Consider the following 144179-nt stretch of genomic DNA (forward strand, 5'->3'; position numbering starts at 1 on the left):
ATCAAATCACAAAGTTGGAAAACTATTTTTCTAAAACTTCTCAAGAGATGATGTGTTTAGGTTTTTCTTGTTAGTTTTTTGACAACTCAAAAACCTAACTTGTGTATTTTTTTTTTGTCTAGCGAAGAGTAGCTAAAAAATAATATTTATATCCAAGTTAATTAATTTCTTAAATTGCAAATAAAACCTTAATATCATAATCCTTTATAATATTGATTCAACACTTAATTAAACCTTTTTAAATTTTTTTTGGAAGTTGCAGGTTTCTAAATTAAACCTTTTAAATTAAGTCATTGTAGATTAAAATCAATTTTTTTATTTTATTTGTTTGCAATTTAGGCTTTAATATTATAACTAATTATAATTTTGACCTTACACTTAATTAGACTATTTTAATTAAGTCTTTAGAGATTAAAACCCTAGTGTATAATTTAAGTCTAACTTAAATAATCACACTCCCAATTTAATTCATAATGCAACTTATTGTGTATGACCCATTAGGTTCCTAACATGTTACCAATAGAATTGAATTATAATATTTATTAAATTAATTAATTCAATTCCATAAATCAAGATTTGCATCTAGCATAGTTACCCAATTGTTAGGAGAGTCAAAAGGTTTTTTAACAATCTTTTAGTTCACAGCCTATCAATGTAATTCATTTCCTCATCATATATCTTGGAAATAATAAAAGTATGATACAATGTTTACTCTTATTGGTTTCTATATTCATTCTTAAAGTTAGATCATTAGCTTTATAGAGACTTATGAAACTCTTTTCATAATCTTCAACTTGCTTTGGCCAAATACTTCAACAAGTTAATATCAACCTAAAACTGTTAGGACACGTCTCTTAAATCACTTGGGGTGATAATTCATTTCTTGACCACTTATTTGCCTTTACATGCTTCATGTTACAACCAACCATATCTTGTTTTGGCATCCTTGGTAGGATCGTAGGGATATAATCAAATATATAGCACTCCACATATAAGATAACTTGGTGTCTCAAGTTTAAGGAGTATTTACACGACTAACACATGAGAAATATTTGCATAGATACTAAATTGAGATAGCAAATGCATTTCTCATGTTGGGTCATGTTCAATGAACTTGTTCATGAACAAGCACTTATATTTTAGTTTCAAATATCTCTATACTTCAACTTATGAGATCGATTGCTTACTTCTTAATAGGGGTGTACAGCGGTCAGTTTCGATTCTGAGAGAAACAAAAATCGTTGGTTTTAGCGGTCCTTTATGACCGATCGAAGCCTACCGATCATAAAGAAAAATCAATCAATCGAAACCGATTCAGTTAGTTGGAAATTCATGTTGGGCTTGGGCTTATATGGCCTAAAGCTAATAAAACCATGAAAAATTTATGTTGATTTGGGCTTAAATTTGTGTCAAACCTATATTTTAAATTGAAATCAAGCCCATGCTGTTTAAATAAGTAGTCCAATCCATATAATTTCTTTTTAAATAAGAATTGCATAATTAATTTTTAGTAAAAATTATTTTCTTAAGCTTAAGCAGACATTATTTTGTTTAGTTTTTTAATTGTGTTATTAGGTAAAATATTCAACAACATGAAGGAGGAAAGAGTTCACCACAATCTCGAACACTTCCAAAATCATTATTAATCCAATTTCATCATATCCCAAATTAAGCAAGACAAATTATCAAACAACAGATAAGTTGAATTTATCCAAAATGATAAATATAATCATATCCAAAATAACAAATATTCAAATGAAATAATCATATTCCCATTTGAGTGGACTGTGTGTATGTGGAAACTTTAGAATTCCAACACTGAAAATAAACTACAACAAACCAAAAACCCGACAAACCAACACCCACCCATATCCACAAAGACCACAACTCAACTAAAAAATAAACACAACAAACGTATTAATCAAATGACCCAAAAGCACAACAGCAAATGACCCAAAAACATAACAGTAAAATAGCATATGGGTAATGAAGAAGGCGTAACAGCTAGCACCAAAATCAAAATTTACAAACCAAACCAAACCTTGAAGATAAATGGGGGATAAATAGGAGGCCAACAAGTGCAAGAGCAATGGCAAGTGGGACACAGCAAGTGAAGGAAAAATTAATGAGAAAGGGGTATGTGAAGGTTTTTAATACAGGGTTTCAAACTTTCAATTCAGTCATGAGGGAGGAGTGAGGATTAATGAGAAAAAAAGCAATTAGGAGTGGAAGGGAAGGAAGAGGTTGAGGTTCGATTTTTTGATCGGTTCGATTGGGGAGGAATTGTCCCCGGTGATCGATCCATAGTGGTTGAGCAACTTTTAGCTGCAACCGACTACACAATCAGCATCGAATAATCAAGTCGATTGTAACAGCCAACATCGATTTTGATCGATTGCTCGGTTGCAACCGACTGTTGCTCTGTCCCACTTCCAAAGGAACGAACATAGAATGCACTAGTCTCTAAGCATCATTGATATCCAATCTCATGGATACATCGACTAGGAATATTTAGAGATTATACTTTGATGCATAGAGATCTCATAATTGTAACCTATTGCAATTCCCTTACAAGACATATTAATCTCATGGACTTTATCTAATAGACTTATAACCATTATAATTAATGTCTTATTAATGAATAAAAACCTCTAACCAATTTTTGTGAATAATATAGTTGCATGTCTAAAACTAAGTCTTAACCAATCTTAATTGGTTACAGGGCTCATTCCAACAACAATACCCAAATGCATAAAGGGAAAACTTTGTTAAAAACCTGTCCATGGCAAAACCCTGTGGGAAAAAGAACCATGAATGAGGAAAAAAGAATACTCATATTTTAAACATAAAAGAGTGTCGAATTTGTTTATTAAGTTAATTTACACAAATTAATCCGTTAAAGTTATTATACAATACTATTATCTAGTCTGACTACAATATCTTATTTGTATTATTATAATATTGTTAGTTAGATCTAGATCATGAATAAGATTAAGATTAGTCGTATATATATACACCTATATGACATACATTATTTAATTAATTAGTTAGAATTGGATTATGAATAAGATTATGATTAGTCATATTTCAACATTGTTAAGGAGTGCTTGTATTTTTAAAATTAGTATACAAAGTAATATATTTACATAATACATTCAAAATCGTTATATTAACTCTCATCTTACAGAATTTAAAACGAATATAATTAGATTTTTGGGGTTACTTGCTGATTCCTCTGGAAATGGAGGAATTCTTATATCTTCGAAGGCAAAATCATTGCTACAGAAAGGCGAGTGACTTTGATTCATCGTCTGGTCACTGTAATAAATAGCAATTGTTTAATTTCTCCTGGAAATGAAAGAGCTACTTCTAATGATCGTGAGGAGATAGTAATTGGTTGGGCTGCTCTTTCTTTAGGGTGCATTGCTTTAAACACTGATGGTGCTTATCGAAATTCTTCTGAACAAGTAACGGCTGGAGGAGTGCTAAGGAACTCGGCTAGACCGTGGAAGAGAGCTTTTGCAATCAAACTCAAGAAATGAATTGCTGATCGAGCTGAACTTTAGGGAGTTTATCGTGGATTAAGCTATGCATGGGAGTTAGGCTTTTGACAAACAGATCTTCAAGTTGATAACAAATTAGCATTTCAGGCTATTACATCTCAATTGAATCATCTATGTTTTAACTCAGATTTAATTCAGGTTATTGACAGACTCCTTCAATAGCAAAGGAATGTCAAAGTTCGTCATGTTTATAGGAAAGGCAGTGGAGTTGCTGATTATATGGCCAAGGAAGGTTTCTCTATCAATGAGAACATTTTACCTTGTTTGGTTAGGTAATAAAAGCTTTCTTTTCTTTAAAAAAATAATTAGATTTTTATTTTTACGTAAAAAAAAAAAAAACCAAAGACACGTTGACGCGGATGCCTTGGGTTAGGTAGGCAAAATCCGACAAGCAAGTGGGAAGTGTCCCCACATAGGATTTCATTTTCCCGAGGAGAGAAACTAAAGCAGAAAAAACAAGGGCATCTCCTGAAGGAAAATTAAAGAATCCAAACCTAAATAAAAATAAACATAATACTTTAAAAGGTGTTTTCGAAGTATTTAAAAAGATGTAAATAAAATTTTATTTTTAATTATGTTAAATTAATTTTTATTTTTTTATTTTAAATAAAATTAATTTTTATAATTACCTGCTTAACTTAAATGATGATGAAAATGATGTCTATCTTTTTATATCCATGTAATTGAATTGAATGTTAATTTCTTATAATAAAAAATAAAACTATAATATTATTATTTTATTATATTATATTAATATGTCATATTTTTATTAATTATAATGAATAATATAATTAATATTATATAATATAAAATAATAAATATTATTTTAATTAACAATTATTAATTATAAAAAATTATTTTATTTTGAATAAAAATATAAAAAGTTTATTAAATGTAATAAAAAATATTTACAATATTTAAATATTTTTAAAAAAAATTTATTTATTTAAAAAAAACTGGTGCAAAGTAAAGCCAAACGCTGCATACACACGCACAGATGGGAAGAGAGAGAAAGAGATACAGGCAGATGCAGAAGTCGCTGTCACGTTCTGACAGCACGCCCAACGGAAAAGAGGGTCATCCCCACTCTATTCCTGAGCATTATCACCTTCCAACTACTAACCAAACCTAAAGCCTAAAGCCTCAGGCCTAGACCCCACCCAACAAGGCCAACCAGGCAACCCCACCCAATTTCCATTTGCCTCTTGCCCCTTGTTTTCTTCAACTCCCCGCATCATCAAATCCTTTGTTAATTCTACGCTTTACTTGTCAAATCCTTGTTTTCAGCCTTTCGTATTCTTTTCTCTTTTTCCTCTCTCTCTCTTTCCATCCATCCCCATCCCCATCCCTTTCCAGCTTTGCTTAAGGATAATCACGCCACCTCAACAACACACCATGCAATGCACCGCTGAATTGGTATTCCAAACACCACGTGCTTCCACTTATTCTCAAAGCAGACTTTAATAAATAGGATTAGAGATAAAGACATTGAAAGTAACCCAACAATGAACAGAAACTTTTCATAGGATTAGTCCTCCTTTTCCTTCAAATTACAATTACAACTGAAGGATCACAGTAATCAAAACAGCAAAAACTATCACATAACAACCTTCTCTCATTTATCAACAACAACTAAGAAGAACCTAACAAGAGAAGAAAGAAAGAAAGAAAGAAAGAAAGAAATGCTCTGTTGCTTGCTCCCTCTTCTCTCCTCTCTCCTTCACAATTTTATTTCTTCAAAAATTAACATACAGCTACCCTCTCATCAGTCTTCACCCTTTCATTAAAATGTACACATTCTGAGAGTTCTGCAAGGAAAATCCAAAACCCAACTCTTCAAGAACAACAAAGAACACCCATTGACATCATTGGATCTGTATTTACAACACTAGCACACTACTGCTTGTAATTCAATTTATCTCCCTGACTTTTTTTCTCATATCAAAATTTTCTTACAAAATGAAAATCCCCTTTTGCTCTGCGGCTACCAGTGGTTGATAATTCCTTTTTTTATTTTTTATTTTTGCCAAATTAAGGGTCTTGATTGCGTTAGGCCACGGCAGAGATGCTGCAATTGCGGCGGTCTCTGCTGAGGGAATCGAAACCCTCAATCCGGACAGCAGCTGGTTTATGCCCGAATTTCATCCTCACGCATCCTCCGCCTGCTATGCGTGAGGACGGTGATGGTGGCGCTGGGGATGATAGAGGAGGAAGCTGCTTCTCCTTGTTGAATTGGGCATCTTGTACTACAGGATTTGAAGCCCTGCTCGGTGGTGATCCGCAGAAAAATGGTGGCGATGACGCCACCTGGTTACTGGGTTTCTCAGCCCCATAGCCTCCCTGTAGTCAAATTACAAAAACCCGCCTTAAATTCACAATTATCTTCCATTAAAACAACCTTGACTGAAAAAAAATGCTGAGAATGATTAAAACTAAAGGAGAAATCATAGAGTAAAATTAAATAAACAAAGCCATATTCAAAAATAAAAAATAAAAACTTGTCTTCTTCCAAGTGAAATGAAAGTTATACTCCATAGTAGTATTTTGGCTGTTTAAAACTAATAAAAAAACAAAAACAGAAAAAGGTATAAATCCAACAAAAAGATACATGAGAACCCATAATAAACCTTGGGAGAAAATCGAATTTACCTTGGTGAGAATTATATCAAGAAGTTCTGTCCCATCTTTTGAATCAACCATTTCAGTCTGATAACAGCTACTGAAAATTTCCAAAATAAGAATTAAATAAGAAAATTTATACTCCAGAAATATTAAAATTAAAAAAAAAACAGAGATATTGGAGAAGGGTACTTACTTGGTAGGCCATCTAAAGGTTCTGATATGATCATGAGCTGAGGAATTGAAAAGGCCTAGCCGACGAGGCTTAGGGCAAACCACTGAATTATACCCTCTCTCCTCAAACCTTCCCATGCCGTTGGCGTTCATTTTTATTTATTTTTTTTATTTTCTCCGACAAATCAAAGATCAGAACACCAACACGGCCTGTCCAGGAAAACAACAAAAAAAATGAGATCTAATAAAAGAAAAAGAAAAAACCACAACCAAACAGAAAACAAAAAAAACAGATCAGGGTCTTTCAGACAAACCTAAGCTCCTCCAAAGGAGGATTTAAAGGGAGAGAGGATTTTGGTTGAAATTGAGAGCAGTAGAGGAAAGAGCAAATCTGGGTTGAGATTCTTGGGAGAGGAGAAGAGAGATAAGGAAGGGGATTGGGTTGAGTATTCATAGAAAAGAGGAGAGGAAGAGTGAGAGGAAGGGAGGATAGGGTGTGAGCAAGTGGGAATGATGTCATGTGAGATCAGTCGGTATTAGCCGTCTGATTTGATTGATTATTATTTTTAGGATGATTATATGTTTGTTGGGATTTGCAGCCAAATAGAATCTGACGGAGATTTGGATTCTGAGACACATCAATCTTCAATGTCCCTTTATTTCTTTATTCCCCTGATGGCATATCTCATCCGTCTGATGCATGCATGCGTACTGTTTTTTTTCCTTTTATAAAAGAATTTTTTTTAATGAATGGCTAATGGCTCCTCTTCAAATAATTTAATAAAATAATTTTAATTTTTTAAAAAATGACATTTAGAATTTTTATTAACATATATGAATTTTTTTTTCGTAATTAGTACTTTATAAATAATTTATATTTCACACTCGTAAAATTAATCATTTAATTTTTAATTTAAAATTAACTTGTTTATTAGCATTTTAATAAGTACTGCATTTTATTAATTAAAAATAACATAAATACAAAATAGAAAAGTATATAACTAAATAAGATTAGCAAAATAGAGAATTAATATTCCTTACTTTTGCTTGATTTTAGTCTTAGGATTATAGATTTTTATTTTTTTTAAGATTGAAAATAAATTCATCAAAATAAAAATTTTAAATCACAATTATCATCTTATTTGTATGATCTTAACTATCAAACTTAATGATTATGATCAAACACAATTCCGATCGTAATGTCCAAACAAATACAGATAACGAAAGAATTTTGCTTAGTTGAAACAAAAGGAGTCTCAAGAAGGATAGACTAAGAAGGCATTTGCCTTTGTTAATTATATAAATCATGGTAATATATGATAAAAAAATTTGGAGGATTAAAATATTAAATACTGATTAATCCAATACTAAATGGGTTTTGTTTGATGTTCTAAACTTTTGCAAGGCTCAAAGAGCTTCCAATTGCTAAAGACAAACAAAATTTGACTAAAAAACAAGTCTAATCTTTTGTTTTTGCTTTTGAAGGTAAAACCAATAGCAGTCCATAGCTTTTTACCCTAACCATTAGCCTTGTCCAATCTTTGAATTGAGGAGAATTAAAAAATTTGGTATGAGTACCAAATCTATTTAATTGGTTTAAATGCATTCTCCTAAGTTTTTTTTTTATTACTCCCTCCCTCAGTCCTAATTCTTTAGTTCAAAGCTTGATAAAAATACACAACAATATATTGTAAGTGATTGAGTGGTCTTGCTGCCATTATCTACTGCGATTCAAATTATTTTGTCATAGAAAAATAAAGTTTGGGAAAAAAAATTGAGTTTAGTGCATTTTAAATTTTAAATTTTTGTGATATTTATATTTAATGATTTTTAATGTAAAAATACTAATTAATATGATCTATTAAGTGATTTAGAATAGAAAATAACTTTATTTTTAGACACCTTAATAAAAAATGGATATAAAAATGGGGTAAGGAGGCTTTTGTATTTATCTTTTAATTTTAATAATGAGAAAATTGTAGTTTTTGGACATATAAAAATAAACTACATTTTCAAATTTAACCAAAAATAATTATGATTTTCAATTAGAACTTATAATTTCAATTTAGGGTTTGAGTAAAATAGGAAGGTGAAATTTATGAGATTCATAAGATTTACCTCTTGCACTCTATTCATTTCCAAATCTAAAAAAAAAAAAAAGATGGACAATATTATGAAAATTTAAAAGATTAGACTTACTAGGACCTAGTTTGACATTGGAGTTGAAGAAAATATGTGTGATTGAAAAAACTACAATTAATTTGCTCATAAGAAAGGCTCTAATGTGATAGATTATGGTGAAAAAGTTTATTTTATTTATTTATTTTTGCTCAAATTTTATTGCTTCTTCACCCTACCCCAAAATCAAACTTATCTTAAATCATTTGAAAAATATACTACCTATTCTAAATTGCTCTATTTTGCCTCATCTAGTGAAATCTTTTGGTTTGCTTCAAGAGTTGAGCAAGGAATAAAGAACTAGTTAAAATTTCACAATCATGAAAAAGCTTGTTGGTAGGGGTATGTTTCCCTTTTTCTTTTTCTTTTTTTCGGCTAATTAACTTGTCGATTGAGTTATTTGATTAATTAGTAACATGAAAAATACGTTGGCATATAATCCATGAAATTATATATGTTTGATAAGCCTAAGTTACTGTGGTTTTACTTTATCTAATAAACATTTAACTATTTACGTAGAAGAAAAAAGGTGTTAATTTTAGTGCTTTAAGGTTAAACAAAAGCACATTTTAAATCTTTACTTAAAACTCTTTATTTGCTAACTGCGTTACTTGGAAAAACCATTCAAGTGAAAGGATGACTTATAAGAGGATCAAAAGGAAAAGTCACACAACTTTAAGAAAAAAAAAAGGGAAGAGATTGAATTCTTGACTTATTGTCAGGAGCGGATCGAAGATGGTGACGAATTATCAATTTTTAATTTTACTTTAAAAATAATTAATTTTTTAAAATTAAATTATTAACTTAATCAATAATTTTATATGATTACTCTTAATGCTTATCATGTAGAATCCTAATATGGTCAATATAATAAAGGCTCATTCAAGCTTATCACGGGAGGAAAAAAGAAAGTATAGAGGAGCCTTTCAATGGGCCATGATTCCACACCCAAAGTGGGAAAAGACAAAACAAAATTTTGACAATGTCAAAGTGGTCCAGTGGCAATCTTTCTTTTCTTAAATGCTTATCCCCCCTTGGGCAATAAGCTACAAGTGGGAATGCCTACCAATCTGGTGAAGAGAGGTAGCAAGAATTAATTAAAAAAAATTAAGTAATCTCTGACTTATATTTTTTGTAATTTCAACTTTTTTTATATAATATTTTTAATTAGTTTTTTATAGATAAGTTCCGTTTCCAAAAAAAGAGTTTTATCATTAAGTATAACTAAATAAATAAATTTTTAAATTGAGGGTATGTTCATAATTTTAGTGATATAATCTCTTTTTGAAAACAATAATAATATTAATTGAAAGAATAAAGATAAGATGGTATATGAAAAATTTAAAATTATAAGGGATATAAGTAAAGTTTGTAAAAAAAAAATAATAATAATAGTTGAAGTGGTGCATTGTATAATGACAATCATTGCATTGATGGGTCAATGAAAAGGCACGAGGTAATGAATTGTGTGTGGAAAGAAATGCTAGTGTCCTATATTTTACTTCTTGATGCAGCATATTGCATTTGATTCCTCCCTCTATATATATATATATATATATATATATTATATAGTCTATTTTAAGGCACAGACTTTGATGTCTCATTGCCCAGCAGCCGGTCTCATGGTCATGGGCATGTCACGTCTTGCTCTTTAAAAAATAAAACAATTGGCAATTTATTAGGGTTTTTTGTCATACTAAAATTCAACATGGAATTACTCATCTATCTCAATAAATTATTAAAAATTTTGCTACATCTTTATTTGACCAGAATCATTACAACATATTAGACTTAAAGGTCATGTTCTAATAAAATATTTGTAGCGATACTTTTATATATTTTTTAGAATATTTTAATAAATTTGATTGTATTATATAAATTTTTTTAAAAAAATTGTGATAAATAATCCTCTTTGATAAGACTATTTTAAAAATAATCACCAAAATAAATTTAACTGTTTTAATAATAATATAAATAAAATGTAATTATGAAAATTACATAAACTAAATAAAGATTTACACTTTTAATATTACTTCTAAATATGAAAAAAAGGTAATTGAAAATTTAAGTAAATTTTATTATATAAAAAATATGTTATTTTAAAAAATGTAATTAAAATCAAAATTTGTTACAGTAAGTGATCTTTACAATGTCTCGATTTTTGTAATATGTAACAAAGTAAATTTGATCTAATGGTATTATCCTTGGTATATAGAATTGAGCTTCAAGATTTAATTTCTTTGTTGTTCATTTAATTTTGTTTCATTTGCTTAAGAAAACAAAAGTGTAATACATAAAAGTTTTTAACTTTTTACTCTTATAGACCAAAAAACAACTATGTTGGATTGATGATTTTTATATAATTTTTATTCAAATTAAATATTTAACATAGCGTTATGACTTTTGATCGATGTAAGTGAAATAGATAAAATAAATTATTTCTGAATTATTTTGATAATTAAATAAAAATTTGGCATAATATTTTAAAAAATCTTTAAATTATTAAAAAAATTTAAATAAACTTTTATTTTTTTATTACGTTCAATCAAATCCATATATTTTTATTTTGAATCAAATAAACTTTTATACTTTTATTTTTAACCAAATTAGCCCTTATGAGTAATAGTTAACTTAATCAAAATGTCACTTATCAATCTATGCCACATGATGCTGATGTAGAATTTTGAAATATTATAATTGACGATGACGTGGCATACTGCTAGATTATAATTGATGATTATATGACATGTTAATATGACATGGTAACATGACCATGTGGTATTTTTCATTTTTAACATCAATGCCACGTTAGTATCATGTGGGTATAAAATAACAAATAATATTTTGATTAATAAAAATTAATCAAACATTAGTTATAAGGATTTATTTGATCTAAAACAAACTTTTAAAGATTTAATTGAATGTAATAAAAAATAAGAATTTATTTAAAATTTCTTAAATAACTCAAAGATTTTTTCAAATATTATGTTTAAAAACTTTTGAAAATATTTGACTAGCCGAAAGTACAATTCCTAAACAAATCATTTAAAACTTGGGAAAATATTTAATCTCATATCAATTTAGATCTTAGCAGGGTTGAGAACATAATCAATCAACTAGAGTGCCATTGAGGAGCCCTGGTACACCCATTTGCAACAAGTCTCTTTTTGAGTGCAAGCAGCCCAGTTTGGAGACAGGAATCATTCCTTGCAGCTGCAAATTTGGGAGCATGGTCCATGGTTTTATCAGCCCAATAAAGTAAATGAAAATATATTTTTATTCCACATCGTTCAGTTGTTATAAAAAATGTAGATAGCATAGTTATGGGTCTTATTTGAAGGTGGTTGGTTGGTGTTATCTATTGTCATCAATAAAATCTCACATAAGTAAAATAGCATAAAATAGTGAAATTAAAAAACAAAGAAATTTAAATTACCTTAAATGTTATATGTAAAGCCCTTCTTTGCACCTGTAAAAACTTAAACAAAAAAAATAATAATAAAGAGCAGATTTTGGAAGCAAACAGAACAAGATTTTCTTTTTAATATTTTTTGAAAATAAAAAGTTCTCTAAAAGTAATGAATTTGAAAAGAATTACAAAATAAAAAGATTTTTCAAAAAAAAAAATTTTTCTTTCCTTTTCGGCCAGACACTAGTTTGGCGAGGGGTTGAATCCTACAGCCATCAGCTCTCCAGCTTTGCCCTCTCTCCCTTTCATTTTCTATTTTTCATTTCATTTTTCTTTTTTCTCCTTTTCTTACAAATGAATGGTCAGTCAATCCTTCATTTGTGTTCCAGTATTTAGTTTATTAATTAATGCATAATCCCTTACTTAAAAATTAAAGTTTGAATCTTCCTTTCTTCACTTAAAAAAAAAAAATTAAGTCCTTCATTTTCTAGTATTAAAAAAATTAATTATGTAAAATATATTTAAAGTAATATATTATTATTAGGTTGATTATTTGATAAGTTCGATTGAATGTTTTAACCTCGATAATCAATCAATTAAACTGATTTAATTGAATTTTATAAATTGCAGTCAAACAAACCAAATTGAATTGATTGAATTCAATAGATTCAGTCAATTTATTCGATTTTGATTGACTACTGCTCTTTTCTAAACTAAACTCAAAGTTAGAGTTTTAAACACTCTTAATAATTGATGTGGTTGAGTTACTTTGAAATCAAAATAGAAATATATGGTTTTGTAAAATTTGAAATGAAATTTTTTAGGTTGATTTGGTTTGCAATTCATTCCTTTCTTAACCATTTTAAATAAATAACCAAAATTTAATGTAAACAATTTTAACAATTATAAAACAACTCAAATATTTCAAAAGAGAAAATTATTTACTTAAATACATTTATATATTATATTAGAGTATTTTTCAGTTTATTCAAAAAAAGATATAAATGAGTATTTTAATGTATTTTTTTTTTTAACTTTTTAGTGCTTTGGTGCCTAATTCATTTGATTGTATTCTTTGCTATTTAGCAGACACTTGTTATTCATATTTAGTGGACACTTGTGTTATTTATAATCACTAAGCACTTGTTATTCATGCATGAAAAGATAAAGATTAATATTTGAATAACAAAACACCTATAAAAACGTAAACTTCACATAAATATGTGGAATGACATTTTTCAATATATAAAACTTTATGCTTTATAACAGTTTCACGAAAATAACAATATTAAATTTTCACTAAAAAATTACAATAAGACTCTTATAAGTTTCACTAAAAAGATAATAAAATTTTTATATTGAGTTAAGAGATCTAAAGAGAAAAGTAAATATTTTTTAAAAAATATATAGATACACGAAAGTAGAAAAAGGAAATTACATTTTGTTTGAGATTTTTGGGAAAGGGAAAAAAGAGAAAAGTAGTGACATGTTTGGTACAATGGAACGGCATTCCATTCCGAATGTATTTCTTTAGAATACTTGTTCTTTTATTTGGTTACTTTTTAAGCGGAGAATAGCCATTCTTTAGGAATGACTATTCCTTCAAATCGCGGAATACATATTACCACCTCCCTCATGGTAATAACAATTCCGAGTTCTAGGAAATAAAGTTTAAAATATTTTAGACAAAAATATCTTTATTTATTTTAAAAAATTACTAACCCTACACTATAAAAGTTTTTTTTTTCATTTCCTTTTTTCTGTTTGGCTTTCTTCTATCTCTCACCCCTTTTTTCTCTAAGAAAGCTTCATCCAGTCGTCCTCCTCCACAATCATTGTCAACACTACCAAGTCCTTTGTCATTAACAATGGAGAAATGGCCAACGTTTTAAGAGCATCAATTTGGCCAAAAGCATGGTAAAAACACTATTTGGAGTACCAACAACAACATGAACACCACCAACAAGGATCCGAACATCGTCCCATCAACACATAAATATTATTTTACTCCAAAATAACCACCAAAGGGCATGCATGAGTTTCTCAATCTGTTGAATAGCAGATGGTATCTCAAACCCATAAGTATAAATGCCTTAGAAGGTTTTCTTTCAAACCCATTTTACCAAATCTCTCATAGACCTCATTATAAGTAGTAAAGAACTTTTTTCCTTCATTAGAAAGCAATTCATTTATTTTGGTGTTGAGTATCATATTGTTGATCTGTCAGATGTGAGTCCAGCCATGGCTATTTGTTTTGATTTTCATTTGAGAAAAGGAAACAAAGGAAGAAAATAAAAAAATAAAAAGAAATTAAAATTAAAATTTATATTACTAATTTAATAATTTAATAATAAATTAAAAATATTAATAATTTATATTAGTAATCTAATAATAAATTATTGATGTTTAACAACAATAGAATTTATTTTTATTTTTGATGAAAATAAATTTTATTATAATTAAGGGTAATTTTATTATTTTATCATTTATTTTTTGATTATTTCAAAGTTATTCTTACTAGCCAAATATTAGAATAAGTCATAATGGCAATTTTTACCTTATTTCATTCCATGAACCAAACTACGTATAATAATTCTATTCTATTCATTCCTTATTCTATTTTTATAAAATAATTATTTTATTTAATTCTATTCCATCTTGTGTACCAATAGTGCCATAAAGGGATTGGGTTGTGTATTCATAGAAAGAGAGTAGAGAAAGAGAGAGTGAGGGGAAGAGGAGGATAAGTGTGGGCAATTGGAAATGATGTGATGTCAAATCAGTGGACATTAGCTGTCTGATTTAATTGATTATTATATTTAAGATGATATAAGTTTGTTGGGATTTAAATCTAAATGGAATTTGATGGAGATTTGGATTTTGAGACACATTAATCTTCAATCCTTGTTTTATTTCTTTACTAGATTGTGCTAGTGCGATGCACTCAAGAGAAATAAAAAATATTGAATGAAGTTTTGATAAGAAAAATTGTATGGAAATAAAGTGTTATAATTTTTATTAGAAAATGGAATACCATATGATATTTGTTAATAATTATACACATTTAATTTTTTTCAAGTTAATATCTAGTGAATAGTTATGATTAACATTAAATTGAATAACTAAGATAACAATCTATATAAAAAAGAGGCACAGTAAAACTAAATATGAAAAATAGGATGGCAGCACGACCTAAAGGGTAAATAATAGTAGAAATATCACATACTACTTTTGTGTTTTTGCATATTGTTGTGTTCATACAAAAGTTAGCAACATAGTGCTAAGTTTGTCATTCTACCTATGAACAAAAAAAATTAAGATAGTGTTTATAATTATACACTCTTTTCCACCAAGTGAACAAAAAGTGAATGCCGTTGATCAAAATTAAGCTTATGATCCCATGCCCTGCTTTTGTACATTTTTGTGTATATACAAAGTTCCAAAATTAACATGATTGTTTTTCATCGATGATGGTGCCTGCTAACAAAAATATAAGGCACTGTTGGGCATAATTGTTTATGTAGTTCCAGATTCTGTTGCTATTAAGAGGTAAAAAAGATTGTTCACTAGCCATGTTTTTGGGTGTTTGGGTAGCTCTAGAGGCAATTCTGCATGAATAAAAAAGGAATAAGAAATTTGGTTAGTGATCAGTTCATTAGATAATATATTCAGCTGCATGGGAAAGTATGGATAACTTAACGTAGTTGTGATAGTAATTTGATCAAAATATAGCGTAGTTGCCAATGGTTGTAAAGTGAATATTACAAATTATGTGTACATAGTAGAATATAAAAAATGATGAACTAACAATGAATAGACATGTAATGCTTTGAGTTGATGGTAATCAGGTTTATGAATACACAATAAATTGATTGGTATTGAGCAAAAATCCAAAAATGTTTCTAAAAATATAGGTTTATGTAATTTTTCCTAAAGGTATTAAAAGCAAACCTATAATTTAGTTATTGGAATGATTATAGCAGATGATAAATGGAGGAATTTATCGATTGTACCTAGTTTTGTATTTCTTGGTGGGTGATTCTTCCTTTTTATTGGTGGTGGGTTTCTTCTGTGATGTAAACTCCATTAAAAGTTGGCTGTTTGAATCTTTTACTTGGTTGGTTGTGGCTTCTTTCTGTGGTGTAGACTCTAGGAAAAGCTCTCTGACCACTTGGCTTTTAATTGGTGATGGCAGAGCTTGTTTTTCTAGTTGTATTGTTGTTGGTGTTGGGGATGCTAAGGCACTTGCAAAATTTGAAGCATGCCATTTTAGAACTTGGTGTTCATCAGAGTTAAACATTTTATAGTTGGCAATTCCTATTTGGATTGCCTAGGTTGTTAAGCCCACAGTAAACACTCTTATTTGTTTTACCAAAGTCCTGACAGGTCCTAGTAGTGTCATGTGATTGAGAGTTTGTAGTGCTACTAATTTTGCAATTGTTGCACTAATCAATTTTTCTACTGGTCTACCAAATGCCATCAAATCCATCTGTGTAGTATGATCTTCCATTATGCAGTACCTAAAACCAAACAAATATAATGTTTGTTCTTTGTCAATAGTAGTAATTATCATGGTTGATAATTAAGAATATGTGAGTGAAGTTTTGAAGCATGCTTGCTTTAAAATAGTTTAGACAATGGCAAAACAAAATCGAAGGACAAAAAAGTAAAAAATTTTCCCAACCACAAAAATACCAATTGATCACGAATTGATTGCCTAAATCTTAACGAAGAAAATAATAAAAATAATTATTTTGAGAGGATTAGAAAAGAATATATAGTTAATGCAGTTATTAAGTGTAATGGTGACTTATTATATGATATAAACAATATATATAAAAGGTAGTTGGTTTGCTTATGTTGGTAGGGGTTTTACTTTTTATGTTTCATGCTTCAGTACTTTCTAGCATAAAATCACTATGTAGTTTTACATTCATTACAAGAATTATAGTACCATCCATTATAGCAATCAATGCCAACAATTGTTCCTCTGATTTTGAATTTATTTTCCTGAAATGTGTTTGAGTTATTAACATATTTTGATCTGACAATTTTGTTGTTAATCATAGGAGGTATAGTTTGTTTACTCGCACTGTCACGACCCGGAACCTCCCTCAGGCCCATGACAATCGCCGCGACGTCCCGATTGACACTCATTATCTGGAATGCCAACCGGAATCCCACAAGGCTTACATATCAGTTTCTTTCCTTTCCTGTGAGCAATCATTGTTAAATATCGAGTTTTTAGAGAATATATACTATTTTAGATCAAAAACAATAAAAATAAAATTTTCGCCACACAAGGGTATTTTGGTTATTTTTTTCTCAAAAATTTCCAAACTGGCTTAAAACGTAGTATACAAGTACAAAACACATAATTCATGATTCAAAATGAGTTTAAAAGTCTAAAATCTTCATTTAAAACGAAATTACGGTTATTTGAATATAATTAGAAAATAAAAGAAATATTAAGGAAAATATTCTATTTTCTTATAAATAATATTTATAGAGTTATAAGTGAATTAATTTTTATAGCGTAAAAGCTAAATAAATTTATACATACTGAAATACAGTAAGCCAAAATATTTAATTTAATTTACAATAACAAGAGGGCCCCCGAATAAACAAAAGTAAAGAGGACTGTGAACCTACGATTTGGAAAATGCAGATCCAATGGTAGTCCTCGATGAGATCAGCTATCTACAGTCTATACTGAACCTGAAATGGGTGGAAAGGAGTTGGGTGAGATTTTGCAATCCCAATGAGTAAACAGACATTATCATAAATATCTAAAGGCGAGTAAAATGGAGGCAAGTTTAAACAACAAATTTCAACCCATTTCATAATGTTTTCAATTTATTTCTTAAACCATAAAATATTTGTAATTTACCAAAACAGTTGTTAAGGCTTATGTCTTTTATTAAAACAAGGCTCAAGCCAAAACTAATCCTCGGGGATACCTTGGCCGAGGCATCTAACCGAGTCCGCCAAGGGTGTTAAAATATTCACACGTGAAACACATTTTTATTTTTAAAACCAGCCGTTCCTTGGCGTTGGCCGAGTTACACATTCACGTGGGGGTTCGACGTGAAGTGAGCTCTAATACTACCCCGGGAGTTACCCTCCTCGCCTCTACAACCGGAGTAACTATATAACTGGGTTTACCGTGCCCCTCTAATAGGCAGTCCACGGAAACCCGTCACTGCAGTGACTAACCCACCAATTTTAATAAAATTTCGACAGTATAACGTGGCTTTTATTTATTTATCCAGCCTGCATAGTAAAACCAACTTACATAAATTTCCCAAATGCACTCACAAAATATAGCCACATATACTCATTTCTCATAAGCCATTCCTAGGAAAATATATATTTTTCAAGTCAATTTGCAGCCTCCAATTACTCAATTTCATAATCAATACAATATATTTTTATTTGTCACATTTATTCCTAAAACATCAAAAATCCCGTTTTAATCTCGTTCTCATTTCATAAAATACATAAAGGGCATTTAAAATAAACTCTAGATAATTTACAATAATAATAAGTTTACTCACCGTTTGTACAAACTAAAAGCTTTCTAAGCGCCCCGATCACTACTCGTCGGGTACGACTTCTTTGCCTTTTCCGGAAGGCTCTCCTCCTAGACACATTACAAAAATTTACACAATTCATCACATTGATGCTAAATCACTATATAATTAACTTAAATCCTATACTAATGCATGGTATGAAATGCAATAGCCTAAAACGGCTTAAACGCGGTATTAACCTATTTTTGGCACTTTGCCCGATAAATTGCTAACGCGCTCCATTTTAGCTCTAAATCATCCCATTCTCTCTCCAACATTTCTAACCATTAAATATCAGCCAATAACCTTCTAAAAACAACAAAATCAGCTCACTCCCTTCCTTGGAAAATTCGGCCAAAAATGGGACATTAACTCGGTTAATTTTCTACTTTGTTTTTCTATCACGTTTAATCGTTTTTCATCATTTTCTCTTCATTTCCCTTAGAATAAAATCAATTCATCATCATTGTACAGCATTGAGCATCCAGCCAAGAGTGGGTATTGTGAAAATTTAATGATTTCTTGCCCAATTTAATTTCTAAACACATTTAACTAACTAAAACTATCAATTTAACTAAAAATCAAAACCTAAAAATTTCAATTTCTCTCCCCTAGAATTTCGTCCAGCCCTTGATATCACTTTTTGATCTCTCTCCTCAAGCATGCTAAATGGAAATAAAGGCATAGGAAAGGTAGAAATCAAGCTAAAATCGAAAAATCTTACCGTTAGACGCGTAAACGGTCGAAAACCGCGAATTTCCCTTTGAATTTTCTTGTTTCTCTTTGGTTTTTCTTTTTTTCTTCCTTTCCTCTCTATTTCCTCTCTTGTTCTTCCTTATGGCCGGCCAGCACTTAAAATTTGGGTTTAAATGGGCTGACTTTTCATTAAAATAATATTATATCATTAAAAAATGCCACATGTCACTTTCCCATTGGCCCATTTTTAAAATTTCATCCATTTGTTTCCAAATTTTCACCATACACTTGTCTCATATATTCATAGCTTAGATAAAATTCTCAGACTCATCCAAAGTCTCGGTGGAGTAATTTTTGAAATTTACACTTTTGCCCCCGTAAAAGTCAAAAATTACATTTTTGCCCCAAAAATTGAAAAATTGCCCATAGACATATTTTTCATCCCTTATACTCATACCATTCTCCAATTTGTCAAATTTGATCTAAATTCTCTCAAAATCTCAAATTTTGTCCGTGGGTGGCAAAATTACGATTTTGCCCCTACACTCCAAAAATCACCAGAATTAAACTTTTTCACTTCCTATCATTAAATTATACTCCAAATAGTTAATCTTGGTCAAAAATTTCACTCCATGATCAAATTATTATCTTAGGTGGCAAAATGACGATTTTGCCCTTGAATATCAAAATTTCTAATTTTACCCCAAATGAACCCTCGAACTCCGAACAATCATTTTTAGTCATTCCTGGACTATAAAATATTAAATTTCATCCTACAATTCCTATTTGAACTAGTTCGAGGTTAAATCAATTTAAGTGTACCGTTAGGTACAATATCAGGTTTCGTCTATTCTTAGGTGCTTTTCTAGCGTAATAACATGCTACTCAATGCATGTATGTCATGACATGTATTTATAGGGTCGGGTTTTACAATTTTACCCTCCCTTAAAATAAAATTTTGACCTCAAAATTTCACTTACCAGATTCGACAAATAGATGCGGGTATTGGTTCCTCATCTGATGCTCTACTTCCCATGTCATTTCCTCCATTCGAGCACTTTTCCACAACACTTTGACCATTGAAATACTCTTGTTTCTCAGTACTCGATCCTTTCGATCCAAGATACTCACAGGTTGTACCTCGAACTTCAAATCGTCATGCAACTCGATCGGAGGTGCTTCGAGGACGTGAGAGGGATCTGGTACATATTTCTTAAGCATGGAGACATGGAAAACGTTGTGGATCCGATCTAACTCCGGAGGTAATTCTAACCGATAAGCCACTGGTCCAATCCTTTCAATGATTCGGAATGGTCCAATATATCTCGGGTTGAGCTTTCCCCTCTTCGCAAATCGAATCACACCTTTCATTATCCAATAAAACACCATAATTTATCATGATAGTATAATCAATAAGATTTAATACTTCAAAGTATTCAAATTATTACCTTTCCAAGGAGAAACCTTAAGAAAAACTTTATCATCGATCTCAAACTCCAAGTCTTTTCTCCGTTTATCTGCATAGCTCTTCTGCCTATCCTGGGCTACCTTTAGCCTCTCTCGTATAACCTTGATCTTGTCATTAGTTAGCTCGATCAATTCCACACTCACTAACTTCCTTTCACCTACTTCATCCCAACAGAGTGGAGTACGACATTTTCTTCCATATAAAGCTTCGTACGGTGCCATACCAATGCTAGACTGAAAGCTATTGTTGTAAGCAAATTCCACCAATGGCAAATGTCTGTCCCAACTCCCAATAAAGTCAATGACACAAGCCCGTAACATATCCTCCAAGGTCTGGATAGTCCTCTCTGACTGACCATCCGTCTGTGGGTGAAAAGCAGTGCTAAATTTCAATTTGGTTCCGAGAGCTTCTTGAAATTTTGGCCAGAATCGAGAAGTGAATCGAGGATCTCGGTCTGACACTATAGAAACGGGAACTCCATGTAGCCTCACAATCTCATCTATATAGAGCTGAGCCAGCTTCTCAATAGAGTATGTACTATGGACAGCTAAAAAGTGAGCGGACTTAGTCAACCGATCTACGATCACCCAGATCGCATCCTTTCCCCTCTGTGTCCGCGGCAATCCCAAAACAAAATCCATAGTTACATGCTCCCATTTCCACTCGGGAACAGGTAAAGACTGAAGTGTACCTGCTGGCCTCTGATGCTCCGCCTTAACTTGCTGACATACGAGACACTTTGCTACGAATTCTGCTACGTCTCGCTTCATACCCGGCCACCAATAATTCTCCCTGATAGTCCTATACATCTTGGTGCTTCCGGGATGTAATGCATAGGCAGATGAATGGGCTTCTTCCATGATCGCCTGTCTCAACTGGTTTCCCTCAGGAACACAAACTCGATCTTTAAACATCAAGACGTTATCCTCTCCAAATCTGAACTCACTAACTCCCCCATCGGTCAGTTTTTGAATTTCTTTTCTTAACTCATCATCAGACCTCTGAATGTCCTTGATCTGATTAAGTAACGAAGGTCGCACAATGAAGTTTGCCAATAAGGATCCATCCTCACCATTTCTCAACTGGACCCCAAGAGATTTCATCTCTATTAATGCTGAAAAATAACAACTCTGAAGTGCTGCTAAAGACGATGAAGACTTACGACTTAAGGCATTAGCTACAACGTTCGCCTTTCCCGGATGATAGTCTATCACCAAGTCATAATCTTTTATCAACTCCAACCATCGCCTTTGCCTCAAATTAAGCTCATTTTGGGTGAACAAATATTTTAAACTCTTGTGATCCGTAAATATCCGACAATGCTCACCATACAAGTAATGCCTCCAGATTTTTAAAGCAAACACCACTGCTGCTAACTCTAAATCATGGGTAGGGTAATTTGCTTCATGCCTCTTTAGCTGTCTAGAAGCATAAGCCACAACTTTTTCATCCTGCATCAATACGCACCCCAACCCCAACTTTGAGGCATCACTATATACTATAAATCCCTTACCATTAACATGAAGTGTTAAAACGGGAGCGGAGGTTAACCGGTTCTTTAGCTCCTAAAATCGATTCTCACAAACATCATCCCACACAAACTTAACTCCCTTAAGAGTTAGACGGGTCAAAGGAGATGCTATTAAGGAAAACCCCTGAACAAACCTCCGATAATAACTAGCTAATCCGAGGAAACTACGAATCTCAGTCACTGTCTTAGGTTGCTCCCATTGTAAAATTGCCTCTACTTTCTTAGGATCAACATATATTCCAGTTTTCGATACTGTGTGTCCCAAGAATACCACTTCCTGTAACCAAAACTCACACTTCGAAAACTTTGCATACAACTGTCTTTCCCGCAAAGTTTGTAATACTATACGCAAGTGGGTAGCGTGCTCATCATTATCTCTCGAGTAAATCAGTATGTCATCAATGAACACAATAACAAACTTGTCCAAGTATGGGTGGAACACCCTGTTCATGAGATCCATGAAAGCTACCGGTGCGTTAGTTAACCCGAAAGGCATGACCAAGAACTCATAATGACCGTACCGAGTTCTGAACGCTGTCTTGGGTACATCCTGTTCTTTAATCCTCAACTGATGATACCCAAACCTTAGGTCAACCTTGAAAAACACTGTAGCTCCCTGTAATTGATCGAAAAGATCATCAATCCTCGGTAACGGATACTTGTTCTTAATAGTCATTCTGTTAAGCTGTCAGTAATCGATACATAACCGAAGTGTACCGTCTTTCATTTTCACAAATAAAATCGGTGCTCCCCACGGAGATATACTAGGGCGTATAAAACCCTTGTCCACCAACTCTTGCAATTGTACTTTTAACTCCTTTAACTCTGCCGGAGCCATTCTATATGGAGGGATAGAAATAGGTGCGGTACTCGGAAGTAAATCAATAGGGAACTCAAGCTCTCGATCATGAGGCAGTCCCGGTAAATCATCAGGAAATACATCAGGAAACTCACTTACTATCGGGACATTTTCTAACTTAGGTTCCCCCTTTGAAGTATCAATTACGTATGCCAAATAAGCCGGATACCCTTTCTACACTAATTTCGAAGCTTTGATGGCCGAGATTACACAAGACGGTAATACTCGACGTTTCCCTACAAACACAATCTCTGCTCCCTTCGAATTTCGAAGAACAACTTCCTTTCGAAAATAATCCACGTTCGCCCGATGTGCAGTTAACCAGTCCATACCCAATATTAGATCAAAATCCAGGATCTCTAGAGGAATTAAATCACCCCTAAATTCTTCCTCGCCTACCCTTACCCCACAATCTCTATAATAACTGTTTCTAACTAGCTTTTCTCCTAAAGGGGTGTGAATTACAATTTCTTCCTCTAATGGTGACAGGTTTCTATCAGCAATTGATGCAAATGTGGTGCTCACATAAGACCTATCTGAGCCAGAATCTATCAAAACATAAACATCTTTATCAAATAAAGACATAGTACCTGTCACTGCTCCTGGTCGAACCCGTGCCTCATCTTCCGTCACAGCGAAAACTCTTGTCGAGGTACGAGTCTGTGGTCTCGAAGGTGGATGTGCCGGGGTATTACTCTCCACACCGGACCGTATGGCTACTCCCTGTCTCGGTGGCAACCCAGAAGAATCTCTCCTCTGCATATCAGTGTGAGTTGGTGAAGATGATGCAACTACCGTGGCTCGTCCTAACCGTGGGCAATTACTCCTAATATGACCCGTCTGTCCACATTGGAAACATCTTGTTGGCCCTCTACATAGCCCACTATGATAATTCTCACAATTTTTGCATCGATCAGAACCTCCGAAACTCTTCCCAGAACCAGTCATAGCAGATCTGCTAAACCTCGAAGGTCTCTATTGTGATGGTGGAAATGGAGGTCGAGGAGATGTCACGGAAACAGAAGTAGTACTCCCTGAAATCGTTGAGTCCTTGTCTCTTTTTACTGGCTGACTAGAAGACATACCAGGATTCTTCCTTTTTGCAAATTCAGTCCGAATCCTCTTATTCTCAGTCGCGAGCTTCTCAGCCCGTAAAGCCATCTGTACCACCTCCTTATGCGGCTCCCTACCAGTCACTGTCATCCGCTCTCTAATCTCATTACGGAGCCCTTCCTCGAAATAACTGGCCTGATCCTGCTCAGATTTCACCAGATCCGGCACATATAACATCAACTCGTTAAAACGAGTCTCGTACTCCTCTACAGTTAGATTCCCCTGTTTCAAACTCAAAAATTCTCTCTTCTTTTCTTTTTGATGAAAATAAGTGAAATACTGACCATCGAACTCCCTGAGAAAATCGGACCATGTCTGAGGAGTAGTGGAGCGGGACTTCACTGAATTCCACCAAGTACGAGCCCTCTTCTCTAATAATCTCGTAGCCACCATCAGTTTCATGTCGTCGTCTAATCTCATATCAGAGAGAGTCTCTAAAACCTGATTAATCCAGTCTTTTGCCACAGTGGCATCCAACTCACCCATGAAAGACACACAACCGAGCTGTCTAGCCTCCTTTAGCTTCTTGGAAATGGATACATCTTGTACCGGTGGTGGAACTAAAGGAGTAACTGGTGGTACTATAGTGAAACTTGACCAGTCGAAGCTCCACTAGCCATTGCGGTAAAGAAAGCTGCCAATGCCTGTACTGCCTCAGTAGGCATGGTGGGAATACCCGTAGGTGACGGAGGAGGTGGAGGATGTGGAGGACTACCGGCCTGCTCAGCAGTAGGTGCTGCCCGAATGGTAGACGCAACCGATTCTTCCCCTACTGCATCTAGTTGACGACGTTGGGAACGACCTTTTCCCCTCCCAACCGATCTAGTGAGAGGTGGGCGTCTGCGTCGAGGAGGCAAAATAATCTATAAGAGAAAACAAGCAAGCTTAAGGAACCTTAGGCTCTATATGAAAATGCATGCATTCTATTCAACCTAACTTAACTTAATCCGGGGCCACATTGATATTGTAATTTTTTTAAAACCACTTTAAAACCAAAAACTCTTATCTTTAAAACCAAAAGCTCTGATACCAATAGAATTGTCATGACCCGGAACCTCCCTCAGGCCCATGACAATCGCCGCGACGTCCCGATTGACACTCATTATCCGGAATGCCAACCGGAATCCCACAAGACTTACATATCAGTTTCTTTCCTTTCCTGTGAGCAATCATTGTTAAATATCGAGTTTTTAGAGAATATATACTATTTTAGATAAAAAATAATCAAAATAAAATTTTCGCCACACAGGGGTATTTTGGTCATTTTTTTCTCAAAAATTTCAAAACTGGCTAAAACGTAATATACAAGTACAAAACACATAATTCATATTCAAAATGAGTTTAAAAGTCTAAAATCTTCATTTAAAACGAAATTACGGTTATTTGAATATAATAAGAAAATAAAAGAAATATTAAGGGAAATATTCTATTTTCTTATAAAACAATATTTATAGAGTTATACGTGAATAATTTTTATAGCGTAAAAGCTAAATAAATTTATACATACTGAAATACAGTAAGCCAAAATATTTAATTTAATTTACAATAACAAGAGGGCCCCCGAATAAACAAAAGTAAAGAGGACTGTGAACCTACGGTTTGGAAAATGCAGATCCAATGGTAGTCCTCGATGAGATCAGCTATCTACAGTCTATACTGAACCTGAAATGGGTGGAAAGGAGTTGGGTGAGATTTTGCAATCCCAATGAGTAAACAGACATTATCATAAATATCTAAAGGCGAGTAAAATGGAGGCAAGTTTAAACAACAAATTTCAACCCATTTCATAATGTTTTCAATTTATTTCTTAAACCATAAAATATTTGTAATTTACCAAAACAGTTGTTAAGGCTTATGTCTTTTATTAAAACAAGGCTCAAGCCAAAACTAATCCTCGGGGATACCTTGGCCGAGGCATCTAACCGAGTCCGCCAAGGGTGTTAAAATATTCACACGTGAAACACATTTTTATTTTTAAAACCAGCCGTTCCTTGGCGTTGGCCGAGTTACACATTCACGTGGGGGTTCGACGTGAAGTGAGCTCTAATACTACCCCAGGAGTTACCCTCCTCGCCTCTACAACCGGAGTAACTATATAACTGGGTTTACCGTGCCCCTCTAATAGGCAGTCCACGGAAACCCGTCACTGCAGTGACTAACCCACCAATTTTAATAAAATTTCGACAGTATAACGTGGCTTTTATTTATTTATCCAGCCTGCATAGTAAAACAACTTACATAAATTTCCCAATGCATTCACAAAATATAGCCACATATACTCATTTCTCATAAGCCATTCCTAGGAAAATATATATTTTTCAAGTCAATTTGTAGCCTCCAATTACTCAATTTCATAATCAATACAATATATTTTTATTTGTCACATTTATTCCTAAAACATCAAAAATCCCGTTTTAATCTCGTTCTCATTTCATAAAATACATAAAGGGCATTTAAAATAAACTCTAGATAATTTACAATAATAATAAGTTTACTCACCGTTTGTACAAACTAAAAGCTTTCTAAGCGCCCCGATCACTACTCGTCGGGTACGACTTCTTTGCCTTTTCCGGAAGGCTCTCCTCCTAGACACATTACAAAAATTTACACAATTCATCACATTGATGCTAAATCACTATATAATTAACTTAAATCCTATACTAATGCATGGTATGAAATGCAATAGCCTAAAACGGCTTAAACGCGGTATTAACCTATTTTTGGCACTTTGCCCGATAAATTGCTAACGCGCTCCATTTTAGCTCTAAATCATCCCATTCTCTCTCCAACATTTCTAACCATTAAATATCAGCCAATAACCTTCTAAAAACAACAAAATCAGCTCACTCCCTTCCTTGGAAAATTCGGCCAAAAATGGGACATTAACTCGGTTAATTTTCTACTTTGTTTTTCTATCACGTTTAATCGTTTTTCATCATTTTCTCTTCATTTCCCTTAGAATAAAATCAATTCATCATCATTGTACAGCATTGAGCATCCAGCCAAGAGTGGGTATTGTGAAAATTTAATGATTTCTTGCCCAATTTAATTTCTAAACACATTTAACTAACTAAAACTATCAATTTAACTAAAAATCAAAACCTAAAAATTTCAATTTCTCTCCCCTAGAATTTCGTCCAGCCCTTGATATCACTTTTTGATCTCTCTCCTCAAGCATGCTAAATGGAAATAAAGGCATAGGAAAGGTAGAAATCAAGCTAAAATCGAAAAATCTTACCGTTAGACGCGTAAACGGTCGAAAACCGCGAATTTCCCTTTGAATTTTCTTGTTTCTCTTTGGTTTTTCTTTTTTTCTTCCTTTCCTCTCTATTTCCTCTCTTGTTCTTCCTTATGGCCGGCCAGCACTTAAAATGGGGTTTAAATGGGCTGACTTTTTATTAAAATAATATTATTTCATTAAAAAAATGACACGTGTCACTTTCCCATTGGCCCATTTTTAAAATTTCATCCATTTGTTTCCGAATTTTCACCATACACTTGTCTCAAATATCCATAGCTTAGATAAAATTCTCAGACTTATCCAAAGTCTCGGTGGAGTAATTTTTGAAATTTACACTTTTACCCTCGTAAAAGTGAAAAATTACATTTTTGCCCAAAAAACTGAAAAATTGCCCATAGACATATTTTTCATCCCTTATACTCATACCATTCTCCAATTTGTCAAATTTGATCTAAATTCTCTCAAAATCTCAAATTTTGTCCGTGGGTGGCAAAATTAAGATTTTGCCCCTACACTCCAGAAATCACCAGAATTAAACTTTTTCATTTTCTATCATTAAATTATACTCCAAATAGTTAATCTTGGTAAAAAATTTCACTCCATGATGAAATTATTATCTTAGGTGGTAAAATGACGATTTTGCCCTTGAATATCAAAATTTCCAATTTTACCCGAAATTAACCCTCGAAATCTGAACAATCATTTTTTAGTCATTTCTTGACTATAAAATATTAAATTTCATCCTACAATTCCTATTTGAACTAGTTTGAGGTTAAATCAACTCAAGTGTACCATTAGGTACAATACCGAGTTTCGTCTATTCTTAGGTGCTTTTCCTAGCATAATAACATAATACTCAGTGCATGTATGTCATGACATGTGTTTATAGGGTCAGGTTTTACACGCACTTTGGTTGGATTTGTAGTATTAATTTTTGTTATGGTTGTGTATTTGATTTCATTTGATTTTGTTGCCAGTTGGTGGGGCAACAACTGCATGTTAATAATTTAGACATTGAATGGCTCTTTCTCATACTTGCATGTTTGTTTGTTATTATGTTGTAATCTATTTATAATATAACTTGAAATATTTGAGTTATAAATATTACCTTTGTTTGTGAAGCAGAGTCATTGGTGTGTTAAGATCTTATATAAATTTTAGTGGCTGAGTAAGAGGCTAGGTAAAGGGTAACAAAATAAACAATTCATTTTGAGAAAAATATTGATTGAAATGAATGAATTCAATTGTTGGTTTGTGTTTTATAATTACTCATATATTTTTTGACTCTCATTACAACCACAATGATGATTGGATTGATTATATCATCAAATAGGTAATTTTGATTTATTGTTTCAGCTTTATCTACGTAGAGAATAACTTTTAATGTGTTTCCACTATGAATTGAATTAAGCATTCTAAGATGTAATGTAATTATGAGTTGTTTTGCAAGTAAATCAGATGTAGGGTTTTTTTTTTATACTTGAGGTCTTCAATATAAAGATTTTGTTTCTTGACTTCATTTGTTCGATTTTACAGGCGCACCTTCTCTATGGTTTTCATCAATCTAAGGGCTCCAATAAAGTCTTGTAATAATAAATTTATATAAGAAAACAATATCAATAATTAAATAGGTTGTAAAATTGGAAATAAGAATGAGTATTATAGGAATACAAGTCATTTATCAGAACTTTGTCGTTACGGATTCAACTATTGATTTGATCGATGGATACGAAATTAAAGAAGCATGTTCGATAGGGATTCCAATCTTCCTAAATTAGATAGATGACAGTACTTTAAGGGCTCGAATAAAGTCTTGTAATAATAAAAGTATATAAGAAAACAATATTAGTGATTATATAGGTTGTAAAATTGGAAATAAGAATGAGTATTATAGGAATATAGGTTACCTATTAGAACTGTGTCGTTACGGATTCAAATATTGATTTGATCGATGGACGTAAAATTAAAGAATTATGCTGGATAGGGATTCAAATCTTCTTAGATTGGGTAGATGATAGTACTTTTTGTAAACATGCTTATAGAATTAAGGGAATAGGGTTGAAGGAGGTTTTCTTGTCATTTATTTGAAATCTTTTAATCTGATAAATACATCCTTTTTTTAGTTGAGGTTGAAAGTGCAGTGCATTTGAACTACGAATCATGAAATGCATTATATTTTTCTTTTCATTCTTAGCAATAACATTTAGAACGTAAATGATGAGCAAATAATAAAAATATTCTTGAAATTGACTATAAGAGATATAAGATGAAGAGTTTAAATATATAACAGAAATACTCTTGATTGTTAACTGTAAATTAAACTAAAATGTAAAGATTGAAACTAAATACTCATGCAAATTTCATTTAAAACTAAATGGCTTCATGTGTTATGCATTTTGTAAACATTGAGTGATAAATTGATAGAAATGTTTAATGGCCTATTTTTAACATACAGTTGATTTTTGTGATGCATAAAATGGATTTACCTCAGTATTAGTAGCAAGAAAGTTGAGGCTCAGCAATGTGTTTGGTTAGAAGAGTCTATGGACGGCCATATACACACTATCCTCACCTTGATTGATGTTCTTTGTTGAAATGGGCACAAGTCTCGAAGAAATTATTTTGGCTTTGTTATGCTACATTGAGAATTAATGAGATACGAATTGTGATTAATATAGGAATTACAGGAGCTTTAGCAATATCTGGTGTGCAAGGCTAACATGTGATAATTGTTTAATAAAAAAGGAAAAAAAGTAGAGTGTGATTGTATATAATCTATGAAACAAAGATGATAATAAATTTTAGAATCAATATTAACATAGGGTTGCACATAAACTTCTTGACAAACTTGAAAGCAAATTATCAAATATTTCTCGACAAAACTATATTTTTTTGTTTTAGTGACAAGTAAGCCAATCTCATCTGTTGCTAAAATACACAATCCCTTTTGAGACGTCACTTTCGAGAAAGCTACGTATAATTGGTCGTGTGTGAAAATAGGCTTAGGAAGGTATATGTCAATTTTTTGAGTGTTTGCCCTTAGCTTTTGTTGATAGTCATATCATAAGATAACTTAATTGGAAATTGTTTTCTAGTGAAGAAAAATGGCCATTTGTGATGTTTTGCTGTTAGAAGTATCTTTGGTATGAAATGTTTGTTATTTGTTCCACTTAAAGAAATAATTTGTCCTTTAATAATATTAAAGGCTAATTCTGTGATTATGAGTCTTGTTCAATTACATTGTCCACAATTTTGGTTTATATTTCCAAGTAACATAATAACAACATCGATTTTCAAATGTTTTTGATTTATATTTCTAATTTAGGTATAATAGTTGATGATCTGATACCTGATCGAGTGATTGGGTTATTGAGTCACTGCTAAAGTATGTTTTTGGGGTTCTTGGAATTAAATTTGATGCACATGTGTTTATCACATCAACTATTTTGTTTGGCTTAAAGTAATATGAGTCTGCATAGTATTTTTCAAAATCATTGTAAACGACATAAACAATGTCTTTGATAGGATTGTTTATGATAGGTACTAATAAATCATTTGGTAATGATATGCAATGATATTCATCGTCATCATATTCTATTATTGATGAGTGAAGATTTCCATCACCTACATCTAATAACTACTATGCAAATGTTTCAATTTCTTTTTTTTTTTATTCTTTAGTTAAGTTAGACCTCAATAATCTCATGTTAGTTTTCAACCTAAAAACCTTACACTTAGACCATAAAATTAACTAATTTATAAGAGCATTGATAATATTTATTTTGTGGCCAGATTCTACAACATGTAAAATTTGCCTGAAGTCTCCCCCTTACAAAATGGTTTTTCCTATAAAGGGTTTGTCAATTGTTTCATCACAATCTTGGTTGAAAATGTCTCTTAAAGTCTTGTCTATAGCTTCAAAGCAGTATCTATGGATCATAGGTACCTCATCCTATACTGTCAAACTACAAGCTTGAATTAGCCTAGCTAGCTATGTTCCTTTTTTAATTTGACAAGTTGAACATTCATTAATATCAAGAGGTATTTTGAACTTAGAGTGGGCAGTTCGACCTCCAAGTAATAACAAAGAAGCTATGCTAAAAGAGGCAACAACTAACACTATTTTTCTTATTGATCTAACGCTTGATATGATTACATTTCATAAGTAAGTTTTTCCTATACCTCCATGTCTATACACAAATATCATTTGTCATTCATTATTATCTATTGATTGTTTAACAAACTGATAGATTTGTTGTTAGGATTGTCAACGGTTAAGATACTCGTTAATTTTGAGGTACCCGAACCCTAACCCTATAAAAAATCAAGAACTTGAACCCTATTAACTAGTTGAATATTTTTAAAAATTACAAACCTAGCCCTAACCCTAATATATCCCTACTACCCTATAACTAGTCTAACTTGTTTATAAACCCGATTATGTAAAAAAATTATTAAAATACTCTTCATAGGTATCTAATTATCCGAACCCGTATCCATATACAACAATATTTCTCTTACATATTTCATATAATTAACTACTAATTAAATTAATAAAAACACACAAATAATAAAATTTAAATTTAAATAATCAAAACGAAGATCTCAAACATAAACTTAAATAACTAAAAATAAATGCTGAAATTTTTGTCGATTTTCATGTAAGAATCTACTGGTCAAAGGATCCTAGATACTGATTTTTTTTTAATGCCTACCAAGGTGCTGTGCAATCTTCCAAGTAACAAGTGCTTGGCAATTGCAGAACAACTTCCACTGACTTTTCTCCTATTAATATTCTAAACAACTCAACAAGAATTCAAGCCACAGAAAACATTATAAACGAAATGAACTTGCAAGATTACATCTAAAGCTTTATAAGAAATGATCTCCATGAAAAGACAGGAAGTTCAAAACTCACGCACCAAACCAGCAGAGATGATAAGCAATGAAGACGATATTCTCATTAATGGGAGCTCAAAATTTTCTTCTGTCTTCTTCTTGAGGGTGCCGCCTTCTTTAAACAAGCTTAAATATCACTTCTTTTCACTAAATGAAAACCCAATTTGTGATCCAATCAGATCTCTCACTTTCGCTGATGACTCTGCAAGCATCAATATTTTACAATCTTGCAATGACTTATTGTTGTGTTGCAGCAACCGCCGGCCTGGAGAATATGATCGGAACTATTACATTTACAATCCCACAACCAGCAAATACACTATCCTTCCTTAGCCTGGCAACAGAATTCCAAACACTTGTTGAAAGAATGATATGAAATTGGTTGAAACAGGTCAAAGCAGTTGGGGGCTGAGAAGGAAGCAACGGCTAGTTGAAGGAGTTTTAAGTAAAAAGTCAAACCATCATCGTTTCACAATCATTAAACCAAGAATTGTGAAATGCATGAGTCAAGAGTCTTTTATGTTAATGTTTCTTTTCTTAGTTTCTATATGACTTAAGTCTTTGTCATTTAGTTTCTTGGTTCTAAACAACTTGTAAACTTGTTGTTTTGGTTCAGCATCTATATTTTTGTTGTGACCGTTGTCTGGAATGTTGAGCTTTTTCGATTTCAACAATGTCAGCTGAGTTTGTTATGTGTAGATCTTGAGGCTACATCTAAGCTGAAGGTAGTCTTTTGAATTTCAAATGTTTGTATAAATATTCAGTTGAAAATGAATAAATTGTCTCTTACAGTTCAAATACTAAAAACCTATTTTCTTCATTATCTATTTTTCTGGTTATTTTACTTTGATAATCCTCCGATTCTCTATATGGTATCAGAGCTCTTAATCTTGAGGGACCTGTGATTTAGCTATTGGTTGTTGTAATTGTTTCTTTCAAACATCAAGATGGCTATTGCAGGCTTCAGTGCTACAACTCCATCGATTTTCTTTGGAATTAACTATCCTTTTTGGATAGTCAAAATGAAATCGTATCTCAAGGCTTTTAATCTCTAGGATGTGGTTGAGACGGGTGAGATTTCAGTACAACGACATGTTAATCCGACCTTAGCTTAGATCAAGTAGCACAGTGAAGAGGTTGCTAAGAGATATAAGGCTTTGATCTGCCTTCAATTAGCAGTTTCAGAGACAATCTTTGCGAAAATTATGAATTATGAAGATCTTAAGCAAGTGTGGGATAGCCTAAAGGAGGAATATCAAGGCAGTGATAAAACCAAAGCCATGTGTGTGTTGAATATTTTCAGACAATTTGAGTTAATGAAGATGAAAGAGGATGAAAACATTCAAGAGATATTGATAAGCTGATTAATCTTGTGAATTAGCTCAAGCAGTTGGGAGAAGAGGTTAGTGATAAAAAAGTGGTGAATAAGATTTTTATGAGTATTCCAAAGAGATTTGAAGCTAAAATATCATCTCTAGAAGATTCCAAGGATCTAACTAAGATCATTGTCAATGAACTGTTGAGTGCTTTACTTGCTCTAGAGCAGAGAAAAGCATTTTGGAGTAATGAAACCCTTAAAAATGCTTTGATTGCAAAAACCAAAGGCTGAAGGGTGAAAGATGAGAGTGCAAAGAAGCTCAAAGGAAAAGGGAACAATTCTGGTGAAGAAAAGCAGGGAATGAAGCAGGAGAAGTTTTCTCCTTGTCCTCACTGTAAAAAGACTAATCACACTCATAAATACTGCTGATTTAGGCCTAATGTGAAGTGCAGACTATGTGACCAGTTTTGGTCATGTTCAAAAGGTCTGTAAAGTCAAGAAAGGCAATGAAAAAAAAGCAGCAGTGGCTGAGCAGACTAAGGAAGCTGATGAAGTAGTATTCATGGCTAACTTAAAAGTTGAGTCAACAGAGAAAAGTGTGTGGTTACTAGACAGTGGATGCTCACAACATCTTATTGGTAATAAGGAACTAGTTTTAGAGATTGATCAAAGTTTTCCAACTCAGATCAAGATAAGGAATGGAGCACTCTTGAAAATACTTAGGAGAGGAATTGCGGCTGTTGAAACACTCTCAGGTATGAGATACATCAACGATGTTTATTTAGTTCCTGAATCATATCAAAATTTACTTAGTGTTGGCCAGTTAGCAAATAAACACTATGCTTTGTTTTTCAAAGATGAGTTATGCACTGTGTTTGATCCATTTGGTGATGAATTGTTGACTGTTAAAATGAAAAATAATTGTTATCCTCTAAACCTGATGAATGTTGAGCATGTTGCTTTGGTAAGTGAGGATAATGTTGCTGAATTGTGGCATAGAAGGTTAGGCCATATTAACTATAAGTCACTCATGAGGATGGTTGATAACAAACTACTTGAAGGCTTATCTGATGTTAGCAAAGTAGAGAAGCTATGTTAGAGTTGTCAGCTTGAAAAGCAGAGCAGAGGATCTTATCCCAAGCATAGAAGCTAGTTGGCAAAACAAAAACTTGAGCTGGTACATACAGATTTATGTGGTCCTATGAGAACACCTTCACTAAGTCATAATAGATACTATATAGTGTTTATAGATGATCTGACTAAGTTCAGTTGTGTTTATTTTCTGAAAATGAAGTCAAAAACACTGAGTAAATTTCTACGATTTAAGGCTCAAGCAAAAAAATTTTCTGAGAAGAGAATTAAGATACTTAAAATTGACAATGGTTCTGAGTATACAACTCTTGAGTTTGAAAATTTACTAGCTAAGCTCGGGGTGAAGCATCAGCTAACTGTAGCTTATAATCATCATCAGAATGGAGTTTTAGAGAGAAAGAATAGAACCCTGATGGAAATGGCTAGATGTTTGATGTTTTAGAAAGATATGCCTAAAGTTTTTTGGGCGGAAGCTGTGAATACAGCAAATTATATTTTGAATCTGACTTACTCAAGGGTACTACCTAATATAACAGCATATGAACTGTGGTATGAACAGAAGCCTAATGTTTCACATATTAGGGTTTTTGGTTCTGTATGCTATGCCAAAGTACCAAATCAAAAGAGGTCAAAGGTTGATTCTAGGTCTGCTCTAGCTATTTTGATTGGTTACAGTGATTTGTTGAAAGGTTATAGGCTTTATGATGTGAAGTCAGAAAAGATTTTTATCAACAAAGATGTGAAGTTTGGTGAAGGGAAAAAGTGGAATTGGGATAGTAAAACTGTGCAAGATTCTAATGTTGTATTTGCTAATGTTGATGAGCAGAAGCAAGGAGGTGATGATGAAACACTTGACCTGGAGGATGAAAGTTTGGCTGCAAGAGGGACTAGATCACTTGCAGACATCTATGAAAGATGCAATTTAGCCTTTACTGATCTTGTTAGCTTTGCAGAAGCTCAATTTGATGAAAACTGGAGAAAAGCTATGGATTCAAAAATGAACATGATTTTGAAGAATGGAACTTGAAAGTTGGTTGACAAACCAAGTGGATAGAATGTAATTGGAGTTAGGTGGGTTTTCAATACCAAGTTAAATCCTGATGGCTCAATTAACAAATATAACACAAGATTAGTAGTAAAAGGGTACGCACAGACCTATGGTACTAATTTCTTTGAAACCTTTGCTCTGGTGGTCAGGCTTGATATAATCAGACTTTTAGTAGCTTTATCAGTTAGGGAAACTTAGAGAATATTTCATTTAGATGTCAAATAAGCCTTTTTAAATGGAATGTTGACGAAAGATATCCACATTTCTCAGCCTGAAGGTTATGAAGTGCAAGGTTCTGAACATAAAGTCTACAAGCTTGTCAAAGCTTTATATAGACTTAAACAGGCTTCTAGAGCCTGATACGAAAGGACAGATGAGTGTTTCAGAAACCATGGGTTCAATAGAAGTTTTACAAAGCCTTCTTTATATGTCAATAGCATTAGTGATTCAGTTCAGTTGATAGTGGCTTTATATATGGATGATCTGTTGATTACAGGTCCAGATGCAGTGTGTTTTCAAGAATTCAAAGCACAGATGATGTTGGTGTTTGAGATTATAGATTTAGGGGAAATGTCTTACTTTTTGAGCATGGAGGTTCTATAAGAACCAGGACAAATTTGTCTGCATCAGTCGAAATATGTTAGAGATTTACTAAAGAAGTTCAATACGGAGGGTTGTAAAGCTGTAAACACTCCATTAACTGTTGGAATTCAGTTAAGAAGGATGATGGTTCAACTAAGGCAAAAAGTTCATTATATAAGAGTATTATTGGTTCTTTGTTGTATTTGTTAGCAACAAGACCAAATATTATGCTTGCTACTTGTTTGGTGTCTAGATTCATGCAAGATCCTTCAGTGATTCACTTTAAAGCTGCAAAACGGATCTTAAGGTATGTGAAAGGCACTTTTGATTTTGGATTGATTCACTTGAAGGATAAGAGTAATGGTCTTCAAAGGTATACTGATAGTGATTGGGCAACGTTTGTGGATGATTCTAAGAGTACAGAAGGTTTTTATTTTTCATTAGGAAGTGCTGTTTTTATTTAGGCTTTAAAGAAGCAAGAAATTATAGCTCAATCCTTTGCTGAGGCTGAGTATATAACAGTTTCAATAGCTGCTAATCAAGCTAAGCGGTTAAGGAAGGTGTTGTTAGATATGGGATTCATTCAAAGGAAGGGAACTGTTATACATGTGGACAATCAGTCAGCTATTGTGATATCAAAGAACCCTGTTCATCATGGTCGTACTAAGCACATTCAAGTAAAGTTTCATTATATTAGAGAGTCTGTTAAGAATCAAGAAATTGAACTTGTTTACTATCAGACTAGTGATCAATTAGCAGATATATTTACTAAAGGTCTTAACGAGAGAAGGTTTGAGTTACTTCGAGCAATGTTAGGAGTTCACCAGATTTTAGATCAAGGAGGTGTGTTGAAAGAATGATATGAAATTGGTTGAAGCAAGTTAAAGCAGCTGGGGGCTGAGAAGGAAGCAATGGCTTGTTGAAGGAGTTTTACGTAGAAAGTCAAAACATCATCATTTCACAATCATTAAATCAAGAATTGTGAAACGCATGAGTCAAGAGTCATTTTATGTTAATGTTTCTTTTCTTAGTTTCTATACAACTTGAGTCTTTGTCGTTTAGTTTCTTGGTTCTAAACGACTTGTAAATTTGTTGTTTTGGTTCAGCATCTATGTTTACCGTTGTTTGGAATGTTGAGCTTCTCTGATTTTAGCAATGTCAGCTGAATTTGTTATGTATAGATCCCGAGGCTACATTTAAGCTAAAGGTAGTCTTTTGAATTTCAAATGTTTGTATAAATACTCAATTGAAAATGAATAAATTGTCTCTTGCAATTCAAATATTAAAAACCCTTTTTCTTCGTTCTTTGTTTTTCTGGTTATTTTTGCTTTGATAATCCTCCTATTCTCTACAGCACTATATTTTGTGTTGTTTTACTTTTGATCCCTCGAGATCGAGCTATTACAAAGTTGTTTTTGTTCGGAGCTCAAGGTCATCTCCTCATCTTTACCGGTTGGAGATATACTCATCTGAAACTCAACTTTGGAGTTTCTCTAGTGAAACTCCCAAGGTTAATTACAGTCGATGGGCCTATTGTTGTGGTGCCATTTATTGGATGAGTTACTCTAGGAATTTCCTTTGTTTTGATGTTGATAAAGAGAGATTTCAAGACCCCTCCCTTCTTCAAAAACCAAAGCGTTTAGAAGAACACGAGAGCGAGCGAGCGAGCGAGAGAGAGAAAGAGATAAAAGAGGGAAAGACTCACTCGCCTGCAAACATAAAAAGAAGAGAAATTATATAACTCGCCTTAGATCTCGAAGGTGCAAGCTTTCAGTTAGCGATGGCACAGCCTTTGGTGAAGAAAGACGACGATCGCGACGATGAAGCGGACTACTCTCCATTTTTGGGGATTGAGAAGGGTGCGGTTCTTCAAGAGGCTAGGGTTTTCAATGACCCTCAGCTTGATCCGCGTAGATGCTCTCAGGTTATCACAAAGCTTCTTTATCTACTGAACCAAGGAGAAACATTCACTAAGGTTGAAGCAACAGAAGTTTTCTTTGCTGGTACAAAGCTCTTTCAATCAAGGGATATAGGCTTGAGCAGAATGGTCTATGTGATTTTATATTCATGAATTATGAGGTGCGTTTTTACTTGTCAAATAAATAAATAAATAAAGAGAGATTTCGAGAAATTCCAATGCCTGAAATTCCTGATGATTGGGGCCAACAGCCCAAGTGCAGATACTTTAGAGAGCTTGGAGGACGCCTGCATCTTATCTTGAGCAATGGCAGCCATAGTACTCGGCAGTTTGATGTTTATGAGATGGAAACTGGTCTTAGTGCTCCTCCTGCTGGCCCGCCATCAACTGTTGATGCTTATGAGAGGCTGCTTTCATCCATTCCTGAGTTTGCAAACTTTGGCAAGCTTTTCAAGTCCTCTGCACCTGTTGAGCTGACAGAAGCAGAAACAGAGTATGCAGTTAATGTTGTCAAACATATTTTTGATGGTCATGTTGTGTTTCAGTACAACTGCACCAATACTATTCCAGAACAATTATTGGAGAATGCCACTGTTATTGTGGATGCTTCAGAGGCTGAGGAATTTGCTGAAGTAGCTACAAAGCCTTTAATATCACTTCCATATGATTCACCTGGACAGACCTTTGTGGCATTTGAGAAGCCAGAGGGGGTCCCTGCCGTTGGAAAGTTTTCAAATATGCTGAGATTCATTGCAAAAGAGGTTGATCCAAGTACTGGTGAGGCTGAGGACGATGGAGTGGAGGAGGAGTACCAACTGGAGGATCTTGAAGTTGTCGCAGCTGATTACATGTTGAAGGTGGGCGTCTCTAATTTCAGGAATGCATGGGAAAGCATGGGTGCAGATTGTGAGCGTGTGGATGAATATGGCCTTGGCCCAAGGGATAGCCTGGCTGAAGCGGTTAATGCTGTCATAAATCTGCTTGGCATGCAACCCTGTGAGGGCATGGAGGTTGTCCCTAGCAATTCAAGGTCAACACACTTGTCTACTATGTGGTGTATACATTGGCAATGTCAAGGTGCTCGTGAGGTTGCAATTTGGCATTGATGGTCCAAAGGATGTAGCAATGAAACTTGCTGTTAGATGTGAGGATGAAGCTGTTAGTGATTCCATTCATGAGATTGTAGCTAGCGGCTACGTTGTTAATTGTTTGTTTTTCCCTACAGGCTTTTATAAATTTTTTTGTGGTTTTATATGAGATCAGAGGCAGATGGCTGCAAAATAGATAAGCTTGTAGAAAGAATTGCATGGCCCTTATTCTCGGTTCACTTGCATTTATCTGGTCATCTGTTAATCTGAAATTAATACTGTGTATCATGCAAGTCAGGCCTATAGGAGGGATTTATTATTTTTCATTTTTTTTTATTTCCAAAATTCTTATGTGGGATTTAAGTATAGGATCCGTCAAGCTATGCTTGATTTTATATTCATGAATTTTGAGGTGCGTTTTTACTTGTCAAATAAATAAATAAAGAGAGATTTCGAGAAATTTCAATGCCTGAAATTCCAATCTTACATGTGATTTGATATGTCAATTACATTGACATGCACAAAAATTACATTGATAACTTAAAATCTCTTATCTATAAAAAAACTATTAAAAACTGAAAGGAAAAACCTAGGTCAATATTAATTATAATTATATAAAATTATAAAATTTTTGTGAGATAGGGAACCTCTTATTGGATGATAACACTACGAATCTATAGACCACAAAAATAATTATGTTAAATTTAACTGTAGCAATCCACTTGCATAATAAAAGAAAGGAAAGACAATCATGATTAAGAAAAAAAAGTAAATCTGCATTGAGAAGAAATTATAATAGTGATGACATTAAGTAATAAGAAACTCTTAGAATTCTAATTTCTAAGAATGATTAGAATTGTAGATAGCTTAAATAATTAAATTAGATTAGAAATTAAATTATTTTAGAACTTTGCTAACATGAATAACATATATCCAATTTTTTTGTGAGTAATATATACTGTATATGCTAACATGATTTCTTTAATGAGTAATGCAGCATATGCTAACATGCAAAAAAAGAAAAACTTAACCAAGTTAAAATGTATTTAATTGAAAATTATTAAATACAATTAGAATTCTTCTTTATAAATTGGATAAATTTTATTAAATTTATAATAATTAAAAATTATTAAAACAAATAATCTAAAAATATAATAAACAAAAACATTAATTTTTGTTAATAAAAAATTTTATTAATATCCGTGCATATATATGTATATATAATAGAGATAAATAGACTATAAATAACAGATATATTTCTTAATGATATATAATTGATACTTTGATTGTGGGTTTGGCCTAGCTTATAAAAAAGGAGAAATAAAATCAAACCAAACCCAATCACATCAAATCCATCCTTTAACTTAGTTTTTTTTTTTATTTAAATTAACCTAAGTGTGAATCCTCTAAAAGTCACAGTCACAAGTAGAAAGGCTAAAGCGGTGTTTGTCCCTCCTTCCACCTGTCTACCTCCTAATCCTTCTTCTTTTCTCCAAGGCAGAAAAAGGAAAGAAAAAAGAAAAAGAAAAAGAAGACAATCTCTGCATCCACAAGTTTTGACCAGCTGTTTTTCCGTCGTGGAACATGCATGCTGCTGTTTGCTCATAAAAAAGGCTCAGCGGGCCCTGTTTAGAGAATAGCCCTGGTTGCATGACGACTTAGTGTCCATTAATTAACAAATGAGTTGGTCTTGACTCTTGATTTCAGCTATGTAGTCATAGGTTTCTTAATCCAATGTGCATATATTAATATATAGACCTTTTTTAATGATAAAAAGTGTAGACTTAAACGTGATTCTGTAATAATTTTTAATTACGAGTCAATCAATATATTTAAATTTTTAACTTTGTCTTATGGTTTTGCTACAAAATAATTTTCAGTGAAAATTTCTTTGAAAATCTATAGAAACATGAAAAAATTAATTTCGACAGAATTTGGTCATAATTCCATAAAAAAGGTTAATCTTTAAGATCTTATATGATAATTTCTTTTCTTGTATTAAATAAACTGAAACATCACATCAATGGCAAGCTAACTACGCTAGTCATAGGGGAACAAAGCTAGGGTTTACGAGTGAAATTTAAACAGGTAAAAAGAAGAAAAAAAAAAAAAGGAGAGAACACTATGCATAAGAGGAGAATGTTTTTTACTTATTAAGCTGATGTAACATCTTTGAGGCTGCCCTAACTTGTTCCGTTGCTTATTTTTCTATGAGTCAATGCTATTCAGAACTCATCATATAGGCATATAGTACTACAAGACTTCCTTTTCCCAATGCTTTTATTTATACTAACCCCAGCCAAAGTGGGGTCAACATGAGGCTACTCTGATTCTGATATACCATCCTTCGAGTGTACCATGTGCTACCTTTTTATTCTTTGCTCTGCATGTGTAAACAGGCCTTTGCTTACTTCGTCTCTTCTTTTGATTCAGCTCTCAAATCCATACAGATAAACCCAAATTTAAAAAAGAGGAAAAGCAAACTAATAAAGCTACCATTGTATCTATCTTCATGTTCCTTGCTTTGCCTCTGGTCTTTTCACTTTCAAAGTTCACTTAGCCTACCATGCTTTACTCTTCTTTCATTTCATGGAATTCCCAAATCTCCAAATTCCGAGTCACCCCACATGCAGTTAACTTTGATTTGTAGGACCCTTCCTCCATATAGTTTCTTTCTTTTCTTAAGAGTATTTACAAAAGCTTGCCCAGGATATTCATTTTGTGCAGTGATGCACATTCATAATCTAGTCATCAAAGCAAAAATATTAGCATATAATGGTGGTGGGTCAGTGTGCAGGGAAAAAAAGTGGTGAGGAATCTCTTTGCAGTTCCCCTTCCAAAATCCTGACTTTGCTCATCTTCTCTTCACACCAATGCAATTGTTCTTCGCTTAGATCACTCATTCTCAACACCCTAGACACCACTTTTAGGTCAATTAGACCCATCAATATCTCCATCTCTTTCTCCACCTTCAGTTTTCTTTTCCTTATGCATTTGTGAGCCCGGCGGAGGTCTTTGAGCTTCATCTTTTTCTGCAATTAAAACAAAAGCAAAGGCAAAATCTGATTGCTACTCATCATTGGGATAAATATATAAAAGCCAAAATGTAAGGGAATTTTAATTTGAACTTACTTTAGCATTAACTTTTTTCATGAGTTGGAGAAGTGTTGGGTCAACTGAACCTCGTCTCTTCCTCCCAAAGAATGCTTTAATGATTTGGTATGGTTTCTCCTTGTCTGCCTTGAGAAAATTCATGAAGGTCTGAATTAAATCTTCCATTATCACCAGAAATGAATCTGCTGAAATTCTTGAGCCAAAACCTTCATCCCTTTGATCATCCTCATAATCTTCATATTAAAAAATGGAATAAAAGAATGTTATAGGTATAAATGTAGATTCATTTTGCTTAAAAAATCAAACAATATTAACAAATCTTCAGTCCTTTATAATCTTTTGCTCTTTCCAGGATAGTTTAAAGAATACCTCGATATTCAGGAACCAGAAGCAACTTTGGTGCCAAAAGCCTCATCCTGGCATACACCTCGGGTCGCCGGCCTTGCTCATAAGGCTCATTTTCGATGTATCTTTGTAAAAGAACTTGGAATTGCTGAAACTGCTGAGCAATGCTGGCAGGACAGTCAAAATCTTTGCGTGCAGCTCTTTTACGTTCGAAGTTCTTGTAATTCCAGTTCAGAGCTTCCCAAGTTAAGCAAATTTGAGCTACATATGCTGCTTCTAGTTCATGATATGGATTGTGTCTGATATCCGATGGCTTCTTGTTCATTGTGGCAAACTTGTGGACTAATCTCTCTGATATTGACCTTGGACAAGCTTGGATGGACCTCAGTGACTCTGAAACAACGTCAAACCAATCAAGAAAGAAGTGCATTGCTGTAGAAATTTACCAAGTTTCAAACAAGTAGTACATCAAAATGCATTGAAGTTTGTTGGAAAAAAAAAATCATATTACCTGTTTCCTGGAGCTTCTGTGCACTAATTCTGTCTAGGAACATCATCTCTTCATCATATTTTTGAAACACTGTGTAGGACTCCCACTTGGGACAACTTCTTCTTGAGGAAGAAGAAAATGGATCATCAGTCCCTGAATCTCTACAGTTTATTGAGCTTCTCCACTCAGAGGAGCTCTTAGAAGTAGAGCCAATAGTGCAAGAGTCGCCATAGATTTCTTCATCATCCTTCTCATGAACTAGTAACTTCTTAGACTCCAATTTTGTTGGTTCAATAACAAAAAACTTGTCATTTCTTGAAAAATCTGTTACCACCCCATGTCTGATTTTTTTATTACGGCAAATTTCTGTTCCAGCATAAACAATATCAGGTCGAGTGACAGCATTAAAACGAAAAGCACAAGATGTCATGATCAGCAGAAACAAATAAAGTACAGCATGTGATACTAAGCATAAATGCACATACCAACACCATCTTTATCATTGTCCACCTGATCACTTTTGTCCTGTTCCGTGAGTATTGGTGAGACGATGGGAGTGGGACCATCTTGATCATTTACATCAGAATTACAAAGTGAATCAGCATCTTTTGTTGGGATCTCTCCATCCAGCAACTCTGTATCACCATTATCATGCTCAGAATCTGAACAAGGTGATGAGTCATGAGCAGAAAACTGTTCAGTAGTATAACTTGTGTTTTCTTGATCTTCACTTGTCAGCTGATGATCAGGGGGGTTATTGGATTCCTCAGCACCATCATTTTGAATCGTTTGAAAGCTGTTGTCTGGCAGGAATAAAAGTGATTCACCCCCATGAATTATGTCTGCCACCAGGTGATCTTTTTCCATGCAGTTCACCCTATAAAACCTGTCAGCATATTCTTCTTCTTCTTCTTCTTGCGCCTCCTCTTCCTCAGAGAACATACTGTAGTCATATCCATTTTGATTTCTGCAAAGGAAAGGAACAACATCAACATCAATGTAAAGCAAGGAAAACAATTTTAAGTTAAGAAAAACAGGAAGAGAATTGCTGCATGATACTAGACCTTTGGATGAGGGGATAACTTCCAATGAAGTAGAAGAGCCTGGCAAGCAAAATGGATGAGAAGTACAGGAAGAGGAGGAGGAGCAGGGAGGAGCTTGAGAGGTTGTAAAACAATCTAACTAGAGCTTGCTCTGAACATGGCATATTTTCTTGCCTTTGGTGCTGCAAAAATGAGCTGCCAGCAACTCCTACTCAAAAGCAAAGTGAAGTCTTGGTTAAAAGAAATGTTTCATATCATATCTTCCAAATTGGACTAAAGTGGTGTCCCACTCCTTCTTTCTTAAAATGTCTAATCTGTCCTGCAATGTCAATTTTACCTCAAATCATTTTCAAATCATCAATTGCAAATAGGGAGGGCAAATTCGTCATCAAATTATTGCCAACCATTTTTTTTTTTGGATAGTTATCAAATTAAGACATCAAGCGAGCATATTTTAATTTTCTTTTTCTTTTTGTTTTTATGGTGTTAGGGAGGGGATAAATCCTAGAAAATTTGGTTAGAACTTAGGTAGGAAGGAACTTCTTGATTAATCTCAATGTATTTATCATTTTATAATATTTAATTATGTACATTATTGTACTATTCATGTTAAAACATTTCAATCAATTCCTTGTTAATTTCGCATGAGAATAACACACTGTCGGCTCGGTTTGGTTAGAAAGATTGGCTTATTCTTAAGTGACCGTTATTATTTTGTTTGATTTGTCTTTGTATTAAAGAATAACCATTCTTAAAAATGGCTATTTCTTAAAAACACAAAATAATTGATACCGAACTCTCTTTCCAAAAAAAAAATTAATATCGAATTCTCCTAAATAATAGGCAATCTGAGCATGCAAGAATAGACTAAAAAAATTATTGAACAAAAATATCTTGCCCAATTTTAAACATCAAAATCTTATATATATATATAAAGGAAACAATTTTTTCATTTTTTAAATTTTCTCTCTTTGCTCATTTATTTGTCTCTTTCTCTATTTAAATTTCTTCTATCACCGAAAGACACGAAGACTGATGATGGAGGCATTGATGCTTTCATAATCAGATTTAGCTATGAAAAGTGTTGATATGATATGGAGAATCAGATTTTTTTACATTAAAACTTTGTTGATCATACAATTTGACAAATTAATGATTTTGCAAATTATAAAAATTTGTAAGGATTAATTGGTTTTGCAATACACAAAAACTCTATGAAGAGGTAGTGAATCCATGGGGGTCCATGGTGTTGTTCTTGCAACTGCGTAAAAAAAAAAAACAAAGCAAGAGGAATCACTTGGAATACTCTCAGGCATTAAAAGCATAGAAACCTTGTATTAATCCAAGTACACAAGTAGTCGTATTCAAAAGCAGAGAAAATCCTAGTCTATGATCAAAAGGCCCTGTATCTTACCTCAAAATCCTAAATAACAACAAAGATGAAAAGAAGAGACCAAGGACCAAAAACCTGCCCACACGCATCTGTAAACAAGTATGGCTTTTTTGCTTTATAAAAGAATTAATAATATATGCTAGAATCGTGTAACATAATCCAATATAAATAATTTTGGGGTCTTTTTTTATTCTTTATTTTATGTTAATTCGATAGTGGAGAGACTTTATTGCTTGAGATATTCTTTGCCCCTTGATTATGGAAAGCCCTTTAAAAGGAGAGAGTGGGGCTGTCTTTTGGGGGATTTGTCCAGGGAAATTTCTGATATGCTCCATGTCCTTAACTTGGAACCAAAGGTTTCTGCACATAATGCTGTCTCCTTAGGATTTTGTCTCACACATTTCCGGTTACTTATTGCTTTTCATAGTAAAAAAAATTAATTAATTAATTAACTTAGGACATGAGAAATGGAGATTTTCGGAGGTGAAGTGTTTGGTTGACTTCACTTTTTTTCAATTTATTTATCTTTTAAAAGCAAAAGATAGACAAAACAAGTATTTTGAAAAGCTTTTATAAAATTTCAAGAAATTAAAGAATAAAATTTAAAAAAAAATCAAGAAAAGCTTTAGAAAGGAATTTTTTCTTTTCTTTTTTTAAAAAACACTTCTCTTTTTTAAACAAATATTTTTTTTGCTTCAAAAATATCCTCACCTATTAAAAATAATTCTAACATTATCTGTTTTCATTTTTATATGATTTATTATTAATTATAAATTTTATGTTATATAAAAATACTTTTTATATTTCTAAAAATTTGTTTTAAATAAATAAAAAAATTAAAATCAACTTTTTTCCATTGTGAACAAAAGAATTTGTGATTAATAGAAAGTTATTTATTAAGTATTTTTATAATAATTTTAATCAAAATTAGAATTTATATTGTTTTGCCAAACAGCTTATCTATAAAAAAAGAGTTTATAAAAGTAAATTTAAAAACTATTATTTTTTTATAAAAACTTCATATTAGCTTTACAGTTAAAAAAAAGCTAAGTCAAATAAGCTTAAAATCCATGACCGGTTGATTTTTGGTGTTCTTGAAAAGCAAGGTAAGTCTCAAGGCATAAGAAACCACGTGACACTAATATCGATATGTTGATATATTATAATTGATGACAATATGATATGTTAATTTGACATGATAACATAATCAAGTGATATTTTTTACTCTTCACATTAACATCGTGTCAATTTTTCATAAATATAAAATGACAAGTTACATTAGTTATAAGAGCTTATTTGATTCAAAATAAAAATATAAAAACTTGATTGAACGTAATAAAAGAATAAAAATTTATTTAAATATTTTAAATAAGTTAAAAGTTTTTTTTTAGCACTATACCTTTTTATTTCAATTTTTTATGATAAATTTATTTTAAACTTTTATTAAAATACACAACAACTTAGACAAAGTAGAAATTGTGGTCAAGCCCCAACCCATAAAGCCCGGGCTCTGCTTGTGGCTAAAGATTCCTTCCAGAATTCCGGTGGGACTCTGCCTCTTTACTTTTCCCATCTGGAATATTTGTCCAACAAGAACCTTAATTAGCTGTTCCTGTTATGTTGAGTTTATGTTAGAATATTTAAGCCATTAATTAATAAATAATAAGGCCTTGCACAGCTTTAATGGTTTTGTGTCTTATATTACATGTTTCGTGTTAAAGTATTGAATTTATATTTGATATATTGTCAATTTATAATATTAATAAATTAATTATTATCATCTTATTTAATAAATAAATTTAAAATTTTGAACTTTTATTTTTACTTATTTATGAAATAACTTTATGTAATTAACTGATTGTATATAAGTATTAAACATTGACATACCATGAGTATGCAAATGGTTAATTCAGTGAAATTGATTTTGAAAATCTCAAAATCGAAAAAATTGAACTCTTCTTTTAAAAAACCGAAACCGAATCGAATCAAAATAATTGAGAAATTCATTAGTTTGACAATATATCAAATGTAAATTTTTAAATATTTCGTATTTCTTTTTTTATAATAAAAAATTTAAATTATTTAATAAAAAGTAATTCTGTTCAAGATTTTAATTTAAAAATTTCAATAGTTGGGTATGGCCTTGGCCCTTGGGGTAAATTTTGCCACATGTTGTAAAAGCTATGCCGGAAAGATATGGGCCAGACTATATGTTTGGTCCATGATTCAATGGTTTCCCCATTGTTTGTAGTAATGGCCTATGGGCTTATTCTCATGCTCGGATAAAGCGATCTGGCCTTGAGCAACGGCGGTTCAGTTTTCAGGTTTTGTTGAAAAGAAAAGCATTAATTTTTATATAAAAGAAATTAAATTAATTCGTAAAAAAAAAGTTTCGATTAAGTTTGTAATTGAGGTTGCTCCTTCATTATTATAAAAAAAAAATTAGAATGCTGGATAATTTGATGGTTTTAACTATTTTCAAAATGTAAATATTTATAAACTTATTATTAATTTCAGATAAGTCATTTGTAAATAATTGAACGATTGAAAGTTGAAGAAAGTATAGTATTACTCCTTTAAGAAAATTTATTTATCTAAACATCATGTCCAAGATCATCAGGTTGAGAGATTTTAAACAAAATAAATTATAATGTATTAAGATTTTAATTTACTACTTTTGTTGAAGCGATAGTTTAAATTTATCGATTTTCTTTGTATGAGTGTAATTTTACTATTATACTTTTCATTTGGTTCAAAAATAAAATATTCTAACTGAATTTATCAAAAAAAAAATTCTAACGGAATAGTTTTTAATAGTTGACTTTTTGAATTTTTTTTAATCGAGTGACAAAGTACAATGATAAAATTATAACTGTTCAAAAATTAATGATAGGTTTGATCATTAGTCAAAATAAAGTGGTAAATTTAAATTTTATTCTAATTATAAATATTAAATGAATTTGAAAATTCAAATTTTTTTGTTTTCTAATGGAATATTCTTTTAATGTTAACTTTGAAATCAAATTACAAAATACGATATATAGTAGATCACTCGTTCAAAATTTAGTGATAAGTTTGATCCATCTTTCGATATAAAATGACAAATTTGAATCTTGTCTCAAATTTACATGAATTTGACAAATTTTAAGTCAAATTCATAGTTAATATTAACTCAATTTTTTATGGTAAAAGAGAGGACTTGAACCTTATGAATAGAAAGAGATTTAGAGAGCACAAAAGGAAATTTGTATGAGATTTTACTTTCAAGAAGGTAATATATTTATAATTATGAATTTTCATATTATATGTAAATCCTAAAAATGCTCTTGGATTATATCCATTTATTCAATTAAGTTTTTCATTTTTTATTACATTCAAACGAGTCTTTAAATTTTTATTTTGAGTCAAACAAACTCTTAACCTTAACAAAAATTAACTATTGTCAAACCCAATGTTAATTGGTACTTTTTGTCCGTATGATATATGATGTGGCTTGGTGATGTGATTATATGGTAGAACTAGAACCAGAATTGTCGATCGATCATCATTGGTCATTGATTGGCTAATAGCGTCAGAATAAAAAAAATAATTTTCCAAGGCCTCTCATTCTCTTCTTTCCTTTAATCAAAATAGTTTTTTGAAAATTTTATCATTTTTCTCTAAATCTCAAAAAAATCCAAAGATCTAAGATTGAGGAGGAGATTTTTCAAAAAACTACTCAAACAAAAAGAAAGAGAAAATAAACCCAATAATATAGTAGTGTGCAATTTTTTTTTTTTGATATCCGAGCATTTAACTCATTAATTGGTGTATAATCTCTTTCTCAAAAAAAGTAAAGTTCAAATCTCTTTTCCCCAAATATATATATATATATATATAAAGAAAAGTAGAAGAATCAAATTTTTTTTTATTTTATGATTCGACAACAGTATGCAATTGGAGGTTGACAATTGGCGATTTTGGATTTTGATTGTCATGTGAGCCAGAAAAAACTTAAACTTAAACTTAGAAAGTCCCAAAATTCCTCCTTAGCATTAAAGATAAGGCTGCATCATGTGGAGAACAAATTGAACTAAACATAGGTCGTCTATAGCTTTTGCTTCGCTAATTACATATGTAATTGTGCAAGCCAAATCTTCAATGGGAAAGGCAGCTAATTATATATATATATATATATATGTATGTATATATTAATTTTGGGTAAATTTTGAATGAGTAAATGATAAAAAGTAAAAGCTCTTGACTCACGCGGCAAAAAGAGCGTTTTTGCCGGGGAGGTGTTGGACAATTTGATGACATTAACATGGATTCCTATTGATTTTTCATCTATTGACCATGCATGCAATGCAATTCAAGTCAAATAATTACTTAACTGTTAATTTTATAGTCGAATTATAGTTAGGTTCACTAATCATATCGTCTTCTTCTTCTATTGATGATGAAGGAGCTGCTTTAACTACGTTTAATGTACCTAATTCTTTTTTTGTTTTGGTTACTTGATTTTCGGCCTTCACATGAATGTGGACAAATATATGGTACCATTTCTAGTTTATGCCAATCTTTTCATTTAGATTTGGTTCACATTTGGGTTGAGGAAATGACCACCATATTGTTAAACAAAGTAAAGATATTAGGGCAACAACTTGCCGACAATGCATAATTAATGCATATAAAGTTAGTTACAAATTTAACCAATATTGGGTAGGGATGAACAATTGATCAATTCGGTCCGTTATAATCAAGAACTAAATTAATTAAATAATTTTCAAAAATTGAATAAAATTGATCAAATTTAAAAAAAGATTAAATCAATCAAATATCAAATTGGTTCGATTGGTAGTATTTTGGATCAAAAGAACCTAAATTTATCACTTTTATCTTTTACAATTACAACATTGAAATTTATAAACTTTGTTCATAATTATAAAATATATAAATAATCTAAACATAAAAAAATCATAACATTTGTTTTTTCACTCACATAATTATGTACTTTCATATAAACCATCAAATTATAATTCAAGAGTTTTAACCTCAAAATTCTAATATGTATACATAATATATATATATATATATATATATATATATATATATATATATAATATTAGTTTGGTTTTTTGATTGGTCCCGTTTAAAAATTTTAAACTAAGAATTGACCAAATAAATTAATTGAACCAATTAAATTGAATCGTTTTATCCAAATTGCATTCGGTTTGATTGAATCATTAATTTAGTCCAATTTTACTCACTCCTAATCCTGGGTTTACTTCTTTTTACCTCTTAATCAATGAGTATCAAAAGCGAATTAAAGTTTCATTAAAAAAAACAAAAAAACAGAAATTAAAGAGAGAGAGTCTTGTGCATGAAACATAAATGAATTTGTGTTTCTAGAAACCCAACTGGAAAAAAAAAGATGTAGTGCATGTAAAAGTTGTCGTTAGGATTGACATTTGTGGTGGGCAAATGGGAAGAAAGAAGGAAAGGTCCAAACAGAAATGCTTAACCATAGGTACAGTCGTGTGGGTTGGTGACCCTTTTAACCACTCTTAGTAATCTTAGTTTTCCCAACATTTGTTTAATGGAAAATTAAACTTTGTGAGCAGCCATGATAGATCCTCGAGTGTCAATTATCAATTATTCTATGTCATCCCTATTCTTACCAAAACATCTTTTATATCTGACTATGAATGAAACAACTCATATCCATATATAAAGATTAATTAATGACTTTGATTATCGAGGCATTTAATATTGATATTGACAGGTACATCTAGTCTTTCAAATTGTAGAAACTATGGAGATTTTAGAAAATATCACACTAATTGTAGTTTAATTATATGACTACACTATTTGCACACATGGTCAAGAAGCTAGCCACATCCTATTGTTTGGAAGAGATTTTCAAAATAGAAATCCCATAATTAATCCCAACTTAAATTATGTCTCCAAAAGGAAAAAAAAAAAACAAGTTTATTTCAAATACTTGCACATATATTGTGATCGGCAATATTACAGACCCTGATTTTCTTTTTTAAAAATTTAAAAATAATTTCTAGAGAAATTTAAGAAAAAATCTGAGCATACTAGATATTACTCGTCAAACATCAATGATAAAATTTTAATTTGTACTATCTATCATTTGCAATGATCATAAATAAATTTTATTAACAAATAGATTAGAAACAACCCATTAATTGATTAATTAGAACACCCTAGTCATTTGCGCGTGTGAGAGGGACAGATTGATGACAATATAAGATCCCACAAGTGTCAATAAAATATTGATGACTATAGTGTTAAGCTATGTTCCCATTAGACTGGGATTTGGGTGGGTAGAATTGGGTGAAGGTGGTTGGGCAGGATCAGAGAAGAAAAACACACACACTAAAATCTCTAAATCTTAATTCTTGTGTATCAAAAACTCAACCCCTCGTGCACAAACTCTTTGTCATTCCCTCTCCCCACAAAAAATTCAGCTTTGAAACAGAAAACCAAAGAAAAAATAAACCCAATCCCTCATAGTCAATGCCTGCAACTGCTTGACTTTTCAGTAATAATTGGAAAACTTTGGTGGTAATTTAGCAAATCCATCATAGCTCTAGCCCATTCACTGTAGTGGCATTGTCGTCAATTTCTTAACCAAGTGTATCATTTTTCTTTGCACCATGTTTTGTCAAAGTGTTAGCTGTAATTATCATGATTTAAAAAAGGCTAGCCATGGCTGCTTCTTCTTCAAGATCAGGGGAAGTTATAGAACATAAAGTACACGCTACCGATTCCCAATCTTCTCTAAATTGCTGTTATAAGCTCTTTTCATAGCGTCAGCCGTATTTTGGAACTCGGTTGCTCTTTTTTGCCTTGGCCTTTTATTCAAGCTTTTTTCAAGAAAGAAAAAATATGGAGGAGAACCTTCCTCCAGGGTTCAGATTCCATCCAACAGATGAAGAACTCATCACTTATTATCTTTCCCACAAGGTCTCCGATGTCAGCTTCACGTCCAAGGCTATTGTTGATGTTGATCTCAATAAATGTGAACCCTGGGACCTTCCAGGTAGCTTGAGTCTTTGATTTGTTTCAAACTAATTCTAACTTTTTTTACTTCGTTTTTTCTGATTACATTCCATATCATCTGGAGCATCACTTGGCTTTCCTTGTCAAGTCTCTATTGATAGATTAGATATATATGGAAATCTTCATGCTTCTTTTCTGATTACATTCCATAGCATCTGGAGCATCACTTTGTTGTCCATGTCAAGTCTTTATATATATATATAGATAGATAGATAGATAGATAGAAATCCTCATGCTTTGATCTTTTGGCAAAAAATCTACTTAAAACTTTTCGAACCCCAAACGAAAATTTATATACCTTGATGGGGTTGTCTTTGTTTCTGCATGTCTGTGTTCAGAGAAGATTTAATTGTCATATACTTTGTTTAATAGACAATTATACACAGCTAGAAATACCATATATGATTTTTTTTCATAGAGATTGAACCTCTAGTTTCTTTGCCCTTGATTTTCTTAATTCCTGTTTATGATAAATGTTTAATCAAAGCAGTTAAGTTTTGTTCTCTTTTTTAGTCTTTTCTTCTGAAATTTGAGAATGAAAACTTCTCTTTGGAAAAACTTACTAATGTAAACTAACTAAGGTTTAATTATGTTGAAAGGACAAATGCTTAGGATTGGTAAATTAATTCTATTTAAGATCTCTAGGCCAATCATGACTGTTTGTTCCCCCACTTTCTGGTGGCCTAACAAAAGACTGATGTTGAGATCAATATGTGATGCAGCCAAGGCATCCATGGGGGAGAAAGAATGGTATTTCTTTAGCTTGAGAGACCGAAAATACCCAACAGGACTTCGAACCAACCGAGCCACTGAAGCAGGCTATTGGAAAACCACAGGCAAAGACAAGGAAATCTTCCGGGCTGGCATTCTTGTTGGGATGAAGAAAACCCTAGTTTTCTACAAGGGGAGAGCCCCCAAGGGTGAGAAAAGTAACTGGGTCATGCATGAATATAGGCTTGAAAACAAACATCCTTTCAGAACCACAAAGGTATATATATATTTTCTCATACTTCAAATTTGTTTCCTCTCATTGATGTAGCTTGAAGGAATTCTAATGATTTAATTTGGTTGTTTTTGTTATTTTTTTCCCTTGATTTTTACAGGAGGAATGGGTGGTTTGTAGGGTTTTCCAAAAGAGTGCTGCAGTGAAGAAACCGCAGCCAACCTCATCCTCACAACCATCTATGGGATCTCCATGTGATGCAAATTCAATTGTCAATGAGTTTGGAGACGTTGAGCTACCAAACTTGAACATCAACGCCAATCCATCAAGTACCGGGTTCAGCAACATTGCAACACCAGGTTATAATAATAGTACTGTTAATCATGGTCACTTGAACATGAACTTGAACGTGGATTTTGCTGCAGCAAGCGTTCCGTCCTCGCTCACATGGCCTTCTAGCATTCTAAGCCCTAATCTTTCCATGAATTCCCTCCTTCTCAAGGCATTGCAGCTTAGGAATTATCAACCCAGAGACGTTACAACTATGGATTACTCGCTTCTGTCATCGGCGTCCCAAGGGATTCCTCAATTTGGAACAGGTTTAAGTCCAAATTTCCAAGCCGCAACAGCTTCTTCTTCCAAGGTTTTAGATCCTACTCCACAACAACAACAACAACAACAACAACAACAACAGGAGCAACCATTCAATATGGACTCCATGTGGTGAAGCTACAATATAAATATATATGTATCTCTAGTGTGAAAAAAAACTAACACCTTGTACACTTCTTTTCTGTCTCAATGTTCCATAACTTGAAAGGGTTAAGATGAAACAATTTATCCCAATGCTGTAACCTTGTCGGAGTTTCGATCTTAATTGTGTTTATGTAGGTAAAAAATGTAGGGGCAAAATACTATAGTGATTTTTCTGTTGGCCTGTTCTAGATATGTCTACAAGGAGAATGTCCCTGGTAGGTTGCTAGTAACACCTTCTCCATTGGAAAGTACTTAATGTCCATAAATTCCAATTCCTAATAAGAAGTCTGAATGTTATTGGAACCTAGCAGCACAATATTGCATTGTTTCATGCATGCATAGCAAGTGAGCAACAGGTTGCTGCCTTCTTATATATATGGATCCACTTGTCTTTTTTTTTTTTTTTTTATGAGGGCCAATTGCAAATGCTCCCCTTAATTATAAAGCATTACATAATTTGAAATCTTAACAATAAAATTTTTATATAATGTTGGAAAGTGCTACAGGTAGATAGTTGTGAATGCAAAAATTATTTGTAGTAGTTTCTTTGTATATTGTTGCTATGGAATGTAGTTTGGAAGGAAACAAGACTTATACTGTCAGGAATATGTTTTTGCAACAAAATTTAAATTGTTGCAAGAATTACATGTTACAAAAAAAAAAAACAAATTTGTAACAATTTGAACATATCTTGCTATGAAATGTAGCTTACAATAATCTATTACAGAATCTTGTGAATCATTGAGTTTTGAATGCAAGTTGCAATCCAAGCTATTAGGTTAAAGGAATTTTGTAAACTATCGAGTCTTTGAACGTAAGTTGCACCCCAAATCATTCGGTTGAGGGCACATTTATCTAGATGCCATGCATTGTTGAAAAAATATTTTTCAAAAAAAAAAAGTCAAAATATTCTGCAGCATAAAAACAGTTTGATGCAAAAAAATTTGTTTGTAATGTTAAATTCTTTGTAGTGAGGTCATAGGGTGGATGTTTAAAAAGGTGTAAAAGCTATATATACTGACCACAAGGAAGAAGTTTTTCACTTTCCACTAATTAGTAAATATGCATATGCAAGAAACTTTATGAATTTCTAAATATTCAATTACAAACTAGTAAATACAGAAACTTAATAATTTTAAGAAATACTAATTCTATGTAAAGAAGAGAATACATATATATATATATATATGAAATTGAGGTAGAATCTACTTACAATATCAGTGTAAAGTTAGTTAAAGTTTTATATATTCATATCTCTTTTGATATATTTTATATTTAATTAATCCGATGGTTAAATTTCATAGTCTATTCATATAAATATATAAATATTCGTTTGATAACATGAAAATTTCAAATGTTGAAAAAAAATTAAAAAAATAGTATTCTTGATAGGTATGGTATCGATATAAGATTAACTTACAACTTTATATGCATGATGAATATGGATAAATCGATAAATTTAACAAATATTTTGTTAAAATATTAATCGTACATAAAATTATAAAGGAATATAAAAATAATTTATTTTTACATGGATTTAACTTGAGCCCTCCTCTTTGGGATTAATCCCCACATTTGATTCAAGGCAAAATCAAGCGAACATTATATTAAGCTAATAGACAAATTTACCTTTGCTCTAAGCAATAGCTTAACCCTCCAACCCTAGCTCCAAATTTTATCCTTAATTGGGTCAAAAATTGAATGGGCTTGGATCTCCTTTTAAGCCTCTAAAAGAGGCCCAAATGCTTTATTAGTGGGCTAAGGCCTTTCCAATTCCACTTTGCTAATCAACACCTCAGATCAAAGCCTGAAAATCAGACTAGGATCTCTCTCTCTATCGCTGAAAGTGTCGACAGAGACAATGGCGGGAAAGCAATTGGCCGGCGAGGGCCTGCCGGCGAACATCGCCGGAATGTCAAAGAACCAACTTTACGACATTATGTCCCAGATGAAGGCACTCTCTCGTTCAGTGTTTTATTTGATTTAAAAACTTTTCTTTTCTTCCAAACGCTACTTTCTTCGCCATAAAATTTAAATGGCGATTTACATTTATTGTTAATTTTTATCTGCTGATTATTCTTTTTTGGGGGTTATATGAAGGCGCTTATAGAACAGAACCATCAACAGGCGAGGCAGATTCTTATCCAAAACCCTTACTTGACTAAAGCCCTTTTCCAGGTTTACCTTTTTTTTTTCTCTTTTTATCGAATTTAATATATCTTTTCGTTTTCCTTTCCAAAATTATTGTTATTTTTGTTTACAAGTTTAAATTTTGATACCTTATCTGATTGTTGCATGCTATTGTTAGGGAATTGCATGACCCTTTATCTTTATAATCTCATTATCTCCTTGTAGGCTGAAGTGTGAACCTTAGTTTCTTTTGGTTTTTTTTTTTCCTATAGTGGTTGAGAGTATCTAGTCACTAAGAACCTGAGGGGCATTGCAGTGACTGTGTTTTGTATTCAATGTATTTTCTCGTCTTAACTCCTGGGCTTTTATGTAGTTTTGTGTGCCTTAGTGTGGACAATTAGGTTTTTGAAGTTGGCTTTCTGATTATGGGATGCTTGTAGTTCTAGTTGCAACTTACAATGTGCTAGAAACTGTCATCATGGAAATATCTATCTTGATGGATTAGATGCGGTGCTGCCTAGGTTGTTGGTTAATCACCCTTCTTTTGTTTTAAATTGCATCTTTTTAGATGGTGTAGTGTTGAATCTTTAGAAGCTTCTATCCGTAATCAGGTTTTTTTTTCTTTTAAATATTCTTGTTGTTTCAGGCTCAGATTATGCTTGGAATGGTTAAGCCCCCTCAAGTGGTATGCTTTTGTTCTCTATGAAATTGTTGTCTTTGTAATTTTATGTTGGGGACTGTGCCAATGTTCTGAATTTCTGTTTGTGTTTAGATTCCCACCATTCAGCCACCTGCACCACAACATTCTCAGCAATCAGCACAACCACCTCCACAGCCAAACTTGCAGCCAGCACAATCATTGCCAGTTCAAGTTGGGTTGCAGGACCTAGCTGCTGCATCTCAGACCCAACCGCCTATAAGGAAGCAGTATCAAAACCAAACTGTTACACAGATCCCATCTGCTGCTGTTCCTGCAGCAAACCTTCAGTCTCAATCTATGCCACCACATTCCCTACAGACACCACAGCAGACTAAGGGACATTTGAATCCTCCAATGTCCCTTCCGCAATCGTCCCAACTCCCAAATGTACCTTCAGTTCCCCTTCATTCATCTTCACAGCCCCCTCATCATCATCAAACCCATTTGCCCACTGCCTCCAGCCAGTTGCAGCAGCCAATACAGACAACCGGAATTCCTCATATGCCTCTGCAGCCACCAATGCCACCACAGGCAAGACCAACTTCAGTGCCAACTTTCCATCACCAGTATGCTCCACAAATGGGTCCTAATGTGGGTTTCCAGCACCCTGGTGTTCCTCAGCATCCTTCACAGCCAATGTTCCATGTAAGTCAAAAGTTACATTGTGGAAGTCAAGTCTTGGGGGTCTCCCTTGTAACATATGTTGTAATGATTCCCCTTACTGTTGAATTGCTCAGTCAGGTAATAAACCTCCTTCTGGCCTTGGACCTTCTTTTCCACAAGGACAGCTACCCCTTCCAAATCAGCCGCCACCTCAATCGATGTATCAAAATCAGGTATGTGAATACTTTAGTTCTTTGATATATACTGGTTCGATCACTTAGTAAATGTTTGATATATATTGGTTCGATCACGTAATGAATGTTTGATATATATTGGCTCAATCATGTAGTAAATGTTTGATGTATATTGGTTCAATCACGAAGTGAAGCATTTGTTTGGGGCTGATTACAAAAGTCGGCTTGTTTTATTTTTTCTTTATTATGCTTTATGGCATTTCTGAGTGGATGGTTCTAAACACTCTGTAGTATAACCTTGTGTCTAAACTAGATTCAATTGCTTTTTATCAGGCATGGGCAATCTGTCAATCTTAATCCCCCTTCTGCTAGGTGATTTGTTAGGTAGTTTTTTTTTTGTGCTTTAAAATTGAAAAGCTGTCAAAATAGTGGATTCCTTTTTGCTTGTCTGAAAATCATGAAATTATTCTACTCTACTAGTATTTACCATGTCAACAGCACCTTTGCTATATGATTGTTGAGCTAATTGATTTTGTGCCTCGTGAGAAATTGTGGAAATCTGTTTTTGTTTTCTTTTTCCTTAATAATCAAATATGATTTTGGTTTTTACTAGTTATTTTTATTTTATAGTAACTCTTTTAGGAAGCAAAAAGTAAATAATACTGAAAATAAATTAGCAAATGGAATAACCTAACGGAATTTTAAACTCCTAAACTTTATTTTCTTTTTTCTATTGAAAATAAAATTCCATCTCTCATGGAACGGTATCCTATGGGAAATACCTATGCCTAACACATGATTAATTTTCATGTTAGTACTGAACTTGGGCTATGTTAAACTTCTCTGAAAATTTTGATAAAACTGCAATATTTAATTTCAATTCTTATGAATAATATAATGAGGAAAGATGCTATTAAGTTTTTGAGTTAGAAATTATTGATGTTGGGGAAGGGACAAAAAATGCTGGTTCCTATTGCACTTTTCTTTCTCCAGCTGTCTTTTTAGTATTATTTTTCAACTCCTTTCGAACTGTCCTTGTCAATGGTTATACCAAATATTTGTTCCTTTGGGTTGTTTAATATGCCTTTGACTCAGGTTTTATAAGCCTTATATAATTGGTCTATTGCCTAATTGAGTTTGCTAATTGACAAGTTTTTTGGAATATGTTGTGCGTATTCTTTCAGGCAGGTGGCTTGCATTTAGGATCCGAGTTTGGCAACCAGGTTGGAGGTTCGATGCAAGCGGATAGAGGATCTTCTTGGATGTCCAGCCAACCAGACAATTTGACACTAGCACAGCTCCAAGGACAATCTCCATTGGTTCCCAGTCAGATGGGCCAAGGAAATCAGCCCCCTCGCCCTGCATCAGTGATTATCTAAACTTTGAGTTTCATTTCAGCAAAAATAATGTGTCTATAGCTCAAATTGTCCCATTGACAGTTTGATTTTCCATTGGCTCTTTATAGTTGACTCCTGAGATGGAGAAGGCACTACTTCAGCAGGTCATGAGCCTCACTCCAGAACAAATTAGTCTCTTGCCTCCAGAGCAAAGGAATCAAGTGCTTCAGCTCCAGCAGATTCTGCGCCAATGAGGAGGCTCTACTTCCAGCAGATCATGAGCTGCACTGCAGAACGGATTAATCTCCTTCCACCAGAACAATGGATATATTCCCCAGACATAGCTGTGAGGAACCGAGTGAAGATGATAACTGATCTGACAGACAAATCACAAATGATGGAATATTGTTTTGCTGCTGTGATACAGCTGCCAATTTAGCATATGCAGCAGGGATTCATACAGATGCATTTCATTTTAATCTCGCTTGAGCCTTTGGTATTTTATACGTAGGTTGGTGGCTCTTGTAAGTTGATTGTTAGGCCCAGATTTGTGGGACTCTTACCAAGTTATGTTTCTTTAATTTGTTGTAAGTTGAACAGAGGGAAGATGCATTTCATTTTTCAGTCTTGGCTTTTGTTCTATTGCTGTTGCTTTGGCTTTAGCAATTAGAAATTGAAAATCAAACTCATTTTTGAAATTTAAAAGATTTGAGCTCAAGCAATTTAAGTTACAGAGTCAGGATGATGCAGAGAAGCCTCTGGGCAGATTGCTTATAGCCCAGCACTATATTTGCCCATATTGCTTTGTCTCTTCCTTATTTCCTGATATACTTGTGTGTAATATGTATGGAAGTTCGACCCCAGAGAAAGATATACGTGTACATGTAACATAGGCCTCAGCTAAATAGACAGCACCAACGATGGAATTTCATTGTATTAACACCAAAATATACAGTAGTTACAATATATCAATGTGCTTTTACAGTGGGAGGAATTATATTCCCCCAAATTGAAAATGAAATACATTTATTGAATATGGACTGATAAAGTTTCGAGTGGGAAAAACTGCCCAGGCGGAACTTGAAGCTGTGTTACCAACAAGTTTCGGATTTTCAAAAATTAGCATCATTCTTGATGGGGTTAAATGAACAGATCATTGCAGAAAATGAGGCTGGTTCTATACAAGACAAAAGCCATTTCATGGCAGTTGAAGCATTATTGCCAGTCATGTAAGCCCTTCCGCCCCATTTGACAAGCAGAGCAACTTGGGAAGAAGAATCATCCATGATATACATTCCAGCCCAAGCCATCCCAATATTCAACCTGCTCACGTCAAAGGAATATAATATAAATGTAGATAAGAATGCGTAACTGACTCTATTGAGAAAAACAAAAGAAAAGAAAACAGAAAAACATTGATGTTTTCACAGCTTCTGGATGCATAATTCCTGAAGAACCAGGTAACAGATAATTGAAAGATTAAATGAAAGACGATAATTACCTCAAAGGGCTATGGAGAACCAAAAAACCATCTTTTCACTTCAAAATTTTCAGAGACTCGATCAAAAACGTCTGCGTGAATTGATTTTTTCAGAGTTTGATTGTAAAGAATCTTCACCAGCTTCCAAGTCAATGTTGATATCCTCATCTTCATCATCATCAAACTCACTATCCTCTTCATCGTCGTCAAACTCATCATCATATTCATCATCACCATCAGATGCCATATATGAAGCTTCATCCTCACTCTGCAAATGAGCACTTGACAAATTATTTCTTACAAAGAAACATCTTTTTTTCCAAAACAAAATAATTAACAATCTCAAAGAACCATGCTGAAGCTTCAAACTGAAAACCATCCCCAACTCAAAGAACCATGCTGCGCAACAAATATCCAAGACAAGGATAGTAGCAAAATATAGTATCTCACTTGGGTGAGTTCTGAGACAGGATCAAACTGGCCATGCTCGCCTGAGACCTGGCTATCCTCATCCTCAACATCTTGAGAGGCACCCTATAAAATCAACAATAGTTTCTCTAGTTTACTTTAAGCATAATGAGACAGAAAATATGGATCAGGATCTATGCTTAAAGTATAAAAATGCATACAGAATCAGGACCTAGCAGAGTTACTTAGTCTTTTCCCCACTTGACAGGAAAGGAAAGCAACTCTAACAAATCCCATCAGCCATAATTATCACCCAAAAAAAAAAAAAAACTCCTGCATTATAGCCTCATCATAGGTTTGACCACAGACCATGTGTACTCTCTCTTAAATTGGCATCAGTAAGGGAAAGCAACATAAATCTATATGGCACACCAGTAAACCATAAAATATGCAGCATCATGAGTAGATTAACAGTCATATTATTGCTTTAAAAATGCTAGCCAATGTTAGTTCAATTTTTGATTCACTTAATGCTTATGAATGGAAGATATTTATGCATTTTTTTCTTCTCTTGAAAAAAAAGAATGGCAGAACCATTTTGTTTGAAATTCTGCCATTTTAGAGATTCATGGCAAGTATATTTGAAAACCAATCATGCCTATGGACTGGCTTGGTGTTACTCACTATGGGATTTCCACTGCACAAAACCACAAAATTTAGGATAAGTGCACCATTAAATTCAACAATATAGTCTGTACCTTCTCTGATCTCCTATAAGGAAATTTATCTCAGTCATTGGAGGTTTTAACTATGACAAGCAGAACTCGTAAAACAGAAACCAGAATACAAGTGTACAAGACAACTGAACTCTGAGCAGCCTCAGCTTTCAATTCAGTGGAACTAAAGTTTTTAGAACCAGTTGGTTTCAACAATTTTAGAAATGAATGGGGGCAAGAATAGCTTGAAGTCCACACCACTTGCTAAGAATAACTTTTGCATTGGATATGCACATTCATCTAACATAAAAGTTAGAGTCTCAGTAATTGACTATACACACGAAAAGCAGCACTTACGATTTCCTTTTTCATTTCCTCTATGGTTCTCTCTAGTTCAGAAATATGCTGACTCAGAGCCTGCAAATAGTATGATGTAAGACATAACAGTTATATGGAACCATTGTTATGAAGTATAACAATAAAATCAGAATGTAAGAGATCATACCTCATGGCGTTGCATTGCCACTGAGCGCTTCAATGCCTTTGCCTTTGTTAGAAGGTTTCTTGGCCTCAGGCTAATGGGCCGATGGTAATTCTTTCCACGATAGTAAATAAGAGCATATCCTTTGGGGACCCTTTCAATTGCCACCAGTATCCCACCACTCTCAAACTCCAATAACCTTGCTGTATCTTCAACAAATGCAAGGGTCTTTTGTTTGCTTATTAGCTTCACAAGTTCTCTGTGCTTCCAATGCAAATGCATATTCTCGATAACACCATCAAAAACACCACGAATACCTGACATATTATTACACAAACCATCAGCATTTTAACTCTAAATCCAAACTTCAATCACCAAACTAAAAGATTACACACCAAGAGGTAAGTATGGTTTCATTCTTAAACCAACTCTGCGAAACATAACCCGCTCCTCATCAGTGATTGTTTCTTGGTCATAATCAGGAGCAGCAGGGATCATGGAGGATTCTATTTTAGCTAATAGTCTCTCTGCTCTAAGCTTTTTGGCTTGGGCCTGTTTGTGCATTCAAGCATTCAATCAACATTGTAACAAATAAATAAAATAACTAAAACAAACTTTGAACTTTGAGCAGGTATAACCATGGACAAGTGTTTAGTAAACAGCAACCACCAAGATCCACTAAGCAGGAAACTGATAATATTCAAGAATTAATAGCAAAACTGAAGACCGAAAACAGCAGCCTCCTTCATATCTTTAAAAACAGTTAATCAAAACAAGCTTATTTGGAATACGAGACAAGAGATAGCAAAGCAGTAAAGTTCCAAGAAGCTAACATGCTTGTACAGTAAAAGAAGGTTTTATGGTTGATTTTCAATGGTTTAAGATAACAACAACATTAGTGAATAGTTTCAAAAATGCCTATTCCTTTCTAAATATTTTAATTTCAACCATCAGGATATGGATATTAAACTTACAACAGCCAGTTTATGTTCGACACGTTTTACAAGTCTAGCATGCTTAGCTTTGGAAGCTTCTTCAATCATCTTTTCACGTTCTTCTGCAGATATTTCTCTACCCCAGCAGGCTTGAGCTTCATAAAACTCAGCCAAAGTACCTGCAGGTGCCTCTCCTTTATCTTCGCCTGATTGAGCTGGCTCAACCGCTCTGATCCTCACTTTCTCCTCAACATCTTGAATCTGTTTTGTCAACTCCTGTCTTTCTGCCAGAGCAGCAGCAACACTTGTTGGAAGGAAATCTTTTCCACGGTATATGACAATGAAATACTTATTTCTGAGCAGCAACACACCTCCAGTTAAGTTCTGCAAAATTGTCAGCATGCATAAGCAGTATATTTTTCTGCCTCCTTTTGAAAGTACAGCATATCTTATATGGTGAAGATTCCAAAGAAACACATGGAATGATATTATATAGGGGGGAAAACAGGTGAGTCATCACATAACTGTGGTGGTAAATGTTTCTTTCTATAATGTTGGACGAAAGTTATAATGCTCTTGTAAGCAGCTTTGTCAAAGGCCTGTGTCCCTCTTCATTCAAGTTTCACTTTACATCCTCTAGGCTCTTGTTCCATCAAAATGAGATTATTACACTTCTCCGTTACAAATCATCAAATTAACTAACATTTGCTATCTTGCATGTACGCTCGTCAACTAACAAAAGTTTCTAATGTCTTAAAATTAAATGAGGTTTGGTTTACCAGAAAAAGAAACAATTAGTTTCTTCTCATGAGTAAATATTTTGACCTAGTTGATTGTTTGGTATTCTTGCTCAACTTACTGCATGCTGCAGATAATCAGGTGCCCACAAAGCCTTCTTGGCCACAATAAAATAGTAATAACCTCAAGAGAAATTATCTACATTCTCCTGTAAGAATATCATGGAATAATCAATTTTTTTGGAAGGATCAGTTGAAAGAGGTTCGGCATAATAACGTTCAGTTTAAGTAGGGCTGATGAGTGGTAGAGGTAGGCCAAAGATCATACAGGTAGAAGTCATAGCGACAGATCTATTATCTTTGGATTATGAATATAATCTTCGATCAAGCATAATGGAGAAACAGAATTCTTGTAGTTGAACCCCAAATAAGTAGGGGTTTAAGCTTAACTGAATTGGGTTGAGCATTGCAGGAACCGGTTGAAAACTATTCACCGAAAGTACGAATCAGGTAAAGTTGTGTGGTAGCCAAAAGATTGCAACAATTGGTGAAAATAATCTGCTTTCATTATGGGGATTGAAACTAGATTTATCCTTAAAATGGCAACAAAGCATATATTTGAACTTTGATATGAGAAACCATGCCATGAACCACAGCAGCAGAGGAAGACAATAAGCTGATTTAACAATGGCATCATGTTGAACATGATTTTAAGAGTAATTCTTAAAAGCAAAAGGTTCTGCATAGGCGATCATAGTTTTGCATCCTGCTCGGACACCTAGAATTTTTCTGTTCAGACAATGGCTTAGATTAAGAAACAAATGATGGGCAGAAGAATAAGAATATATTAAATACAAGTTACCAAAGCCTTGAAGTTTTAATAGGACATACCTTCAGCTCCTCAGCCATAAGCTTGTTATTTGTATTCTGAATACCTCGTTTTACAGCAATCTTCACAACAAGGCTTTTCTCCCAAAGTTTAATTATTGCAGCTGCCAATCCCTGGTGGTTCCTATTCCTCCCTGTGAGAATATTTACATAAACAAACTTTATTTAATGTCACAAACAGACAAGGTAAGATAAAAAAGCATGGACCAAAGGTGAACATACCCAGGGCAAAATGACAAGGAAGTGATTTAGCAAGTTTCCGTAAATTTGTCATCTCTGCATTGGTAAGCCGTGGTCTCATTCCAGCAGGAAGAAGCCTGAAAGGTGTCTTATAACCAGGAATCTTTTGAGGAAGTAAATCAGCATCAACTGGAAGAACTCCTGTACCCCACCACTCAACAAACCGAGGTCCTACACCATCTAATAGGCTGTTATACTCAGCTTCTTCTTCAGTCATGCTCTCACTACGTTCAGGCTTCACCACAACTGGTTCACACTTTTCTGGAGTTGAAGTTGTGCCAGTTTCGCTTCCCCTTACTGCATTGCTAGCAAAAGAAACATCTGGGATAAAAAGAGCTTCTCCTTCTCTATCAATAGATTGGGATCTAGAAGGACCTTCATAGTTACTTCCACGGTAGACTACCATAACACTTCCAGATCTCCACAAGACTAATCCTCCTGTACGACGCTGATCATCAATTCAAGCAGTGAATATTAGGTTGTAATAGGAACTCAGAGCTGTGACATCAATCAAGCACAGATGAATAAAATTACAAAATTTAGCTATTTGAGTTACTTCAAAATCTACACAAAAACATGAACAATTTAATCCACCACTTGGCATTAAAGACTAAATGGTATATTACTTATGTGACAAGCTACTTTCTTTATCATGTCCAATGAGCAATTGACATGTTCATCAAACATTTGATTCAGCCATATAAAATACTGCTGTGTAAAACAATTCAAGACTAAACAAGATTCCTTTGGTACCATCTCATTCCTTAGCTAATGAAATCTAATTCACACTAATATTAGATTTCTTCCATATCTCATCCCTTATAACCAAGTAAAACCAAAAGGCTTAATGCATCAACCAATCTACTCTACAAAAACAAAATCTTATTATAACTGTATCACCTCCATCATAACACCACTAGTTTTTTTCCTTTAGAACAGAAAATCTCAGCTATAAATTTAATTCCAAGACTATGAATAATCCTTAAGTCATCCACCTAAACGAAAGACAAAAAATTTGATACTAACAAACGAATAACATAATTTCATATGCAGGAGAAAACAAGAACACAAAAACGATCCAACATTTCCAATAACTAAAGCAACAACCAACCTCAACAATCTCATGGGCAGTCTTCATATCTGTGGCCAGAACCTCATGAAACTTAAGCCTAACTAACTCCTCCTTCCTCCATTTATCATGAATCTTCTCCAAAACCGCCTGCGTAATCCCCGCCTTCGGCACATTGATTCTTTCCCTTAAATACATCCCCATCCTCCTCAACCTCCTCAGCTCCTCATCCTCAATCGTCAGCTCCGCCAATGTCGGTGCCCTTACTCTCCTCTTCTTCACTCCTAAAACCCCCTCCTTCACCACCTCCACCTCCGCCTCGTCTCGCTCCCACGGCAGCACAGCCTCCTCCTTTTCTCTCTCTATCAGCATCGTATCAGGGCGTACCCACTCTCTTTTCAACAAATCACCTAACCTCTCTTCTCCCGTCACCGGCGTTGAATTATATTGGTCCGTTTCATCTTCTCCTTCGTCTTCATCGTCTGATCCTAAACCTAAGTTTCGCAACCTCAGAACGATTCTTTCTATCGCACTTTGGCTTTTATCTCTATCGAAATATCGAGTTTCGACATCCGTCTTATCATCACCGTCCGATTGAATGACTTTCTGGGAAGGAGAGGACCAGGCTTGGAGCGAAGAGGAGGAGGCGGAGGAGTTAGGAGGCACGGAGGCTTCCTGGTCCCACGGGTAAGAATAGCGGTTGAACTTGGAGCTAGGACTATTTCCAGTTCGGAGAGAAGAGAAAGGTCTGAAGAAGCGAAATGACGGTTTTGGGGCTGAGAAGAAAAGGTTAAGGGAAGAAGAAGAGTAGGAGTAAGAGTAAGAGGCGAAAGGGAGTGAGGTTCTGAGTGGCATTTCCGTAAATTTAGTCGTCGCGAAGGCCATTCTTTTTATTTGAATTTTAAGGTTGGTTTCGTCATTGAGGAATCTTCGCCATTGTTTTGGTTGCAGAGTGTGGAAGCATTGAAAAACTTGGAAGCAAGCCGTTTTCAGTTGCAGGGGGAGATAAGATTTTCTTTTTCTTTTTTTTTTAATTTTTTTTGGATATTTTGTGGTATGGGTATAGGTTGATTTTGGCCCATGGGCTTCGATTCTTTATGTTGCAAATTGGGCTTAACATTGTTCAGGTTTTCTTTTTTTTTTTTAATTTTAAAATTTTAACAGGTAGTGTTATTATTGTATATATTTAATTTCGAAAATTATAAAAAAACAAAGCACTATCAACCTATGAGTACAAACTTTAACATTTTTGTGATTTTAAAGTTTTTAATATGAAACTATATAGTTCATTTTTTCTCAATCAGCACCTCATGAGTTTATACAGTAAAATTACAAATATATATATATATATATATTGAAAGGAATTACAAATATATTTTAAAGTGTGAATAAATAGGTTAATTTTGAGTTGAAAGTGTTTTAATCATTTTACTAGATAAAATTAATAGTCCAAATTTTGTACAATAAAAGATATTTACAGGATATTAATGAAAAAAAATCATAACATGTTATATGAAAAAAATTAAAATCACAGAAGATATAAATGGAATTTATCTAATTATAAAATAAGGGTGATATAGAAATTGCATCATTAGCCAGAATAATATTCTTATTATTTTTTTGCACATGTTTTCTACATTTAATTGTTTTCAAGAAATCAATTTTTTTTTTTGCACCAAAATGAAATGGGAATGAAGTATAAGTTTATTGACAAATAATGTAATTTACTTCTATTAAATATTAATAAATTAAAAAGTGATAACCAAATTAAGACCCAAAGCAAAATCAAGTTTGAGTAATAGTATCTTTTAATTAAATAATTAGTTTGAAAGGTAGGATCAATGTAAAAATGATAGTAAAATGATGTTTTGCATCAAGTAAATTTTTGAGAGTTTGACTAAAGCGTATCCAATTGAAATTAAGAAAGAGGTGCTTAATGCTAAAAATATCATGAATTTTTTGTTAATTTATGATCAAATTTCCATCTCGAAAATTTAAAATCATCGATTTACAAGTTTAATAGCATACTTACAATTCATTCTAGAGACAAATACAGATTTGTGATGAAAAGTATTATTACATATAAAATTTGGAATATTCAAAAGTAAAAGGAAAATTCTAATTTCATAGTAATTGTGATTGTATTTGTAAATCAATTATACGATCATTTAAGGTTTTCGAGTCGAGACTTTTTCTTCCATCTAATCCAAAAACAAAAAAAAAAAAAGATAATAAGAAGTCTTGCAATCTTATTATTATCATGATTAATTTTGAAGTGAGAATAGCTTTTACTCGAAGAATGTCATCAATCACAACAAATGTATTGCAAAGAAATGAGGGTTCAAGAAGACGAGATACCTGTAGTTTGAGGGCCTTCAGCTGCAAATTGAGAGCTTTTCTCTTTTCCAAGTAATCCTTTACTTTCTTTATCGACTGATTAAACCATTGCATGGGGGAAAAAAATTTCAAACATTATTTATTCTACGTTGGTTTTTAATATAGAAAAGAAAACAAAAAAGCGTGGAAAACAAAATATAGATTGAGATTTATATACTTCTAAAAGGTCACGTTTTTGTTGTTCCCAGAAAGCAACTTCTTTTTCCATTTCTTCTTTCGACTGCAAAATTCAAATCCATTTTTGTTAGTTCTAACTAAAAATGCTTATCTTAAAATAATTAAAGAAAATATATTTTTAAGTGTTTTTAGTGTTTTTATGTATAAAATTTGATTACATAGTCTTACTGAAACACTTCATACGAAGATAATAAACTTAATGCTTTTTAAACTTGGCATGGACTCTAGATTTACTATCAAACTTATATTGTTTGTACTTAATGCTTAAACTTGAGATAATTGCTTTGAATTTATACATATAAATTTTAATACATAATCCAATAATGAACTTAAGCACTTGGAAATTAAGAGAGAGGAGAACAGAAGTGAAGCAGAAAATTACCTTCCTCTTGGCACGCTTTTTACTAGGTACGAAGATATTATTAGCCTCTTGCACTGTGCTTGGCTCTGCTTTGATTTTTCCGGACCCCTTTAATCATTTTTTTTTGTACAAATTAATGATGTAATTTGAAGGTTAAAAAGAAAATGTAAACAAATAAAGGATATTTACAGGAAATTCGAGACCTACCCGAACAAAATGGCCTTTGGGCACAGCTAGCTTACCCAATCCTTCTTCAAATTCCTCCTTGGCCTGAAAACAAGGAAGAAAGGAAGAATCATTTTATAGAACTTGATGAACACAGGCAACAAACAAATCCTTTCATTTATAGACATGACTGTACTTGTAGAAAATTAATGAAGAAATAGACTTTCCCTTTTATTGCAAGTCTTTTCTTATCATCATGACACTTTTAGGATGAATATCTACTTTAGGATTTCGAGGCTTATTTTCAAATTCGTATTTGTCTCTAAGCATAACGAATTTCAGAAAGAGAGTTATATTTTATTTTTATTTTTATAACCTTGTGTTGGGGATTAGAAGAAGTGTTTGGTTCATGATCTGGAAGTTCAAGGCTTGGAGTTTTAACTTTGATTTCAGAAGAATTCTCTTCAATGTATGGGACATGCTGATCATCAGTACCATGCTTCGAATTCTCAGTATGGAATTCCAACTGTGAAGCAACACTACGATGAGAAAGGCTTTCTTTAATGGCTGATCTTCTTGCTCTAATTCCCCATCTTGGAAATGCAGGTTCTATTGAAAGATTAGACAATTCTAACAAGATATTGGCGACCTCTTTCTCAGTATCAGTGGCATTATCAAACAAGTCTGGATTGTTCATCATTATGGTTTTCAATGTTCCTTTTTTCTTCTTATGGAAGAAGAGTTTTGATATATTGACAGAACAAGAGATATCAATAAGAAAATTCTACTGTCACTAACTTCTCAATCTCCAATAGGGTTTTTTTTTTTTTCAACAATGGATGAAGAATTTTAAAAAAATGGAAAGAATAATTACAATATTTTTTTTTCATTCATGTTTAAAAACCAGAAAGTCCTATTTATAAGTCAAGATGTCTCTTCCGAACATACACAACTGTTCTCAACTGTTTGTTTCGAACAGCCACAATTGTTTATTTTTCAACAGATACAAATTTCTATTTTCCTTGTTTCCAACAAAAATAATTGATTCTTTTCCAAGGAACTGCTATCTTCTATGAATCTCTCTGTATCCCTGTTAAGCTCAATGTTTATTGGAGCCCTGCTGCTGTTCTTTCCTTGAATGGCATTTGAAAACTTCTGCTCTGCTGATCTTTATCTTTCTGATCAGACTCTGTATCTTATTGATACTAAGAAATAACCTTCTGATCCTTATCTTTCAAAATCTTTTTTATGTATAAAACCATTTCAATAAGAAAGTACAGTAATTAATAAAAGTTAAAATTAATTTCTATTCGCTAAATGAATTGGAAGTTAGACTAAAATATTGTAAACCTTTTTTGTGTTATGTAAGAGGAAGTCTAAAGGGAAAGAGAAAAGATATCCACATCTTGGATCTTAACACTTTGAGAATACTAACAATACAAAACAACAAAATATTGAACCATTTGCAGATGATCAAGCAAACATTGTTTGGTTTATTGGGGGCATCATGGCAAGGTGTTGCTGCTACATGCTTTGTCTCTTTGCTAAGTTTCCATGCCATCCTAGGAACACAAAATAACCCAAAGGTTAAACAATGGTCGATAAAGAAAATTATTGATAAATGCATGTGTATATTATAAAATTTCAAGACAACAATCTACAGTAAAGATAGCAAAAAGATATTTGAAACTTGAAGAAAGTATTTTTCGAATTGCAAAATTTGAGGCTCGAATTCTGATGTTTGAGATGGGGCAGGAATAGGATGAGATTTATGAGATGGAAGATGACTACCTCTTATTGTGTTGCAAAATATTAAATATCATATATATGTATCGAAAAAAAGTTGGATAACAATTTGATGAAATGATTTTGGCATTGGGAAAAAGATTGAGTAGTGTCCAAGGAAACAAACATTAATTAAGTGTATAATCTGGTATGGCTGATAGGAGGAGGCTGGTTTTTTCAAAAGCGGCAGACTTCATATTTATGATGGTATACGGCTGCTTCCACGTAGAGAGAATGGTCATATCTTGACTGGAAGAAAGACTACCGTTATGGAGGTTTGGTTTCTGACTTTCAGAATTGATGGTGCCTATTTCCATGAATACTATGTTGAGATGGATTCTACCTTCCGGACTTTGTTTTGGTGTTGTGCTTTTGCCTTTGATTTCAAGGTGCTTGATGAATGTTTCTTGGGTTTCGAGGGTGTTTTTGCTGCTGATTTTGTTGCTATTATTGCTGCTGGGTGTTCTTGGAGTCTGAATTTTATGTTTGGTTGTGTGTTTCAAGCTCTTCTGGTCTTGTCCATTCCTCCAGTTCTGTCATTGTTCAAGTCTAATTCTCTAAGGCAATGCGGCAATGTCTAAGTTTCATAGTGCTGTTTAAAGCTTATATTATTGCTGTTGCTGGGTAGTTCCAAGCTTTCATGCACCTGTTCTTGGAGTCTGTACATTGTTGCTAGCTCTTCTATATGTGGTTGTGGTGCAAGCAGTTTCTGATACTTGTGTTTGAGCTTGGAGGTCATCCATTTGTTGTTGCAGTTACAGTAAAATATTCAAAATCTCCAAAGTTTTGGTTATAATTAAGTCAGAGTTCATTAATATTGCAAATAGACAATTCGTCCCAAAACCCTAAACGTCGTTAATAAATTTAAAAAAATATTAAAATATCCATATCTCTATTCTTCCCCTTTCCCATTGACTTCACCGATCCATCTCAGTCTTCTCTCCCTATGTAAAGAGCCCATTGATTCTTGCTCTTGGTCGTCTCCTGTCCCATCCCATTTCTCTCCACTCTCATGTGGCCCAACTCTCTCTCTCCCTCTCTCGTTCTCTCTATCTTTAAGAATATCCTTGTTTTTTGTTTCTAATTTCTGTGTTGTTCTGTAACGGGTATTATGGGTCACGGGTCTGTGATCCTATTCAAGTTGGTTCCTCAATGTTTAAGCAAGACAAGGAAGGATGGAATCAGCACATCCCCTACTTTCAATTCGTTCAAGAATAATTATCTTATTAGATAACTAACTTCTTTACTTTCTGCTTTTATTTACAATGAGTGACTTTTTTTAACCGTATTATTATCTAGATGATTGTAATTCTTTTCGTACGTAAATACGAGATTTTATATATTTTTATTGTGGGTTAAAATTAGAGTTTGGGAAAATTTTGTTTAGAAAACATTAACATTTCAATTATTATTTTGAAACTTTTTGGATTTTATTGTTAAAAGAAATCTCCATTTCCATATCTTCATTTTTAAGGTGTGGGTGCTATGCTTTTGTGATTTAATTTTTATTTTGGCTAATTTTTTGTATTAATGTTTTCTTTGAATGTTGTAGCAGAAATATTGGAGAAGATGAAACACTAAAATTAATTAAGTAAAAAGTAAAAATTGTTATAAAATATATGTCACATCATCAAATAAACAGAAACTCTAATAATAAACTGATGGTAGAACTAACAATATATAAACTTTTGAAACGGAGTGTCCATTTTCAATATTAATGTACTTAGATTAAATTATTCTCAAAACTTTAGGAGTTATGAGTAATTTACTCTTTGTTTTAATATGTAATTGTTTTCGAGAAATCAAACTTTTTTTTTCACAAAATCTGAAACTATTTAAGGACTAAAATGGGAATAAAATATAAGTTTAGGGGAAATAATGTAATTTATTTACATTTTCTTGCTCTTGAAGGTTCATAAGTCCTGCTAGAGTTAGGGCAGACTCTCCTTACATATAGGCCTCCCTCAAGAGTGGAACATCTATTACTCTTTACTTTAATTAGCTTTCTCTAAGAAAGACTTCGAATTTTGTCATCTCATTCATTAAGCTTAGGGTTTCACTTTTGTTCTCAAGAATCTAGTATTGTGATTGCTAAGACAATGAGGCGTTTGATTCAAGCAAAAGATCGCCCATGGCTGGCCCTTCCCTACCATCCCAAGCGATCAGACAAGAGATGTAGTTTCATGAGCTTTCAGAGCGTCTCAAGCAACAAAATTTACCATCGTAAACTCCCTGGCGTTGGCGGATCAAAGACCATCTGTGGATCGTCCGCAGGTTTTCTTGTTATGGTGGATCAAACTTGCGATCAGATTACCATGATCGACCCTCTTACCAAAATATCAGTTTCAGTTACCGTCAGTCTCAACTTCGCTGCGGCCTAAAGATTCCATCGACACGCAAAACTACTTTGTTCATAAGGCCGTGCTTTCTTCCCCTCCTGATTGCAATCCATACGATTACGTTCTCATGGTTATATATGGAGAGAAACGGGAACTCGCTTACTACGAGGCAAAGAGTCGAACTTGGACGAAGCTGCAAGAAGCTGGACGTTATTATGACGATGTTATCTTTCACAAGGGAGAATTTTATGCTGTGGATGAGTACGGAAAACTGGTGGTTTGTCAGCCTTGTTCTCTTCCGATCGTTTTGGAAATTGCAATGCCATGGCTTCTTCGGGGGAGCAAGGTTTATCTTGTCGGCATGGAGGACTCATTGTGCGTTGTTATTAGATTTTTGAAGGATAACCCTAGCGTGGGCTATGAAACTTACAAGTTTGAAGTACGCTTGCTGGAGCCAAACGAGCAATGGACGCATCTCGGAAGCATTGAGGACTGGGCATTCTTCTTAGGTCAGAACGAGTCAGCAGCACTACCAGTTGAAGATTTCAAGGGATTAAAAGATGACCGCATTTACTTCACGGACGACAATTCGGACGCATGCAAGTATGGAGTCATTGGTGGCCACGATTCCGGGGTATTTGACATGGGAGAAGAGAGTTTCCAGCCCCTGGAATACTGTCAGTGTCCACGACCAGTCTGGTTGACACCAGAAAATAGACCTTCCGCATGAACTTAAAAATCTAGATGGCCAGTTTGATTTTAGTTAGCTGTAAACTGTTAGAAATTTAGAAAAAGAAGAAAGAGAATGACTTCGAGAGCATGAATTATCACTTTCGTTAAAGTATTTTTCAACCTCCAAGTTACAACAAAGTTTTTAACACTCTTATCAGAATTATGAAATGATAATATAAGAACATTATTTATATAATAAACCAACGTATACATCTTTTAATAAAAAAAATTTGTATCTTTTCATAATATGACTTTTCAAATAAGAATTATTTATAAGTTTTTAGTCACAACTTTTCCCAACATTAACAAACTATCTAACATAAACTTGGTTGTTATTCGTAACAATTCGTAAAGAATTTTTGTGTTTTAAATTGATATGGCCTCCTATTTATGTTATGCTTGGTTGTTTGAATGTTTCAAGCTTTTCTGGTCTTGTCCATTTCTCTTGCAGTGCCGGTTCATGGGTAAAGCCACCAAAGCGGTGGCTTTAGGTTTCAAATTTTATAGGTCTTTAATTTTATAATAATAATATAATTAATTATATTAAAAATATATAAAAATTAAAATAATTAATAAAATATCTATTTATCTATTCTTTTGGACCTACTAAATATCTATTTCTCATGTATAGGCAAGATAATTAATAAAATAAGATATTCTCTCATTTTTCTAATTATGTGCTTAATATATCTAAATTTTTTTATCACTTCTCAATTCCTACAATACAATTAATTCTAAATTATTTTTGTTATTTTCAGTCAACTAACATTAATATGTATTTAATGATCTCCAATATTTTTTTTATCTCAACTATTTCTTCTATTTTCAATCAATTAATGTGTTTAGTTATCTCCAATAGTTATTTTTTATATATGAAATCAATTATTTTTTTCAATTTATAATATTCAATTTTGAATTCTTCTTTTCTCATTTACTCTTTTTTCTTTGAATTTCAATTTTTCTCCAAAAAATACGCAAGAAGTCTATTATGTATATTATTTTCATAAAGTCATGAGCCTTATTTACTGTTTGGAATAAGCATATAACAATTAAGTACTATTATTCTAATCTTTGCAAACTTTTTTACCTTAATTTAAAGTTTATATTACATTATTATATTATATCTATTTTATATGATAGTTGATTTATTGCATTAGAAATTAAACTAAAAATTTTAATAATTTTTTTTAATTTCAATAAAAAAAGTCTCATTTAAATATTTAACTTTAAATCCTTGAGATTATTAAGCCGCCTCTCTTCTCCTGTTCTGTCATTGTTCAAGTCTAAATCTCTATGGCAATGCAGCAATGTCTAAGTTTCATAGTGCTGTTTAAAGCGTACATTATTGATGCTGCTGCGTAGTTCCTGTTGTTGGAGTCTGTACACTGTCGCTAGTTCTATATGTGGTTTGAGGTGCAGGCAGTTTCTCATACTTGTGTTTGAGCTTGGAGGTCATTTTTTGTTGTTGCAGCTTGAATTGAAAGTATTTAGATAATTTTACTAAATAAAATTAACTGTCTAAGTACGATACAATAGAAGATAGTTACAGGATATTGATTAAGAAAAAGAAAATCATAAGATTGTCATATGAAAGGTGATATACACTTAAAGTTAGGCTTTTTATTATGACTATGTAAAACCAAAATAAAAAATTAAATGTCGAACAAATAAAACGTGAAGTATAATACTGACAAATAATGTAATTTATTTCCATTTCCATTTTTATTTTGCACGTGATTATAAATATTAATAAATTAAAAAGTGGCAAAATCAGGTTTGAGTAATAGTATCTTTTAATCAATATTTACTAATTATTCTGTTTAATTAAATAACTATTTTGGAATATGGGATTAATGTGAAAATGATGATAAAATGATGTTGTGCATTAAGTAAAATTTTTAATTAAAATTAAGTGATAACAAGCAGATTCGACGAAAAAAAAAAAGAAACTCCCATTTCTCTTGATTCATACTAATTAATTCTCAAAAATACAATTAGTAGGAAGAGTTTGATTAAAACGTATGCAGAATATAACATTAGAATTAAGAAAGAGGTGCTTAATGCTGAAAATGTCACGAATTTATTAATTTACAAATTTGGCATACTTGGAATTCATCCTACAGACAAATATCGATATGTGATGAAGAGTATTATTCCATAAATATTCTAATTTCACAATACTTGTAACGGTATTTGTATATCAGCTATATGATCATTTAGGATTTTCAAGTCCAAATCTTTTCTTCCCTCCTAATCCAAAAAACAAAAAAAAAAAACCAATAATAAGATGTCTTGCAATTTTATTATTAATTAATAATTTTGAGAAGAAAAAAGAAATGAGGGCTCAAGAAGATGAGATACCTGTCGTTTGAGGGCCTTGAGCTGCAGATTGAGAGCTTTTCTCAGATGAGATACCTGTAGTTTGAGGGCCTAAAGCTGCAGATTGAGAGCTTTTCTCAGATGAGATACCTGTTGTTTGACGGCCTTCAGCTGCAGATTGAGAGTTTTTCTATTTTCCAAGTAATGATTGACTTTCTCTATCGACTGATCAAACCATTGCATGGGGAAAAGAAATTACAAACATTTATTATAAGTTGGTTTAGGTATAGAAAAAAATTAAAAAATGTAAATTGAGATTTACATACTTTTAAAAGATCACGTTTTTGCTGTTTTCAGAATATCATTTCTTTTTCTATTTCTTCTTTCGACTGCAAAACCCATATCCATTTTTGTAGTTATAGCTAAACATGCTTACCTTAAAATAATTAAAGAGACTATTTTTACGGGTATTAGGGGCGGTTCAATATCTTTAAAGGCCTCAAGTGCTTAAATATTTAAATGAGGTCTTTGGTCTTTTTTATTGAAATTAAAAAAAATTACTGTTAATTGGAGATCATTAAAAGCATATTATGTTCATTGAAACAAAAAAAAAATTAATTAAGAATTATTAACATTATGAGAATTGAGAAGTGATAAAAAGTAGAGATTTATTAGGCACATAATTGGACAAGTGAGAGAATATGTCATTTTATTAATTATTTTAATTTTTACATAATTGGAGAATTGAGATGAACAATTGAGAAATAATAGAATAAGATCTTAATTTAAGAAAAAATTTATTAATTACATTAATTTTTATGTTTTTAATATAATTAATTATATTATACAAGATTATGAGACTTCTGAGACCTAAAGCAAGGGTTTTGGTGACTTTATGCTAAAGCTAGCCCTGATGGGTGCTTTTAGATTTTTGTTTATACATAATATTTGACTACATAATGAAAAATTGTACTTTCACGTCTCATAAAATCTATTTTTCTTCAATGTCTTGCTTTGATTATTGAGATTCTTCAAAAGATATTTATTCCATAGAAACAAGATTATAAACTTTATACAAAGATAATCCATTATAACAACAGGCATCCCTAGATTTACTATCAAAACTTACATGATTTGTTTGATAATGAAATTAAGCACTTGGAAATTAAGAGAGAGGAGAACAGCAGTGAAGCAGAAAATTACCTTTCTCTTGGCACGCTTTTTACGAACTGTGGTTGGCTCTGCTTTGATTTTTCTGGACCTCTTTAATCATTTTTTTAGTACAATTAATGATGTAATTTGAAGGCTAAAAACTAAAAAAAAAAAAAAAAAACTGTAAACAAATAAAGGATATTTACAGGAAATTCGAGACCTACCCGAACAAAATGACCTTTGGACACAGCCACCTTATCCAATCCTCTTTCAAATTCCTCTTTGGCCTGAAAACAAGGCAAAAAGAGAAAATCATTGAATAGAACTTGATGAACACAGGCAACAACCAAATCCTTTCACCTATAGACATGATTTTACTAGTAGAAAATTAATGAAAAAATAGACTTACCCTTTTATTGTAAGTCTTTTTTATGATCATAACACTCTTAGGACGAATATCTGCTTCAAGCTGGGGATGTTTATTTTCAATTTGTATCGATTTATGAGTATGACGAATTTCAGAAAAAGGGTTAAATTTTATTTTTATAACTTTATGTTGAGGATTAAAAAAAGTGGTTGGTTCAAGGTTTAGAGGTTCAACTTTGATTTCAGAAGAATTCTCTTTAATATACGAGATATGCTGATCATCAGTACCATGCTTCGAATTCTCATTCTCATTCTCACCATCACATAGAGGAGTTTCCAACTGTGAAGCAACACTATGATCAGCCATAAGAAGAGAAAGGCTTTTTTAAGGGCTGATCATTTTGGTCTATATCCCTATAATCCTGGAACTACAGGTTCTATTGAAAGACTAGACAGATCAAGCAACATATTGGCGACCTCTTTCTCAGTATCAGTGGCATTGTCAAACAAGTTTGGACAGTTCATCAGTATGGTTTTTAATCCTCTTTTAATTTTGGCAGATTATATTGATTGAGGCAAGAGACAAGGAAGAGGCCTGTTGCAAATTTAAAAGGAGTAAATGGAATAATTTCGCTTTGAGAAGGGTTGCAATAAAAAAAAAAAAGTTAAGATTTATATCAAATTCCTGTAGAGTGTTTTTCTTTTTTTTAACAGTAATGGAAGAAGAATTTGAAAAAAATGGTGAGAATAATTACTAATTGTTTGTTTTTTTCATTCATCTTCATGAAACTGAAGAGTCCTATTTATAAGTAAAAATGCCTCCTCCCAACATACACAACTGTATGTTTTCAACAGACACAACTAGAGATACAATTGTCTGTTTTCATTAGACACAATTGTGTATTTCCCTTTCCTATGTTTCTTATTTCCAACAAAAATAATTGTTTGTTTTCCAAGGGTTGTCCAATGGCCAAATTACTTGCCTTAGCCCATAAGCTAAATCAATTTTTCGGCGGGGTTAGACAAAAAAATTACACAAAATATCAAAACTTTGTCAAATTTTTGAGTTGGCATGGGTTTGATTTCTTAAAGCTTGGCTCGACATTTTCTTGAGATGGGAGAACAGAGTTTCCAGCCTCTGAAATGCTCTCAGGCGCCAGGACCAGTCTGGTTGGCACCAGAGAATAGACGTTTCCCATGAACTGCTGTAACATAAAAATTTAGCTGGCCAGTTTGATCTTAGTTAACTGTAGACATGACTTGGCTATTTTGAGAACTGCATTTACTGCAGCTATTCTTTCTCTGAGTGGCATTTGAAAACTGCTGCTCCGTTGATCTTTATCTTTCTGATCAGACTCTGTATCTTATTGATACTAATAAAACACCTTCTAATCTTTATCTTTCAAATATATTTTTTTAATGTATAAAACCATTTTAATAAGAAAGGAAAATAATTAATGAAAGTTACAATTAATTTCTATCCGCTAAAGGAATTGGAAGTTGGATTAGAATATTGCCACAAAATATTGAACCATTAGCAGATTATCAAGCAAGCATCGTTTGGTTTATTGGGGGCATCATGGCAAGGTGTTGCTGCTGCATGCTCTATCTCTTTGCTAAGTTTCCATGCCATCTTAGGAACACAAAATAACCGAAAGGTTAAAAAATGGTCGATAAAGAAAGTTATTGATAATTGCGTGTGTATATTATAAAATTTCAAGAGAAAAATCTACAGGAAAGATAGCAAAAAAATATAGAGAGAATGGTCATATATTGACTGGAAGAAAGAGTGCCATTATGGAGGTTTGGTTTCTGATTTCCAGAATTGACGGTGCCTATTTCGATGAATACCATGTTGAGATGAATTCTACCTTCCGGACTTTGTTTTGGTGCTGTGCTTTTGCCTTTGATTTCAAGGTGCTTGATGAATGTTTCTTGGGGTTCGAGGGTGTTTTTGCTACTGATTTTGTTGCTATTATTGCTTTGGGGTGTTCTTGGAGTCTGAATTTTATGTTTGGTTGTGTGTTTCAAGCTCTTCTGGTCTTGTCCACTTGCTCCTGTTCTGTCATTGTTCAAGTCTAATTCTCTACGGCAATGCGGCAATGTCTAAGTTTCATAGTGCTGTTTCAAGCTTGAATTATTGCTACTGCTGGGTACTTCCGAGCTTCCATACGCCTGTTCTTGGAGGCTGTACATTGTTGCTAGTTCTATAATGTGGTTGTGGTGCAGGCAGTTTTTTATACTTGTGTTTGAACTTGGAGGTCATCTTTTAGCTGTTGCAGTTATTAAGCTTAAGGCTTCACTTTTGTTCTCAAGAATCGGGTATTGTGGTTGCTAAGACATGGGTAGTTTGGTTCAAGCGAAAGGTCGCCCATTGATATAAAAGAAATGACTAATTGAATCGGTAAACCATCCTTAGTTTAGTTGATAAAAAAATAATATCTTTTAATCAAAATAAATAATTTTGATTTATACGTATCTGTATACAAATTTAACATTGAAATAAAAAAAGAGATGTTTAATGTTGAAAACGGTCATGAATTTTTTATTACTCAAGTTTGGCACACTCACAACTCATCCTACGGACAAATATAGATTTGGAATGAAAAATGTTTTTATTATTTACATAGAAATTGAAATATCCAAAAGTAAAAATAAAATTTCTAATTTCACAAAGAAATTACAAACATTTATTATACGTTGGTTTTGAATATAGAAAAGAAACAAACTAAATATACTGTAGACAACAAAATATAGATTAAGGTTTACATATTTCTAAAAGATCACGTTTTGGCTATTACAAGAATGCCACTTCTTTTTCCATTTCTTCTCTTGACTGCAAAACTCAAATCCATTTTTTTTAATTATAACTAAAAATGCTTACCTTAAAATAATTAAAGAAAATATTTTTGTGGGTGTTTTTAGATTTTTTTTTTTTTACACATAATATTTGACTATATATTGAGAAATAGTACTTTCTCGTCTCATAAATTCCATTTCTGATCAGATGTCTTGCTTTGATTCTTGAGATACTTTTGGAATATCCCCATTACAGAATCGAAGCCTGTGGTTCCACATCTTATCACAATACATTAAATCAAGAACACAACCTCACAGCACCCAATAAAAGCCATATTACAACCTCAAAACTATCCTCCTTCATACTGGATGCTAACACAACTAATAACCAAGGCCACCTACCAATTTACTTAATGCATTGTATTCTGGAGTAGCCAAAGAAAACAGTTACCCCAGGGAAGGATGACTCCGAACAGCATAGACTCATGCCTTCTTCAGGTAGCAGAAAAAAGAAATAGCTGGGTATTAAATTTAGCACAGCAATAAACGCAGCTATAGCAGACCTCAAAACAGCATAGTTTGAATAATTAAACTCCAATCTTATCAAATAATGTTTTAAGCATCCTTTTTCTATATTTTTAATGGACACTAATCGGTTCACTAATCCACTTGATTACATTAGCAGAGTCATTCACAATTAACAAAGAGAAAACTATAAGTACTGCACTAAGTTCTGCAAAGACCTCATATACCCGCCTCCCTCGAATTCTTCCTAGCAGCCCCAAAACTTTAGGACACTTACTAGAGATTTTTGCTAAATTTGAATAAATCATAATGTCAAGAGTAGAATCGGCTATCCCAGGCCATCTGGCTCGAGCCCAGTAAGCAACATGAACCTTCTCCCTACCCTACATGTAAAAAATAGATGTTCAACAGTCGCTAACTCCACATTACAAATGACACACATACCCATAAAAAATTTTCAATTAGTTTCTCGCTTCCATGCCAACTTATCAACTTATCTTTTACACACTCATCCAAAGGACAATCTCTAAATAAACAAAAAAAAAAAATGATCTCTCTGACTCATTTCCCACCAAAGACTCTTACGAAATTCAATATTCCAAACCCACTCATTTTCTACCCTTTTCCCATACTCACACACCTCCTTTTCGTTGACCATTAAAGCATACATCCTAAGAAAACTCTCTTAATATAAGCTCCTCAAGCCACACATCATATAAAAAAAACACACTTTGCCCATTACTGATAATAACACCAATTGTTAGTAAGGAAAGGGGCTAATGATGTCGCGTCACATTGTAGAACAGTTCCAATTAATCTCAGAACTCAGAAGTACTGCAGAGGGGTCAACTATCTTATTAGCTATCAATGCACAATCAGTAATCTGTCTTTCCCTGATGAATGCAAATTGATGGTCACCAATTACGTCCCCAATCACCATTCTAAATCTATTTACAAGTAGATTCAATACAATCTTGTAAATACTTCCAAACCATAATAGGGCAAAGTTCATTAATCAACCTTGGATTAATTCCTCTTGGGACTAATGTAATGAATGACAAACTTAATTTTAAAACTTGAGATAATTGCTATGAATTTATACATATAAATTTTAACACATAAGCTCAATAATGAAATTATGCACTTGGAAATTAAGAGAGACGAGAACAGTAGTGAAGCAGGAAATTACCTTTCTCTTGGCACTCTTTTACTAAGAACGAAGATATAATTACATACATAGAATTTGGAATATCTAAAAATAAAAATAAAAATTCTAATTTCACAGTACAGTTATACGATCATTTAGGGTTTTCGATTCCAAATCTTGTCTTCCTCATAATCCAAAAAACAAAAAAATATTATTAAGTTGTCTCGTAATTTTACTATTCATGGTTTTGCTTCCTGTAGTTTAAGGGCCTTCTGCTGCAACTTGAGAGCTTTTCTCTTTTCCAAGTGCTCCTTTACATTCTCTTTCGACTGATTAAACAGTTGTGCAAAGAAATTACAAACAGTTATTACACGTTGGTTTTGAATATAGAAAAGGAATAAATTAAAATTCTATGAAAATCAAAATGTAAATTAAGATTTACATACCTCCAAAACTTTTAAAAGACCACGTTTTCGTTGTTCCAATAATGCCAATTCTTTTTTCAATTCTTCTATCGACTGTAAAATTCAAATCTTTTTTTTTAATTACAATTAAAAAATACTTATTTTAAAATAATTGTAAAAAATATTTTTAGAGTGTTTTAAATTACTTTCTCTTCTCATAAATTCCATTTCTCTTCGATTTCTTGCTTTAATTCTTGAGATACTTTGGAAGATATTTATGGATTACAACAAGGGGCATCTCTAGATTTACTATCAAACTTACAAGATTGTTTGTACTCAATCTTTAATCTTGTAAGAGAGAGGAGAGCAGTAATGAAGCAGAAAATTACCTTTCTCTTGTCGCGCTTTTTACTAGGTACGAAGACTTTACTAGCCTCTGGCACTGTGCTTGTCTCTGCTTTGATTTTTCCGGACCCCTTAATCATTTTTTTTTTGTACAAATTAATGATGTAATTTGAAGGTTAAAAACCCAAAAAAAAAACAAAAGCTGTGAACAAATAGAGGATATTTAGAGGAAATTTGAAACCTACCCGAAGTAAATGACCTTTGGGCACAACTGATTTACCCAATCCTTCTTCAATTTCATCTTTGGCCTGAGAACAAGGAAAAGAAAAGGAAAAATCATTTTATAGAGCTTGATGAACACAGCCAACAACCAAATCCTTTCATTTATAGACATGACTATATACTAGTGAAAAATTAATGAAGAAATAGACTTACCCTTTCGTTGCAAGTCTTGTTTATGATCATAAGACCTTTAGGATGAATATCTGCTTTAAGTTTGGGAGGTTTATCTTCAATTTGTATTTGTTTCTGAGAATAATGAATTTCAGAAGGAGGGTTAAATTTTATTTTTATAACCTTGTGTTGGGAAGTGGTTGGTTCAAGGCTTGCAGATTGAACTTTGATTTCGGAAGAATTCTCTTCAATATAAGGGATGCGTTGATCGTCAGTATCACGGTTTGAATTCTCATTCTCATTCTCACCATTACATGTAGGAGTTTCCAACTGTGAAGCAACACTATGATCTTCTATAGGAAGAGAAGGGCTTTCTTTAAGGACTGATCTTCTTACTCTAAATCTCCTTTTTGGAACAATAGGTTCTATAAATAACCTAGGCAGTTCTAGCAAGATATTGGCGACCTCTTTCTCAGTATTAGTGGCATTGTCAAACAAGTCTGAACTATTCATCATTATGGTTTTCAATGTTTTCGTTTTATCCTTATGAAGAAAGAGTTTTGACAAATTATTGACAGAGGTGGGTGATAAGGAAAAAGGGTGTTGCAAATTTAAAAGAAGTAAAAGGAATAAATTCACTTTAAGAAGGGTTGCAACAAAAAAAAATAAGATTTATGTTTTTAATGTACTTGAAAAACAAAAATTTATCAAACTTCTATAGAATTCTTATTTTCTTTTGCAGCAATGGAAGAAAAATTTGAAAAAAAAAATGGAGAGAATTATTATAAATTGTTTTTTCTTTTCATTCATGTTCAAAAGACAAAAAATCTCATTTATTTATAAGAAAAAATTGTTTCTCCCAACATACACGCCTGTATGTTTTCAACAGACACAACTGTTTGTTTCTATAAGGCACAATTATTCAATTTTTCAACAGACTTAAAAGAAAAGTAACAGCACAAAGCGACAAATTATTGAACCATTTGCAGATTATCGAGCAAACACCGTTTGGTTTATTAGGGGCGTCATGACAAGGTGTTGCTGCTGCATGCTCTGTCTCTTTGCGAAGGTTCCATGCCACCCTGGGAACACAAAGTAACCAAAAGGTTAAACAATGGTAGATAAAGAAATTTATTGATAAATGCATGTGTATATTATAAAATTTCAAGAGAACACTCTACAGGAAAGATAGCAAAATAATATAGAGAGAATGGTCATATCTTGATTGGAAGAAAGAGCGCCATTATGGAGGTTTGGTTTCTGATTTTCAGAATTGATGGTGCCTGTTTCCATATATACTATGTTGAGATGGATTCTACCTTCCGGACTTTGTTTTGGTGTTGTGCTTTTGCCTTTGATTTCAAGGTGCTTGATGAATGTTTCTTGTGTTCCGAGGGTGTTTTTGCTGCTGATTTTGTTGCTATTATTGTTGCTGGGTGTTCTTGGAGTCTGACTTTTATGTTTGGTTGTGTGTTTCAGGCTCTTCTGGTCTTGTCCATTCCTCCAGTTCTGTCATTGTTCAAGTCAAATTTCTCTATAGTAATGCGGCAATGTCTAAGTTACGTAGGGCTGTTTAAAGCTTATATTATTGCTGTTGCTTGGGTAGTTCCAAGCTTCCATGCGCCTGTTCTTGGAGTCTGTACATTGTTCTTCTATTCGTGGTTGTGGTGCAGGCAGTTTCTGATACTTGTGTTTGAGCTTGGAGGTCATCTTTTTGTTGTTGCAATTAGAGTGGTTTGTACTCCTTTATTTTTATTAATAAATTTCTCTATGCTTTTTTTATAAAAAAAAAAAAACCTTAATGACACATGCACAATTAAATTCTGCATTGATTTGTTAAAATATTTAATTATTTTCAAGAAATCAAAAATTGTTTTCGCCAAATCTGAAACTATTTAATGACTAATATGGGAATAAAATGTAAGTTTAGTACAAATATTGTAATTTACTTCCATTTTCTTGCCCTTGAAGGTTCATAAGCCCTAGAATTAGGACAGACTCTCTTTATATATAAGCCTCCTTCAAGAGTGGAACATCTATTGCTCTTTACTTTAATTAGCTTTCTCTAACAAAGATTTCGAATTTTGTCATCTCATTCATTAAGCTTAGGGCTGTCTTTTGTTCTCAAGAATCTAGTATTGTCAGGGTCACAGACCAGTCTGGTTGACACCAGAAAGTATACCTTCCGCATGAACTGTAGTGACTTGAAAATTTAGATGGCCAGTTTGATTTTAGTTAGCTGTAGACTTGGTTGTTATTCCATGACAATTCGTAAAGAATTTCTATGTTTTCAATTGATATGGCCTCCTATTTTGTTGTTTTCAATTGGCATGCAACAGGTAAACTCAGTAGGTTTTAGCATGAAGATTCTATATAGCCTACAGTGTATACCAATGAATAAGATACCTTCTAATAAAATATTAATTGATTAGTGAATTAAGTATATAATAACAATAAAGGAAAAAAACTTGATTTAAATACAATAATTTGCAAGTTTTAAAATGTTGTAGAAGAATGTGAATATTATGTGATTCAATAATGAAATTTAGGGTAAGTTTTTATTTATTTTTGCATGAAATTACAACCTAATATCATTATTTGTAGTCAGTTTGTCCCTACTAGTATGATAACAAGGCTTTATACCTCAGTGGCATAAGATGATAGCATGGCTTTTTACACCTAATTGGCATTTGAAGGTTGATATGCACTAAAAGTAAGCCATCCTTTGGCTAATGATGCAATTTCTAGTTACAAATTGTGGTAATGGTGAATAACAAATCCAATATAAGTAGTAAAACAATTAATTGGAGCCTAAATTAATCAAATTCATGATTTAGTTATCCCTGCTACTATTAGCATTTGAACCACTTCAAGAATCATTATGCAATCCCTGAATAGGAATCCTTATTCCCTTAGAAAATATATTTGTGTTACCTTGAACCAGAAACACTGATACCATGCCATTGGCATGGCTGCAAAACCACACAGTTTACCAACAGAGTTCAGCTGTACATGATACCAGGACTACATCGATCTGCCGTATCCAAGAACTTTGGTGACTCCAATATTTCTGGTATTGATGCTTGTTAGACTGCCAAAATTGTAAATATCATTACATGCATTCATGAAACAATTATACGTGATATATGCTTCAGTCCCAATGGTGCATTGCTTGAGGATAACGGAGCATCCATATATCATTGTTTATGGAGGAAACTAAAGAGTTCTTCATGGCTGATTTAATGTTAAGACAGTTATTCATTCAAACCTTGCAAGTACATATACACGACAGGAATGTTAAACTAAGTGTAGCAAGAAGAGTATAACATCTAAACACAAAGATCGAGATCCAATGTTCTTGCTTTTGAGATTCTTCTTTCTTTATGTGCATCATAGAGGCAAAAAATAACCAACCATGACATCTTCTAACGAATTGGTTAACCGTCCATCACGTGGCAAGGCTAAATGGAAAGGTAGATCCACATTTGCAGATGCTTGGCGACCAGAAGTTGTCAAGTTGAAATTCAAAAAAGGGGGAATGGTACTATGAGGAGGTGATGCCTATTCAGGATTTGCTGCCAAAAAAGGAATTATGCAACCATATTACACAGCAGGGAGTTGGAGTGTTCTGTGAAGATTATTAGTTTGAGCATGATATTCACCATCTTATCTATAAGGATTTCTGGGTAAGGAAAACTATATTGAGAGTAAATGATCTTGATTTGTAGTAAAGATTTGCCTCAACTTCCAGAAGATCTTCTAGAAGGTGATGAGTTCAAAATTTCCTGACCAAGCTCCTTTATCTTGTTGAGTAGAAGCATTTGCTCAGTCTCAAGCTGTACCATGTATTCTTCTTGCAAATCTTGAAGAGCTTCAAGTTCACTCAATGGATTTGAGACTCCTTCAAGGTTGCTATCCTCAATTGAAGACTGAAGCTTGATCATCATTTGTTTCATCTGTACAAACTCATTTAAAATAAAATATATGTCAGAGTTTGAAATTGTTTGATTTATTCACAAGCATAGTTCATGAGTGATAAATGATAAACTACAAAAGAAAAAAAAAATCCTAGTAACGAATAAATTAAATCTTTGCTTTTTCATTCTTACCTTATATATTAACAAGTCATATAGAAAAAAGTTAACCAGGTGAATGCTACAATAAAAATCCAATTTGCCCATACGAAAATTGGTTTGTAGTGGCAATATTTCCAAGTCCAGACTGCTAAGTAAAACCTGTTGAAAAACAGCCTTTACATACTGTGTTGACCGCAATATATCATGACTTGATGTTGAACTTGCCAGATCATAATTCATTTTACAAAAAAAATTTGCAGTGTGACAATGTCCAATACTTCTACCATATTTTAGAAGTCATGTAAACTTTGAAAAAAAAGTTAATTTAGATAAGGAATTTCGTGATTGTGCATAGAATAATATATATGGCCATGTATAAATCAACACCAACAACAGCTTTCACCTGGCTTGATATTTGATGTGCTTTTGTTAAGGATGGTTCAGGGTCCAGACTAGGTCTCTTCAGTAATTCTGGGACTTTTCTCGTAACCTGAACATGAATCTCTCCCCTTTTGACCCCTTGAAGCGGTATCCACTTGTCAGACATCTCATTTGGAGGCAGTCTCTGATATTCTACAACACAATCACCTATGTTGGATGTCGGTAGCAAGGCATTGTGGTCTTTCACATGCAACTCCAAGGGACTACCATCATCAGGGAATTCCAAAGTTTGATGCCACTGAGGATTCAATGTTCTGTACATAACCTGAAAGGCAATCCATGGAACAGTTAAGAACTATTGAAGCATACAGGATCAACAGAAAAAATTGAAAGTGAACAGACAAGATTCTATAATATAAGTAATTCAGTTGCAGAATATGGACAAGATATAAATATCCAACACCATACATGCCAATTGTTACTGCAATTCATTTCATAGGAATTTTAAGAAGCAAAAGATACAAGCCTGTTTAATGAAGGATGAGAAGAAGCGAAATGGTGAGAAAGATCATGCAATTATCAGTAACCAACAAAAAAAAAACACAATTCAAAAGAAACAAAGGAAAAAGTAAAATGAAAAATATAAAAAAAAAAATGCATCATTCAAATCCTTTTTTTTAGACAGCCAAAGTAAGAAGCAACTGTTTCAAAATTCTGAAGGGCACTAAAACTTCTAGCCAACAACCACCTTATTATTAATATAGAAACACCACCCCCCCCCCACCCCAAAGAGAAAAAAACAGAGACAGTGAGAATAACAGAGAAAAGTTATATGTTGTCTCAAAACCTTTGTTCGTCTCTTCAAGTTTCCATAATGCACCCTCACGTATGGATCACTTGTCCCCCTTAGATCAGCAGCTATTAGGTCTCTTGCTTCAACAAGCACAAGTTCGATCCAGCCATTACCTGGATATGCAGAACCCTTGAAGAAAAGAAAAAAAAAAGAGAAACACATATTAGCACAGTCACACTTGAGATGGAAGATCATCAACTAGTAAGCATAGAGATTGTCAGATTTGCTTGTTTCAACTGTAGTATCAGACAGGCCAAGCAGGTAAGTCCAAAAGTGCGACCCAGCTCACACTATGCACATAACCATGTTCAATGAATACATGTACACATATGCTTGTAGTTTCTTTTGACAATTAAGCCTATATCTCAAACATCATATATTATATTTAATTCTTTTTCCCGGTAAAGTTCTTATGGCCAGTGCTATTCATACTACCCCATTTCTTTACTCCTTTCTGTAAGTTTGTATACTTTTGCGCACTTATAAAAGAGCATGTAAAGTAGAAAGGGCACACTTTAATTTTTTTTCTTTAATAATAAAATTACAGGAATGGTCTTTCCCTTCACGCTAATAAAAAGTTACCCTTGATCCTTCATAGTCATCAATGCTAACTGCTTCTATCTGGATCCTTAGTTCTCCTGAATTCACTTTCTCAAGAGGGACCCACACATCCCTCACTGACCCTTCTACCAGTCCCTCGAGATTTATCCGTGCACTACCAATGCTGTCATCTCCAAAGACCTCTTCAGTGTAGCATTTTATCTTCAGGTATTCACCACCTCCTATTTCATCAAACTCAAACTTCTGATTCCAGATAGGATTAAAAGAGTGTGCTGTCCTTGTTTTCTGGAGAACCTGAAAAGAAGGTTCATAGCAAAGATAAGGATAATCATAACTACATGTGCACTATCACACTTGTAACCTCAACTGGAACATTAAAAGCTACCTTTCCATACTGCAATTTAACATAGGGGTTACACTTTCCAAATTTGTCTTTTGTAACAATATCCTTCCCTTCCACAACAGTTACATTAATTTTCCTTCCAGTTCTTGAAAGGAAATTTGATGACCCATTCAGCGTTGGTTGTGACCTAACACGGAAGTTGTTGAAGCTATGAGAACCATCAGAAAATTGCCATTCTTTTACCACAAGCCTGACTGCCAACTGCTAAATGTATACAAACAAGAGAACAGTTTTAGTCAGCACACATGCAACTCATTATTTTAGTTCTCTACTAAAGAAATTCATAGTTATACCTCATGCATGAACTATTTATAGTATTCATTCAACATTAAAACCAAAAACACACCCAGTTGTTGGCAAGACACATTGTTAGTGCGGAAAAGCAAACTACATCCCTACTGAGACAGAATGCTAAATTGTTCGACTGTTACTACCTTAATAATGACAAATAAAAACAACAGATTTACTAATGATTTGGTGGAGTAGAATTCAAATCCAACAATTATGTCATTCTTGTTAGATCAATCAGTAGCAAATCTTAGTTGGTCAGCCAGAAGTCTAGGGATTCATGGCTGATTTATTCAAAAAAATGTCTATTGTAGCAAAATTTGAGTCCTCAACCATCAAGGTTTCCAAAGCAACAAGCAAAGGTTTCCTGCACCCATGATATCCCCATTACACAATGAACTTACAATATGCAAACATCTTTAAAAAAAACATAACCCATCATCACCATATTTCTTCTTATGAATTCCATCCCTTTACCATTCAATATCAGTATCAGCAATATGCTTATTGATTAAAAATAACAAGTAAAAAAGTAAATTGCACTGTACCTTCCCTGCATTGACCCCTTCAAATGGAAGAACCATTTCAACTTCCTTGCCACAAACTTCAGAATGCCTGGCTATTACACCAGAATCTGGGCCTACTGCCCAAAATATCGTGGAATCATCTGAAACATATTTCATCTGCTCAATGGACAGGAAAAAAAAATCAACTTACCAGTGCCATAAAATATGATCATAAAAAATGTCTTGAAAATTAGAAGGTTGTAGGATGAATATATGTTACAGTCAATACTCAATGGCATGTTCCTCTGGCACATTCATCTGTTAGTTATTTTTCAAAAGTTGGAAGCTTGAAAACAGGAAAATCAGACACAAGCAAAATAGATAAATACAGTTTACTTATCCAATCTAGACCTCCTATTAAAATGTAATTATGCAGCATTGTCAAAACAAAGCAAGTGTCTGACATCTTTAACATTGAGTAAATTTAATTCCCCAGAGCTGTCCCTAAGTCCAAAACATGTTACATGCATTTCACTTGCACCACATACAAAACCACCTAAAGTCATAGATCAACCTTTGGCTTTAGAAGTTTTTATAAATTAGTATCAAAGTTGACAATACCTTAATCTCACAACTTGCTAGATAGTCATACTTCACACTGCCAGGAGTACGCTCATAGAGATGGAATCGAACAGTGCCTGTATTATCATGTAAAACCATGTTAAATGTTGAATCCCATTGAGGACTAGAGCCTGGCCTGACATATGTTCTTCTGGTTAACTCTCCTAACTCAACTTCAACAAATGTCTGTAGATCTTTATCATCAAAGTGATCTTCTAAACCATCTACAGCAAAACTTGGTTGCCTTCTTGTTGGGCTTCCTCTCAAGCTACTTCTAGAAAGTTTACTTGCTGAAATGACTGTCACATATATAATACCACCAACAGCCTTCTTCCTTAAATCTACAGTAGGTAAAGAGAAACATTGACGGCGAGGTTCAACCATTGTCTTAGATAAGGTGTCAGTCAAAAGTTTAACCTGCATCAAGAAAAATGAAAATAAAATTAGCCCACTACTGGAAATTAAGAGCTAAAAATTATCAAAATGACCTGTTGGATTTGCAACAATATATTGAAAGCATTTATGACTAGTTGTGGGCATAAGTCAGAGAAAAATGTTAGGACCAGCAATTCTAAATGAAAGCATTACTTGTGTAGAGCAGGAGGTGAAAATAGGTAATATAGAACCAACTGATTACACTAAAACATATCAGACAAAACTAATGTTTTCCTCTTTTAGAATCAGAACATCTAGATTTGAAGCGTCCATGTTTTTTTTTAGTTATAGAAATAGCAGCTTTTCAAGTTAATCCTCTCTTACAAAAAACAAAAACAAAGAAAGAGAAAAGTATTGAAAAAAACATACCAACCAAGAAGAAACACCAGGCAGCTCTGTTGCAGGTAGTGATTGGCTTCCTCCACTTCCAAAAGCAACTGTTATCCTTACTTCAGGAGTAGATATAAATGAGTACAAAATTGCTTTCCCAGCCAGAATTGGCATCAAGAGAAGCTGCAGAATGTAAATAAGTTAAAATATCAATAGATTGAAATTTAGTCATGCAGAGAGTCAATACCATTTAAAACTCTATTCAACTTTAGAATAAGCTGGTATATTGGATGACAGCCTTTTGAAGCATGAAGCAACAGTAAAGGAAGCCAAGAAAATGAGTGAAAGAACATATTCTTTTTATATATAGATAATGGAATTTTTTTTTTTTTCAATTGCACTCTTGTTACTTTTTTGTGTGCGTATGTGTGTGTTTTCTCATCTTTTATCATCAAAAGTTAGTTGCCATTACTTAAGATCCATATTAGAAAGCTCTACAGACATAGCAATGATTTGATTACAAACATGTCAAGACTGAAGACAGTGAACAAAGAGAAATCAAACAGTAAGTCCAATCAAGTGTCATAGACTAGACTCATAAACAAACCCAGAGGATGAAAATCAGTTAAAAGTGAAATAACAAATTTATCTAGCAGAAGCATTCCTAAAAGAACTCGTCAATCTTTCATATTAGAAGACTCCTTACAGTAGAATAACAAATCAATCCATCAAATTGATCAAGTTGTTAGATAGGGCTTCATTGTCCTATGAAAGGAAAAAAGAAGAAAAACAAAGAGGAAGCTGTTCAACGTACATCACCCTTGATGTGAAGGCTGTTTATAACAATTTTTGCAGTTCCAAAGAATGGCTTGGCCACCTTGGCAAGCAACATAATGCTAATGTCAGTGGTGTCCCAGTCAAAGCCCAAGCGCATAACTCGCTGTCAAAAGAAACAAGAAATGCTTTGTGAAGATCACAGATATATTTCACTTCTCAGGGGACAGAAAATAAACCATTACAAAGACCAAACTATTATGAGAAAGCTATACTCTTATGCACTAAACGAGATCCAGTATCTAACTGAGTTCGTATAGATTCCCAAATAACACAGTGAAACATTTCCTTATCCTGCTGTCATGTTTCTTTTCTTTGGTTCTCCAGTTTAGAGTTCCCTCTCCACTCACTTTAATTTGATGGTGTCATCTTTTTTATGTCCTTTCTTATTAGGCTTGTTTTCTCTCACTTTCTTTCCCACTGGACAAAGATTTTAAAGAATACAAGGTACAAAAAAAAATTTAAAAACCACAGCGATAGCTGATAATTCATCCAGCTATCTATTATTTGATTCAACATCTAATTCAAGCACGAAACCAGGTGAAGCAAACAGAAAAGTGTTTTCTCTAAAAACATCTTTGACTGATTCCTAATTCGCCTCAGAACAATTGCAAATTAAGCACTAAAATGCCAGAAACATGGCTAACTTGCCAGAGATGGAAGCAGTGATGACGAACTCTACCTGATACCTCCCTTCATTTGTTCAATGTGTGAACAAGAAAAGAAAATGAACTTGGATAACAAGTTATTACTAAATTTGTAATAGCTAAACCAGAACCCAAACCTGATCACCTGAAGTTGACCAGCGAGTCCCATGAAGACCCAAGCAAGGTGGAGATGAACCTAGTGAAAACTCCAGCAATTCCACTTTTTCCTACATGAAAAATAGTTTCCTTGGTGAACATTTATTATACCATTAGCATCAATCAAAAGAGACAAACTGTTAGCTCGAACTTTTTTTCTTGAAAAATGAATGAAAACTAGATCACTTACAATGAGTCTTGATTTGCGATGTTTCAAGCGTTTCTGCATGCAAAAAATTTAATTAGTAATTTGATTACATAATAAGAAGTTAAAAAACGTTCTTGCAAGTTTCCCTTGGAGGATGAAAATAATTAAGACTAATGCTACCTCATAGGATCACAACAGACTATTTCTTCAAATATAAAATATATTAATTGCCTTTAGATTTCAGTTTGAGGTTTGTTGTCGCCTTTTGTTCAACTTGGACCGTTATAGCTATTATCAATCGGTTTTTGGTTGCACTCTAAATATACACCACATCATATACTAGACACTTTGTTTGGCCTAGTTTAAAAACATCATGGTAGCTTTTCAATGATTGCACTAGGATTAGGGGACCTCACTTTATTAAAATAACATCCATCTCTACTACAGTAAATTGGTGTAATACACTCCATGCATGTTTCTTTGTTTAAATCAACATGATTAATACAAAAAAAAAAATGGTAATAACAATGACACAATTTGTTTCAGCATTAATGTCTTAGTAAAATCAATGGCGGCAATATATACATCATTGTCTCACAAGAAAATTAATATTCTTTTAAAGGCAAAAAACCACCCTATGTTGAAAAAAATTTAGATATATTGGCTACTAAGATGGTGGCTCTATCATAGGCACACGTATCAGACTCTTGTTAGAATAGAATGGGACAAAATTCTCGTCCTGCCCATCGCCATGTTTCCCTTCCAAAAGGGAGAGAAAGGGAATAGAAAGTAGAAAGAACAATAGAGGAACATTCGACTTATCTATCAGTAGAACCATTTACAGCTGAGATTGGCATGCAAATTTAAGCATTGCCAAGTACATATACGCGCAAGGTGTGGGTGTGTCATCAGAGCAGGCAATCCAAATGTCCAATATGTTGATCTAGAAGATCAATTATACTGCAAGTTTTCAATAAGATATACATACCTAAATCTGGAACTGTGGTGAGACTAAATTCATTTACAATTTGAACTCAAATTCACCTAACTTCAATCAGAGTTTAGCATGCAGAAGAAGTTTCTAAATTTTCACCGCATTCTACTATAAGTGCTGTTATCTTCTTTTTAGTGTGTGTGTGTGTGTGTGTGTGTGTGTGTGTGTGTGTGTGTGTGGTGGGTGGGTGGGNTTGTGTGTGTGTGTGTGTGTGTGTGTGTGTGTGTGTGTGTGTGTGTGGGTGGGTGGGGATGGGTGGGGGGAACCAATGGTTAGTTACACAACAAGCAGTATCCTCTCCACACCCTGACTCTTCCCCCCCACCCCTTTTTCTTCTTTCCAAAGGACTTTAGGAAGTAGGCTAGTTAACAAGGTCCAGCCTTGCAATCTAGAGAAGGATGCTGACAATGATCATTAACATTTGAAAGAATCAATCAAATTAACCATCCTTTTCTCAATATATATAAAATTGACAAAAAAATAGCAAAAGAGGAAGAAACATACGCAATACAGAGTAGTATACTAAAAATCAATGAAAATGGACTACAGAATTCTCACCTCAACAATCGACTGGAACCTTAACGAAAGCTTTGGATTCATGAAGTTCAACCAAATCTCCATTAAAAGCTTGTTTAGCCACTCACAGTGCTCCAATGGTGTTATTGGCTGTTTAAAAATGCCAAGTCATCAAACAGGATTAACCAGAAAAAACTCACTTTTTATAAGAAGTAGAAAACTAAGGAAAGAGTAGGTACCGAGGTATTTAGTATGACTCGCTTCCACTTTTTATTCAAGTCTTCAACAACCATTCGGTGTTGATAATTACCATACTGCAGATGGAAGAGAAATATCTTATGTCACCATCATAAGATTTCAAATATCGATTGCCATAACAACCTGAGCAGATTGGGGAGGGGGAATAATGAATCCCTACATATAAAGTTATTCTTTATTTAAAATTTTTTCAGATATTAGAAAATAGTTTTCTAAAGAAAAAAATTAGCTACTGGTATCAAACTAAAATCCAAAGTCAAGAAAAGAAAAAAAACATAACAGGAATGAGCAACAATCACAATTAAAGGGCTTAGGTTTTGATTTTAGAGTAACTCACAAGTGAAAACCTAACAACTTAGGACTCCTTCCAAGAAAAGAAATGAAAAGGCAAAGGTTTGGGACCTTCCTGATGAAGAAGGCAAACAGCAATTGGACTAACATATAGTCACTCTAAATCTGGTCAATGCTTCTTCCTAGCTAGCTGAATCTCCAAAAACCTATTAGCCGTAAATCTAGTAAGAGGCTGAGGACCATATCCCTTGCTAGATCAATCCCCTACTAAAAGAAGGATAAGCATGCGATAGAATCACAATACAATTTTTAGAACACAGAAAAATTATTTGCCAATGAAAAGCCCAGCAGGCCATATGACGGTGGAAAAACAAAAATTACAAAGATGAACTGTTGTTTTTGTCAAAAGTAACAGAGATTCAAATCAGTAACTGAACAAGCTTGTGATCAAAAGATAAAGTAAATAAATAAACAGAAAGCAGCAAAATAAATCATATCAACAATCATTTCCTAAACAATCTCCCATAACATCAAAGCTGCTTCATATCCACTAATCATAAAACACATCAAAAAGGAAAAACTCAAATAAAAAAAAATTAATCAACAACAAAAAAAGAAAGAAAAAGACATAGCAATGAGAAAAGAACTTGCCTGGATAGTTGCCCAAACGGCCAGAACAAGAGGAACCCAATTGGACAGAGAGAAAAACCATTTCTCTATAGCCCAGAAGATCAAAATAAAAGGGATCAACAAAAAGAGATAAGGCTTCTCCACTATGATGTTGTTGAAAAAGTCCACAACTTCATCAACATTCATCAAAGCTCTCTTTCTCCTTCCACCCATTTCAGTTAACACCAAAGAGAATAACAATCTTCAATCCTTCTCCCCCCAACGAAAAACTGTTTTACTTTCCTCTTAGTCTCAAACCCAGAAAAAGTCCGTACTTTTCAACATTGTCCCACCACAAGAAACAAACTTTGAAAATTCCCCATGAAACGAATGAAAATTCTAAAGGAACAAAAGGACAAAGAATCATGAGCAAGAATATTCAGTTGTCTTACTCATAATCATAAGGAAAGTTTAAACCCCATACAAATAAAGGAAGCCAAAGAAACCCATCCAAAGACACCCACCATGTCTTTCCATTTTCCTGTAAAACAGTTCAGAAGGAGAGAGCAAAGTCTAAGTCAGTCTAAAAGGCATACATGTTGTAAACTATAGTTAATATCGTTCAGAACAAGAAAAGAATAGCTAGGGACCGGTTTAATCGTACAACTTTTAATACGCGGATTATCTCTTTTTGTTAACATCTAAAACCAACGGTTACTATTCATTTGATGGGACCTACCAAATGATTGTCATGCAAAATGAGCCGTTAGATTAGCAGAAATGCTACCGTTGACTTGGGATTAAAAAGATAAAAAACTAGGTGATTAGAAAAGGTGGGGGATTTATCGGATCATCAACTACCAAGAGAGGTAGTGGACCCTAAAGAAAATGTGTGGGGTCACTGTCGTCCTCCTGCCTTTGTCAAAACCGGTTTGCTATAATCTTAAATAAGAGACAAGGACATTTGATAAAAATATATTAAAAATAATCATCAAAATAAATTTAACTATTTTTATCATATTTAGTTATGACTTAATAAAAATATATTTTAAATTATTTTAAATAAATTAAATCATTCATCATAATTTTTTCATATTTTTTTCTATTTGTGCTTCAGATTTCTCTCTCACCATCTCAGTCTCTCAAATTTTATTGATTTCTCTGTTCGACATTCGTCTACTATACTTCCGATTTCTCTCTCCAACGTTTTCAGATTTCTCTTTCTTACGCTTTCAAGATACCAAGTAATGGTTTTGACATGCTTGGGTGGGTGGTTGTTTGGAAAATTCGATTTTAAGGTATTTGAGATAAAACTAAAACGGTAGAAATAATCACAAATGTATGAAATAACTTTTAATTGAATCAATTCGAGACCTAGATACTAATATAACTCAAAATTTTGAAATTTATAAATCTAGGTTTTCAAAAAAAAATTTTATTTTTAGTCAAAATAGGTGTTTTAGATAAAAAAATATTTGTATTTTGATTTATGAACACATGTTATAAACACTTTAATCTATGCCAAATTATCAAAAAAACAAAAGAAAAAGAAAAAAGTTGAGAGGATTTGAAGTTTTAGTTCGTAAATAACAATAACATTTTAGGTATTAAAGTGGAACAAAATATTTTTAAATATGTCGTGTAACAACAATATTTTTTTTTCAACATGACGTGTAACAACTTTTTTTAACCATGGCGTGCAACATGATTTTGTACATGACATGTAACAATAGTATTTTTTTTTAACATGGTGTATAACAACCTAACCATTACTTGTCACAAGTTTTTGTACATGACGTGTAACAAGCTAACAATAATTCGTTACAGGTTTTTGTACATGACATGTCATAGGTTTTTATATATGGCATGTAACACGCTAACCATGGTTTGTCACAGGTTTTTGTATATGACGTGTAACATAATAGCGTGTAACTTCATTAAAAGTAATTTTGTCCAATTTGACTAAAAATAGTTAAAATTATAAAGATGACTATTTTTAAAAATATCTTATCTTTAAAGATTATTTTTTAAAATACCCCAATTCTCAATTATTTAAAATTTAAATAAATTTTTATTTTTTATTACATTTAATTAAAATTTTATAAATCAAATATTCTTATATCCCGTTATATATGGATATAATATAATAATATAATCAAATAATATTTTTATGTTCCATGTCAACCTCACTTAATAACATATGGGCACAACAGAGGGGAGGGACTAATGGTCTCGGGCCTTNATAATTTTAAAATTTTTATAATTTAGTTTTATTTTTTAAAATTTTTATAATTTCATTTGTATAAAAATTTTAAATTTTTTTAAATATTTTTATTTTTTAAAATTTAATAATTTTTTATTTAGTGAGATGTCTCATAACAATTAATTAATAACTAATTTTAATAAATTTAGAATTTAAATAAAATTTAGGGTAATAAAATTATTTTCAAACTCCACCTCTTCAAAACTTAACAACTAGTACCTCTTATTCTCTTTTCTTTTCTTTTTACTAAATAGAAACGAAAAGATTTTTTTTTTTTTTACATCTTAGTTTGATATTAAAAATATTTGCAACTTTGTAGATAAATATTACACTGATAATTTTACTAAGTATGATAAAATGTATCTAAGCTATTAATTGGATCTATTCAAACTTGACATTTTTAGCTTTGAAAAATGTATCTATGCTTTCTAAATTATGTCAAGTGTTGAGAAAGATAAAAATATCAAAAGTTTACTTTTTCGTTAACAAATTAATTCAACTTATTTTGACTCTTTTAGTTTCCACTACAACATCAGAATGTGCATTTTCTGTTATGAAAATCGTTAAGAACCAGATTCATAATAGAATATCAAATTATTTTCTTATAAATTTGTTGATCATTATGAATAAAAAAAAAATCATTCGAGACTTCGATATTGATTCAATGGTAGATGCCTTCAACTTTATGAAAAATTGGTCGAGCTCAATTAAAAACATCCAATCTTAGCATATAATAGGTATTAAAAAATATCTTTATTTTGTACTTAATACGTAATTAGAGTTATATGTATAATTTTCACATGAATTTTTTTCATCTAAATTACTATATATTTTTGTCCAATATTGAACTTTTAGTATATCTATTTTATAAACATTATCTTCGTCTTTCCAAACACAAAATACTAGCTCCACCACGATATGAAAATGGTAAATAATATTTTAACTAATAATCATAACAATTAGTTAACTCTTAATCATAATAACTTATTTAAATTTATTAAAATAATTTAAGAATTTTTTTAAATATTATATCTTATTATTTTTATATTATTAGAGAATAATTAGATGAGTAATGATTAAAAATCTAGATTTCATAAAATTATCAAAGAATTTTGATGTTACTCATAATAAACGGAAATACATTTATATTGTTTTGAGTTGATCTTAATCTAGTAAGTAGTCGTTTATTATACTAAAATTTTGTGATTATGATAATAACATATTAAAACTTTTGTAATAATTCGATAAATAAAATCATTGCCTATATTTAAAAAAGTCAAAACAGTTTATTTTTGTTCAATTCAACATTTTTTTCATATTTTTTTTAAAAAAGGTTTTCATAATTATATTGAATTGGCAATTGAATTAAATTAGTATAAATTCGTATCTTGTTGTTGTGTTGTATACAAAATTATCATATTTAGGTTAAATCTATCATATGAAAAATAAGTTATTTTATAGATTTAAACATGTTTATTGGAATATAGTCAAAATTAATCACAAACCAATGAAACTATAGAAATATCAATGAATTTTATTAGTCAAATTCAACGATTGATTGGTTTATTATTATTTTATTAATTTTTATTTTAAAGGTTTCTTATTTTTTACATTAAAAAATGATTATTTTACATTGTTATTCATTCACATTAATCCAATTCAAACATCAAGTCAAAATAATAAGGAGATAAAAAATAATATCATAATATGTAAAAATAAATAAATTTTAGAAAATTTGATTAAACTCATATATTTTGAGACTCTTTAATGTAATATTTCTCCTAATTTATTAATACAATATTTATCAAAGAAACTCTTCTATAGTCACGCGCTTAGTATAAGGTATTCTGCTTAGAATTTTGTCTTGAAATAGAAGAATCTGACCCCACACACACACAGGCAATGCGATTTGATTGGTTTGTGTAACTAAATCGGATTCGGCTGTGTCCGTTTTCCACTTTGACATGGGGAGAGAGCCGGTTGACCGTAGGATAAAAGGCCAAGTCAGTTTTATTTTGACGGCCAAGATCATGTCACGTCATTGATAAAACTCAATACGCAAACGCCTCAGTCTTACTTCCACTTGGTTTTCTCTCTTTTGTCCCCGAACTTCTTTTGTGTTTCTTCAAAAATATCTCCTCAATATTTTTAATTTTATTTTTGCATTTTTGTAAAACCAAATTAAATTCGATTAATCAGTTAATTCAATTAAAATAAAAATTCGGTCGATTTGATTATTTTTTTCAGCAAGTTTGTTTAATTTGATTAAGAGAATTTTTTAAACCGATTTAATTGAATGCATTCACTTAAATATCTCCTCAATTTTATTTTTGTTTTTTTAATTATATATTTTTTAAGTTTGTTTCCTCTTGATTAAGTTGATGAGGAATTTTTCTATAAAATTGGTGAAAGAACTTAGTTCTTGAAACAAATCTTAAAGAGACATTTTATTTTATTTTATTTTTGTTTTAGAATGAATGATGAAGAGCTTTTTTTATAATATTTTTATTTAGAAATGATTATAAATTGAGATGATTGAAAATAATTATGATGATTTCTGTCGCCTAAGAGAATTGTTGTTTTTACATGAACAAAAACATTTGCAAATTTTGATAGTTTTAATAATTTATATTCATATGTTTTTTTTTCTTATCGTGTAAATATAAGATATTAATAATTATATGAATAAATACAAACACGATATAATTAATTAAACATATGCACGATATAGCACGATTAATATTTTTATTAACAAATTGAATTAATTTTTATACAACAAGACACAATTGACAATTCATTTAAACATGATTCACCTATTTAAATTTGCATTAACCGAGTTATACACATCAATTAATATAAGTCGATACAATAACTTGATTAATCAAATGGAACTTACAAATGTTAAGAAAGTTTAATTCCTTTAAGACTCTTAAGTTGTCGTGTCATGTAAACAGGTAAGTTACTTTTTTTTACCATACTTGAATCTATTTAATTAAGAAAATATTCAAACCCTATTAAAACTCAAATAAAATTACAAAATATTGTTCAAAACCGAACTCTAATAATATAACACTATTCACTAATTATCCAAATCTGTTAAATGCTCGATTAAATAACTCAAATAATAACTAAAATAACTAAAAATCATATAAAAATAATTTTATATTTATTAGTTTACCAAAAAAGAAGTAGATTAAGATAGTAAAAGTTGTTTTAAAGGTTAGAAAGATTAAAATTTGAATCTCATAAATTATAAATTCTTGAAACATTATATATAATATTACTATTTATATAATCGAGTTTAAGTTTAGGGCATCTTAAGAGTGATACTCTAAACCGTGTCAAGTGTTAAAAAACATTATCCAAATTCGTCCCATAACCGAATATAAAGTACCCAAACTTTATAGTATCGGATGGAATGCCCATATAACAACAACCCATTTACATTTATAATCTTAAACATGTAAACATGATTAACACACAACACACAATATGTTAGAACACCAAACTGAAAACTTAGAAATTGGCTTCAAGGCGTGTATCAATACCACTGTCCTTAAGGTTTTATTCGCCCCCACTTGTAGTGTGCAAAAGAGTTACTGGCGTATAAACCTTAAAGATACAATGAAGCCCAATGATTGATAACATTTTGCACTGACGAAATCAATCCACTGAGCACTCACCGGAGTATAATAAGATTATCAAACTTCTATAGTATTTTTCTGCAGGAAAATAGTATAAAAGAAAACTTGAGAAATTTGAGAAATGAAGGAAAGTTTTTGTTTTTCTGATGTACGTTTTGTTAGATAAAGGGAGTCTCTTTTATAAACATAAATGCCTGTTCCCAACAGACATTGTTTGTGTCTGTTTCAAAGAGTTGCTTCCTGTTGGTCTTTTCCAACAGACGTAACTCTTTTTCTTATTCTCTCTTTTTACTTTTTATTTTTTATTTTTATTTTTACTTTCAATAGACATAACCCTTCTTTTAATTTAATTTCCAACAGTCACAATTTTTCTTTTTATTAAGATATTAAATCATTCTTTTATTTGAAAATATCCAACAATCCCCCACCATTTTCAAATTAATTCAAATTTTCGATAATCTTGTAAATCAATTGCATAAATGAAGGTGTCTTCCGATTGAACCTTCACTTAGTGAAAACATATTAAAGTTAACCGAAATTGCATGGTAGACTATGCTTTGAACCAATTATTCCATTTGGTTAACCGAATACATCTCACACAACGATTTCAATACCAATGAATGCACAGTATCTGGCGACACTTTTATGGCCAAGCGTCTATATCTTTTTTTCATGAGTGCTGTTAGAGCCAAGCTCTTGAACTCCTAGAAACGGTCACACTTCACACTCACATAGGTAGATCCCATGAATGCCTTCGTAACTAAAGCATTCTAACAAATTATGTTATGGGTCTATTAAGATATATAACTCATCCTTTCCTTACCATTACGAGTACCTAGCACTTCACTTAGGATGAAATATATTTGTATTATAGTGCTAGTAGTCACATATAAATGATGTACTTTGTCTCATTGAACTCAAGACTTGACGTTATACCAAGTATTGAGTTGAGTTTCTACCATTAGTGACTTTTAATTTATAAGCTTGAGCCTCATCCCTTTTAAGATCTTATTTACAAGATCTCTAGCAAGATTTTTTGTTAAAGGATCCGCCAAGTTTTCACTAGACCTCACAAAAGTTATAGTGATCATTCCATCAGTAATTAATTGTCGAACATAGCTATGTCTTAATCCAATATGTCTAGACTTTCCATTATACACTTGGCTATATGCTTTTGCTAGAGTTGCTTCACCATCACAGCGGATAGAAATTGGAGAAATTGGTTTAGGCCATAAAGGCACACCATAGAGTAAATTTCTTAACCATTTAGCTTTTTTGGTGGCAGCAGCCAGTGTAATAAATTCGAGTGCCATGGTAGAATCAGTTATACATGTTTGTTTCTTGGATCCCCAAGAAATGACACCCCCACTAAGCATGAAGATCCATCCGCTTGTAAAAGCATAATCTTCTAAACTTGTAATCTAACTAGCATCTAAATATCCTTATAGTACTGATGGATATCCATTATAGTAAAGTCCATAATTAATTGTTTTCTTTAAATATCTTAGTACTCGATTTATGGCTTGCCAATGCAAAGTACCTGGATTACTTATATATCTACTTAACTTTCCAACAGCAAATGTTATATCTGGCCTTGTACATGTCATTGCATACATCAAGCAACCACTTACTCTTGCATATTGTAATTGATCAACAACCCTACCAGCATTAGGTACTGATTTAATTTGAGGATCCATGGGTGTAGATGCTGGTATACAATTAGTAAGATTAAACTTTTCAAGCACTTTTTCAATGTAGTACGATTGAGATAAAGTTATGTTATTTTCATCTCGAAATATTTTAATTCCTAAAATGACATCTGCTACACCCATATCTTTCATTGCAAAGTTTTTTAACAAAAACTTCTTTGTCTCCTCGACTTGTTCCAAATCCGTACCAAAAATTGGCTTATCATCCACATATAAGCAAATTATAACACCTTTATCATTTTGAAATTTGCTATATATGCACTTGTCAGATTCATTTATGTTGTAGCCATTAGCTAAAACAATTTCATCAAATTTTTTATGCCATTGTTTTGGTGCTTGTTTAAGCCCATACCATGATTTGATAAGTTTATAAACGTTATGCTCTTGTCCTGAAACAACAAACCCTTCTGGTTGTTCCATGTAGACTTCCTCTTCTAATTCACCTTTTAAAAATATTGTTTTGACATCTATTTGGTGAATTACCAACTTATAAATTGATGCAAGGGAGATTAGAAGTCTAATTGTAGCAATTCTTGCTGCTGGAGCATAAGTATCAAAGTAGTTAATCCCTTGCTTTTGCATAAAGCCTTTGGCTACTAATCTTGCTTTGAATTTGTCTATGGTTCCATCTACTTTCGTTTTCTTTTTGAAATCCATTTACAACCTATTAGTTTGGAACCTGGTGGAAGATCAACCAAAATCCAAGTATTATTTCCCATTATTGAGTCCATCTTATCATTGATTGCTTCCTTCCAAAATACAGAATCTTGAGACTTCATTGCCTCATCATATGTAACAGGGTTTGATTCTAAATTAAAACAATAAGGAATCTTATTGTCAATATTTTCTCCTATTCCTTCTACAAGGAACATATAAAAGTCTGGACCAAAATCTTTTACTGTTCTAGCCCTTTTGCTTCTCCTTATTTCTGGTCTAGATTCATCATTATCTTCATTTTGTTCCAATGGAATGACATTTGACTGAATGGATTGTAATGGCTGTAATTGTCTTAAAACATATTTGAATCTATTTTCATCAAATATTGCATCTCTTGATTCAATAACAGTATTGACAGGAATTGAATCATTTGGTTCAATTATCATGAACCTATATGTTTTACTATGTTGTGCATATCCTATGAATATGCATTATATTCCTCTTTCACCCAATTTCTTTCTTTTGGGTTCCAGAATTTTAATTATAGCTCTACATCCTCAAACCTTCATATAACTAAGGTTTGGTTTCCTTTTCTTCCATTGCTCATATGAGGTCATTTAGTTTCCTTTATAAGAATTCTATTTAATATATGACAAGCTATTAACAAAGCTTCTCCCCAAAAACCTTTTCAAAGACCTGAATATGATAACATAGCATTTACCATTTCGGTCAAGACCCTATTCTTCCTTTCTGCTACACATTATGTTGTGGTGTGTAAGGTGCTAAAATGTGATGGATTGTTCTAGTGGAGGCAAAATAACTTGGACAATAATATTCTCCACCTCTATCCGATCTTAAACATTTGATAAAAGATTCACATTGTAATTCAACTTCTGATTTGTAAACCTCAAATTTATCAAGTACTTCATCTTTAAAATGCAACAAATATACATAGCAATATCTAGAGAAATCATCAATGAATGTGACAAAATATTTCTTTCCAGCTAATGTCGGTGTACTATGCATATCACACACATCACTATGTATTAATTCAAGTAATTTGATATTTCTTTTAACTTTAGGAAAAGGATTTCTAGTTATTTTTGTTAGCATGCATGTATTGCATTTATCAATACTTGGATTGAATTTTGAAATTAAGTCTATTTTATACATGTCATCCAATCTTCTATAATTTAAATGTCCTAATTTATAATGCCATAAATAAGAAGATTCAACCATATAAGCAGAAACATCCACTTTATTCTTATTATTATTAACAATATTTAATTTAAACATTTCATCACACATGTAACCTTTCCCAACAAAAATTTTCCTTTTGGATAGAATGAATTTATCTACCTCAAATACAAGCTTGAAACCAAACTTATTTAATAGACTTCCAGACACTAATTTTTTCCTAACTTCTGGAGCATAGAATACATCTTTCAAAGTTAAAGTTTTTTCAGAAGTGAATTCAAGTTCAACAGTCCCTTTGCCTATAATCATTGCTGTAGAAGAATTTCCCATGTATAGGAAATTTTCACACTCACTTGATACGAAATTCTTGAAAAGACTCTTATCATTGCATACATGTTTTGTTGCTCCAGAATCAACCCACCAGGCATCATTTTCTTCAAGCACATTGATTTCAGAAATCATGGCTATAAAATTTTTAGAAGCTTTTCTTTTTGAAGAATTATTTTTCTTCTTCAATAATCGACATTCATTCTTGAAATGTCTTGGTTTTTCACAATAGAAACATGTGCTTTTATTTTGTCTTTTGAATTTCGGACCATTAGCAATCTGCTTGAACTTTTTTTTGGCAGGTTTAGTGGTCTGTCCTTCCTCCACAACATGTACTTTGACTTCACCAGAAACATCAACTTGTTCTTGTTTCCTGTATTCCTTTTCAATTTGAAGATGATGTGCCAAAGCCTCAAGAGTTATTTATTCTTTCTTGTGTTTCAGACTTCTTTTAGAGTCTTTCCATGATGGACGAAGTTTGTCTATAATGGAGGATACAATTATAGTTTCATCCATTTTCATTTTATATTGTTTGAACTGATTAAACCTTCTTTCAATTTCTCATAGTTGTTCTATAACAGAACGCCCATCAACCATTTGATAATTAATAAAGCGACTAACTAGAAATTTCTTACTTGTTGCATCTTCTGTCATGTACTTGGCTTCCAGTTTGTCATATAATTCTTTCGCAGTAGAATCATTCTGATATGTGTCAAATAAGCCATCAGCCAAACCATTCAAGATGTGACCTTTGCACATATAAATGACATTTTCCCATTTTTGCCTTTCTTTCGTTGCGGCAACAAACTCATTTTCTTCTTCTTCTGCTCTAGGTATAGTCAAAACATAGACAACTTTCAAGATTGATAGTAGGAAATGCATCTTTTTTTGCCATCTTAGAAAGTTGTCACCATCAAACCGGTCCAATTTTACAAAGTTAGAAGCCAATTCTCTTAGTGTCTCACTTGCAGCAGCCGTTGTTGAAACGGAATAAAACCTTAAGATTGTTAGAACACCAAACTGAAAACTTAGAAATTGGCTTCAAAACGTGTATCAATACCACTGTCCTTAAGGTTTTATTCGCCCCCACTTGTAGTGTGCAAAAGAGTTACCGGCGTATAAACCTTGAAGATATAATGAAGCCCAATGATTGACGGCGTTTTGCACTGACGAAATCAATCCACTGAGCACTCACCGGAGTATAACAAGATTATCAAACTTCTATAGTATTTTTCTGCAACAAAAATAATATAGAAGAAAACTTGAGAAATTTGAAAAAGGAAGGAAAGTTTTTGTTTTTCTGATGTACGTTCTGTTGAATAAAGGGAATCTCTTTTATAAACATAAATGTCTGTTCCCAACAGACACTGTTTGTGTTTGTTTCAAAGAGTTACTTCTTATTGGTTTTTTTCAACAAACGTAACTCTTTTTTTATTCTCTCATTTTTATTTTTTATTTTATTTATTTTTATTTTTATTTTCAACAAATATAACCTTTCTTTTAATTTAATTTCTAATGGTCACAATTTTTCCTTTTATTAAGATATGAAATCATATCTTTTATTTGAAAATATCCAACACAATAACTCTAAATTCAAAACAATTTAATATTGTGTCACTTTTAATATCATATTATCGAATCAAATCCAAAATTATCCAATCTAAATTTTGGTAAAGGACGAGTGATAAAAAAGGTGAAAGGGTGTTTTACTAATGGATTGTTCATTATGTGGTTTGCTATAACTGCAAATGGAGGATCCAACCACATACATCTGTCCTTTCCCACGTAGCTGTCTAAAATTCGTTTGTTGTTGGATTGCCTGAAAATTAAATTAGTACAATCGAAAACCTTGGATCAAGATTAGTGTCATTAGATTAGGCAGCAACCATTGATGCTCTGTTTGGCGTCACTCCTAAGATTAGTGTGTCCTTGGATAGTGCGCCGTGTTCGTTCCCTCCCTGGACAGCACAGGACCAACACAAAGGAAAAGACAAAGAGCCCAGACGAAAAACAATGTTCTTTGTTTTACACTTTGAAGACCATACACCTTCACTTCGCTTCTTCAGATGTCGCAAGTCCCGAGTCAATCAATTAACGGTCTAACCCAAAGTTTCACACTTTTACTTACTCTCCCGTTGGTTAATATTTTAATTTCTTTATTTTTTTATATTTAAAAATAAAAAATTAAGAAACACTTTTAGATATTAAATGGAGACCTAATACTTTTAAATTTTCATAAATTATTTAAAAAAATTAAATAAAATTTTATTCTTATAAAAATTAAAATATCATTTGTTATTTTTTATACTTCATTAAATTGACATGATGAATGAAAATATCATGTGACCTTGTCATCACGTCACATCATCATTCACTATAACATGTTAGTATTATGTGATATAAAAATGATAAGTAACAACAATTAGTCAATTGTTAGTAATAAAGGATTATTTGATCAAAATAAAAATATAAGAGTTTGATTAAATATAATAAAAGAATAAGATTTATTTGAATTTTTTAAATAGTTTATGAATTTTTTTATATATTATGTCTAAAAATCAAAATTCTTTTGGAAAGATTTTATACAAAATATATAATCTTTTTAGACGAAATAATGCATTATTATACATTAATATATAAAGACTGATTATACTATAATTGTTATTAGGTTTTAAATCTTTATCCAGTTTAAATCAATTATCATGCCGCTCTTTACCCTTTCCTTTTATTTTCTAATAATTCTTTAAAAAAATAGTAAATAGTAAAAAATAACTAATTAAAGAATTTCCCAAACAGAGTATTAAAAAAGACATTTTGCAAATACAAGTACAAATCTAAATATGAGATTTGAGATATCTCAATCTTTATCGATAAGGTTAAGATTGAGAGGTGACTCTTGTATTCTATGTAATAATTTGCCTTAGGTAACACTTAGCTTCTATACTTCAAGTTGGCACTTATTTTGATATTAATTGTGGAAATTAAGTAAAACTGAACTTACAATTCCTCCTCACAAGTTTTTCTTCCAATGGACATTGCTTTCAATGACAATTTGTTGTTCGTTGTGTGTACGTAAACGATGAAGATGATCATATTAAAACAGTAATTAAAGAAATTTTATATTAATGTTTGAGATATTCTAAACATATAAACATAAGTAAGAAAAATGAATGCTTGCATTATCTCTCACACTTCTTTGTCATCGCTGGGTCAATGACACCTTTTCTATTAAATTAACATCTTCCAACTTTATAGTGCATGATTAAATACTAAAATCTTTTCTTTTATCATTGATGACAAATAATCTATTCCTCAATCCTCACATGTTTCATAAGAGAGATAAAAAAAAAAAAGGAATAGCCAAGGTCAAAAGAAAAAAAAAGAATAAATAAAAAATAAACATATGACTAGCTAGGATGACAGCCAGTTTTTGATTATAGTATTTTCAAAAGTTTAATTAAAAATGAACCCAACATGGCTTTAGAACTTTCCTTGATGTTGCATGCAGTTGATCATGGGAATTATTTAATTCAAAAGAAGAGTACTCAATGAACAAACCCTAATATAATTTTAGGTTTTGGCTGCAACACCTTTAATTTAGTCAAAAACAGTGAACCCATAGTAATAACCATTTCATATTTCATGTTCTTTCTTTACTTTTGATTAATTAATTAATTTGGATGTAAACTTTGGTGATCTTCAAAATGGGCATAGTTAAATTGGACATCACTTAATTTTTTTTTTTTTTTATATAGAAAGACTTGGAATTTAAAACCTCCTTGTTTTTCATGAAGGGTATTTTTTGTTGACCTTGCACTTTTGTTTTTATTATTTGTCTTTCTTGACAACAAAAATGAACAATGCATAAAAAATATAAAAAAATATATAAAAAAATTAAGTGTTTGGGATTATTATCGTCAAAAAAAATAATTATAACAAAATTAAATGACGTATAGAAAAAATAAATAAAATTGAGTTGAATGTATGCGTGTAATTATTTTCTTTTTTCATAAACAATCATATTTAACAGTAAAAATAAGAAATGGGCCTATTTTTAGGATTGATAACAAACTCATTGCAATTGAAGGCTTTGACCATTAATTTTATTTTATTTGGCATTACATTTGTAACCAAATGAAGTTATTGTGATAAGATATAACTCCAAATGTAATGCCAAATAAAGCTTTTCTACTGATGAAAAATAATAGTACAAAAAATCATAGATGCAATATAACTTTAATTATTTAAGGTCCAGTTTAGTATTACAATTGCAACTAAAGTTCAATACAATCAAGATTATGATTTTATGCATTATTGTTACAAGCACATTAATTAAATTTTTTTTACTATATTTTCAACAATTATATATTTAATAATAAACACATATTGTGCAAAGACTTATCAAAATTTTATATTGACATTCAATCTAAGTTTTTGTAATTTTATTTTAAGTCAAATAAGTTTTTTCAAAATATAATGCGAATATAGAATGTAAATAATGTTATATAATTATATCATCATGTCTCATTAAAATATCATATTATCATTAAGTAACACATATTAACATGCAATATCAATTTCGTGTAATATAAAATTATAAATTACGTTTTGATTATAATAATTAATCAACTATTAATTATAAAAGTTTATTTTTTATTCAAAATAAATAAATATATTCATATGAGACAAAGTCAACTTAAGGCTTGAGAAAAAGATGAGATTTACCGGAACATTCGATAACAAATTCCTTCCACTTCAGCATGATGTGTCCTTTTAAGAATGTTCCGAGTTGTGGGAGAGTGACTGTTGGGGGCAACTCCTCCCTTTGCTTATCGTGTTCGGCGACATGTTGCCCACGTGTCAAAATGTAAAAAGACCAGAATACCCCTCTCTACCAAGATGCCACCCGATGTGATCATGATCCATAGAGAGAATCACCGAAATCCCACAGCTTCCTATAAATAAAGAACGTTCCATTTCATGTTTGATTTTAGTTAAAAGAAATCCTTCCTATGAACAAACCCAACAAGGAAGAAGAAGAAGAAGAAGAAGAGAGATTATGAGCCCTACACAATTTCATGATCACCACTACCACCACCATGCAAAGAAGGATACGACGTCCAACGGGAATGCTGCCCCCCTATGCCCTCCGCCCCTGAAAATCAACAAAGACTCTCATTTGATCAGGAAATCATCATCTTCGTCGTCATCCTCGTCGGCAGCCTCCTCCCTCGGCGTCACCTGCACCGCCAAGCCACCTCATCAGCAGCAACGCCACCCCGTCATCATCTACACCCACTCTCCCAAAGTCATCCACACGCACCCCAAGGATTTCATGGCGTTGGTGCAAAAGCTGACGGGGCTTTCACGTAGTGAAGATGACAATCATCAGAATCATCATCATCACCATCACCATCATCATCATAATAATAACCATCACGACGCGCCTCATCAACCCAAGGTGGATAACGGTGCCGCCTCGGCGGAGGAAGATAGCAAGAGGATCATCAATGACGATAATGATTCATCTTCGGTTATAACAGATGAAAACGGTGAAGGGCAAGTTAACTCTTGCTTTGTACCGCCTTTGTTTGATCCACCACCAGCTCCATTTTTGACAAATATCCCAGTTTTTACGCCCAATTCGGCTGATTTTCTGTGCGTGAATCAACCTTTTTATAATTACACAGATTCATTGTTCTTCACACCAAACATGAGGAGCTCCATTTCATCTTCAGGGTTGGAGGGGATGAATGAGTTTCGTGATTTTTGAAGTTTTGATTCTTTTTTTTGAGTCTTCTGTTCATTAATTTATTATTAATTTTTTGGGGTAGTTTTGATTATTTGGTTTTATGATGCAAATAAGGGCTTCTGATTTTGTTCATGGAACTTCATGAGGAATAAATTTTTTACATTTATTGATTAATTTCTTTAGCTAACCATAGCCTTGATGCTATCATTTGGATGAGATAATTAATTCTCTGTTGCTACAATCTTTATTCCTCTGGTTTCTCTTGTAATCAAGAAGAAAGCTTTCCTCTCTGTTTTCTGATGGAAAATTGGAAATTGAAATCAGAAATGGATTTTGTTACAAAATGGGAGGAAAAGGGTTATGGCAGTTTATATTTGCACAGCATCTGGCCAGAGGATAAGAGACCCTTCAGCAGCAAAAATGTCACATTACCATCCGATATTCTCTTTGCAGCTTTCAACCTAATCCACTCCTAGGAGTTTTATGATCTTAGAATACATAAGCAGAGATTGTGTTTTAGATTTCATCCTATATATATTTTGTTTCTGTTTATTTCAAATTTTAAATTAAAATATAATTTTACGAGAGATCTCGTAAATCTCACTACATTTATCTTAAGATTCGAATCGAAAACTTTTAACATAAAGTCTTAGGTTCTAAGATAATCAAAGGCAAAGCAATACATTATGGCAAAGGAAAAAGAAACAGCCTTAAACATCTTATGAATGATTATATATATCATTAGATCAGAACTACCAAGGCAAGATTTCCCAGACAAACAAATGACTTTTTTCTTTTTTTCTTATTCTTTTCTTATCGTTGTTTCCTTTTCCATTTTTGAGATCTACACTTCCTAGAGTTCTGTGATACAAATCCCATTACTTTACATGCACAATTCTGTACAGTTAAAAATGAACACATCATCACTTTCTCTTCTTATCTTCCTTTTCTCTTTCAAGGACCACTGGGGCTGCTGGGATGCTGAACCACCACTCTCTCAATCTCCTCATCCATCTTTCCGTGCTTGCTTTCCTTGGAGGTGAGTACCTAGTAAATGTCTCCAAAAAGATCAGGAGAACCATGTACTTACTAGGCATCAAGGCCAGAATCAAGGCTGTGAACAGAAGAGTAACTGCAAATTTCTCGCTTGCCTGGTAGATTAACATCATAGTGGCAAAGTCAGCAGACTATAAAATTGGTCTCCTAAGTTTTATGTGATTATTTAAATTCAAAAAATTGATACTGCTGATCCGTTTTAAAGGCAAGAAACCGACTGAACAAGTAGGGATGAACTAAAAGAATACAACCTGTGGGAAAATGGACAGCAACAAGGCACGGAACTTGAGGAGAACAATGTTTCCGTCTTGGATAAGCTGTTCAACTTGAGATATTGCATTCTGAACAGCCAAAAGCTGCTCCATTGTGTTCATAGGTGGAGGTGCTATTATCTTGATTTCCTCTGCAGGCCGGCCTTGGTTGCAAAATCGCGTAAGAACCATAAAGATTGCAAAAAAGAGGAGCATCAATGCAAACGCATAACCCAGCCATCCCCTGAAATGGGCACCAAATGAATTCCAATGAAGATGACAATGAGAATGATGCACGCAAGGAAACCAAATGTGATATGAAGATCACTATGAAGCCAACTCTATGGCACTATCTATGCAAAAAATATTTTATGTTTAGGTCAACCGATATCCCTTCTTTATACAAGAAGAACAAAAATTTATAAAAAACACAGTGCTTCCCCTTGTAACAGAGCATCATGTCCTTCAAAGTTTACTTTTCTTTCACATGAACCTTCCTTCGATCAATGCAATCATGTTTAAAATTTATTTTCTTTTGCTTAGGAGAGTACCTAAGGTGACAGTATCCCAATCGAACATTTACACAACTTGACTTCCAGTTATCAGTACACCAGCTTAACTCAGGATTATGTATAAAAAGTGCAGATGGTTAAACCAGTCATTAGAGGCATTTAGAAGGTGCATTGGAAATAAAGCATTCAGTTAAACTTGACAGTTGACAGTCCTGTCCTCAATTTAGGTATACAAGAAAGCAAATAAACAATGAACCTTCTTGCTGTGACAGAGCATGGATTAACTTTTCCTACTTCAAAGTTTACTTTTCTTTCACATGAACCATCCTTCAATCAATGTAATCATGTCTATGACTTCTTTTGCTTAAGAGAGTATCTAAGCTGAAAAGTATCAGAATCAAAATTTACACAACTTGACTTCCAGATATCAGTAGAACAACTCTATCTTAACTCAGGATTATTTACCAAAAGTGCAGACCAATCGTTACAGGCATTAAAAAGAAGTACACTCCAGAAGAAGGTGCATTGGAAATAAAACATTCAGTTAACTTGATAGTTGACAGCCCTGTCCTCAAATTAGGTATACAGGAAAGTAACAAGACTATGAACCCACCAAAATATCTATAAAACTTTATTCATGTCGCAACCACCAACATTTTCTTTTTCTCATTAAGTATCTGAATTCACAGTATCTTAATCAAACAAGCCAAACATAATTTTGACATCCTGGTTCCTGATCTACTCTCTAGACCTACTTGAATCAAGATTTCATATAGGGTTTACTTACACATTTTTTTTTTTGAAAGTTAGGTTTACTAATACATTTGGAATCCAAACAATAGTCAAATTCTCGAATTGGTACCTGAAGTTTAAAAATTCGCAATAAGGTACTTGAATTTTGCTTCTGTCCATCAATTTGCACATAGGAGAAATTAATGGTCTAAAGGTGTTAGTCTTGTGCACAAACTAATGGACAGAAGTAAAGTTGAGTACCTAATTGCGAAAGTTTAAACTTTAGGTACCAAATCAAGAATTTGACAAGCTTTGGGTACCACGTGTAACTAACCCTTTTATTTCTTTATTTGGAAAGAAAAATAGGTCAACATTAATGATTTTAAGACCTCAACAAGGGATACATTACAAAAGAAGATGTCTGGAAATTAAACACAACTATACCTTATATAAACCCTACACATATTTAGTAGATTCGGAACTTTAAAATCTACATTGTGTTCAAATGATGTCATTATCAGTTGCAACAACTTAGTTTCGTTGCTAGCATTATACCGCCAGTATTCATTTGCTATCACATGCTTACCAAAAAATTAATAATAAAGAAAAATAGTTTATTCAATTGTGTCTTACCTGAAAATGATAAACGTGAATAACAAACAGAACACCAAAGACTTTAGAGGATCATCCCAATATACCAGAGAAAGAAGCCACTTCCCAACTTCCATCACTGGAAGAAGCAACTCCTGCAAGTAGAAATGTAAAAAAGGCAAAATGAGATGATAGAACAACTCATGGAAGAGAGGACAACGATCAGGAAAAAGAACAGAATGGCAGAGAATTAAACCTAATATAAGTTGCGGTCACTATCAAAAGTACAGTTCATATTAATCACTCTGCAAACCAACACTGAATGGCATCACTAACAGACACACACATTTGCGCATGCAGCATATACAGTGTTCACCAAGTAAATTTAGCTCTGTAATCAAAATTTAATAACAAATCCAGTTAATCAAACTCCCTGTCTGATAAAACTTATTTTCAGTTGAACAATGAAAAGGGGCAAAGAAGGGTTAACGATCTTCAAATTCTATAGCAACTAGAGGGATCTTTTGTGATACCTTCATCACAGCTAAATTGGTGTCAATGCCATCTACTTTAACCCCATCAACTGTTTCTTGCGCCCGCACTACTTTTTTATAGTTGTCTCTGGATTCCTTAACTGTTCTCTCCAACAAACTCATCTCACCCACAGCTACTTCACCCACAACAAGTCCAGCCTCACTGAGATTACTCGAACTTGAACCAAACACAAAACCTAAGTTTGAAACCATTGCCAAGGCTGAGATTGAGTACATGCCACCTCCAGCCACAGAATTGTTATCCTGATCTAGTTCCCTTGAACTTGACATATTTGCAAGAGTCTCCAGGATCAAATCTCCCCCAGGTAATTGATCACAAAGATTAAACATGAGAAGAGACTCGAACTGAATGGAGTTTGAGGAACTAATTTCCTGAATGGCTTGCGCACGTAAAATTCCAAGTACAGCTTTCGAAAGTGCGTCATCCTTTTCAATTCCAGCAATGTTGAACTTATTTATAAATCTATGAACATACAAAATTTCCCGGATTATTGCTAGCCAGTAATCACGCCGAGTGTGCCCTTTAAGCTCAGGAAACTCTATAACAACTGGTTCTGATCTACAAGAGAAACACCATAAACAGTCAGTAGATAAGTTATATACCCAGACAAGCTTTATGATAAAACCAAAACATTAAATGAATTTGATGATTAGTTGAACACCAAAATATTACAGATTTCTATTGGCCAGTTACAATAAGAAAATGAAATAAATATGCATCATGCCTTACAAGGAAATTGATTTGTACAGGACTGCCTTGTCAAAAAGTCGAGTACCCCATGGTCCAGTCAACTCAGGTTTTACAATTTGTTTTAGATCATCTGACAAATCATATCTTTTTGGTTTGTCATAAGATACAACAAGAAGGGCTTCAAAGTATAATGCATGATCTGTCAGTATTAATCGACCTGCAGACATGCAAGATCAATCTTAGAACAGGCTAAATATTGCACTGTATATTAAGTGACAGCCAACACTATTTACCCAAGAGAGAGAGAGAGAGAGGAAAGGAAAAGTAAGGTTGCATTCATAAATTTCATTAACAAAGATATCACATAGCTTATTGCATAAAATGTTTGCTATTCCGTCAACTTACCTGGCCAGGTTGATATTCCAACATGTTCAAGAACCGGTTGAGTAGTGACTGTCCCATCCACCTCAAGTATCTTTTCTTCTCTTGATGATCGAACAGAAGACAGAAGAGATGATTCTGATTGGCTCTTCATCTTTTTAATCACTCTATAGAGATCAAATTTTAGAATATTATATTCAGTTATGTGAACCTACTAACTAGAGAAGCTGCCACAAATCACTAGGCCTTTGATGTGCTATGAAACTTCTATGGATGAATTTAAAAATAAAAACTCAAACAAATGGCATAGTCAACATCAGAATGGAGCAAATGGCCAAGAGATATATAGAAAACTAAGCTTCTGAACAAAACTTTACATATCATATAATTCATCATGTTAGTGGTGTTACCTCACATACCATTGCCAATTGGTTAGTTAAATGCTTAAGCATGATATTAGAGGCCAAGTTGTTTGTAGGCCTATTTGTTTCAATTGTTAATAGTGGGATTACATGTGAGAGAGAATGTTAAATGATGCAATCTCACAATAGTTAAATTTGGGTTTTGTAGTGTTCTTCGATTTAAGTTGTAGCTCTCTTCTTATTGCCAATTGGTACAGTATTGATGCTTTAGACATCATAACAACTATGATCAAGGATTATGAAGCCCCTCAAATCTTATATATCTGTTTCAATTACATCTAGGGTAAAGTTAAACCAAAATCTCAAGACTGAATGCGTTTTGTTCATCAGATTCCTTCAGTAAAATAAACATAAGAAATTAACCAGTGATTTATATAGAAAGCACACGGCACACAATCTTGACTTATTGATAAATAAAAACAATTAATAAGTCTGCAGGTATAAATTTAGTTCAAGTTATGCATTTCATTAACCAAATTCTGAACTTTTGTACCATGTTTGGAGACATCACAAGAATTTCAGAAGGCTCAGTTCTCTATATGATTAAAGTGTTGAAATTTGGGAATGATGCTCATTTGGTATTTGTGAATATATATTCAATATAGAAATGTCAGAGGATACTAAGTTGGAGCAAAGCAGAAAAGCATGTTCACAGGTAACACACTTTCTCAATAGAAATCAAGAAGACACACAGAATCTATTCTATACCAAGTGTCAGACTAGGTATCATGCACAACTGGATTGAAGCATATATATATTATATTAAAAAAATTAGGATAACAGAAAAGTGAAAGATTTAGATTTGGACAAAGAATATACTAACGAATGAGTGGACATCAATAACAGCTCAGGGAAGAGTAGTGTGTGCTCTAGAAATTGTGCCAACAACCAAGAGGAGACATGTTCTCTCCCACCAATGATAGGGACCATAACCTTGGAATGTGACATGAATCCGAACCCACAGTGTTATTGACTTAGGTTGTAGCTACCAATTAAGTCTATCAATATAAACTGTTTTAACCAAGAATAAACTACCCTGCACTTTATAAGTCAAGGATCAACCCAAGGTCCTCTTCTTTATCAAGAATTATTCTCATTACCTTCCCACTAACTCTTAAGTTTTTCTACACCTCTTTCTCTCTCTCTCTTTCTTTTCCTCTTTATCATCTCTTTTGTCCTTTTTTAATTGTTGGTTAAGTTCAACATATTAGTTTTAAATATTTTTAGCCCTTATTCCTCTTTTTCCTTGGCCCCCCCAACATAAGTTGGCTAGCTCCACCCCTGAGGATGCTAGGAGGGGTTGAAACTTTGAAAAATCTGCAACTGTCTTTCTCAGACTAAGCTCTATTTGGCAGTTGTAGCTATAGTTGCACTGGGCAAACTATTTTCAGTTCCATCTAATATGTTCTCCAAGCCCTTCAATAAACTGTTTCTTTTTAAAAGAATATCAGTTCTCGGCTTTCAGTTTTTCTTCCAATAATTATCATACTTTAATCTTGTTTGAGCTTATTTTAGGATCCCTATAAGTGGTTGTTAGTTGTCAAGTGATTAAAACCTTTGAGGAATGAGAGCTAAGCAAAGCACAAATTATCTTATGATTGAACAATGAACACTAATTTGCTGCAGACACGTAATTAGACCAAAAAGGAAATAAAAGAGGGGCAGGAAAGCCATATGATATTCACATGGTAAGGACCCTTACCTTCCCAGTCCATTTAGGTACTTGTCATAGACAGAGAAATGAAGCCTACCACCTGTTGAGGTCGTAAGTACGTTGAAAAGGTTTTCAGAAATAATCACATTGGCAATGATTGGAACTGCTGGAGCTATTCGAGAGAAGGCTTCCACCCCAACTGACAGATCATCATCTAACTGCAAGCAAGACAAAATGATGACCATAAGTTCCAGCACAACCCTAAGGTTTACTCAACAATTACAGGTACTACAAAAGCCACTCTCCAAATACATAATAACAGTTTAAATGAGCATAATATGAAAAAACAGATTTTAATTATGCCAGATATTAGACCATTCAGAGTTTCCACACAAGATATGTTTGAAAGAATCCACATACAAAACAACTAAAAGAAGCAAGCATAAATGCAGCCACTTCAATAGATAATTACATCCAACAGGAATCTTTCGCAAGCTGATGAAACTTACATTAATTAGTGATTGGCTGGCAGCTGATGGGGCCTCCCAGGCCACCATCATGTCAAATGTAAGGCGTCGAAATTTTTTATCAGCCAGATGACCCATTACTTGAGTAGACAGAGCAAGAGCCCTGAAACAGCAGTATTCCAAAAAGTTCCTTGCATACCGTGATTTATGCTTTATAGAATCAGATGCCTCAGCATTGAAGCTTTCCTGAAGCTCACTTGAAGAGGTTTCAAGGATTCTGCATCATTTTGTTTTTGTCCATAAGGTAACTATATATCAGAGTCAAAGGCAATTTGCATTATTCTTATTTGCGTACAGGCCAAATTAGAGCATATAAAAACCTAAAAGCCTAATTAAACAAAGACCTTCTAATCAGATTAAGGTACAAGTTACACAAAAACTTTATGTCCTTGTAACAAGCAGGGTACCAATAACGACGTAGTAGCAGAGCAAACCTACTTTGAGCATCTGCGCACGACGATATTTGCAACTGGAGATAGCTCAGGTATCCAATTCCTTCCAGCAGACGGAGACCTCTCCAACTCTTCAAATTCCTCTCCAAAGGAGCTTCGTTTGCTAAGTAACCATTTAAATGATCCTTCTTTTACCAAAGCCTCAAGCATATTTCTAGTTTTGCTTGCAACCGCCATTTCTAACTTTCCCCTCAAGTCATACACGCTGAAATGCAATCCACAGGCAAATTGTCTCAAATCACTATATTAAATTTAAATGTCCCAATATTAAACTTTCAAGTCCAACAACCTTTCAATGCATCCAACTAGCATTAGCCAAAATTAACTTATAATTCATTCAAAATCCAAGTAACATATTTCTGCAAGAATTTCAAATGGCAACCAAAATCTCAAAAGATTCAAGATATAACTCATCCGATTATAAATATTCGCGAACAACTCCAAATATTATTAAAAATCCAGTTGAATGGCCAAGCTAATAAAACTCTCAATCTCAGCATCTTTAACTAAAGCACATGTAAAAAAAATCATACTTTTTTCAAAACCCAATTGCTGAATTCCTTAAACAACCTAATCCCAAAAAACTTAAACTAGCTAAAAGATGGGAAAAGAAAGAGAAAACACTTACCTTAAGAAAATGTGAACCTTCAAATCCTTCTAAAACCCCAAAACTGTGCACTAGAAAATCTCTGTTGATGCCTGCAACATTTCAAGAACCCAATCTCAGATTACCTTAATTAAACAATCTGCCACCAACCCATTTCTCCAAATGGCAAGATTCACAAGATTACCTCAAAAAACAAGAGTTTCGAAACAACTTCCTTTTCAAGAAAATTCATTATTCTTTAATGGGTTTTTAAGAAACAGAAAAGAAAAGAAAAAAAGAGATAGAAAGCTGAGAGCTGTGAAATACAGTAGCTTGAACCACGTAGGGAACCTTCATCACCGGTTAAAGAATAAAGCTTTCGGTTTTTGGTGTCTTTGGGGCGGTGATCAGAAGAGATCTAGTGCAGCTGGAGCGAGAACGTGACTAGCTTTGATTGGTTGGAGGGCGTGGGAGGGGTCAGAGTCAGGAGGCAAAGTTTGGAATCCGGGTGACGTGGGCATGGTCGAGTTTTTGACACAGTCCGTGATCCTAATCCTGTTATCCCACGCGATGAGACGTTGCCCATGCTGTAAGCCCGCAATCTGTTTGGAGACATTAATTTGGTTTTGGGAACATGACATCTGTCGCAAGATGTTTGTCTCAACTCTATATCCCACGCATTATTCACGTGATCAAAATATTTCCATTCAATATATTTAACTGTTTTTTATATGTAAAAGTTTCAAGTAATTTTTTTTATAATAGTTTATAAGGTAAAATATCTCTATTTTTTAAAATTTTTATCAAAATTACATAGAAGCTCAATAATTTTTAAAATAAATATTTTATTTTAAAAAAATATTTTTTATTAGACACGTAGATCTAATCATTAGTCAATTATTAATGTTTTTATCAATTTAATAACGTGATAATATTAAAAAAATAATTTATACTTAATTAATATTAAAATTATTTTTATATAATTTTATTTTTTATTAATTAAAAAAAAACTCCCCATTTGAGTAGCATCGAAGCTACCTTGGGGAGCTTGATCGGGGCTCTCAAGGGAGCACCAGATCAGAGCTCCAGTGCTCCCCTTGGGGAACTCAATTTGGGGCTCTTTAAAGGAGCACTGATGCTCCCTCCCTGATCAGTGTCCCCTTTTTTGGGCACCCTTATTTTTTTATTTTTTTCAAAAAATATAATAATAATTTTTTAAATTAATAAAAAAATATTTTAATTTTTTTATAATTTTTATTAATGGTGTTTGTACTTTTAAGGTAAAGTGTTTATTTCAAAAATTAATAAACCTGCTTGAAACTTTTATTAAAACTTAAAGAGGTGCAAGTATTTTACCCTAGTTTATAAAAATTAACTTTGATGCAGTACAAAAATAAATGAATAAATAATAAAAACAAAAAATAATTAAATAGTTTTAAGATGTGTATCAATATTTTAAAAAAATTATTCATTTTTTATATTAGTGTCAAGAAGCAATAAAACTAATGATTGATTACGTTTTAAAATTATCAAATTTTTAGTAGAGTTTTTCTATAACAAAATAGTATAAATGCAATTAGAAAAAAATTCGAAAAAAGTGGAGTGCAAATTGTTTCTATTGGTTAATTTTTATTATCAACGAAACCTATTTATAACCAAAGATATAATTTTTTATACAAATATATAATACATTTTTTTAAATAAATATATTTATTCAAAAAAAATTTAATGTGAGATTGTGTCTTGTATTATTATTATTGAAAATATCCAATATAAAAGAATGTAAGTGTAAATTATTCGTGAATGGACTCAATAAAAACTTTAATCAAAGGTCAAGAGGGGTTTGAATACACTAATTCTTGCCCTAGTGGATTCATGAAGTAGGTTTTTCTATTTTTTTAATATAATATAGATATGTAAATAATTCTTTTTAAAAAATGTTGTAGCCCACTTGATGTCATGTTTGATTATGGTAATGGTAGACAAGTATTTTATTTTCAAATTATTTTATCTATGTGAATATATAACATTAAGCTCTTGCTTGATGTTCCTTATTAAATTATCATAAGTAGAGTATTTTTTTTATTTAAAGAAAGGAATTCAAATTCTGCTCTTTAAATAGAAAATCATATACTAAATAATGAACCAAATATTAGAGTGTAATTATAAATAAAGTATTTCATACTGAAGACTTTCAATAAAGTCATTTGATAGTGATAGCCATTAAAGAATTAATTTATTTTTTAATGTTTGATTTGTAAGAATATCAAGATATTCATGAAGTTAAAAGATAAATAAAGGGTACTTGTAATTCTATGATACACATTTGAAAATAAATTATCCAGATTCTTATTTATTTCGTTGGTGAAATTTAAATTTAGAAATTAATTAATAAATATTAGACTTCAATTATTTTCTGGTATTTAATTATATTATTAGCTTCAATAACATTTATTTAGATTCAATCCCTCTGTAGTATTGGAATGATCATTTACCGTTAATCAATAATTAATAAAATTAATGGAAATAATAATAAATGAATAAAGTGAATCACACATGACCTTTTCCTCTCATGATGGGCCTTGCCAAATGATTCCATTTTGGTATTAAATGAATTAATTTTTGCTTTTGAATTAGCCCATTCTTTACACATGAGCCCCAAAAGTTTCCAATTAAGGGGCCTGATATTTTTCCCAACCCAACCCAAAATAAACAAACAAACAAAAAATAACTTATCTATTTGTCTAATTTAATATGGCTTTTGGGTAACCTAATCTAATAGGAATGGTAATGCGTATTTAATTTTCATGTATTCAGATCAACCCGACCCATTTACATAGGATTCGGATACAGGTTTTGAGACAAATTCGGGTATCACATTTAGATATTCGATATTCAAACTATGGTCGTTTTTTTTTTATAAAAAATAACTATGACATTTGTTAGTTATTTAAGTTTTTTTTTAAACGGTGGATATTTAAATTGTTGTTTCTTGTATCTTAGAATTTGTTTATTATTAATTATGGAGAATTTTTTAGTTCATAGGTACGTTTATTAGTAAATTGTATATATCATATGAGAAATAAATTTCTTTCTTACTCGAGTTCGAGTCAAATTATCAAGTACCTATGGAATAAAAAAAACTTTAAAAATTAGGTATTGAAAGAATAGTACTTATCTAATTCTGTAGGGTTGGGTAACAATTTTCAAATATTAGTTGAGAATTTATAAGATTAGAGTACTTTGACAATTAATAAAGTTCACAGTGTGGATGCTTTTAAAAATAACAAGTACTCTATCTTTTATAATTTTTATAGTCTAGTAGTTTAAATCTTTTACAAAGAAATAGAAATGAGAGAGAAATTTAAGGCTTTGACGCAAGATAAACGATTGCAACTTTAGATCTCGGTAACCCAAATTATTTTTTATTTATTCGAAAAAAAACAAGAATTATGACTCAACTTTTAGAGGAAATATATTCATGCATGATCTATGAATCAAATACTCAATTACATTAATCTCCCATGTGATAATGTATTTGTAACTCTGGAGCTTACATAACAAGTAATGGAACCTAAATTCTTCTTATTGTTCTTAGATTTAATAACTGGAAATTTGTACAGGTAAAGCTTAGTTTTGGGCTTCATTCATTGGGAACAAGGCTAACAGCTCTGTCGGGTAGGTCTTGTGCGTCATCGAACCCACTTGCGAAATGGAATGAAACACGAATAAAGGCTCGTTTGATCAAAATTTTTGTTTTAATTGTATTTTTTGTCTTTAAATGGTTATTTTATTTTTGGTATTTTGAATAGCTTATATAAGAGAAAGAGAAGTAAAAAGAGAAAATAAATAATTTTCAATATATATATATATATAAAAGAGAAGAAATACGACCTAATTTCAAGTTGGTTATTTATTTTAAAAAATCTTTTTTCTCTTTCTCTCTTTCTCACACACACACATATATATATAAACTTAACCACTTGAGTTAAGAAAAGGGATGAAAATTTTGGAGTTTTTAAAATTTGGCATAATACTTAAAAAAATTTAAATAATTTTTTTATTTTTTTATTTCTTTTAATCAAAATTTTATATTTTTATTTTAAATCAAATAAACCCTTATGATTAACGGTTAATTAACTGTCATTAATTAAAATTTTATTTATTATTTTATATCCACATGTCGCATACATGGATGGTGAAAATGTCATTTAGATATATCATCATGTCACATTATCATCTATTATGACATATTATCATATCATGTTAGCACCACATGATAAAAATAACAAGTGATATTTTAACTAACCATAATTAATCAATCTTTAATCATAAAAATATATTTAGTTTAAAACAAAAATATAAGGATTTGATTGAACGTAATAAAAAAATAAACTTATTTCAATTTTCTTCAAAAATTCAAGAACTTCTTTAAGAATTTTGTCTTTAAATTTTAAAATCCTTTCAACTGCAACGGGAAGTTTGAATTCTAAAGTCTCGATCTTGTCTGAGTGTGCAATAGTTGCTTAAAACATGTCTTAATAGATAAGAAACCGAAACTCAAAACTTTGTCACCCTAATTGGATTTGCAAACTAAGTGTGTGGGAATGTGTTAGGGACAAAACCCTATTAACGTGTCTTCCTTGTAAATATATTTATATCCAGCAAAGAAACAAAAAATCCTTGTAAATCATTCATCACGTGCAAGTTTTGTTTTCTTTCTTTTGTCTAAACCCTTTGGTAGGGGCATAAGGTTACACTTGAAGAACAGACCTAACGTGATCAGTCAAAAAAGATGGGTAACTCACTATCCTTGTTGGATTAGATGGTCAACACTACACTCTTATGACTATAACAAAGAACAATTAGACAGATAGATATATATGCTTGTGGCACCAGTTCACTGCTTGGTAGATAAACACATTGCCTTCATTTCCACCATTAAGGATAATATAATTATCTGCCACCACCTTGAAACCTCAATTGTCATTTCAGGAACATGTTTAGTTAGAGCATCTATATCGATTTTACTTGAGCTGGAACCTTAGAAGTCAGCATTTTCACACTGCAATGGAACTTATATGAGTTATTTGGCAATCATTTTTATGAGGAATGAACTTTACCTCCTTTATATATGATACAAGGGTTTATATGGTGATCAGCTTATTTGTCCTCCCACACACCCCCCCTTCCCCATGATATTGTTTCAATGTATGAGGGATGACACAGAAAGCTACTTTAGGAACAAACTTTTTGAGTTGAGGCTTTAGTTTTTGAATGCTTAAAACAAATGATGTGGAAGCATGCAGGAAGATTTGATGGCATTTTTCAATAGTGTAGTGGGAATTAATAAGAAGACCGACTAGCTAACAACCTCCTCCACTTCTTAAGTATCAAGCCCCACTGTACTTGGATCCTTGAACTTGCCCCTATAAGTTACCTTTCCTGATCTCTCCAACTTCACCTAATACGAGACCCTAAATCTGCATTGGGGAATTATAATACACGGAAATCTATCCTTTTAGTTACTATGGGACCCTCCAGTTTGAGGCCCTTCCTCCCTCCTAGTTCATGCATGCTCCAAGAGACAAGCAAAAGACTTGGTCAAAAGGGAGTCAAAGAAGAAAGATTTTGATTGGGAAAGGGTAACAAAAGTGGCTTTAAAAGGTTCATAAGCTCTTATCATTTAGAGATGTTGGGGAACCCACGTTGCCCATCCTCTTGTGGGCATGGCTGGTCCATCTCAAGCTGTCCTCCTCCTCTTGCATCCCCCAATTTCTTGTATGCACTGCATCTGCCCCCCATTCTCTTTTTCATTTTACACTATACAACAAAATATAACTAGAAATAAATAACTAAAAATTGTTCCCTTCCCTTCCACCCCCCCTCTATCAACTTCTCTCCTCCAATCATTCACTTGATGAATTGGCAACATCCATTAGATTTCTTGTATCCTTCTATTTTGTGGGATCCCATTCATTCTTTCCCACGTGTATTTGGCAATTGGCCATGGCCTCTTCATTTGGCTTTGTAACTAGAAGAAATTTGTTGCTTCTCTAATTTGTAACGCGTATTTGCGTCAAAATCTTATTGTTTTATGGAACACCCTCTGAAAATGTTGGTGCCAAAGAGGATTAGCAGTTTCTGAATTTTTACCGACAAATGGGATTTTTTCATGACAACTTGTTCCATATTATTTGTTTGAGTTCTTGGTCCTACAAGTCCTGGAGCTAGCTTGCTTTGCTGATATCCAACAATGATAACCAGCTGGTAGTTCACCTATGGTAGATTATATAAATTTTAAACACTTACATTTGAATGATTGTACTTGGGGTTCAAATCATCATAAAGATTTCAAGAAAGAGAATATTAAGTATAGGTTTGGATGAGCAAGTTGAGATGAAATTCCATCATCAAAAAGTTAAGGCAAACAACATGTGATGCTTCTTTTCTGTTGTTTCTTCTGAAAATTGTCAAGGTTACATGTCTCTACTCAAAGCTTTTTAGATGACAGGTTGTGGGGGTATAAAGTCTCAAGACTAAAACAGTAAGTGTATCCTTGGTGCCATTTTCTATATACGAAGGCCTAAGTGCTTCTTTGAGTTATTTCCAATAGAGACGAAGGTAGAACTACAGTGGCTCAAGTTTTATGTTTTATAAAAGCTTGATTAATATGGGATGCATGAAAGCTCATGTCTGGTTTTATTTTGTTCATTTGTCGGGTTTTTTGTATCATTTCTTAATCAATTTACGATGGATTTTTCTTAATTTTTGTCATTAACTAATGTCTCATATGCAAGTGAAGTCTGTTCTGAAAGGAACTGATTAAGATTTATTTAACTAAAGTTATTAGTCATATTAAGCTCAATGTCTCAAAGTCCAAATGATTTTTTGGCTCTTTATGCTGTCATTTTGATCATCCTTACTCTACCACACAGCACTCAAGTCTAATCACGTCGATTAGTGTTTAATTAAGCTTTGCATGATATGGCTCCACTGAGAAGAATTGCCGGATTAGCAGCCATGTTTTGATCTTAATTGCGGGCTTAAATCAAAGGGAATTGACCAAAGAGACATGAAGAAAACAAGAAGAAGAAGAAACAAAATGTACTTGTAAGCTTTTCTTGTAAATATTGAATAGAATTCCAATGCTTGTGACTGGCAAATTACAAGTATAAATTTTTTCACTTATGCTAGGTACAGCATCAAGTGGGGTACACTTCTGATACTTTTAAACTTGGAAAAGTGTTGAAAAATAGAGCATCTTCATGTGTTGTAAGGCAAATTAGGTGTAACATCTAGAAGTTAAGTCAAAGAGGACCATGCTGCTGAGTGGAAGCAAGCTAGCCCTCCAACATATCCTTCTGATCTCATCAATCTATCCAACTCTTTTGCCTCCTGTGCTTTTGCCCTCTGTAATGTGATACATTGCAACCAAAAACTAATCTGTCAGATTAAATATTTACAAAAAGGAATAAAAGACTATGAGCTTTATAAAAAAAAAAAAAAACTTTCTGGGAAAGCACCTGCATTTTCTCCATGGCATCTGACTCCGAGTTGAAGTCATAATATGTGCTTGCTGCCGTCAGCTTCATAGAAAGAAACTGTAACATTTGGAAGAAAAGTAAAAAATATACATGTTAGATCACTGAAACTTTGTTAGAAACATGCATACATGCAATACATGTATACATACATACATGCATACACTGCATATATACATGCGAACATACATACATACATATATTTATATTGTATTTTGGATTGAATCATTGATCAAAAAAGTTGAATGAATCAGATAGCTTTCAACTCACCTCAACCTGATTCTGCAAGGACTGGACATAATTGATTATCTCATCCAACATCACTGCCATGCCCATGGTCTGCAGATTATCAACACAGTTGAAAATGTAAGAGAAACTTTGTTGTTTTTGCTACTTTCAATATATTACATGATGCAAATTGAGGCGGCAGAGTTTGGGAACAATTCCTTTTTCCTTGAAAAGAGAAGCATTTTACCTTGTAGCATCCTGGGACAATATCTTGCAAGCATCTTAGTCTCTCATTTATTTTCCCTCTTCTAACCTGATTGACAGAAATTGCATCATTTTCAATAGGTTGACACAGCTAAATCAATCAAAAACAGAAAAGAAATAAAGCATGAATTCCAATTTCTTGAGAAGGGAGGAGTTATCACTTATTTTTTACTCTTTTCAGCAATTTTAAATTAAGTTTTATCAGCAAAGGTTTGTACCCTTTCTGCCAAACTGTGACTATCAGTTGCTTGACCTCTTCTGGCTCTGACATGAACCACTTCTTTTGGTTTCTCCTCTCCCTTCTCATTACTTCTTGCTCTTTTCCCTCTTCCTGGATTCTGCATAACAATCAAACCAATACAAAATTGAAAAACCTTAAAAACTCTATCTTACTTATTAAAGAAAAGGCTAATTTAAACATAAGAATTGGAAATTTAAACATAAGATATACTTACATTTCTTCTCTTGATTCCACTTTCAGAAACCTGAGGAGATGATGAGTTCCCAGAACTACTTTCTGATACATCCAATGCTTTCCTCTTCTTGATTTCATGGAATTCAGTTTTAGATGTGACAGTGGGCTGAGCAACTGACACTACTGAACTCTGGTTGCTATGATGGATAAAACCTGGCAAGTTTTCCCCCCAGTTATTGCCTGGAATCTCAGGTGCTTGATTGCTGAAGAAGCTGTCATTGGAGAAAGGCAAGAAGCTTTGGAAATTCAAGGCTGAATTGTCTATGACACCTGGGCTCAGCTCAGCAAATTGGTTGAGTGATTCCATGGCGGGATCAATATCCAAGAAAGAAAATGATTGTTTAAAACTTTGAAAGTCTGATGTGAAATCAGCCATGAGCAAATTTATGAGACACAATCGTTTTTATTTTCCAAATTGCCAAATGGTTGTTTTGGATAATGAAGGAGTGGGACTAGTACTTATAGAGAGTGGGATCAGAACCTGAATATTCATGTAAAATAACTTTACAATTCTTTTTTTCCTTTAGGAAATGGAAAAGAAGAGGTGTATTTTGAGAGGACCACGTGGCAGTTTAGGCTTCTGTGATTTTGCTCCCTGGCTGGGCCCCATGTTCAGGAGATATATCCAATAATGGAATAGGGCCCATCAATAAGCTTTTGGCCCACTGATCAAGTATGAGAAATTGAACTTCTTTTACATTTTATTAAATTATTTAATAGAAATAGGGCAAAAATAGTCTAGTGGGGTTTTTCTTTTTTAAGTTTATTTTGTTGGGTTTTGATCAGAAAATTGTTTAGACTTTAGCATAGGGTCAAATTCATGCAATAATTATTGAATGGAAAGACTATGGTCTTGGCCCATAGTGTGATTGTTTTACATTTATTCTTTATAGAATTATTATTAAAAGTTATTTTTGGGGACCTTATCATCACCACCACACACTCCTGACTCATACAACCACTGTTATCATTGCTGCTAAGTGCATTTAGACATAAAATGGGTATATCAAAAGTATTTGCTTTAGTGGTTACAAAAGATGTGAAGCTTTGGATCATATCTGCAATGCAACCAAGTATTTGTGAACTTCTATTTTCTCCACTTGAAAAGATCTCAAGCACTTATCACTTTGAAGTGCCCATCACTTTCTATGTATCATGATAAATATAGGTGTCTGTCTGTTAAAATCTTCTTTGTTAGTATCATGTTTGATGTAACTTACATGACCAATCCTAGTATCCAAATCATTTTTTTTAATAATTATATATAATAGTAACAGCAGATTAACTTAGTTGATAATAAGTTCATCTGTTACGATAATAGAGAATTTTAAATTTGAGTCTGTTGATGATTTTTAATCGACAGTTCATATCAAATAAACGATTCTTGTGAAATAATGGGTAGTCAAATCTGATGGGGATGAAAGCACGAGATTGTTGGGACGCAAGAGGAAAATTAACAAACTCAATTTGTATAAAAAGGAAAGAAGGAAACATTTAACAACTACGTACTTGATCAAGTTAGCGGTTGTGTTGCCAGGGATGAGGCCTTATGTTACCAAGAGTGTCTTCTTGACCAGTGTAATGTTTGGCGTTTTCTGCCCTTTCGTGCAGGTCGAGATGCAATTGTAATGTCGTTGTGAGTTTACAGTTGATCGTTAATGGAAGCAGACTCGAATAAGTAATTATGTATTCATTATCAGCAATCAATCGAATAATGCTTTTCCAAAAAAAAATTTACTTTGATCAGTTGTCCTTAAACAATGTGATTTGATCTTCAAGAGGACAAATGGAGGGTTAAAACTTGAAATAAAATAAGATAGTATGAATACTGTGTACGTAATAATAGAAGTGAGGTAGGATGAAAAGGAGATGTCACAATTTAGGTGAATAAAACTCGTGTCCGACCAGTGTTGGATCCGTATGTGCCGACCTCTCTTCGAAAGCAAAATTTGGCCAACAGGGATGGCCGAGGCAGTGGGTTTTGCCATTGGGTGAAGACTTATCAAGTTGCATGGGCAAAGCTTTTTGCCTTTTCCACTGTTATTTTGGCCGATACGCTTCATTTTCCTTCCCGAGAAATCTATATAAATCTATAGCATTTGAACAAAAACAGACGAAATAAATGAACATATTGCATGTGAGATGTGTGTTTGGCACGTGGCAAAGCATTGAATTTCCTACTCCAAAGGCATGGATTTTGCTATAGCTAGGCTTTCCATAATAAACCAGGATAACCGGGTAGGTATTGGGAACAAATCATTTGTGAAATGGAAGCCCTTTTGTCCAAAATTGGATATGGTTTGACAACTTGATAGGTAGTAAATTTTGGTGCCTTAATAAATAATGATGCCCATTGTACACAAAACTCTTTGAATTGTAGCAACTATTTGCACCCTCCAAAAAGGATTGCTTTGACTTTGGAAATGGAATGATTCTTTGAGGCCTAACTCATTGCTATCTTGGAAGTAAGTTCACGTTGGTTCCACGTTACAAGGATATTAACTGTGAGAATCTCAGACACTCTGTTTGGTAGAGGAAAGAAATGGAATGGGAAAAAAATGAAAAGATGAAAACTATTATTATCATTATTTCCGTACTAATTTTGGTTATTTCTATTGATCTTTTTATCAAATTAATTTTATTTATAAGACTTACATTCGTAAAAAAAAAAAAAGATATTAAAAAGCACATGAAAATAAATAAAAATTTTTAAAAGATTATACATAAAATATGTAATTTTTAAAGTTTTAAAAAAATGTATGATTCTAATCTGAATTTTCGATACTAATTATGGTATGGTTGTTTTTACTTATTAAATCTTAATCAATTGTTATCGTTTTGCTTTTTATCTTTTATTTTGACTTTGTACGACCTCTTAAAAAATAATAAATAACAAAATATCAATCAAATGGATGTTATAATTCTCTTTTATCACCTTTTATTTTCACTTTATCAAGCGAGTTCTCTTCGAGTTTTCTCTTTGCTTCTTTCGATTCTTCTCTCTCTATCTTCTTGTATATTTATACACACACACATATTTATTTATTATTTAAAATATTTAGATAAATTTTGTGATGGTAAGGATTCAAACGTGCTCTTCATGTCATACACAAGCACCCAAATAATTTACCTAACACGAAGCTTATATTTGGTTGGACCATGAAAAGGGTTGAAATCATCATCCATGGGATTTGCCTAACACAATTAAACAATGCATGGTTCAACCATGACGCATTATGCCATTACAGAATATGATCGTGAGAAAGTGCATTTTAATCATTTGAATAATTTTTTAACTTTTGAAAATATTTATATTTTTTTTGTTTATCTTAATATATATCATAAAAATGATTCACAATGTTATTTATATATGAGTAGTAAATATCAATTAATTTTTTATTTTTTTATAAAAATGAATCATATTATTGTTGATATAACCAATTAAGCTTTTTAAAAGTTTAATTTGATACGTAATCGATAAAATGCAATGTAGGATAAAAAACGAAATTAGCATTTAAATATTTTGTTTAATGATAAGTGTGTGTCTCCTTATAAAAAAAATGATTTCAAATTCTTAACTTAAAAAGTTATATTTAATAAAAAATAAAGTTAAGTAAGAATATAATTCTCATGCAACATATCGCTTCTCGTAAGATAAGAATACTGTGTATTAAATAAGTAAATATTTCAAACACCTTATTGAATTTTATAATATTTAATTTAATCAGTATATTATTATTATTATATTACACAATTTTCACTTTCATTTCTTTGTTCTTTTTAAAATTACAAAAAAGAGAGTATGAAATAAATTAATTTTTAATCTATTCAAATAAATATATAAACAAATTACATTTACTATGTAAATAAACATTTAACGATATTACATTACCATATAAAAATAGATAAATAGTTTTTCTTTACATTACCTATTTACCATATTAGGCTTTTCTTTGATTTGGGATTGGTCGGCCTTTTGGGCCTTGAACCGGACCGAACTACATTTTACATTACCATATTACATTGGTCTGACTCAAATTACACATGTAGAAAGGTTCTGAACCGGACCAAAAGTCCAAAAGGGAAACAAGATACCACGGCCTATGGCCAAATGGCCCGCATTTTGAAAATTCAACATGTATTAAATTAACTGAAAAAGGAGTAAAGGAAAGCCAATAGGAAACTCTACATGCTATTTCCGATGTAAAACACGCCCAAGAGAAAGGAGAACGGAGATTAAAGAGAAAATTAATGAGAGCGAGACAATTTATTTTGATCAGAGCCAAAGGATAAATAGAAAAACAAAAATGTGATTTCATCAAGAATATCAAATATTGTTGATTCGAGAATTAACAAAATCAATGGAGTGACGGGTGATAACAGTCGTCATTTTTTAATTTTTAATTTTTTTATTATTAAATGTATAAAACTTGATATTATGATATATATATATATAATATAATATAATTATTTTTATAATAATCTTTTAATTACTTCTCATATAAATGGAAGGAGACAAGATTCCACAAGGTGGTTTTTTTGTGATGTATAATTGCAAGTTTTTCAGGAGAAGGTGTTTATATTGTTCATTTGTCCGGTTGTTTATCTGGGTGCTTCTGCCTTTGGGTTTGATAGCTAGATTACAAATCTTAGGTGAAGATTATGTTCTGAAATGGGAATTCTTTACCTGGGTGGCAAAAGTTTCTGTGGAATGCTTGGACTTACCTTTGTGTAGCCTTGTTCTTATTTGGATTGGATCAATTCTAGTCTTTGCAAATGAGTTGGCTTTCGTCCCCAGTTATTGACTTCTTCCATTTTTGATGGTTTTTGAGGTTACAGTTGGTATACAGGACGTAGCTCACATTTTTTGTATTTTAATTGAAAAGAAAGACATTTTCATGTTTCATATAAAATATATGAATGAGAATGTCCGTTCTATGATTTATTTTTATTGCTGAAATCTGATTTTTTTTTTAATTTTTTTTCTCTCCTTCTTCTTATTACTTTAAAGTAATTTTATTTATATTTTTAAATTATTAATCATTTATAATAAAAATTCATAAACTTTTAATGTTCCATGCATAGATCAAATTCTAGTTTATCATAATTTATTAAAAAAAAATTAGGCATAATACTTAGAAAAAGCCCCTGAACCATTCAAAAAAATTTAAATAAATCATTATTCTTTTATTACGTTCAATCAATTTCTTATATTTTTATTTTAAATCAAAATAAAGTTTTATAATTAATAATTAATTAATTGTTATTAGTTAAAATATCACTTATCTTTTCATACCACGTGGGGTTGATATGACATGCTAATATGTCATAATGCATGAAGATATGACATGCTGGTATAACATGATGATATAATCATGTGATATTTTTCATTTTTCACGTCAAAAACACATCAACGTCATATGAAAATAAAATGACAAGTGATATTTTGATTAATGATAATTAATCGGTTGTTAGTAATAATTGCTTATTTTATCCAAATAAAAATATAAAAATTTAATTGAATGTAATAAATAAAATAGTTTATTTGAATTTTCTTAAATAGTTAAAAAAAATTCAAGTATTATGCCAAAAATTTAATAAGATTCACTTGTGAGAGTATCAATTTGTCAGCCATTGGATCTAAAAATTTTTCTAAGTGATATAATAACTAAAATAATAATAATTATTTTTTTTTTCCTCAAACCAAATTTAATACGATTTTGCTTAGAAAATTGTTGAGTACCGTCATAAGTAGAACTCTATTATTGTTGCCCAAGAACTAATTAAGTCTTGTGAGACAATTTTTTGTATTTTAAAATATGCTTTCATGACTTATTTATCAAAAAACTTGTTCAAAATTAGTACTCATTTCTCATTACTATAAACCAAAATATTAGAATTAAATAAAATATGATCTTACACAACAAATTATCAGGTTCAACAACTAATAATTTAACAAATTTCTATTCATGGATCAAAACTAAGTATAAGCATCTACAAATCATATAAAGTTAAATACAAAAATCAAATAATCAAACATTATATCTACAAAATAAATAAAAAAAGATTCATAATTTCAAAATATTATTTGACATGCAATACTATTTTTATTAGTTAGATTCTATTTGAGTACCAAATTATCAAATTAATCAAAAAAATATAGACATGAAGCATTTAAAAACTTAATTTGAGTTAAAAATTACTTACACATGAAGCCTAAATGAGTTATTTTGAGAGAGTGAAAAATACAAATAAGGACCAAGAAGAGGAAATGTCATTACAGATCTCAAAGGTCAATATATTGAGAAGATCCCTATACCCATGCGTTTTGTTCAATTTAGTCTTTCTACTCCAATTTGAAGCAATTTGTCTCTTGATTTTGAAAATTACTTCAATTTAGTCCCTTCTCCTAACAACATCCAATTTAACTGTTAAATAAGATGACGTTAGTGCTGACGTGTAACGTGGGGTAGCGTCATGCTGACATGGCACTACCACGTCAACATGTGAGAGTGACGTGGTAATGCCACGCCATCCTTTTAAGTTTAGGTTGTTGACGTGGCATTGCCACGTCAGCATATCAAAATGACTTGGCAATGTTACGTCAGCATTAAGACTCGAGTTGTTGACGTGTGGCAACTTCTTAACATGTCACATGACAACAACATATTAATGTGGCATTATCACATCAGCAACCTAAATCTTAATGCTAACGTGACATTGTCATGTCACTTTGATATACTGACATGGCACTACCACGTTGGCAACTTGAGACTTAATGTTGACGTAGCATTACCATGTCAATTGACATTTTGATGTGGTATTACCAAATCAGCAACCCAAACTTAAAAGGATGATGTGGCACTGCCACGTTAACATGTGAGGGTGATGTGGTAGTGTCACGCCAGTATGTCGTTACCCCACATCACTACGTTAGCGTTGACATCATCTTATTTAATGGTTAAATTAGATGCTGTTAAGAGGAGAGACTAAATTGGAGCACTTCTCAGAATCAAAGGGTTAAATTGTTTCAAATTGAAATAGAAAAATTAAATTGAACAAAACGCCTAGGTACAAAGATCTCTTAAGTATGTTGATCGATTTCAAAAGTAAGTCTTGAATTTTTATAGAGGAAAAAGGAAAGTAATTTAGGTTTTGACTCTTTTTAATAAAATCTTAAATTATGGAAGAATTTTTTTTTTTTTATGTTTTAGCATTTAAATAATAGTATATAAATTACTTTTTGATAAATTTAAACTTTGAATTTTTGACCTCATTCCCTACAAAATTACAAAAAAGTTAATAAGAATTCATTAATGTCATTAGTTACATAAAACTCTAGATATTTAACAATTGAGTTGTGTCATCTGACATTACTCCGGTAAAAGTGGTCACTTCGGGTTATTTCTAACTAGATGCATTTTATATAATTAAGTCAATAAGTAGTTGAATAACTAGCTTTATATTTATATTATTTTAAAAGAAAAAAATGTTTTAATAAGTTGCACATCTCTTCCACGAAGAGAAGTTCCAAATTCAAATTTTCGTCTCAAACCATTGAAAAGAAATAAACGTAGTAGTCTATATATAAACAACATAGTAAAGCTAGAAACATTATAATTATTTTTTTCTAAAGTCACATTTATAGTTATAAATTATAATTACAATCAAATAACTTTCAATATATATTATATAATTGATCATTTTAAAAAAACAATATCCTCATAGGCATGATGGAACTGGAATCTAAAACTTAATTTTAAATTATTAAATAAAAAAAAGAAAGATTCATAATTTTAAAATATTATTGGACATGCAATACTATTTTTTATTAGTTAGATTCTATTTGAGTACCAAATTATCAAATTAATCAAAAAATATTTAGACATGAAGTATTTAAAATCTTAATTTGGGTTGAAAATTACTTACACATGAAGCCTAGATAAGTTATTTTGAGAGAGTGAAAAATACAAATAAAGACTAAGAAGAGGAAACATGACTACAGATCTCAAAGGTCAAAATATTGAGAAGATCCCTATACTCATGCGTTTTGTTCAATTTAGTCCCTTTAATCCAATTTGAAACAAGTTAGTCTCTTGATTTTGGAAATTGCTTCAATTTAGTCTCTTCTCCTAACAACATCCAATTTAGCTGTTAAATAAGATGGCGTTAATGCTGACGTGGCAACATGGGGTAGCGTCATGCTGACATGGCGCTACCACATCAACATATGAGAGTGACGTGGTAGTGCCACGTCATCCTTTTAAGTTTGGGTTGCTAACGTGACAATGCCATGTCAACATTAAGGCTCAAGTTGCAAATGTGGTAGTGCCACATCAGCATATCAAAGTGATGTGGCAATGTTACGTCAGCATTAAGACTTGAGTTACTGACGTGTGGTGGCTTCCTAACATGTTACATGACAACAACATATTGATGTGGCATTATCATATAAGCAACCTGAGTATTAATACTGACATGACATTGTTATGTCACTTTGATATACTGGCATGGCATTACCATGTCAGCAACTTAAGTCTTAATGTTGACATGGCATTACCACATCACTTGACATACTGATGTGGCATTACCAAATCAACAACTTGAACTTAAAAGGATGATGTGGACTGCGACGTCAACATGTGAAGGTGATGTGGTAGTTTCGCGCTTGCATGTCGCTACCCCACACCACCATGTCAATGTTGACATCATCTTATTTAATGGCTAAATTAGATACAGTTAAGAGAAGAGACTAAATTGGAGCACTTCCCAATATCAAAGGGTTAAATTGCTTCAAATTGAAATAGAGAGACTAAATTGAACAAAACGCATAGGTATAAGGATCTCTTGAGTATGTTGATTGATTTCAAAAGTAAGTCTTGAATTTTTATAGAGAAAAAATAAGAGTAATTTCGGTTTTGACTCTTTTTAATAAAATCTTAAATTATGGAAGAATTTTTTTTTATGTTTTAGTATTTAAATAATAATATATAAATTACTTTTTGATAAATTTAAACTTTGAATTTGGACCTCATTCCTTACAAAATTACAAAAAACGTTAATAAGAATTCATTAATGTCATTAGTTACATAAAACTCTAGATATTTAACAATTGAGTGGTGTCATCTGACATTACTTTGGTAAAAGTGGTCGGTTCGAGTTATTTCTAACTAAATGTATTTTATATATATCTAAGTCAATAAGTAGTTGAATAACTAGCTTTATATTTATATTATTTTAAAAGAAAAAATGTTTGAATAAGTTTCACATCTCTTCCACGGAGAGAAGTTCCAAATTCAAAATTTTCGTCTCAAACAATTGAAAAGAAATAAACATAATAGTCTATATATAAACAACATAGTAAAGCTAGAAACATTATAATTATTTTTTTCTAAAGTCACATTTATAGTTATAAATTATAATCACAATCAAATAACTGTCAATATATATTATATAATTGATCACTCGTTAAAAAATAATATCCTCACAGGCATGATGGAACTGGAATCTGAAACTTAATTAAAGGCGGAATGTAGATAGGTTTTGATGGAGAAAATGCAAGAAATTGTTTGGTCTTGCGTGTGAATTATTCAACGATGTGCAATACATATTTAATGGTTAAATGTTCCAATCATGATTCTTGCCGTTAATCACGCGTTATCTTCTTCTTCTTCTTCTTCTCCCTTTTGGTATCGTCACACATTCTTACAGAGTCTTCGTCTTTCTTATTACTCTTTAAACTATATATCATCGTCATTATCGTTACCATCATCGTCAATACTATCAACTCTCTCTCTCTCTCTCTCTCTGACCCTGCAGCTTGCCACTTTAAAATGAATTTCTCTTGCTTATCTGTGATTCCTTATGTTTCACTCAATTTAGTCATCCTTGATTCATGTCCATGTCAATGTGTCATCGTCACAATAATTATAGGAATTTGTATACCATGAATGAAGATCAAAAGTTTAGCACCCAATTGCCAAGTTAATTTCAATGATGAGTTCATTGGTTAGAAGAAATTTCATAAAATTAATAGATTGTGATTTTTTTTTTTGTTGTAAAAAATACAGAAAAACCAGAGTCGTAACTGATTATGTTTTTTATCAAGTATGGATTTAATCCAATTTTATGTTAGATTTGTTCGGTTATATGTTAATTGTTAGTTGGTTTATCTACTATGTGATTTATTATATGACATGTAAAATTTGATTATAACGATAATTGGTATTTATACAAGTAACATCATTCATAAAGAAAAAAAAATAGTGCTATTCCATATTGCTATGAGTTTATATTAAAATTAATTTTTTGTTTATTATCAATTGATTTTAAATTGAATCCTTACGTGTTTATTCACCTAATTTGTCTTATTTCTTAAAATAGGTGAGGAGAGCTGTTGAGTGATGTTATTTCATTTCTATTCATTTTTAAATTTATTGTGATTTTATATTCAAGTTGGATGTTTAATTATTTTTCACCTACCACTGATTAGTTTAAGTTAATGCTTAGCAATGCTTTGATTGTATTCATTGTGTACGAAAATGGTCTAAACCCTAAGTCCTAACCTTTAACTTATTAGATCACCCATCCCATAAGCATTTGTTTGCATTCTCTCACACCAAAAGATAATAAGACAATTATTTATTGATTTCTTCTCTTTAATTTTGGCTTGGTCTCTCTGTATAATGATAAGACACCACAAACTGATGGGATAATTAAGCTATGCAACAGACTAAAAATTTTGTTTAATAATGAAGTATCCTTATTATACTAAAAATGAGGGGTTAGGGAATAATTCAAGAATTATGTTGAAATTTTAATTAAGATAGACATTCAACTTAAAAACAATTAACAATAAGTGAAAAATTTCTTACTTTATTTACATACTCAAGATATTCCCAACCTAACAAATGCAAAATTATTTAACGGATGGGAAGAGTAACAATTCCTCTCATATCGCGTTGAATTTTTAAGATTAATATTTAATTTAATATAAATTAGTAATTGGTGGAGAGACTCTTATTTATATTTATATACTCAAAATATGTAAAAATATTTTTTTTAGAACCACTTCAATAAACCTAAAGAGAGAGAGAGTTTGGCAGGTGGGAACTGATCTGTCAATACACCTTACTTAGAAAGAGTTAACCAATCCAAATCCAATCCACATCCTGATTGGTGCAGAGCAGGGAAGAAGATACAGCGGCACATAAGATGGGGAGGAGCAGTAGACTTTATAGTCAAAATTAGCTGCACTGACAAAAAGAAATTTAGCAGACTTTTCCACAACGAAATTGCACGCAACTTTTAGGATGTCTTTATCTGGAACATAGAAAAACAGGAACCACATAGGAAATATCACTGTTGTCGCAAAGTCTGACAAACAGGAAAAGAAAGAGAGTGTCATGCTTTTGGCTTCCTTGTAATGGAATAGGCTCCGTTGGCAAACACCAATTTACCCACGTTTTTCTCTATGACGGTTAGAAGAAATACTTTGGTCAGTCAAGCACGTTTCATGCTGAGCATATTTGAAGCATCTAGAGCAAAAAAAACAGACGATGGATGCTAGGGACTGAATCAAACCCATTTCCCATAACACCAATTAATTTCATTTTCAACGAGTAAACCTATTCTTTTCCCTCTAGTTTTTTCGGTTTATAAAAAGGGGAGAAAATTGGCCATTTGTCAACTGTGTATGCATAATAGGATCTGTCAACTGTTTTCTCCTCCTAGCAATTTAAATTTGTTCTCTTTTATGATGGCTAAAAGAAATGGGATGAGTTGGTCAGATGGCAAGAAAGATCAATGCATTGGGGTCTTTTCTTTGACCAGGAATTCAAGCTAAGGGCATCCTACTTTTTATGTCGATTAGTTTCTGTTCCTATACATAAGGTAAATCCCAAAGTTTTCTGTCTTAAATTGGAGTCAGGGACTTATCCGAGGATACTCCATTTGATGTTTACTTATGCAGCTACTTATTTTGAAAGTTGTTAGTTAAGTACAGTAAATTTGGTGAGGTTTTGAAGTTAGTAGTATATAAATCTTGGCCTTGGCTGTGAGTTATAAATTCACTTGAGGTTCAAGACTCAAAGTTTCCGGGTCTTTAGTCAGATAGAGGCATGTCATCCTTAAGGAAAAGTAGTACAAGTTCTAGTGAAGATGATGCTGAGCAGCTCAGAAGAGGGCCTTGGACTCTGGAGGAGGACTCTCTCCTCATTCATTATATTGCTCGCCATGGCGAAGGCCGATGGAATTCGCTTGCAAAACGTGCAGGTAACTTTAACCAGTAGTCCAGTAGTCACCAATCAACACTATCTGATAGCTGATAACTACAAAATCCTGCGGAAAATCTATTATGTGTTAATAAATTGTTGTTTTCCTTTGTGGCTTAGGCCTAAGGAGAACTGGCAAGAGTTGCAGGCTGAGATGGCTAAATTATCTGAAACCAGATGTTAAACGTGGAAACCTTACTCCACAAGAGCAGTTTTTAATCCTTGACCTCCATTCGAAGTGGGGTAACAGGTAATCTCTTCTTCTTCTTCTTCTTTTGTTTTTTTTTTTTTGGGTTTTTACAACTTTTATTTCGCTTTCTGAGAGAGCTTATCAACATGACATAAAGTAGACTAGGCAATTTTGGATAGAGACACAGAGCAGCCTAGAGGTGACAAAACAATAGCAACAGAAGCATTAAAAAATTGTTGAATATTTTCAATCTGCAATCCTTTCATTATTGTTTTTTAAGAACTATGCAATGACATTACGCGATTCTTATCTCTCCCAAGGTTCCAGTACTCGCAAGTTCCTTGCCACAGAATGTTTTGGTCTTGGAAGCATTTACCTCCCTTCCTTTCCTTCATAAAGCTTAAGCCTGCCTGTCAAGGCCTAGCAGATTCTGTGAAGCATAGTACTTATATCGTCATAGTTTATATTGAGACAGAGTCTTTATTTGATCGAACATGACATGGTTTTATTTTTGTGATTTCTAGGTGGTCCAAGATCGCACAACATTTACCAGGAAGAACGGACAATGAGATCAAGAATTACTGGAGAACCCGTGTGCAGAAACAGGCGCGCCATCTTAAGGTCGATGCGAATAGCACAGCATTTCAAAACGTTATTCGATGTTATTGGATACCAAGATTGCTTCAAAAGATGGAAGGGTCATCCTCTTTTTCATCCATGGCATCCGAAAACTCAACAGTTCCTCAATCTCTAGACCAAGCTTCTCAGCATCAAGCATTAATGACGCTGCAACAAGTACCAGGGCAGGGGCCTGGTAACCTAAGTGAAGCAGTACAGAATTTGGATCATCAGGAGCAGAATTCAGACTCAGAGCACTGTGCAAGTTCGTGTGTTTCTTCTTCAGAATCCATGAATAATATCTCACAAATATCTCAATTTGCAGAATACCAAACAAGTCCTTTTCGCATCATTGGTAACAATGACTACAACAACACACTTGCAAAGGATTGCTACTATGACATGGAAGCCATCAACCTGGCATCCACATCAGCGCCTGGGGATTTTGCGAACCCGGTTGGCGATTGCCACATGCCAGAAAACAACTGGTTTAGCAATGGTTTTGCAGATGACCTATGGAGCATGGGGGAACTGTGGGAACTTAGGAACTTGAATTGAAGGGGAACCCTGTCTGGTTTTTGTTTATGACAGTTCACCAATAGTTCATTCATTGGCTTTTGACAGGTTGATTTCCTGAGTTTAATTGTCTCATAAGATCCCATATTATTATTTTTTTCTATTTTAAGGTTTTGTCCATAAGTTACAGCAACTGTGGATTCAAAGTTTCTCAAGTTGTGAGCATAAACTAATTAATTTATGTCTATATATAGATATATTTGAAAAAAGAAGGATTTGAATGCGATTCATTGAGCCAATTGTGCATATGCACATCACCAGCACGTCAGAAAGATGAAATTTCTGACTAATACTTGTTGAGAATATTCCAATTAATATCCTCTTTCAACCGTAAAAATAGTACAAAATTTTAAGAATATATAGAGTAATTGATTTTTTTACTCTACAAATTTTATTTTTAATTAATCAACACAAAAGTTAAATATGAGTGGCAAAATTGAAAATTGACAAAAGCTCAATGCCAAAGTTGACATTTGCCCAAAAATCTTTACACAAATAATTCACCACTGATGGGAATATAATATTTTGATTTTCTCTTATAATTTAAAAAATGTGGTTGGATGGTGAGAAAATGAACCATTGGGTCATCAAAGGTCAAATGGATTTAAATTTCCAGGAAAGAGAGAGTGGCAGATTATTTATTTAATTTGATGTTTGATTTTGGAAAGCCACACTGCATTCCTTTTTGGAGCTTTAAAATTTTTAATTCAATTTATCCCACAGATTCCTACCAACTGGCTTGAGCCAATTCTAGGAAACAAGAATTTCTTTGGGGAAATATGGGCTCTAATTGGCTGACCCACCAAAGTTTGAAACCTTCAAAAGATGAGTTCTGCAGCTATATGTGTTTGATAAATCGGGGAAATACTTTGTCATCATTCTCCAGCTGATGATAAGAAAGGTAGCTTCCCTAGTTGAAAATTCATCTCTCTCTCTCTCCCCTTCTTCTTTATTTAAAGCCACTTCTTTACCATCAACCCATATATATATATATAACACATGATCTTTTTTTTAAAAAAAAAAAATAATTTTATTCAGAATATCAAAATATTCACGTCAAGGTAATTACTTATTCATTAACGAGAAATTTTTATCAAGAGCTTGCAATGATTATTTTTATGTAATTAATTAATAAAAAATAATGCGATAATCATCCTCATACAAATTATAATCACATTGAATAACTTTTAATATAAAAAAAATCAAAAACCAACCAAAACATACAAATGATGACACTTAAAATTTAGAAGTTCCAAAATCTCTTCCTTGCAATTGAGATATAATCTTTTTAACATATACA

The 144179-nt window shown here is 32.5% G+C and overlaps 12 protein-coding genes, 1 long non-coding RNA gene and 1 pseudogene across 16 annotated transcripts; 6 read left to right on the forward strand and 8 right to left on the reverse strand.

Moving 5' to 3' along the window:
* LOC18604125 lies at window positions 5059-6912 on the reverse strand. Its single transcript, XM_007036464.2, has 4 exons — window positions 6671-6912; window positions 6379-6566; window positions 6213-6282; window positions 5059-5903 (listed from the first exon to the last, which is right to left on the reverse strand). The coding sequence occupies exons 2-4, from the start codon at window positions 6507-6509 to the stop codon at window positions 5613-5615; spliced, it is 492 nt and encodes a 163-aa protein (XP_007036526.2). The 5' UTR covers window positions 6510-6566; window positions 6671-6912; the 3' UTR covers window positions 5059-5612.
* Window positions 38415-39640, forward strand: LOC18604126 (annotated as a pseudogene).
* On the reverse strand, window positions 41492-44597 carry LOC18604127. Its single transcript, XM_007036466.2, has 6 exons — window positions 44382-44597; window positions 43803-44284; window positions 43339-43683; window positions 42852-43220; window positions 42501-42715; window positions 41492-42400 (listed from the first exon to the last, which is right to left on the reverse strand). Exons 1-6 carry the CDS (start codon window positions 44522-44524, stop codon window positions 42155-42157), a joined length of 1800 nt encoding a protein of 599 aa, XP_007036528.2. The 5' UTR covers window positions 44525-44597; the 3' UTR covers window positions 41492-42154.
* On the forward strand, window positions 52554-54638 carry LOC18604128 (NAC domain-containing protein 92). The gene is made up of 3 exons (XM_007036468.2): window positions 52554-52804; window positions 53547-53812; window positions 53928-54638. The coding sequence occupies exons 1-3, from the start codon at window positions 52651-52653 to the stop codon at window positions 54492-54494; spliced, it is 987 nt and encodes a 328-aa protein (XP_007036530.2). The 5' UTR covers window positions 52554-52650; the 3' UTR covers window positions 54495-54638.
* Window positions 56327-60214, forward strand: LOC18604129 (cleavage stimulating factor 64). Its single transcript, XM_007036469.2, has 7 exons — window positions 56327-56477; window positions 56624-56701; window positions 57300-57338; window positions 57426-57998; window positions 58091-58189; window positions 59335-59517; window positions 59616-60214. The coding sequence occupies exons 1-7, from the start codon at window positions 56385-56387 to the stop codon at window positions 59739-59741; spliced, it is 1191 nt and encodes a 396-aa protein (XP_007036531.2). The 5' UTR covers window positions 56327-56384; the 3' UTR covers window positions 59742-60214.
* On the reverse strand, window positions 60389-67467 carry LOC18604130 (CRM-domain containing factor CFM3, chloroplastic/mitochondrial). The gene is made up of 10 exons (XM_007036471.2): window positions 66484-67467; window positions 65355-65820; window positions 65136-65266; window positions 63547-63891; window positions 62968-63124; window positions 62597-62889; window positions 62449-62508; window positions 61418-61501; window positions 60989-61235; window positions 60389-60810 (listed from the first exon to the last, which is right to left on the reverse strand). The coding sequence occupies exons 1-9, from the start codon at window positions 67324-67326 to the stop codon at window positions 61050-61052; spliced, it is 2565 nt and encodes an 854-aa protein (XP_007036533.2). The 5' UTR covers window positions 67327-67467; the 3' UTR covers window positions 60389-60810; window positions 60989-61049.
* Window positions 68800-69453, reverse strand: LOC18604131. The gene is made up of 3 exons (XR_001927214.1): window positions 69398-69453; window positions 68996-69058; window positions 68800-68874 (listed from the first exon to the last, which is right to left on the reverse strand). It is a non-coding gene; the product is annotated as an uncharacterized LOC18604131 (long non-coding RNA).
* On the forward strand, window positions 73426-74395 carry LOC18604132 (putative F-box protein At5g55150). The gene is made up of 2 exons (XM_018116988.1): window positions 73426-73614; window positions 73670-74395. Exons 1-2 carry the CDS (start codon window positions 73426-73428, stop codon window positions 74393-74395), a joined length of 915 nt encoding a protein of 304 aa, XP_017972477.1.
* Window positions 82844-84360, reverse strand: LOC18604134. The gene is made up of 5 exons (XM_007036475.2): window positions 83890-84360; window positions 83700-83762; window positions 83499-83585; window positions 83152-83223; window positions 82844-83034 (listed from the first exon to the last, which is right to left on the reverse strand). The coding sequence occupies exons 1-5, from the start codon at window positions 84358-84360 to the stop codon at window positions 82945-82947; spliced, it is 783 nt and encodes a 260-aa protein (XP_007036537.2). The 3' UTR covers window positions 82844-82944.
* Window positions 87020-97371, reverse strand: LOC18604136 (synaptotagmin-5). 4 transcript variants are annotated; one of them, XR_001927242.1, is made up of 15 exons: window positions 96797-97371; window positions 95836-95910; window positions 95639-95746; window positions 94129-94161; window positions 93920-94009; window positions 93116-93241; window positions 92341-92484; window positions 91537-91953; window positions 90958-91092; window positions 90104-90325; window positions 89740-90012; window positions 89152-89286; window positions 88327-88629; window positions 87510-87803; window positions 87020-87422 (listed from the first exon to the last, which is right to left on the reverse strand). XR_001927242.1 is itself a non-coding variant. In XM_018118257.1 (14 exons), the coding sequence occupies exons 1-14, from the start codon at window positions 96986-96988 to the stop codon at window positions 87588-87590; spliced, it is 2469 nt and encodes an 822-aa protein (XP_017973746.1). In that variant the 5' UTR covers window positions 96989-97371; the 3' UTR covers window positions 87020-87587. The 4 variants fall into 4 exon arrangements, 3 of the variants coding, with proteins under 3 accessions (XP_017973746.1, XP_017973747.1, XP_017973748.1); XM_018118257.1 differs by having other exon boundaries at window positions 87020-87803; XM_018118258.1 differs by having other exon boundaries at window positions 87020-87803; window positions 90104-90322; window positions 96797-97370.
* On the forward strand, window positions 111341-112477 carry LOC18604137 (VQ motif-containing protein 20). Its single transcript, XM_007036480.2, has one exon. The coding sequence runs from the start codon at window positions 111611-111613 to the stop codon at window positions 112322-112324; it is 714 nt and encodes a 237-aa protein (XP_007036542.2). The 5' UTR covers window positions 111341-111610; the 3' UTR covers window positions 112325-112477.
* On the reverse strand, window positions 112966-121205 carry LOC18604138. The gene is made up of 11 exons (XM_007036481.2): window positions 120918-121205; window positions 120755-120825; window positions 120113-120331; window positions 119657-119891; window positions 119196-119365; window positions 117096-117238; window positions 116730-116907; window positions 115979-116558; window positions 115488-115600; window positions 113611-113854; window positions 112966-113454 (listed from the first exon to the last, which is right to left on the reverse strand). Exons 3-11 carry the CDS (start codon window positions 120301-120303, stop codon window positions 113227-113229), a joined length of 2082 nt encoding a protein of 693 aa, XP_007036543.1. The 5' UTR covers window positions 120304-120331; window positions 120755-120825; window positions 120918-121205; the 3' UTR covers window positions 112966-113226.
* On the reverse strand, window positions 127807-129669 carry LOC18604139 (transcription factor BEE 3). The gene is made up of 6 exons (XM_007036482.2): window positions 129204-129669; window positions 128967-129086; window positions 128732-128797; window positions 128527-128595; window positions 128239-128316; window positions 127807-128125 (listed from the first exon to the last, which is right to left on the reverse strand). Exons 1-6 carry the CDS (start codon window positions 129597-129599, stop codon window positions 128018-128020), a joined length of 837 nt encoding a protein of 278 aa, XP_007036544.2. The 5' UTR covers window positions 129600-129669; the 3' UTR covers window positions 127807-128017.
* LOC18604140 (transcription factor MYB108) lies at window positions 140775-143109 on the forward strand. Its single transcript, XM_007036483.2, has 3 exons — window positions 140775-141496; window positions 141616-141745; window positions 142210-143109. The coding sequence occupies exons 1-3, from the start codon at window positions 141343-141345 to the stop codon at window positions 142859-142861; spliced, it is 936 nt and encodes a 311-aa protein (XP_007036545.1). The 5' UTR covers window positions 140775-141342; the 3' UTR covers window positions 142862-143109.

This window comes from Theobroma cacao, chromosome 3 (assembly GCF_000208745.1).
Source record: "Theobroma cacao cultivar B97-61/B2 chromosome 3, Criollo_cocoa_genome_V2, whole genome shotgun sequence".
NCBI lineage: Eukaryota > Viridiplantae > Streptophyta > Magnoliopsida > Malvales > Malvaceae > Theobroma > Theobroma cacao.

Excerpts from the sequence above, each read along its gene's own strand:
- LOC18604136 (XM_018118257.1), bottom strand. The coding sequence starts at position 96,988 with ATGGGTGGAAGGAGAAAGAGAGCTTTGATGAATGTTGATGAAGTTGTG. Across the intron at positions 94,162-95,638 it reads GGTTCCAGTCGATTGTTGAG|AAACGCTTGAAACATCGCAA; the intron begins GTGAGAATTCTG and ends TTTTGCATGCAG. Across the intron at positions 93,242-93,919 it reads GGTCAACTTCAGGTGATCAG|CGAGTTATGCGCTTGGGCTT; the intron begins GTTTGGGTTCTG and ends TTCTTTTGACAG.
- LOC18604132 (XM_018116988.1), top strand. The coding sequence starts at position 73,426 with ATGAGGCGTTTGATTCAAGCAAAAGATCGCCCATGGCTGGCCCTTCCC. Across the intron at positions 73,615-73,669 it reads CCGCAGGTTTTCTTGTTATG|TTTCAGTTACCGTCAGTCTC; the intron begins GTGGATCAAACT and ends CCAAAATATCAG.
- LOC18604130 (XM_007036471.2), bottom strand. The coding sequence starts at position 67,326 with ATGGCCTTCGCGACGACTAAATTTACGGAAATGCCACTCAGAACCTCA. Across the intron at positions 63,892-65,135 it reads TTATGGCTGAGGAGCTGAAG|AACTTAACTGGAGGTGTGTT; the intron begins GTATGTCCTATT and ends ACAATTTTGCAG. Across the intron at positions 63,125-63,546 it reads TCGAACATAAACTGGCTGTT|GCCCAAGCCAAAAAGCTTAG; the intron begins GTAAGTTTAATA and ends ATGCACAAACAG.
- LOC18604125 (XM_007036464.2), bottom strand. The coding sequence starts at position 6,509 with ATGAACGCCAACGGCATGGGAAGGTTTGAGGAGAGAGGGTATAATTCA. Across the intron at positions 6,283-6,378 it reads ACCTTTAGATGGCCTACCAA|TAGCTGTTATCAGACTGAAA; the intron begins GTAAGTACCCTT and ends GGAAATTTTCAG. Across the intron at positions 5,904-6,212 it reads TTGATATAATTCTCACCAAG|GGAGGCTATGGGGCTGAGAA; the intron begins GTAAATTCGATT and ends ATTTGACTACAG.
- LOC18604128 (XM_007036468.2), top strand. The coding sequence starts at position 52,651 with ATGGAGGAGAACCTTCCTCCAGGGTTCAGATTCCATCCAACAGATGAA. Across the intron at positions 52,805-53,546 it reads TGAACCCTGGGACCTTCCAG|CCAAGGCATCCATGGGGGAG; the intron begins GTAGCTTGAGTC and ends TATGTGATGCAG. Across the intron at positions 53,813-53,927 it reads ATCCTTTCAGAACCACAAAG|GAGGAATGGGTGGTTTGTAG; the intron begins GTATATATATAT and ends TGATTTTTACAG.
- LOC18604134 (XM_007036475.2), bottom strand. The coding sequence starts at position 84,360 with ATGAATAGTTCAGACTTGTTTGACAATGCCACTAATACTGAGAAAGAG. Across the intron at positions 83,763-83,889 it reads ACAAGACTTGCAACGAAAGG|GCCAAAGATGAAATTGAAGA; the intron begins GTAAGTCTATTT and ends CCTTGTTCTCAG. Across the intron at positions 83,224-83,498 it reads AAAAGCGCGACAAGAGAAAG|TCGATAGAAGAATTGAAAAA; the intron begins GTAATTTTCTGC and ends TGAATTTTACAG.
- LOC18604138 (XM_007036481.2), bottom strand. The coding sequence starts at position 120,303 with ATGGCGGTTGCAAGCAAAACTAGAAATATGCTTGAGGCTTTGGTAAAA. Across the intron at positions 119,892-120,112 it reads GTCGTGCGCAGATGCTCAAA|AATCCTTGAAACCTCTTCAA; the intron begins GTAGGTTTGCTC and ends AAAATGATGCAG. Across the intron at positions 116,908-117,095 it reads TGGAATATCAACCTGGCCAG|GTCGATTAATACTGACAGAT; the intron begins GTAAGTTGACGG and ends GCATGTCTGCAG.
- LOC18604139 (XM_007036482.2), bottom strand. The coding sequence starts at position 129,599 with ATGGCTGATTTCACATCAGACTTTCAAAGTTTTAAACAATCATTTTCT. Across the intron at positions 128,596-128,731 it reads TTGTCCCAGGATGCTACAAG|ACCATGGGCATGGCAGTGAT; the intron begins GTAAAATGCTTC and ends GATAATCTGCAG. Across the intron at positions 128,317-128,526 it reads CCTTGCAGAATCAGGTTGAG|TTTCTTTCTATGAAGCTGAC; the intron begins GTGAGTTGAAAG and ends CAAATGTTACAG.
- LOC18604127 (XM_007036466.2), bottom strand. The coding sequence starts at position 44,524 with ATGCCATGTTCAGAGCAAGCTCTAGTTAGATTGTTTTACAACCTCTCA. Across the intron at positions 44,285-44,381 it reads AGTTATCCCCTCATCCAAAG|AAATCAAAATGGATATGACT; the intron begins GTCTAGTATCAT and ends TTTCCTTTGCAG. Across the intron at positions 43,221-43,338 it reads ACAGAAGCTCCAGGAAACAG|AGTCACTGAGGTCCATCCAA; the intron begins GTAATATGATTT and ends ACGTTGTTTCAG.
- LOC18604129 (XM_007036469.2), top strand. The coding sequence starts at position 56,385 with ATGGCGGGAAAGCAATTGGCCGGCGAGGGCCTGCCGGCGAACATCGCC. Across the intron at positions 56,478-56,623 it reads ACATTATGTCCCAGATGAAG|GCGCTTATAGAACAGAACCA; the intron begins GCACTCTCTCGT and ends GGTTATATGAAG. Across the intron at positions 56,702-57,299 it reads TGACTAAAGCCCTTTTCCAG|GCTCAGATTATGCTTGGAAT; the intron begins GTTTACCTTTTT and ends TTGTTGTTTCAG.
- LOC18604140 (XM_007036483.2), top strand. The coding sequence starts at position 141,343 with ATGTCATCCTTAAGGAAAAGTAGTACAAGTTCTAGTGAAGATGATGCT. Across the intron at positions 141,497-141,615 it reads TTCGCTTGCAAAACGTGCAG|GCCTAAGGAGAACTGGCAAG; the intron begins GTAACTTTAACC and ends TTTGTGGCTTAG. Across the intron at positions 141,746-142,209 it reads CATTCGAAGTGGGGTAACAG|GTGGTCCAAGATCGCACAAC; the intron begins GTAATCTCTTCT and ends TGTGATTTCTAG.
- LOC18604137 (XM_007036480.2), top strand. The coding sequence starts at position 111,611 with ATGAGCCCTACACAATTTCATGATCACCACTACCACCACCATGCAAAG.